Genomic DNA, 144179 nt, shown 5'->3' with positions numbered 1-144179 from the left:
TCCTGAAGCACTTGCATGAGAGGAAAGTGATCAGGAACAGCCAGCATGGATTCACCAAGGGAAGGTCATGCCTGACTAATCTAATCGCCTTTTATGATGAGATTACTGGTTCTGTGGATGAAGGGAAAGCAGTGGATGTATTGTTTCTTGACTTTAGCCAAGCTTTTGACACGGTCTCCCATAGTATTCTTGTCAGCAAGTTAAGGAAGTATGGGCTGGATGAATGCACTATAAGGTGCGTAGAAAGCTGGCTAAATTGTCGGGCTCAACGGGTAGTGATCAATGGCTCCATGTCTAGTTGGCAGCCGGTATCAAGTGGAGTGCCCCAAGGGTCGGTCCTGGGGCCGGTTTTATTCAATATCTTCATAAACGATCTGGAGGATGGTGTGGATTGCACTCTCAGCAAATTTGCGGATGATACTAAACTGGGAGGAGTGGTAGATACGCTGGAGGGGAGGGATAGGATACAGAAGGACCTAGACCAATTGGAAGATTGGGCCAAAAGGAATCTGATGAGGTTCAATAAGGATAAGTGCAGGGTCCTGCACTTAGGACGGAAGAACCCAATGCACAGCTACAGACTAGGGACCGAATGGCTAGGCAGCAGTTCTGCGGAAAAGGACCTAGGGGTGACAGTGGACGAGAAGCTGGATATGAGTCAGCAGTGTGCCCTTGTTGCCAAGAAGGCCAATGGCATTTTGGGATGTATAAGTAGGGGCATAGCGAGCAGATCGAGGGACGTGATCGTTCCCCTCTATTCGACATTGGTGAGGCCTCATCTGGAGTACTGTGTCCAGTTTTGGGCCCCACACTACAAGAAGGATGTGGATAAATTGGAGAGAGTCCAGCGAAGGGCAACAAAAATGATTAGGGGACTGGAACACATGAGTTATGAGGAGAGGCTGAGGGAGCTGGGATTGTTTAGCCTGCAGAAGAGAAGAATGAGGGGGGATTTGATAGCTGCTTTCAACTACCTGAAAGGGGGTTCCAAAGAGGATGGCTCTAGACTGTTCTCAATGGTAGCAGATGACAGAACGAGGAGTAATGGTCTCAAGTTGCAGTGGGGGAGGTTTAGATTGGATATTAGGAAAAACTTTTTCACTAAGAGGGTGGTGAAACACTGGAATGCGTTACCTAGGGAGGTGGTAGAATCTCCTTCCTTAGAGGTTTTTAAGGTCAGGCTTGACAAAGCCCTGGCTGGGATGATTTAACTGGGAATTGGTCCTGCTTTGAGCAGGGGGTTGGACTAGATGACCTTCTGGGGTCCCTTCCAACCCTGATATTCTATGATTCTATGATTCTATGAAGAAAACCGGCCTCAGGACCGACCCTTAGGGCACTCCACTTGATACCGGCTGCCAACGAGACATGGAGCCATTGATCACTACCTTTTGAGCCCGACAATCTAGCCAACTTTCTATCCACCTTATCGTCCATTCATCCAGCCCATACGTTTTTAACTTGCTGGCAAGAATAATGTGGGAGCCTGAGTTAAAAGCTTTGCTAAAGTCAAGGAACAACACGTCCACTGCTTTCCCCTCATCCACAGAGCCAGTTACCTCATCATAAAAGGCGATTAGATTAGTCAGGCATGACTTGCCCTTGGTGAATCCATGCTGACTGTTCCTAATCACTTTCCTCTCCTCTAAGTGCTTCCCAATTGATTCCTTGAGGACCTGCTCCATGATTTTTCCAGGGACTGAGGTGAGGCTGACTGGCTTGTAGTTCCCAGGATCCTCCTTCTTCCCTTTTTTAAAGATGGGCACTACATTAGCCTTTTTCCAGTCGTCCGGGACTTCCCTGGATCACCGTGAGTTTTCAAAGATAATGGCCGATGGCTCTGCAATCACATACGTCAACTCCTTTAGCACTCTCAGATGCAGCGCATCCAGCCCCATGGACTTGTGCTCATCCAGCTTTTCTAATTAGTCCCGAACCACTTCTTTCTCCACAGAGGGCTGGTCACCTCCTCCCCATGCTGTGCTGCCCAGTGCAGTAGTCTGGGAACTGACCTTGTTCGTGAAGACAGAGGCAAAAAAAGCCCTTTTTATTGGCTTTTTCCACATCCTCTGTCACTAGGTTGCCTCCCTCATTCAGTAAGGGGCCCACACTTTCCTTGACTTTCTTCTTGTTGCTAACATACCTGAAGAAACCCTTCTTGTTACTCTTAACATCTCTTGCTAGCTGCAACTCCAGGTGTGATTTGGCCTTCCTGATTTCACTCCTGCATGCCCGAGCAATATTTTTATACTCTTCCCTGGTCATTTGTTCAATCTTCCACTTCTTGTAAGCTTCTTTTTTGTGTTCAAGATCAGCAAGGATTCCATTGTTAAGCCAAGCTGGTCGCCTGCCATATTTACTATTCTTTCTACACATCAGGATGGTTTGTCCCCGTAACCTCAATAAAGATTCTTTAAAATACAGCCAGCTCTCCTGGACTCCTTTCCCCCTCATGTTGTTCTCCCAGGGGATCCTGCCCATCAGTTCGCTGAGGGAGTCAAAGTCTGCTTTTCTGAAGTCCAGGGTCCGTATTCTGCTGCTCTCCTTTCTTCCCTGTGTCAGGATCCTGAACTCTACCATCTCATGGTCACTGCCTCCCAGGTTCCCATCCACTTTAGCTTCCCCTACTAATTCTTCCCGGTTTGTGAGCAGCAGATCAAGAAGAGCTCTGTCCCTAGTTGGTTCCTCCAGCACTTCCACCAGGAAATTGTCCCCTTCCCTTTCCAAAAACTTCTTGGATTGTCTGTGCACCGCTGTATTGCTCTTCCAGCAGATATCAGGGTGATTGAAGTCTCCCATATGAACCAGGGCCTACGATCTCGTAACTTCCGTGAGTTGCCGGAAGAAAACCTTGTCCACTTCATCCCCCTGGTCCGGTGGTCTATAGCAGACTCCCACCATGACATCACCCTTGTTGCTCACACTTCTAAACTTAATCCAGAGACACTCAGGTTTTTCTGCAGTTTCATACCGGAGCTCTGAGCAGTCATACTGCTCCCTTACATACAGTGCAACTCTGCCACCTTTTCTGCCCTGCCTGTCCTTCCTGAACAGATTATATCCATCCATGACAGTACTCCAGTCATGTGAATTACCCCACCAAGTCCCTGTTATTGAAATCACATCATAATTCCTTGGCTGTGCCAGGACTTCCAGTTCTCCCTGCTTGTTTCCCAGGCTTCTTGCATTTGTGTATAGGCACTTGAGATAACTCGCTGATCGTCCCTCTTTCTCAATATGAGGCAGGACCCCTGCCATCTCGCGTGCTCCCGCTTCCTCACGGTATCCCGCTTCCTCACTTACCTCAGGGCTTTGGTCTCCTTCCCCCAGTGAACCTAGTTTAAAGCCCTCCTCACTAGGTTAGCCAGCCTGCTTGCAAAGATGCTCTTCCCTCTCTTCGTTAGGTGGAGCCCGTCTCTGCCAAGCACTCCTCCTTCTTGGAACTCCATCCCATGGTCAAAGAATCCAAAGCCTTCTCTCTGACACCACCTGCGTAGCCATTCGTTGACTTCCATGATTCAATGGTCTCTACCCAGGCCTTTTCCTTCCACAGGGAGGATGGTCGAAAACACCACTTGCGCCTGAAACTCCTTTATCCTTCTTCCCAGAGCCACATAGTCCGCAGTGATCCGCTCAAGGTAATTCTTGGCAGTATCATTGGTGCCCACGTGGAGAAGCAGGAAGGGGTAGCGATCCGAGGGCTTGATGAGTCTCAGCAGTCTCTCCATCACATCTTGAATCTTTGCTCCTGGCAAGCAGCAGACTTCTCGGTTTTCCCGGTCAGGGCGGCAAATAGATGACTCAGTCCCCCTGAGGGGAGAGTCCCCGACCACCACCACCCACCTCCTTCTCTTGGGAGCGGTGGTCGTGGAACCCCCAACCGTAGGACAGTGCATCTCATGCCTTCCAATCGGCGGAGTCTTCTTCTGTTCCCTTCCCTCAGATGTATCATCTAGTCCACTCTCCGCATTAGTACCTGTGGAGAGAACATGAAAACGGTTACTTACTTGTATCTGCGTTGCTGGTACATGGACGCTCCCCTTTCTTCTTCTGGAGTCACATGGTGCCAAATTTCTTCACCATCCTCCTGTCCCCACTGCGCAGCCTGCTCTGAATCTTCAGAACATTGTGCCTGTACAAGCATATCCTGATGTCTGTCCAGGAAATCTTCAGTTTCTCTTATGCAACGCAGGGTTGCTACCTGTTGCTCCAGACCTTGAACCTTCTCTTTCAATATGGAGACCAGCTTGCACTTTGTACAGACAAAGTCGCTTCTGTCCTCTGGAAGAAAGGAACATGGCACATCCAGTGCAGGTCACAACAGCTGAACGCTCCCCATCCATATTACCTTCCTTCTACGAGCTCACTCAGGAGTTGTAGTAAGTACTCAGAGAAGCCAGCCAGATGTAAGCCTCAGCAGGCTCTCCCCAGGCGAACTCCCAGGCAAACTCCCTCTGTTAGCCGCTCTGCCGTTCGCTGCTCAGCTGGTTCGCAGCTGACTGGCTGACTGGCTTTTATACAGTCAGGCCCACTCAAGGCTCACCTGGAACAAAGCACTCCCTATTCACACTTTTCAAACCACCAATCAAACACACAGTCAAACTGTCCCCACAACAGGCACTCAGATACTCACCAACACAGCCTCCTTAATGCAGCCCTTAGCATACCTCCTCTCAGGCAGATCCCAGGCAAACTCCCTCCTCATTTCCAAAAAACGGGGGCTAGAAGTTTTGTGCTGAGTCTGAACAGTCTCTCTCTTTTGCCAGGTGTCTTTGTTATCTTTGGCATCACGACTATTTCTCTTCAGCATGTCCCTACCTGGGGTATCCCACACGTAACATCAATTGTGATACTGCTTACAACAGAGTGACAGCATGCCCCTGCCCATCTCAGAAGTGATGGGATGAAAAAATACAGGGAGAGAGATCTTAAAAGCAAGGTGTTATTACATCAACACTTTGGGCAATCAGTTTAAGCCTCAAAAAATCTCTTCAGTATAACTGCAAGTACTAAAGTCCAGAAAGCTTATTCCAATAGAAGAGTTCCATCAAGACCCTTAACTCTATGCTCCATGTACTTTACCCAACCAAGATCCTTCTCAGTCCAACAGAAAGCACCTCTTCCATAGGCGCTGACCTCTGAAGCACAGTCAGAAGGAGAGGAACCTGCACTATAAAGTCCCTAAAGCTTGTTGGATGCTTGCTCATTTTTTGAATGTTCCCACTGTAACCTGCATGTTCCTGGATTCTGATGATCCTGCTGTATCATATACACACAGTACTAGAAATGGGGCACATGGAAAAGCGATGCTACTCCTCCACAAAATACCTACTGCCTACGGAAGATACATAGAGCTGGGAGCCAGGAGATGAGGCGTTCTAGCCTTTTCTGACTAGCATTATAAAAAATGGTTACCTATCTTTCGTAACTGTTGTTCTTTGAGATTTGTTGCTCATGTCCATTCCATTCTAGGTGTGCATATGCCCATGCATGCGGCCGTCAAAGATTTTTGTCTTAGCAGTATCTGTAGGGTCAGCTGTGGCACCCCCGAGTGCCACACTCACGCGCCGGTATGTTAGGCACCGCCAGCCCTACATCCTCTCAATTTCTTCTTGCCGGCAACTCTGACAGAGAGGCAGGAGGATGGGAAATGGAATGGACATGAGTAACACATCTTGAAGAACAGTTATGAAAGATGAAGAAGGAAAAAATGGTGATCTATCTTTCATAACTGTTCTTCAAGATGTGTTACTCATGTCCATTCCATTATCCATCCTCCTGCCTCTCTGTCAGAGTTGCCGGCAAGAAGAAATTGAGAGGATGTAGGGCCGGCGGTGCCTAACATACCGGCGCGTGAGTGTGGCACTCGGGGGTGCCACAGCTGACCCTACAGATACTGCTAAGACAAAAATCTTTGACGGCCGCATGCATGGGCATATGCACACCTAGAATGGAATGGACATGAGCAACACATCTCAAAGAACAGTTATGAAAGATAGGTCACCATTTTTTCCTTCAAGTGCTTGCTCATGTCAATTCCATTTTAGGTGACTCACAAGCAGTATCCATGGAGGTGGGCTCAGAGTTCACGGTTGTGCAGGCTTGCAACACTGCTCTGCCAAAGCCATCATTGTCTCAGGCTTGCTGGGTAAGTGCATAATGAGATTAAACGTGTGGAAAGACAACCAGGAAGCAGCCCTGCAGATATCCTGAACCAGCACCTGGGCCAGGAAGGCTGCTGATGAAGCTTGCACCCTAGTCAAGTGGGCAGTCATGGTCGCTGGTGGAGGCACCTTCACCAGATCGTAGCAGTAACGGATGCAGGCCGTGATCCAGGATGAAATCCTCTGAGGAGACCACTAGGCGATCTTTCATCCTGTCCACCTCTGCAATGAACAATTGTGCTGACTTGCAAAATGGCTTAGTCCTGTTGAAGTTGAAGGCAAGAACCCTCTTCGTCCCACGCCATTTGGAGGGAGCACCTTCCGCTGCCGTACCCTCCTCCACCAAGGCCTCAAATTCCTGGGCCAGGGACTAACTTGAACTTAGAGGGAGTCCCATAAGTTGAAACTGTACCTCCCCAAGAGAGCCAGGTGGTTAGCCACCCAGAAGTGAAGGCTGGCCATTGAATAAATCTTTTTTCCAAAAAGGTCCAGCCTCTTTGCCTCCTTATTTTTGGGGGTCGAACTGGTTTGCCCCGCTGTCCTTCTCAGCCGCCAAGACGACCAGCGAGCCCAGAGGAGGGTGGGTATACAAATATTCAAAACCCCTGGCAGGGACAAAACATTTTTTCCTCTGCCCTCCTGGAGGTGAGAGGGATGGAAAATGGAGTTTGCCAGAGGGCTTTGGCTATTTTTAGGACCCCATCGTGCACTGGTAGCGCTACACGGCCAGGGATAGTTGCAGAGAGTACATTAAACAGAGTATCCACCTGTCTGGCCATCTCCTTGGGCTTAGAAGTGGAGTTGATAGCCACCCTACAAAGCAGGGCCTGGTGTTCTTTAAAATCATCTGGCAGGCTGGCACGAGAAGGCCTTGCCACTGCCTCATCTAGGGACGAGGAGGACAACTGGGTCACCGGGGGAGGCCCCGAGGCATAAGGTTTCGGGGTAGATGCTCGCTCTTCTACCCTGCCCTCCAAGTGTGCCTTGCGCATTGAACTTGGAGCCACTGGCTGCTGCTCTGAGGTGGCGGCCAAGGAATGGATTGAAGGAGGCATTGGCATCACAAGGCATGCCGCATGTGCTCCAGTAGGGTCAAGGCATCGGCCACTGGTCTTGCTGCCAAGACGGCATCACAGAGGTCGAAGCAACCTCAGGTGCCCAATCACACCGGTGCTGTCTCGGCGAAGGGCTGAATTACCCTTCCATGCCAGAGGAATCACCTTCTGGTGATCACAGAGGGGCTGTCAATGCTTGCATCTGATGGTAAACCATCGCCACAGGAGACCTTGAGTAGGTGGATCAGTGCAGGAGGTAGGGGGATCGGTGCCTTAAGAAAGGCCACTCCCATGGTCTAGGAGACAGGGAACTGCGCCGAGAAAACAGCCAGCAGGAGGAAGATTGCTGCCAGCTATATGGTGACTGATGTCTCCCTCTAGGCAACCTGTGTTGAGAGTCTGGAAACTGCAATCGTGGTGCCGGCGATCTAGGATGTCCTACAGAAGATGGAGAGCTGGGGCATGGAAATGGAGACTGTTGTTTCGTCTCTGGAGACGGGCATAGTTTGCTTGCCCTCTGAGTGGTCTTTACCACTGGCTTGCCCTCACATGGAGCCCTTGACGTGTCCTGTGACACACGAGGCGCTGGGAGAGGCCTTTGCTCTCTAGGTGCCAGGAGTCCCCTACCATTCCCAGGAATTGGCGGCAGATCCATCGGGGAACTAGGGAGCCCCAATCAGGGAGGCATCCCTATGCGGCTGTGGTGTGGGCTGGCGGCCAACTGGGTCCTTTCGCTGAACTCTCTTGGCCCTTCTTGCTCCATGCCAGGGAGTCACATTTCTTCCACCTCTTCTTAGGCACTGGTGATGGGGAGTGCTGCCAGGCAGAGCCCAGTGCCAGGGGTGCGCTGCGCACCGAGGCCAAAGTGCTCGGGCTAGAATCCAGCCAGGAAGGCTTGGATGCCAAGCAGAGAGCACTTCAGGCTCCTGCTATGTGGGGGTCACTAACAGGCATAGTGCCAGTTGCAGTCAGAGCAGGGCTTAAAACCTGGAATCATAGAACCATAGAATATCAGGGTTGGAAGGGACCCCAGAAGGTCATCTAGTCCAACCCCCTGCTCGAAGCAGGACCAATTCCCAGTTAAATCATCCCAGCCAGGGCTTTGTCAAGCCTGACCTTAAAAACCTTTAAGGAAGGAGATTCTACCACCTCCCTAGGTAACGCATTCCAGTGTTTCACCACCCTCTTAGTGAAAAAGTTTTTCCTAATATCCAATCTAAACCTCCCCCACTGCAACTTGAGACCATTACTCCTCGTTCTGTCATCTGCTACCATTGAGAACAGCCTAGAGCCATCCTCTTTGGAACCCCCTTTCAGGTAGTTGAAAGCAGCTATCAAATCCCCCCTCATTCTTCTCTTCTGCAGGCTAAACAATCCCAGCTCCCTCAGCCTCTCCTCATAACTCATGTGTTCCAGTCCCCTAATCATTTTTGTTGCCCTTCGCTGGACTCTCTCCAATTTATCCACATCCTTCTTGAAGTGTGGGGCCCAAAACTGGACACAGTACTCCAGATGAGGCCTCACCAATGTCGAATAGAGGGGAACGATCACGTCCCTTGATCTGCTCGCTATGCCCCTACTTATACATCCCAAAATGCCATTGGCCTTCTTGGCAACAAGGGCACACTGCTGACTCATATCCAGCTTCTCGTCCACTGTCACCCCTAGGTCCTTTTCTGCAGAACTGCTGCCTAGCCATGGAGATAAGTCCCTGCTGCGACTCTCTAACTACACTACTTAACCACTTATTAACTACTGTAAACAAACTATTTACAAGGCCCTAAGGCTCAAAGACTGAAGAGAAGAAACCACTAACCCTTGCTAGGCAAGGGAAAAGGGCGCTCCAACTAACCACCATGGGCAGTAAAAAGGAACAGTGAGCATAGGGCTGGAGGCACCTAATATACCGGTGCATGAGGGCGGCACTCAAGAGGGTGCCACCGCCAACCCTACAGATACTGCTTAGACAAAAATCTCCAACAGCTGTGCACTTAGAATGGAATGGACACGAGCAAGCACTTGAAGAAAATTACCTATTGTGTTAAATTATTATATTTAAAGCACTGTGCAGATAACCATAAATTAATTCTCACAACAGCTGAGAGAGGCAGGTATTAATGTCCCTATTTTACAGACGGGAAAACAAAGGTGGAGAGACTTACCCAAGATCACACAATGACTCAGTGGCAGAGCCAGGATTACAACAGAGGATCAACTTTCTCCTAACCTTGTGCTTATGTTTCCTGGCCATACTGCCTTAATGCCAGCATCCACGGCTCCCACTGACTTTAGCTTTAGTTATGAATGCTCTGCACTTCTAAAAAAAACAGGCCTCTAGTACAGACACCCAGAAAACGAGGAGCACACAATTAGGGGCCACCTGTGGAAATTTTAAGTAACTTTATCAACATTAGATAGGAACTCTGGTGAACATCCAGGAATAGAAACCATTTCTCCAGGGTGGCATTCAATTGCCTTAACTAAAAGGCCATCTTTTCTCTTCCTGCAGTGCCTTGCCTCATTTGTTGCAGGCCTTCCATCTTCTCCAGTAAGTGAGGCATGGCTCATGTACAGACAACTGCCTCATTCTCTACACAACCCTGACTCGTTCAACTAGGACTATCCATCCTGTGCACCAAGACCCTGATTCAGAAACAAACGCTTAAAGGTAGGGACCTGCTTAGGTCCACAGACTTCAATTGTACTTAAGTACATGCTTAAGTGTCCTTTCTTAATAGGGATAATCTCCTGAATCAAAATGTGTAAATGAAGTGGGGTTTTATGGAAAAAAATAGTATGGGATTACATAGCTAAAGACAGTCATAATGCACAGGCCAATGGGGCCAAGTTACAGTTATACAGGCAATGTCAATACTGTCATTTCTAGCTCATGTGCTCGGACTTTGCAGCCTTAATAATCGTCTTAACATATTTTGCCGGATTTGTTTTTCTAAAGAAAGGCAACATAAAATCCTGTAATTTGGAACTGTAATACCCACCCCTGCCAACCAGAAGACATAAGGAGGGTTTGAACCTTTGAACCCGTTTGTGGCGGGTGTAACATGCATAGCCCCCTGGCCCCTCTGCCACCTACGAGCTGCAGGGACATGCAGAACTGGCTATGGAGCCTGCCAGCCCCGCCAATCCTCCTCGCCCAGCCACAGCAGAGGTCCTGGGCCATGTGCCACCCACATAACTACCCAACACCAGCGGGAGTCCTGGGCTGACTGCCTCCCCCTCCCCCCAACAGTAGCCGGGGTCCCAGGCCACCTCCCCCAGCACCCGCATCACCCTGGACCACCGCCCCCCCACCCCCCAAAATTTTAGTTAGGGTTATATAGTAAAAGTCATGTACCGGTCACGGGCCATTAATTTTTGTTTACTGCCCGTGACCTGTCCATGACTTTTAATAAAAATACCCATGACTAAAACGTAGCCTTAGACATGACCAACACCAACACTCTCAGAGTACCAGCCCTGGCAGCCACTTCTAGAGAGCTGCCTCCCTCACTAAGTGAGCTGCTACATTCTACACCAGATTCAGTCTCCATGTGGCTGCAAGGTGCCACCCCAAGAAGAGCACACTACAACGGTCTCACCTTGAGATGACAAAAGCATTGACAACATTGATAAGGTTGGTATCTGAATGAAGAGGTCGTCACCTCCTGGTCAGGTCTTGTAATATGATCATCCAACATCAATTTGGGGTATAAAATTGCCCCCATTTGCAAACTCTGCTTCAACTTGGGTCCTGGAGCGGCTCCTGATCAGCCAGTTGGCGAGGTATGGAAAGACCTGTACCTGGTGCCTGTGCAGGAACACAGCCACGACTGCCATGCACTTGGAGAAGACTCGAGGTGCTGCTGACAGGCCAAACAGAAGGACTGTGAATTGGTAGTGGGTATTGTTCACCACAAACCTGAGGTACTTTCTGTGGGGCTGAGTGATTGCGATATGAAAATACGCGTCCTTCAAGTCGAGGGCGGCATACCAGACTGCTGGATCAGGTGAGGGATGATGGAGGCCAAAGAGACCATGCAGAATTTGGGTTTCTTTATGAACTTGTTGAGTTCTTGCAGGTTCAAGATGAGCTTGAGGCCACCTTTGGCTTTCAGTATTAGGAAATACAGGGAATAGAAGCCCTTGCCCTTTTGCGTCTGAGGAATCTCTTCCACTGCCCCTAGCAATAGGAGCGAGTGCACCTCTGTTTAAGGTGTCCCTGAAGAGGGACGGGGAAGGGCGAGAGGGCGCAGAATTGGATGGAGTATCCCCTCTCTACCGTGTGGAGCACCTAGAGGTCCGAAGTAATGCGGGGCCATGCACGGTAGAGAGGGAATAATCAGGACAAAAAGGTAAAGGGGGTGGATCCAGATCTCACTCTGGTGTGCCGGCCTCGACCGCACGCACCTTCAAAAGGCCAGTTTGGCCCCTGAAGGCGGCTTGAATTGTCCCGAGCCCTGCCCAGATGGTTGACGCGGCCTTCTCCTGCCGCTCCAATTTCTCTTTCGGGAGCCATCTTGGCGGTTCTGATGACTGAACCGTTGAGGCTGTGCATGGAAGTGTCTCTGCTGCATTGACGGTGTATACAGACCCAGGGACCTGAGGGTGGCTCTGCAGCCTTTAAGGCTGTTAAGACTTTTGTCAGTTTTTTCTGAGAAGAGAGAGTCTCACCCTCAAAAGACAGGTTCTGAATGGTTTTTTGTACCTCATAGGGGAGGCCAGAAACCTGGAGCCATGAGCCCCTTCTCATAGCCACTCCTGTGGCCATAACCCTGGTGGCTGCATCTGCCCCGTCAAGTGCTGCCTGAAGGGACGCCCTTGAGATGAGTCTCCCTTCGTCCACCAATGCCAAAATCTTGGCATGGAAGTCCGAGGGGAGCATGTGCATGAATTTGGCCGTTGCCGAGCAGGTGGTGTAGGTGTACCTGCTGACGATGACCTGCTGATTGGATATGTGGAGCTGCAAGCCCCCAGTGGAGTAGACCTTTCTTCCATAAACGTCAAGCCTTTTCGCCTCCCAATTCTTCAGGGAGGGTCACTGGAAGCCCTGATGCTCACGTTGGTTGGCAGGTGTGGGACCACAAATGAGTCAGGTGTGGGATGAGTGTATAAATGCTCATAACCCTTGGAGAGCACAAAGTAGCATCCTTTGCTGCGTTTAGCTGTAGGGGGCAATGAGGCTGGCGTCTGCCACAAAGTTTTCATGGGGTCAGAGATGGTCTTTATGAGGGGAAGGGCAATAGGAGCAGGTCCGGAGGGGGAGAGGATGTCCACCATTCGATCTACATCCTTCACTACCTCCTCCGCCTGAATGCCCAGCCCAGACCCTGGGCAACCCTCCGCAGCAATTGCTGCAGAACCCTGTTGTTCTCCAAGGCTGGGGCTGTTGCCATGCCCACCAACACCTCATTTGGCGAGGACAAAGAAGAGACCCCTGTGAGGGGTGGCTGTTACCTTCTTTCTGCCCCCAAGGAGTCCTGCAGCACCTGGGTTTCTTGGTCCAGTGCCGACCCAGATGGTGTTGTAACCCTCGGTGTAAGGGCTACTTACACCGACGCAGGCACTGCTGGTGCCGAAAGTGCCATAGGTGCTGCTGTCATTCTCAAAGGTTTGAATCACTGTTGGAATCGCCGCTGGTGCTGGAGTCCCTGCCGGTGCAGCTGGGACCACCGGGCCAAATGCTGGCTGCGCTGGAGGTGCCAAAATGGTAGCACAAGGTGGTAATGGGCCTATACCTGACCCTGCTAGTGCCGGCAGGGGAACAAATGAGGCCGAGGCCACCGACGTTGCTCTGGAACGAGACCCTTGGCTGCAACCTTGGCTTTGATAAAAAGCCCAAGAAGTCCAAAAGGGCGATTGCGCTGGGGGCTACCATTGGGCTGGCCACTATGCCGGGTAAGGGTACCGATCCCGAGTTGATGTGGACAGTCTGCTCCTACTCCTCCAGGACTGATAGGAGCCCGACTCCAACTCCGAGGTGTCTGAAAACGACAACCACAGAGAAGTGGTATTTCTAAGCACAATGCTTTCGCACTGAGGGTTCAGTGTGGCTGGATGTGCTCCGGTGCCGGGGAGTGGCTCGGCGGAGTTAGAGATCAGCAGGCCATCATAGCAGGCTTTCCCCTTGAAGAAGCCCGGGGAGCGACTGGTGCCAGTGACTTATCCTGTCTGGATGGAGAGAATGGTGCTGTGAGGTGAAGCAGTTCTTGGGCTGCCTCAAACGCCTCCGGTGTGGAAGTGAGGTGCAACTCATGGTTTGGCCTCGGCGAGCGAGGCGGGTCTGGACTCAACTGCCCCTGTACACAGGCAGGAGATGGCATGACCATCACCAGTGGAGCAGCACTAGAGTGGCCCGACTTGGGGCTAACTGTGGCAGGCTCCTTAAGTCTAGAAGGGGGAGAGCGACGCCCCGCCGACATAAACTTCTTTTGAGGCACCGGCGACTGCGAACAGTACCTGCGTGTGGCATGTGAACCATGAGAGGAGCCAGGACGGTAACCAGGCAGTGAAAAGTGGGATGTGAAAAGTATTCTGAGCCGTTGGTTGGGAACAGCACTTTTTATTGGCCCTCTTGCTGGTGGGAGGGATGGAGTCTAGAGTCTGCCACACTACAGGCTGGCAAGGGAAAGGCCTCGTTAATAAGTAAGGCTACCGTGCCTTGCGTGAAGGTGTGTAAGATGTCCACTAGGGAGTGCTGCTCTTCCTCTGCTATGAGTTTCATCATGTCCTGAAAGATGTTGAAGTCATCCAAAATGATGGCAGAGGGGGAATAGTTGTCTCATCTGGAGAGGAAGAGGATGGTGGTGTCTCCTCCTCAACTCTCAATTCTCTGGTGGCTACTCTTTAATAGGGTGAGGAGACTCCTGAGGTGTTGATGGATGACACTCCTGATAAGACTTCTTGCATAAAAGTGCCCTGTAGACTTGGTCCCTGTAAGACGACCAAGGGTTCATGTAAGGGAAAGGTGCTGGATCCCATGGGTGGTCTTTCTAGGGCAGCCAGCTCAAGGACCAGCTGGGAACTCTTCCTCAGAGAAGACCTCAAGTGGTGGAGGGTGGTGGATGGTAGAGCACTAAATAGTGCCACTAGACAAAGGAGGAGCCCCTACTGGGACTCACATGAGTACTGGATCTTGAGCAGAATCTAGCCATCATGATTGTACTTGTAGGCAGTTCCTTAGTTGAGGCTGAAGCAATACTAGGGAACATGCTGGGAGAGGCTGGGAAACCAGTACCAGTGGGAAATTCCTCCTGGTACCCCTTAGCAGAAAGGGACTCTGGTTCCTCCATAACATGAATGTCCTTGTGAGAGAGAAACCTGAAAGGTACTAATTAGCCCATGGAATGAGATGCACTGTCCTAGGGATGGGGGTTCCACGACCACCGCTCCCAAGAGAAGGAGGCGGGTGGTGGTGGTCGGGGACTCTCTCCTCAGGGGGACTGAGTCATCTATCTGCCACCCCGACTGGGAAAACCGAGAAGTCTGCTGCTTGCCAGGAGCTAGGATTCACGATGTGACGGAGAGACTGCTGAGACTCATCAAGCCCTCGGATCGCTACCCCTTCCTGCTTCTCCACGTGGGCACCAATGATACTGCCAAGAATCATAGAATATCAGGGTTGGAAGGGACCCCAGAAGGTCATCTAGTCCAACCCCCTGCTCAAAGCAGGACCAATTCCCAGTTAAATCATCCCAGCCAGGGCTTTGTCAAGCCTGACCTTAAAAACCTCTAAGGAAGGAGATTCTACCACCTCCCTAGGTAATGCATTCCAGTGTTTCACCACCCTCTTAGTGAAAAAGTTTTTCCTAATATCCAATCTAAACCTCCCCCACTGCAACTTGAGACCATTACTCCTCGTTCTGTCATCTGCTACCATTGAGAACAGCCTAGAGCCATCCTCTTTGGAACCCCCTTTCAGGTAGTTGAAAGCAGCTATCAAATCCCCCCTCATTCTTCTCTTCTGCAGGCTAAACAATCCCAGCTCCCTCAGCCTCTCCTCATAACTCATGTGTTCCAGTCCCCTAATCATTTTTGTTGCCCTTCGCTGGACTCTCTCCAATTTATCCACATCCTTCTTGTAGTGTGGGGGCCCAAAACTGGACACAGTACTCCAGATGAGGCCTCACCAATGTCGAATAGAGGGGAACGATCACGTCCCTCGATCTGCTCGCTATGCCCCTACTTATACATCCCAAAATGCCATTGGCCTTCTTGGCAACAAGGGCACACTGCTGACTCATATCCAGCTTCTCGTCCACTGTCACCCCTAGATCCTTTTCCGCAGAACTGCTGCCTAGCCATTCGGTCCCTAGTCTGTAGCTGTGCATTGGGTTCTTCCGTCCCAAGTGCAGGACCCTGCACTTATCCTTATTGAACCTCATCAGATTTCTTTTGGCCCAATCCTCCAATTTGTCTAGGTCTTTCTGTATCCTATCCCTCCGCTCCAGCGTATCTACCACTCCTCCCAGTTTAGTATCATCCGCAAATTTGCTGGGAGTGCAATCCACACCATCCTCCAGATCATTTATGAAGATATTGAACAAAACCGGCCCCAGGACCGACCCTTGGGGTACTCCACTTGATACCGGCTGCCAACTAGATATGGAGCCATTGATCACTACCCGTTGAGCCCGACAATCTAGCCAGCTTTCTACCCACCTTGTAGTGCATTCATCCAGCCCATACTTCCTTAACTTGCTGACAAGAATACTGTGGGAGACCGTGTCAAAAGCTTGGCTAAAGTCAAGAAACAATACATCCACTGCTTTCCCTTCATCCACAGAACCAGTAATCTCATCATAAAAGGCGATTAGATTAGTCAGGCATGACCTTCCCTTGGTGAATCCATGCTGGCTGTTCCTGATCACTTTCCTCTCATGCAAGTGCTTCAGGATTGATTCTTTGAGGACCTGCTCCATGATTTTTCCAGGGACTGAAGTGAGGCTGACTGGCCTGTAGTTCCCAGGATCCTCCTTCTTCCCTTTTTTAAAGATTGGCACTACATTAGCCTTTTTCCAGTCACCCGGGACTTCCCCGGTTCGCCACGAGTTTTCAAAGATATGACCTTGAGTGAATCACTGTGGACTACGTGGCTCTGGGAAGAAGGATAAAGGAGTTTGAGGCGCAAGTAGTGTTCTCGTCCATCCTCCCCGTGGAAAGAAAAGGCCTGGGTAGAGACTGTCGAATTGTGGAAGACAACGAATGGCTATGCAGGTGGTGTCGGAGAGAAGGCTTTGGATTCTTTGACCATGGGATGGTGTTCCAAGAAGGAGGAATGCTACGCAGAGAGGGGCTCCACCTAACAAAGAGAGGGAAGAGCATCTTCGCAAGCAGGCTGCCTAACCCAGTGAGGAGGGCTTTAAACTAGGTTCACTGGGGGAAGGAGACCAAAGCCCTGAGGTAAGTGGGGAAGTGGGATACCGGGAGGAAGCACAAGCAGGAGAGTGAGAAAGGGGAGGGCTCCTGCCTCATACTGAGAAAGAGGGACGATCAGCGAGTTATCTCAAGTGCCTATACACAAATGCAAGAAGCCTGGGAAACAAGCAGGGAGAACTAGAAGTTTGGCACAGTCAAGAAATTATGATGTGATTGGAACAACAGAGACTTGGTGGGATAACTCACATGACTGGAGTACTGTCGTGGATGGATATGAACTGTTCAGGAAGGACAGGCAGGGCAAAAAAGGTGGCAGAGTTGCACTGTATGTAAGAGAGCAGTATGAATGCTCAGAGCTCCGGTATGAAACTGCAGAAAAACCTGAGTGTCTCTGGATTAAGTTTAGAAGTGTGAGCAACAAGGGTGATGTCATGGTGGGAGTCTGCTATAGACCACCGGACCAGGGGAATGAGGTGGACGAGGCTTTCTTCTGGCAACTCATGGAAGTTACTAGATCGCAGGCCATGGTTTTTATGGGAGACTTCAATCACCCTGATATCTGCTGGGAGAGCAATACAGCGGTGCACAGACAATCCAAGAAGTTTTTGGAAAGGGTAGGGGACAATTTCCTGGTGCAGGTGCTGGAGGAACCAACTAGGGGCAGAGCTCTTCTTGATCTGCTGCTCACAAACCGGGAAGAATTAGTAGGGGAAGCTAAAGTGGATGGGAACCTGGGAGACAGTGACCATGAGATGGTTGAGTTCAGGAACCTGACACAAGGAAGAAAGGAGAGCAGCAGAACATGGACCCTGGACTTCAGAAAAGCAGACTTTGACTCCCACAGGGAGCTGATGGCCAGGATCCCCTGGGAGAATAACATGAGGGGGAAAGGAGTCCAGGAGAGCTGGCTGTATTTTAAAGAAGCCTTATTGAGGTTACAGGAACAAACCATCCCGATGTGTAGAAAAAATAGTAAATATGGCAGGCGACCAGCTTGGCTTAACAGTGAAATCCTCGCTGATCTTAAACACAAAAAAGAAGCTTACAAGAAATGGAAGATTGGACAAATGACCAGGGAAGAGTATAAAAATATTGCTCGGGCATGCAGGAGTGAAATCAGGAAGGCCAAATCACAATTGGAGTTGCAGCTAGCAAGAGATGTTAAGAGTAATAAGAAGGGTTACTTCAGGTATGTTAGCAAGAAGAAGAGAGTCAAGGAAAGTGTGGGCCCCTTACTGAATGAGGGAGGCAACCTAGTGACAGAGGATGTGGAAAAATCCAATAAAAAGGGCTTTTTTTGCCTCTGTCTTCACGAACAAGGTCAGCTCCCAGACTACTGCACTGGGCAGCACAGCATGGGGAGGAGGTGACCAGCCCTCTGTGGAGAAAGAAGTGGTTCGGGACTATTTAGAAAAGCTGGATGAGCACAAGTCCATGAGGCTGGATGCGCTGCGTCCGAGAGTGCTAAAGGAGTTGGCGGATATGACTGCAGAGCCATCGGCCATTATCTTTGAAAACTCACGGTGATCCAGGGAAGTCCCGGACGACTGGAAAAAGGCTAATGTAGTGCCCATCTTTAAAAAAGGGAAGGAGGAGGATCCTGGGAACTACAGGCCAATCAGCCTCACCTCAGTCCCTGGAAAAATCATGGAGCAGGTCCTCAAGGAATCAATTGGGAAGCACTTAGAGGAGAGGAAAGTGATCAGGAACAGTCAGCATGGATTCACCAAGGGCAAGTCATGCCTGACTAATCTAATTGCCTTCTAAGATGAGGCAACTGGCTCTGTGGATGAGGGGAAAGCAGTGGACATGTTGTTCCTTGACTTTAGCAAAGCTTTTAACTCAGGCTCCCACAGTATTCTTGCCAACAAGTTAAAGAAGTATGGGCTGGATGAATGGACGATAAGGTGGATAGAAAGCTGGCTAGATTGTCAGGCTCAACAGGAAGTGACCAATGGCTCCATGTCTAGTTGGCAGCCGGTATCAAGTGGAGTGCCCCAAGGGTTGGTCCTGGGGCCTGTTTTGTTCAATATCTTCATTAATCATCTGGAGGATGGCATGGCTTGCACCCTCAGCAAGTTTGCAGATGACACCAAACTGGGAGGAGAGGTAGATATGCTGGAGAGTAGAGACAGGATACAGAGGGACCTAGACAAATTAGAGGATTGGGCCAACAGAAATCTGATGAGGTTCAACAAGGACAAGTGCAGAGTCCTGCACTTAGGACGGAAGAACCCCATGCACCGCTACAGACTAGGGACCAAATGGCTCAGCAGCAGTTCTGCAGAAAAGGACCTAGGGGTTACAGTGGACGAGAAGTTGATATGAGTCAACAGTGTGCCCTTGTTGCCAAGAAGGCCAATGGCATTTTGGGCTGTATATGTAGGGGCATTGCCAGCAGATTGAGGGACGTGATTGTTCCCCTCTATTTGACATTGGTGAGGCCTCATCTGGAGTACTGTGTCCAGTTTTGGGCCCCACACTACAAGAAGGATGTGGAAAAATTAAAAGACGTCCAGCGGAGGGCAACAAAAATGATTAAGGGACTGGAACACAACGTATGAGGAGAAGCTGAGGGAACTGGGATTGTTTAGTCTGCAGAAGAGAAGAAAGAGGGGGGATTTGATAGCTGCTTTCAACTACCTGAAAGCGGGTTCCAAAGAGGATGGATCTAGACTGTTCTCAGTGGTAGCAGACGACAGAACAAGTAGTAATGGTCTCAAGTTGCAGTGGGGGAGGTTTAGGTTGGATATTAGGAAAAAAAATTTCACTAGGAGGGTGGTGAAACAGTGGAATGCGTTACCTACGGAGGTGGTGGAATCTCCTTCCTTAGATATTTTTAAGGTCAGGCTTGACAAAGCCCTGGCTGGGATGATTTAGTTGGGGATTGATCCTGCTTTGAACAGGGGGTTGGACTAGATGACCTCCTGAGGTCCCTTCCAACCCTGATATTGTATGATTCTATGAATGTTCCTCTGGATTAAATCTGTTCACGGTTACCGGAGGAGGTACCAGTCAGTTTTGGAGAGATCTAGGTGCTGGTGGATGGTACCAGGTAAGAACTTCTTTAAAAGAGGCCTTAGTCTTTAAAAAGTCCAGTTTTGGTACTGATGGGTCCAAAGCTTGGGGCTCCTGAACAGCAAACTTCTTGGTACTCAGATTCTCTGTATCTGGTTTCTTGGCTTGCACCTAAGAAGTCTTTTACAGCCATGCTGACACCTTCGTACCGTGTCCAGTGAGAGCCGTGGTGGTACCTGCAGAGGGATGTGAAGTCTCCCTGCTTCCAGATCTAAGTGGAGACTCCTCTCTCCGTTTAGACTCTGTTAGGAGAGTGGGGTCTCTTATGTTTGGTTGCTTTCAGCAAGACCAAAGTTGCCCCCTGATTTTTGTAGGTTGAAGCCGGAGCTGATGACGTCTCTGGAGAACTTTACATAGCTCAGTCTGATTTACCTGCAGGTGGGGCATGGCAACTCAGATCCTGCGGGTCTAAGGGAATGCTCCATGAGGAGCGGTTTCAGGTGGTTTACCCTCCATTTTCAAGATCTGCTCTTAAAGAGACAGCAGATCTTACACTTGGACAGGATGTGAGGACAGCAGAGGCAGCTGGAGTGCCCATCGCTGAGGGGAAAAAGACCTGTGGCAAGTCTAGCAGGGCTTGAAACATGGGATCTTGGCCATACTGCTAGGAAAGACAAACAAAAAGGCCTGAGAGAGAAAGGGGCGCCCCAAAGGAGAGGGGGAAAGCAGGAACGGAGAACCCCCCTTTCAAAGCACAAACTAAGAATAAACTAACAACCAAAAAACCTAATTATAAAACAGAGTAAAAGGTGCAAAAGAATAACTGCATCAGCTAGATACTGGACGTTACAGAACTCTACAAGCTGCAGGTCATTGAGAAGCAACTGGAGTGGCACAGGTCCATTCCTCTTCATGTGCGCTCTCATCAGAGCACAGGGTGCTGTATGGAGCAGGCACAGACCCGAGGGTACTACGAGCATAAAAATCTCAGAGTGCACAGGCACGCATACATCCTCAAGGGGAGCACCCATAGGGGCGATAACTTGGAAGATATGAAACGTTAGGTGGTTTAACTTGACATTTCCTTACTTTTGAGAGTTCACGTCAGGTATGCAGTGTGTTGCTTCACAACAAAGTGTTTTCTGTATTATTCATATAAATCCTTTCAACCTCATCCCAGTCTCTCTTTGGTTTATTCTCAATCCTCACTTTTTACATGATACCTACATTTTTATTGTAAGTTCTTCAGGACAGGGATCTATTTTATTTTGCAAGGTGCCCAATGTATGAGATATTAACTACTCCTGGGGGAATACTGAACCACTGTGCATGCGCATAATTCACAGGAAAAGGTACAAAAAAGGGCAACAAAAATTATTAGGGGTATGAAACAGCTTCCATATGAGGAGAGATTAAAAAGACTGGGACTGTTCAGCTTGGAAAAGAGAAAACTAAGCAGTGGGGGGAACATGACATTGGTCTTTAATATCACGAATGGGTGGAGAAAGTGACTACGGAAGTGTTATTTACCCCTTCCTGTAACCAGGATCCACCCAATGAAATTAATAGTCAGCAGATTTAAAACATAAGGAAGTACTTTGGCATGCAACCGACAGTCAGCCTATGGAACTCATTGTCAGGGGACGCTGTGAAGGTTGAAACTATAACTGGCTTCGAAAAAAGAATTAGTTCATCAGCCATGATGGTCCGGGATGCAACCCCATGCTCAGGGTGTTCCTAGCCTCTGACTGCCAGAAGCTGGGCATGGACAACAGGGTATGGATCAGCTGATAATTGCCCTGTCCTGTTCATTCTCTCTGAAGAACCTGGCATTGGCCACCATCAGAAGACAGGAAATTTGTCTAGATGGACCACAGGTCTGACAAAGTATGGCCGTTTTTATGTTATTTTAAAAGACGGAGAGGGGCTGGAATGGATTCTCCAACACAGACTCAGTGCCTTCCCATTCCTCTGCTGCAAGAGGTATTAATTCCTCTGCATCAGTGACTATACAGAAATCACACTCCCAGTGCTTCCAAATTACTCAGCATGGTGCTTTTCATAGAATCATAGAATATCAGGGTTGGAAGGGACCTCAGGAGGTCATCTAGTCCAACCCCCTGCTCAAAGCAGGACCAATCCCCAATTTTTGCCCCAGATCCCTAAATGGCCCCCTTAAGGATTGAGCTCACAATCCTGGGTTTAGCAGGCCAATGCTCAAACTACTGAGCTATCTCTCCCCCACACAGGAATGGAAGCGACACCAGCTGAGCGACTGTATGGGTAGTCGTAGGGGTCTTCATGCTGAGACTAGTGTAGCAAGTGCTGAGGCTTACTTCTGAACTGCACGTACTCTCCTCAGATCAAATAACACCCTTACTATACCAAGAGGTGAAAGAGCTCTGCCTACAGCTACCACCCAGGCAATCTCAGCACCACCCAGGGTAGGCAATGCCTCTTGGAAGCAACGCCTCATCAGATGAGCCAGAATTCATCACCAACATCTTGCAGTCTATTTTGAGACAGAACTAAGGTTGAAGTAGAGGTAACAGCTGGCAGGATCAAAAGGCACTTGCTATGAGAAGCTTTGTGTCTGGCTGGCTCCAACAAGGAGTTTGGGGTAAGGTTCTGGTAGGGCTATGGTGTGACAACTGCTGGGGCACAACTGACCAGCAAGGTGAGGGTGTCTCACGCTAGCCTTTATTACCTCAGCGAGCCAAAAATAATTTGGGGTAACGTATTTCTGTCTTGCCCATATGGGGAGCACAAGACAAGGGTGAGAATCCCTGGTATCTTGAACAGAAGCTACTTACTTACTTTCCAACGATATAAACTGCAATAGAATCACATGCATCTTCACCTTTCCCATTAAGTGAGGGATACATGGTGGCAAGGGTCCTTCACTCAAAAAAGAATTAACAGCTGGAGCTCTACTGTCGGCCACTCCCACTGAGCAGGGATGATGTCCATCACTCGCTGCTCTTAATACTCTATAGCTATGGAAATTGTTGCTGAGTTATGCATTGCAGAAGAATTGCTCCATGAATTTATTATATACCTTAAAAGAACAAGAACAAAAAGACAAGTCATTTTCTTTTCCCAAACATCCTGGTGGCTGCCAGAATGAGGATGCTGCTGAACCCATTTCACTAAATGGCCCATAATGGGTGGCAAGACTATTGCAGCCCTTTTAGAAGGTGGAATTATGATGCAAATATCTATTAATCCCAGTTCCTGTAATCTTCTGGATAAAAAGCAAATTAAGCCAGCTTTAGCAACAGTCCCACAAACTGGAGAAAGACTGGCTTTTCCCTGGTATACTCTTTGTCCTTCTCAGTCAGGGGCCTAAGAAAAATCACCATTCTCTTCCTTGCCTAACACCCCCAACCCAATAACTCCTGATCCAAAGCAGGAGTTGGAGATCAGATGCTCAAGCAGGCATTAGTTACATCAAATCCACCATTACAGATAGTGACACTGGTAACTGTCAGGACTGGTGCAATGTATAGTGAGGGTGCTGAAGTCCAGATCAAAGGCTTCTACATCAAAGAAGACAGCAGCACAATAGCACTCAAGGTTACAACCTGCCTAGATGACAATTTGATGCTTTGAGGCATTGAGGGTATGTAAAAACCCAAGACAAAATTGAAAACATATGCTCATGAGATCAGATCAGACAATATCTCCTGCTGTTGCCTTTGAGAAACCCCATGTTGAGGTAACATCAAACATAATTCAAAGAAGAGTAATTGGAGGTCTCAACAGGGGAATACAGAAGTGCTTAGCAATAGCCATGAATAAAGAGATGACTGATGCCCGCTTGGTGTAGACTCTGAGGTATTTAGTAGATGATGCCATAACTGAAGTCCATTTTCTTAAGTTACCTGTGTGGCTGGTGGATGCACTGAGGGTCAACATGACTCAGGGACACCAACGGAGGGAGTCATATGACAGCAGTTGTCATGAATACAAACCCTCAGTATCTTGGTTAAACCTTAACTCTACCTGGTTGGGACTTGAAACTCTTGAGGCTCATTTGGGCCAGCCATAAGTCAACCTTAGTTAAGCTAATGCAGGCAGCCAGAATGCTCATTCTGGGATTCTTCGAGCACAAGGTGCACCCCAGTCAGTTATGTTCTGTGCCACGGCAGATGAGGTCAGTCAGGGTCACCATTACCTTCATGGTACTTCTGGAAGTTGTTGGGTTGTCTTCCTTGATCCATTCCTGCGGTAAGAAAGGATTAAAAAATTAAGACGGTCTAGGCAGCATTGGTAAAAATAGAAAGGGTCAAAGATAGGGAGAAGATGCCCAAAAGAGCCGAAAATAATTACGTTGAAGGCTGCCAACTCCCTGAGGAAACAACAGCACTTTCCTTTATGGGACAAGGACATGGATGAAAGGGAAGCCCCAAGAAAGTAATGACACTTTCCAGTGAGTCCCTTTAAAGCAAACTCACAGAAAGGTTATTTTTCTGCACCAATTAGTAGTTATTTTAGAGCAAATGCAGGGAAAGGAGGGATTTTAAATATTAATTTTTTATCCCACTGCCAATTCTCATTTGACATGCTCATTAACCAACACTGCTATGGTGTGAGAATGACTGACTACAATAGCTGAACCTACAGAAATAAAATAGGATTTTTTTAAGGGTATACAGTATATCTGCGGTAGCCTAGACTGAGCCTCCTGAGAGATACCGCACAGAACAAACAGTCTGGGAGAAAAAGTGATAGGGTGAGCAGGGAACTTTCGAATTCAGGGCACCTGCAGACCAGAACTATCTCTGAAGTTAGAGTAGCCCAAACAGGCTGCTCTAATTTACAGCAGTTTTACCCGGGCTGACCTGCAGCCCACAATCTCTGGAGTAGCGAGTGTTACAAGCACATGCTTTCTTTCCGTGGCTCCCGACATCACCCCTATACCAGGGCCTCGGAAGGGGGGCAGCCTTGGGCTTCTTTTATTTGCCCTATACGGTTCCTGTGCCAATAGAATTCTCTTCTGCATTCCTGCAGCCCCTTCATGGTCTTTATATGATGCCTAAGGAGCATTCAGATGCTGTAACAGGGGCCACAACTTATTCCAATATGTTTTAAAGGAGGATCAGTTGCAATCATAGAATCATAGAATATCAGGGTTGGAAGGGACCCCAGAAGGTCATCTAGTCCAACCCCCTGCTCAAAGCAGGACCAATTCCCAGTTAAATCATCCCAGCCAGGGCTTTGTCAAGCCTGACCTTAAAAACCTCTAAGGAAGGAGATTCTACCACCTCCCTAGGTAACGCATTCCAGTGTTTCACCACCCTCTTAGTGAAAAAGTTTTTCCTAATATCCAATCTAAACCTCCCCCACTGCAACTTGAGACCATTACTCCTCGTTCTGTCATCTGCTACCATTGAGAACAGTCTAGAGCCATCCTCTTTGGAACCCCCTTTCAGGTAGTTGAAAGCAGCTATCAAATCCCCCCTCATTCTTCTCTTCTGCAGGCTAAACAATCCCAGCTCCCTCAGCCTCTCCTCATAACTCATGTGTTCCAGTCCCCTAATCATTTTTGTTGCCCTTCGCTGGACTCTCTCCAATTTATCCACATCCTTCTTGAAGTGTGGGGCCCAAAACTGGACACAGTACTCCAGATGAGGCCTCACCAATGTCGAATAGAGGGGAACGATCACGTCCCTCGATCTGCTCGCTATGCCCCTACTTATACATCCCAAAATGCCATTGGCCTTCTTGGCAAAAAGGGCACACTGCTGACTCATATCCAGCTTCTCGTCCACTGTCACCCCTAGGTCCTTTTCCGCAGAACTGCTGCCTAGCCATTCGGTCCCTAGTCTGTAGCTGTGCATTGGGTTCTTCCGTCTTAAGTGCAGGACCCTGCACTTATCCTTATTGAACCTCATCAGATTTCTTTTGGCCCAATCCTCCAATTTGTCTAGGTCCTTCAATGAAGTTAAAAAAAATTAAACATCAACAGATAGCTACATAAATAGCAATAGACTGAGGAATGCCCCAAATCCTATTTTTTTATTAGTCAATAACGTTTTCTATTATTCTAGTTCAGGGTGAAGCAGCACATTCTCTTTATTAAAGTGCTCCAGCTAGAGCTCCTGTAGAAATCCAAAATCTTATCTCAGATTTTACTTTTTTGCCTGCATAGTATATTGTTCTGAATTTTCCATTTTAACTGAAACAATCTAATTTTAACTCAAATGTGTCAAGTTTAGTTTGAAGAGTTTTTATTGTAAAGAAAATCTTCTCCAATGAGCTGTTAGTAGAGGAGTGTGGTGAAGAAATGGAATCAGATTTCTGTTACGCTAATTTAACAGCTTCTAAACCAGGCACAGGAAAAAGGTAATTGTAGTGGGAAGTGAAGAGAAAGAACATATCTACTCCTCAAATTAACAACTCACTTGTATTTACAGTAAGAAAATGTGAAAAAGTTATCCTACAACACAACACTTGTTCCCTTTCTGCCTGATTTTGGAAGCAAAATAATAAAAGGATAAGGTGTTTACAAGAAAAGAAAAGAGGTACTTCCTTAAAGTCAAGAAATTGGAGAGGGGAAAAAAATCTCTTAAAATAGAAGAAACTTCTCTAAGGCAGACCTTACTGCATGGGATTCCAAGTGAATACTTGGAAAAAAAAAAGACACCAGGAGACTTGAGAAAACAAAAATATTTACCTCCCTTAAAACAAAGAAAATATTTATATATCTATACACACACACACGAGCAAGGTGACAAGAGCAATCAGGTGGGCAGGACCAGATGGAAATGTTCCTCAGCTGGTTTCTGAAGTAGCATTGGGTAGGAAATTAGTGGAGCTTCTAATGCTGTTCTCTTAGGGTCCTCTGGGCTAGAATCTAATGGAAGATGACCCCAGCTGATTCTCTGCAGTAGCTCAGATGGCATAGGCTCTGAAGAACCTAGAAAGGAGAAGCATGGCAAGTGTCTCCCTCTTCTGGGAACCCTGTATCAAGAGAAACTCCATTTTGGAGTTAGCCTCTTTATCTAGCCTAGAAGTTGTCTCTTCTTTGAGTCCAGCAGTACGCTGCCATTTGTGTGAGGAGGGGTATACTTGGCTTAACTGTTTTGTGTTAGCAACTAACGCGCAAGTAAGGTAAGTCATCAGCTCTCTGTCCTCCATGAATTTTTCCATTAAAAAAGGGCAGAAAACTCATCAGTTAAAATCAACCTGAGGAAGTGGAGTTTACCTCCTCAGTTCATTTTACAAGCTTAGTTCAATGTGTTGCAGTAAACAGAAGAAGCTTAGCTTAGGCTCTAAGCAGGTAAGAGCTCAGGGAAGATCTAAACCCCATTTAAATATACTACACCCAATAAATGGGATTTAGATTTGTTTCCAGTGTTGTCTTTGTATAACTTAAGTTGTATTCAGTATCTTGTTACTCTTTGGTTGTCAGTAGAAAATGCTTTCATAAGCATAGTGTGAAAAAGTTAATTTCAGCATGATCTAGTTTGCCACACTAATCTGATCACCATCATAGGCAGGAACAACTCTGAAATCCATCTTCCAAACGGGTCCAAATTATCAAAAGCAACATGCCTGATTCTTTGTGTCCCTGCACGTTGTATAGTCATTAATAGAAAGTAAGTATAAAACAGTAAGATTCTGATGCAGCAGTGTTTACACCCACTTTCCACTGAGTTAAATGATTACACAAGATGCAGGCCAATGGAGATTCAGAGTCTATGTCAAATGCACAGGTCTCAGAGAAGAAAACATTTTGTCTCAGAAAATCAAAAACAATGATTTCTCTGTCTGAAAAGCAACGTGAACGTAAGATGTATGCCAAATCTCACCAGATGCTGACTTCAAAGGGCAAGGCTTTCTGGCAGTGAAGTAATAAAAAAATGACTGTTCCAGTTGAACACACAGTATGTTCAGAGAAAAAAATGAAAGCAGGGTGATGTGACTTAACTGAAAAGAACACACACTGGTCTACTCAGTGAACCAAAACTTTCAGGGAAGACTGTATTAAGTGACCCCTTTGGAAAGAAAGGCCATGAGTGTGTAAAACCTAGATGTTACCACTGCCTCATAGAAAAGGCAACATTTAGAAGTGAGGCAGGGAAAGGGATCAATTGAAGTTCATTTCACCTTCCCATCTGATTTGAAGACGGGGTGGAAGGTTCTCATTTTCAGGTAGAAAGCTCCTCAAATTTTCAAACTTAGATTTGCAATTCAGACTATGATCTGGTTAAAATAAAAATCTTTCAGCCAAGGTAACCGCCATCATTTGGTAGAAAAACAACAACATTTTACCTGAAAAGTAAAAAGTAAACCAGGTGTCTTATTTTAATTCCCACTCTGTTGATAACATTACAAGTACTAAAAATCAAAAAACTGTGGTAACCCTGATTATCTCATTTCATGAATGAACATAATTCAAATGCTTCTGAAAAATGTCACTATTCCAATAAATTAAATTAATGTACAGTGTACAACAATAATCCAATTCCTGTGGAGAAAACAGGTAAGTATTTGAACAATTCAGTAAATATTACATAAAAGCCTTAATTGTGATTTTATATTTGAAAATACATTAGTTTTCATTCCAGTTCACTTAATAACATAATGAAAACATTTTGAACAAGGGTTTAATAAAAATAGTAATGAACATGTGGTAAAAAAACAAAAAACCCTGTTACAGATAATTTACTTAATATTTTTAAAAATTCTGAAAATGGAGTAAAACATTTTTGTGTTTTGTTTTTATTAATTTTGAGAATACCATTTAGAAAACAGAATGCTGGTAACTCCACTCACACGGTTCCAGAAAATTGATTCTTCTTTCATAGGTCCTTTAAAGATTCAATGTTCTTGAATATCAAAACTCAGTTGTTTTGTTGTTTAAAAAACATTGCTAAGAACTTCCAAGAATATGAATCAAAATGCAAACAGAAGTTGGACTTTGCACATTTCTGCAACTACTACTAAAATAATTACATAAACACTCTCAAAATAACACAATGGGATTCAACTTCATTTTAGACATTTGGAAAGCAGTGTCATACTTTATTTTAAATAAACCCATGTAAAAACAAAGTTAAAATGAAAAATGGTACCTGAAAAATAAATTATTTGATATAAAACAAATCAATAACTTAAAAACATACTAATATACAAAATGATTAACGATATAGTGTACAGTATGGGAAACAATTGATAAAGCCTTCTGTCCCACAAACAGATTACTTTATAAACAAAAGGTTACATAAGTTAAGGGAAATGAAATCAGTAAATAGACTAGAAGTACAATGTTATTCAAACTTACTGGTCAAATAAAGGTTTATCCCAACTTATGATGCTTCAAATGTCTCAAGTCATTTTCTTCTTAATGACCAAGTGAAAAAGTTTAGCTTTATCACTGAAAGGTTGTTTAAAAATGTTTAAAAATAAACAATAGTTAATATGAGAATGAAATTTCTAAAATATGAACATAGTAACAATATTTCAAGATTTCAGGTGGCTGTTCCACTATTACTGAATTTCCATCATCAACAAAAGAATTTAGTGTTGAAAATTCCACTCAACAGAAAAATATTTCTAGTTAAAATTGTCCTTGTAAATCGTTTACCAAGTGTGATATACAACAGAGAATTGCAGCAAGATTGAACAAAGCAACAACAAGTTTTAAAGGCAAAGCCACTCACTGGATGCTTTGTGTTCTGTTTTAGAGATCATAAAAGCTTTAACATCAATTGTGTTTTTATCATGCACAGGGAAAAATATACACCTAACTTTTTATTAAATATATTTTACTACATATGAATGCTACAAAAAACCGTACAGAAAAAATAATGCTGTACCTGATTAGAACTAAGACAAGAAATTTAGAGAGAAGTTAAACTTCAATTTTCAATTCTATTGGTTATACTTTGGACACACTAAGTTGTGCATTACACAAGTACCTCAACTTAAAAATGGAAGTGGGGTCATTGTGTTTTCTTTGAAATCCATGTATTTTCATAATGTAGCAGAAACCCAGTAGCATATACTATAGATCACAATGCTTAGCCTTTTGATCAATATATTGATCTATCAATCCTACGGTGCTGGGATTTCCCAGCATTAACAGGAAGTGCAGACATAATGTTCAGGAACCTGCCTTCAGCACGGCAGAAGACTCTTCTGCCAACAAATATAGAGATTAAAGAAAATGTGGTACACACTAAGTGACAAATTCGGTCCTTGACTAAATGAATGCAACTCCACTGACTTAAAAGGAGATGTGCCTGTCCATAGTAGGCGTGAATTTGGTCCCTTCTCCCTAAAACTAATTGTTAGGAGCCCCCTCCCCCAAAAATTGAAATGGTGTAATAAGGTGCTTGTTCAACAACAATACAAACTTCCCATTTTGGAAGTCAAAATTCGGTAACCTTATCTCAGAGGTAGCATTATGACAGAAAGCCCTATGTGGAAGGTGCTCTGTGTTTTACTTTTGAGAATTACAGAAAACCATGACATCATCACCAATATTTCATTAAAAAGTTGTGCATTTTTAAAAAAAAGTTTCCACAAACTAACATTTTACAGGTAATTCTTAGAAGTCCTAATTCCAATAAGCAAATTTTTGTTAGAACTAATCAAGTACATTTGGGGACATCCTTATAAAATTAATTAGAAGTACATATTATTCAATTATAAACTGTACATATTTAACTTTAATCATTCCCGTTTAGCATATATGGAAGCCGAGACCCTTTTCTGAAATTTTTGAAGAACCTCCATTTTATTGCCTAACCAGAACATTAAACATAAAATTATGTAACTGCTTATAAGGAGGCTGGGAAATATTCACATTTGAAATTTAGCATTCACAAAGACTGGATTTCATTTTTACGAAAAAGTGACATTTTAGTTGAGGCTTAATTCAATTGCTGAAAGCTGTCTCTATAGTAATAGCTACAGTATCTTATTCTAAAACTTTGAATTGCTTTGTAAAAATGACATTGCTACAACTTTGCATGCTCCTATAAAAACAATGTTAAAAACAGCTGACTTACAAACCTTTAGGAGTAAAGGTATTCAAACTCATTTGGTCACCTGCAATAAAGTAAATGACCATACACTGACCACCTACAATTAACTGCAGTGAGAAATTCATATCCTATTCCAAGGACTTGAATACCTCAATATTTTCAGTGTGTTTTCTGATACTATCATGATGCAGATGTGCTGAAAAAAAACAAAAACAACCAAGGGGAAAGAAAAAAGTTTAGACATACACCACTGAGGGGATATTGCCCTGGAGAATGATTCCTCCTACTCTTCCCCTTCCATCCCCAGCATGATCTTGAAATTCTTCACAGTCCCAAACCAAAAGAATTGAAGAGGAGGGGTTGCCATAAGCTCAGGGGCAGGAGGCATCATGACTGTTTTGGCTCAGTACCACCCCCGTCCATACCTCATAGTAGAGTGGGGGCACAGGATCATAAATGAACCAAAATCTTATGATGCAACAGCTTCAAGGATAAAGATACCCTCCTGCTTACTTTAGTGCATGGGAATAGTTTGCAAATAGGAGAATCAAGGGGTCAATATATTTGGAACAGACTAAAAACCACTACGGGAAGTTGCTTTAATTCATCTCAGTTCATAGCTTTCATGATTCTCAGTATTATTCTGTTGCTGCCAGCTTATGTGAAAGAGTTGTATTTATTTTTGCATCTTGTACAAAAGCACATAGCAGCATTATAATTTTATGTATTTATTTTTTGCTTTTAAAGTGAAATTCCCTGTGCTACTGACCAACACAAGCCTATAGTGAAGGCTAAAGTGGCACACGGGCCTTGTTGTTAACCCTTGTACACAAGGGTGAATGCAATCCATAATGGGATCTTGTGAAGCAAACAAAAAGTGAATTGTTGGAGGGTTTAAGAAATATTACTTATATTAATATAAGTAGATGGACTGGGAAAAGCCAGTTTCTGAATACTTTTTCAATTCATTTGAATTCTTTTGAAAACATTGAATTTTACCAGATTAAAATATTTAATCTAATACTTTTAAAAAATGTCTTAACAATAGCTAAAGCCCAGAACATTTTAATGGAGTTTTAGAAGTCATTCCATGGTTATAATTAGGATAGTTTTGCCTTACCTATAAAATTGTCTCATCTTGGAGTGAAACTCCACCAGTCATGCAAGAACTGCCAGGTAGCCAGGCCCATATCAAATTCTGGAAGAAGCCCTATGCAGACAATGTGTTTAGTATCCAAACTCTGGCCGTACAAGAGCCTGATTGGAGCAAAAGCCCCAAGAAATGCTTGGAAAGATGAACAAATACAAAGAACAGGTAAACAGAAGGAATGATGCCAGACCGGCAAAGGTTCCCATCCAACTGAAATTCCAGGATGAAGGACAGAGTGGCATGAAGAGAAGTGTACACATCTATGAAAGAGCATTAATGCAAACAGCAAGATCAGTCATCCAACTCTGAGGGAAGGTCTTCCATGCCCTCTGTACGATTTCTATCAGCTGAGATGAGTACCCAAGGTTCTGAAGGATCATCCTTGTCAGTATCCAAACAGTCAAAAGAGTGTTACAGGAGCAAAGGCAAACAACTGTGCTTGATCAATAGGAAAAGGAATCCACCTTCCAAAACCCAGGAACCTCTGTGTTTGGGGAAGAATGGAGGTAGCTGAATATTGTTAAATGAAGCAAACAGATCCACTTGTGGGTAGACCCACATAAAAAAGGTCTGTAGTATCACTGATTTGTTCTATTGATGTTCTCACTTGTCAGTCCCTTTGAGTATGCAGGTTGCCTTGAACATAGGTGGACATGAATTAAAAATGGGCTCATTTTTGGAGATTATATAAACTGCAAAGATTCTGTTTTCACATTCAATCAGAATGGCTGGTGAGTAGAGGTAATGAAGAAAACCCTGTGCCCTCCAGACCTATTGTCCTTTGTTCCATGGAATTTAGATTCTTAGCTTCTTTGAACTAGAACCCTTGACACAGTCTGTGACCCAAGTGCACACTCCATCCTTTGAAACCTTGTAAATCTGGTGACAGAATTATCCTGGAAACAGATTACTCTAATAGCACATTGCCCTTTAATAGGGATTTCTTATGTAACACCACTGGCGTGATGTCTGGACCTGGAGAAAAAGTACATTAAGGATCCCAGGGAGTCTTTCCAACTATCTCAGAGAGAACGAAGGCCAGAAGAATTCTTATATGTAGTGCTACTCATTGTAGTTTGCCTGCTATAGAGACTGATCAGGATAAATTGGTTCAGCAGGCACGACCTGACAGTTTCCTTTATCTTACTTGCCTTCTGTGTCTGATGAGAAATGTATCATGCCTCTGGTGTGAAAACAGGCCCCTACATTAACAAGGTTTTGAGAAGGAATAGGGAAGTTCATGAAGCCAGAATCACGGAAAACAGACAAAAGCAAATGGAAACATAGATGTGCCATCTGAAAGGTATCTGCATTACTTGGTCATCCAAATAATGAAATCTGTGGATGCCCTCTGTCTTAGGGATGGGTATGATGACGGTTATGATTTTTGTACACTCCCTGAGGGATAAGAGGCCAAAAAGTACAACTGCAATGCTGGAAGTGGTTGGTCCAGGTAGAAATGGAAGCGTGTGGTAGGCTGGATGACTGGGCACACCAAGGCATGCACACTTCTAAACCACCAAGCAGAAGAAATCATTGATTTATCTTATTAGAATGGAGAGTGTTAAGAGTGCAGGATTCAGGATGGAAACAGAGGGACTGAGAGAAAGCAGGTCTGGTATGGGTCAGAACTAGCCATCCGGTTAGTTATCAAAAAGTAATGTGAACACATGCCTCAATTTCTCTCCACCTGGGGAGTCAGATTGGAGTTGTTACGGACAGCGACAAAAAAGGACTTTGAGAACAGTCTCTCGCTAGATATAAAGTGGCCTATAGACTTGGAGGACTGAAAGGGAGATTTGTAGCTTTATCTGTCTCGCATTATCCCCAGAGGAATTAAATGAATGTACCTCTTCCTGATTTGCTCCTGCCTAGGTGAATGGTAGTTTGCTCAGGTGAATGGCCTCATTGACAGATTAAGGGTTCCCCCCAAAATTGCTAAAGGAAACTTGGACCAGATGCGTTCTAGAAACAGAGAGTCTGCATCCCCAAGTGTGAAACCAGGACGTTGTGTCTCAGTCTTACTGAGCAGATGTGTATGGGAAGGAAAACATCAAAGCAGCCAACGAAGGAGAGCGATGTCAAAGTATTCGAGGATAGTGCAAAGAGTTGCCATTACTCTGTTTTAAGAGCAAGGTTTGGCAAGCTCACAACAGTGAAGCTTTTGATGTGGCTGCATGGGCCAATGCAGTTTTAATGATTTAATACCACAAAGGCATCAATCTCATTTTAAAGACTGGTCTGTGCAACTATCTACCATGCCCTTTACAGCAGCAGCCCTGCTCCCACTAAAATGTTTCTTAGTGAGCCATGAGATGAAGGGAATTACAAGGAAGGTTCTTGGATCTTTAAAAACTGCACTCTCGTGGAGGAGTCTAGGGCTGGTAAAAGAGTTGATGGGACACAGTGAGAGGACTTATTTAAATAAGAACTTCAGATTTAACATGGAGATAGGCGTAAAGTAATCCTGATACAGCTGCTGAACCCCCCAAAACTAGTATCTCGCCACAGGATACAGGAAAAGAAGGACTCATTGGAAGGAAACATGAGTGATGGAGAGGAAACACTGGAAATAGCAGCCTGCCCAAGGAGGAGCTCATAGAGGGCCCACTGTTTACCTTTTACCTGGTGGCAGCTGCTGGTTTTGGAGGACATTATCCTACAACTGTCTGATGCTGACTGTGCTTCTCAAAGGTTTGGGGCATGGAATAAATGGGAATGGCAAAAATGGAAAGATAGCACACATTAGGCAGCAGAAAGCACTTTAATATACTGCACTAGAGCTAAGGCAGCTCACTCAACATTGCTAGAGCTCTTGGAAAAGAGCTCTGCTCTTGCTGGGCTCTCCTGAAGCCAGCAGAGAGAGGCTGTGTACAACCACAAACAGCCAATCATTAGGGCAGTAAATGACCGGCTGCTGACAGCAAATAGTGCATGCTGCAGATTAAAGGAAAGGCCAACAGCTGACTGAAGAATGAGTAAAGAACCAAACAATGAAGTATAGGAAAGGAGAGCACAGAATTCCAGCGCCAGCACAGGACTGAAGGCCCTGATGTTGAAAAAAGAGAAATCATAGTTGTGATGCAAGATAGGATCTTAAAGAGCCAATGTTTGGGCACCATACAAACAAAAACAATTCTGCATGGGACTGCCTCCAGAATCTGAAATGACTACTCATTAGCTCTTTGGGATTGGCACAGGTTCACTCAAAAGAGAATTGCTGACAAGTTGTCCCAATTTCTGCATTTCCTCTGAACTCTGGTGACAGAACACAGATAATATTCTTGCAATAGTTTGTCAGGTGAAGTCCCTACTCATGCTCACTAACTATGTACCTACATGCCTTACATAGCACATTTTTAATAAAAGAAATATTGTTCAGTCTGTCTACAAAGCAACATATGTGTGTTTAACTCAGTGTCTGGCACATACTTTCTATGTGACACATTTATTGTAATGCTTTTGTTTTCACACAAATATTTTCTCCTACTGATCTGTCAAAAGGACAGATTAATGGATTTTAATTTTAATGAAGACTTGTAGTACTTTAAAGCAATACTCTTAATATTGGACACTTTGTGCAATACTTGGCAAAAAAAATAATATAAAATAAAAAACAAAACAAAATTCGAGCAAAACAAAATCAAATTTAATGGTCTTAAATGCAAAAGTAAAAACAAACAAACAAAAAACACAAAAAAGCAAAAGAAAATTAACAAACAGAACAACTCAAAGTTTCAAGGCAGTCTGCAGAAAACTTGGGGGATTAATCTTTAAATCTACAAATCAGTTTTTTGTTAATATCTAACTTGCAAGTAGTAAGTACTTTTCTGCTGAGTGTTCAATAAGTAAAGCTAGTTGTCAAAACAAAATCCTATTAAAATAGAAAAATCTAGCACTCGTTAGAAGGGATGCGAGAAATACAATGCTCAAATGTTTATAACTGTTTTTACAAAATGGAACTACCCTTAGGAATTCAAACTATAATGATCTTTGAAACTGAATAATTATCTTGCTGCATTACAATGTACCAGTAAGTAGTGCATCATGCATTAAATATTTGGACAGAAGAAATTCAGTTTGATAAAGTAAAAAACATATTCACACTGTTTTTGGAGTTTTGTTTTGACTCTGAAATCTTCCGAGTTTCTCTGAAACTCTTTGGTCCATTCCTATGAAAAACTGGGCTTAAAATTTTTTGTAAAACCTTTCGATTTGACAACTTGGCCACTGTTCAGTGCGCAACTTACCTCATCAATGGTGTTAAAAGTTATGCTGGCATGCTACTACTTACAAGACCTGCATGTTATGAAGTCTAATCCCCAACTAGATGTAGCAATGAAAATCACTTTAAAAAGCAATGTACTGCCAACATCAGTATTTCTCAACTTTTTTACCAGGCTATTGGGGACTGAGGGGAGGACCACACTAACAGTGTCCACTTGATAGTTTAAAATAAAAAAAAAAAAAAAAAAAAATTAAAAAAAGTTCCAGTTTTTGCAGACAATGTTCAATAGAACAAATGTTAGTCTCATAAGTGAAAGCATGCTCCAATTTTACCACCATCCAGAGGGTCTAGTTAATGCAATCTACTTAAGATTTTATGGTTTTTTTAATATATATTTTTAATGAAATAACTTAAAGGAACTTAAAATTGGTCTAACATTGTGGGATTTCAAACATTTGAACATGTCAGTTGCATCCCAGAGTATAAAAACCTTTTTCACTTCTCATTTAGACTAAGACAAACACTTGTGAAAATTGGCGCAAAATGAGTTTTACACTAACAAAAATGTTTTAACTTCTGTCACTCAATTATCTATTCCATACAAAAAGCACGAGCAAGTTATTTGTGGGACTTGTTGGTTTTGAAGGAAACCTGTAAGATTTTGTCCCCCAGGCGGTAGCCATTAAGACTTGCTATGGCCATTGCAGCTTCTTCATAGTTTGTCATGGTCACAAAACCAAAACCTTTGCACTTGTTGGTGTTGAAATCTCGAATAACTTTCACATTGGTAACCGCACCAAAGGGGCCAAACATCTGCCAGAGGATTCCCTCATCAGCATCTTGACCAAGGTTGTAGATGAAGATACACCAGCCAGAAGATGCGTTTCCTGGAACATTTACACCAGAAAGCCCACTCATGTGATCTACACCCATAGGAGAGAACCTAGCAAATAAAAAGCACAATATTTCATGTAAAAGTTCAATACAATCAAGCAAATTAACTTGAAAGGGAAGCAACTGAATATTTTCTATATAAGCATCAAAACTTCTAGTCAGAGTGAAATGTTTCACCTTCCCCATTTATCATAGGACAATCAAACTGGCAGCTGATCGAGAGAAGAGTTAAATTCAGCAATGTGTCTACATTAATGGGTAACTACATAAGAACAGATAGGCAATGAAAGAGTTGCCTGGTGATGTGACAATCAAACAGGATATACAAGGCTGGTTTAGATACTCACATACACTATTAGGGATGACTTAGGGCAGCAATATGGAACTACTCAGTGCTTAAAAATAGGCCAAGAATCCCTCCCCTACGCCCCAACCAGCCTTAAATCAACTTATCTTTGTCTACAAGGGGCTTGTGCCCAATTCCCTCCTAGAGCTGATCCTGCCTTTACAGCAGTGTCTCGGGGTCTCGCCAATCAAAGGGGTTTCTGTGGCAGCAAACACAGCTTGAACCCTTCTCCACCATAAAGCAGCAGCGAAACACTCCTGCTCCCAACTGGCTGCTAAACTGACGACAGGCAGACACCTCGTAGTCCCTACCACAGTAGGCAGGGAACTACTAGAGTTTCCCTAGAAAGTGCACATTAGCTGGAATAAGCCCCAATTCCTAGGTACACCGTTAATGTCACTTCCAGTGTATTCTGATTTAATTTTGGTAACACATTTGCATAACTGATCATGTTTATTTCCAGTAACTAATCATTTCTAATTTATTAAATAGCCACTTCTGTTTTTAAATATTGATTGTAAAGTTTCTTCTGCCAAATATAGATTATCTATGAATGTATAATTTAAAAATAGTACTTCTTTTTTAAAATGTAAATCCAATAGGGTTGAGTCTACTTTCATTTACACCCATTTTACACGAGTAAAACTCCAGTGACTTCACTGGAGTGGACTCCTGATTTACACACACATGAGAACCAGACCCAATATGCCTGTCCTTCCTCACCCCCAATATACATTTCTCCCCTTCTTTCTCTCTCCCAGAATCCGGTCTTGACTCCTCCTGAACAATGAGCCAGAGGCATCTCAGAATTTCTGAACCTTTGCTCTTTTCTGTTTTGCTTTTTTCTTTCCCTCCCCAACCAACATCCCACACCTTTAGCTATTTCATCCCCCACTTCTATTCTGACTACCTAGGAAATTAAATCAATAAAATTATTTTAATGAAGCATTAGGGTTGCACAGTTAAGCACTCAAAAAAAATCAGCAAGTGTCAAAGTTAAGGCCAAAGGCACAATTTTAACTGTGATCCCATGCACTTATATATTTAACAATCTAAATTTGCGGTTCCATGTGACTCCAGAACTACTGTGTAGTATTATGCTATAGCTGAGAAAGTTGTTAGCCTACTAAAAGCACGCTGAAGCATGCAAGGCTTCTGTACATTGGTAGTCCACACATTAAGTGCCCAAAACAAACTCTCTGATATACAAAAATTGCACTTCTTGTACAATTCTTTACTGAGCAGATCCAAGTGATCTGATGACTATCATCTTATATCCCATCAAGCAGTTCTCACTTTAAAAAAATAAAATAGTTTTTGTTTTCGTGTGTGTGTTACGTTTCTGGTTCTTCGAATGAGAACCTTGAGATTTCATTTGTTTATCCAAGTCTTACTTGGAAGGAGAAGCCTATTTTCCTATAAATCATTCTTTGAAGATACACAATCTTGGGTTCCTGCAGTCAGTGCTTTATTGCACCCCTTGCTGTCAAACTCAGATGCCTCCAACCCTCACCCAGCATTCTAACCATTGGTTATGGTCATGGCAACAAGTGAAAATACTCTAAAGAGGAGAAAAACCAACTTCCAGTGGTGAACAGGGTGGATAGGCTAATGTGTATATACGCAACAACACCCAGCTCAGATTCCTCACTCTTGAGACTAAAAAGCTACAGAGATGTTACTAAAGGAAACTACCAAGAGAACTGCAACAAGCATTTTCTGTAAACAAACATGGACAACATGTTTAAAATTAAGAAAAAGCAGAGTGGGATACGATGCACCCAAAACCACAAGAGAGTATAAACAGACACATTGCCAAACAAAGGCTATGCAGTGTTGTTGTAGCCGTGTTGGTCCCAGGATATTATAGAAACAATGTAGGGAAGGGAATATCTTTTACTGGAGCAACTTCTGCTGGTGAGAGAGAGAGAAGCTTTCAAGCATACAGTGACCTGCTAAGCTCACAGCTTTAATATTCTGTGGCCAAGACTTCCACCAGTGTACAAACAAGTATTTCTTTTTATCAGTGTTAAATTCGCTGGCTTTTAATTTTCCTGGTTGCTCTCTTGTTCTAATATTATGAGGCAGGATAAATATTAAAGCTTCACTTACCTTCTCTATACCATTCATTATTTTACATACCTCTGTCATGTCCTCTCAGTCTTGTTTCTAAACTAGAGATCTAATCTTTTCAACACCAAAATCCTTTCATACTTGCAAACATTTTACTTGTCCTTCCCTAGATCCTCCTATTCTAGTTGCATCTTTTTTGGGATGACATGACCAGAACTGTATATAGCATTCAATGTGAGAGTGTTCCCTCAGTTTACATAATGATGATACGATGGTTTCAAAATCACTCTATTCTTTTATCATAATTTAATGACTAGTTTGTTTTGACCTCATCTGCACACTGAGCAGAGGTTTTTATTGAGATGTCTCCAACGTCCAGATCTTTTCTTCTGAGTGGTTACAATTAGATTCTAGCCATGGGTAGGGAGGACAGTCCATCCTTTACCAGATGGGTGTTGACAAAACCTTCATGTTGCAGGCTTTCCAGCCTGAAACAGTGAACGATGGGTCAGAGAGCAGTACCAAGTGAAATAAGAGCATTCAGTAACAATGTGCTATTGCTTTGCCTAGACCAGCAGTTCTCAAACTATGGGGAGGGCCTCCCAAGGGAGGCACGAGCTGTGTATTTTTTCTGATTTTTGTAGAGCTCTCGGTCGGCCCCAGGATGGCTGGGGTTTGTGCAGAAGGGCTGTATGCTCCTGGGAGATGGGGAAATGGGACAGCAAAGGGGCTAATAGGGCTCTCCTTTTCCCCGCCCCCCTCAGTCCCTCACCAGGAAGTAGCCCAGGCTATGGCTCTCTCCTCCTGCCCCCAATCTCTCACCTGAAGGTGGTGGGGCTCCAGCTGAGAGCCTAAGGTGGCAGCAGCAGCCGCGCAGAAGTAAGGGTGACAATGGGGCACTAAGTCTGCTGTGAAAAGTGATATTGACAAATATCACTTTTCACATTGCCAGCCTTACTTTTGTGCTGATGCTGGCGTGGCGCTGCCTTCAGAGCTGGGTGCCCGGCCAGCAGCCGCTGCTCTCCGCTCTGCCTTCAGAGCTGGGTTGCGGTATTTGTACTTGTGGGGGAGGGGAGGGGCCTAAACGACTACCGACAAAGACGGGGACGGGAGCTGATCAAGTAAGTTTGAGAACCACTGGCCTAGACAGACCAAGTTCTGTTGAAGTGAAGCTCTTCTCTGTGGGCTCTCCATTCCATGCAAGATGCATCCACAGTAAAAAATAGTTACTAACCTCGCATAACTGTTGTTCTTCGAGATGTGTTGCTCATGTTCATTCCAATGTAGGTGTGCACTCGCCACAAGCACTGCTGCCAGAACGTTTTTCCCCTCGGTGATATCTGTTGGGTCAGCTCTAGTGCCCCCCCATAGCACCAGTATATAGGGCCCCGCCACCCCTTCAGTTCCTTCTTGCTGGCCAACTCCAACAGAGGGGAAGGTGGGGTGATTTTGGAATGGACATGAGAAACATCTCGAAGAACAACAGTTACAGGAGGTTAGTAACTGTTTTTTCTTTGAGTGCTTGCTGACATTCATTCCAATGTAGGTGACTCCCAAGCAGTTGTGCAGGTGGAGGGATCAGAGTTGGTTGGCATGCTGATTGTAGCACCGCTCAGCCAAAGCCTGCACCATCTCTAGGTTGCTATATGATGATGTAGTGTGATGCAAACGCATGGACTGACCACATGTCACTGCTCTACAGATAATTGGAACCTGCATCAAACACAGTAGATGATGCCCGAGTTCTTGAAGAATTGGCTGTCAACTGAGGATTGGGACCTTCGCCAGGTCATAGCATGTGTGGATACAGGAAGTGATCCACGATATTCTCTGGGCCAAGACTGGATGGCCTTTCATTCTGTCTGCGATGGCTACAAACAGCTTTGTGGACTTCCTAAAGGGTTTAGTCCTTTCTATGAAAAACGCTTGCGCACATCTCACATCCAGTGAGTGGAGTCTCTGTTCATCCCTATTTGCATGTGGGTTAGAATAAAAGACTGGCAGAAAAATATCCTGCTTACTATGAAATTATGAGACAACCTTTTGCAGAAAGGACGGGTAAGGCCACAATTGTATCTTGTCCTTGAAGACCATGTAGGGTGGCTCAGAGGTATGAGCTCGGATCTCTGAAACCCTTCTGGTAGTAATGGAGACTAGGAAGGCCACCTTTCAAGACACATAAAGCAGAGAACACATTGCCAGCAGTTCAAATGGGGGTCCTGTTAGCCTTGCCAGCACCAAATTGAGGTCCCAAGGAGGTAGTGGCTGGCATACCTGTGGGTACAGCCATTCCAGCCACTTAAGGAAATGGCCACAGACTGAGTTTGAGAAGACTGCCTGCTGTTCACCCACGGGCAAAAGGCTGAGATTGCAGCTAGATGGACCTATATGGATGACACCATTAGGCCATGCAGCTTTAGGTGGAGTAGATGTTCCAGAATGAAGGGCAGTGATGACTTGGTAGGTGAAACACCCTTTTGTGCTGACCAGATAGAGAAATCTCTTCCACTTTGCCAGATAAGTGGCTATATTAGATGGCTTTCTGCTCCCTAAAAAGCACCTAGCAAACACGCCTGGAGGAAGCCAGTTCTGCTGAGTTCAGCCATGGAGCTTCCATGTCGTGAGGTGAAGAGATCTGAGGTTCAGATACATAGATGTCCATGATCTTGAGAGATCAAATCTGGAAACAGTGACAAGCTGACTGGTGTATCCACCGAGAAATCTAGGCATGCGCTGAGCTAGTGTTGAAGCAGCTAGGCTATCAGGATCAGATGTGTCTTGTCACTTCTGGCCTTTAACAGGACCCGGTGTATGAGAGGGATGGAAGGGAAAGCGTAAAAGAGCTGATCCAAGGGATGAGAAAGGCATCTGTGAGCAAGCCTGGGCTTAGCCCTAGGAAGGAGCAGAACTGAAGACACCTCCTGTTGTACTTAGTTGTTTACAGGTCTAACTGGGGAGTTCTCCACGTCTGGAAAACAGCGTTCATGACATCTGGAAGAATTGACCACTCATGATGGTTGGAAAAGGATCTGCTCAGATGATTCGCTAACTCATTCTGCGACCGTGAGAGGTATGAGGTTTCGAGGTGGATCGAATAGGCTATACAGAATTCCCACAGCCTCCTGGTATAAGGGCGAAGAGTGCACTCCGCCCTGCTTGTTCATATAAAAAATTGCTGTTGTGTTGTCTTTGAGGAACACCACGCAGTTGCCCTACAGGTGGGGCTGGAAAGCCTGGCAGGCTAGGCACACCATCCCCAGTTCTCTCGTTGCTCATCAATATGAGGGTTCTTCTGGTGACCAGAGGCCTTGAGTTCTGAGTGTTCCCAAGTAAGCCCCGCATCCCACTGCGAACACCTTTGTGATGAGACACACTGACAGTGGGGATCTCGAGAATGGAATTCCCGCACATACCATCCCTGGGACCAGTCAGCAAATGAGGGAGGAAATCACCGACAGGGAAAGCGAGAACATCTTGTCCAGATGATGTCGACCCGGTATGTATACTGATGTTAACCAAGATTAGATCATAGAATATCATGGTTGGAAGGGACCTCAGAAGGTCATCTAGTCCAACCCCCTGCTCAAAGCAGGACCAATCCCCAATTTTTGCCCCAGATCCCTAAATGGTCCCCTCAAGGATTGAACTCACAACCCTGGGTTTAGCAGGCCAACGCTCAAACCACTGAGCTATCCCTCCCCCCAATAAGAAGAGACCTCCAGATACTTTCCCAACATAACACATGACTGTTTATCACTCACCTTTCTTTACAGCTTGTTTTCAATCCATGTGACTGAGCTCACATCCAGGCCAACTTGATTCCATTATGTAAGTAAGATTTCATAGAATCACAGAATATCAGGGTTGGAAGGGAGATCTAGTCCAACCCCCTGCTCAAAGCAGGACCAATCCCCAATTTTTGCCCCAGATCCCTAAATGGCCCCCTCAAGGACTGAACTCACAACCCTGGATTTAGCAGGCCAATGCTCAAACCACTGAGCTGGAGAGGTCTGAGTCACAGTCTTGCGTGTTGTACTACGTAGGTGCACGATGCCTTATGCCCCAAGAGCTTTAAGCAGTTTCTTACAGTGGTAATGGAGTGACCTCTCAGACTCTGAGTGTCCCTATAGCTCTGAACCTGTTTTCCTGGAGAAAAGCTCTGGCCTGGATCAAGTCGAGGACCACCCCTATGAATTCTATCCTTGGAACCAGACAAAAGTTGGATTTTTGCATTTTTAATCAACAGTCCCAGGTCCTGGAAAGTTGACTTTACATTTGCCTGCACCTGGTCCTTGGTCCGACCTCTGATCAGCCAGTCGTCTAGGCAAGGAAAGACCTGTACCCCTTGTCTCCTCAGAAAGGCTGCAACGACTGTCAAGCACTTTGTGAACACAGAAGGAGCTGCTGACAGGCCGAAGAGTACTGTAAATTGGTAGTGTTTGTAGTTTACAACAAACCATAGGTACCTTCTGTAGCCCCAAAAAATAGCAATATGGAAATACGTATCCTTCAAAGGGAAAATTCACAAGCTAAAACAAAAGATAACCTAACGTGCCTTGCCTTGTTTACTTACACTTCTGGTAAAATCAGAGACTCGTTTCAGGATTGTTTGGAGGAGATGTATTTCCCTGACCTGGTGTGTCTCTGCCTCCTGAGAGAACACACAGAAACACAAAACAAAAACCTTCCCCCACAGATTTGAAAGTATCTTCTCCCCTTATTGGTCCTTTTGGTCAGGTGCCAACCAGGTTATCTGAGCTTCTTAGCCCTTTACAGGTAAAGGAGGGATTTTATGCTACCCTTAGCTGTATGTGTATGACAGGCGGGTGTATGCAGACCTAGGGATTTAAGGATGACTATAGAGTCCTTTAAGCTATGCAGTTTCAAGTCTGTTTGCTTTGAAAAGAGGGATTTGCCTTCAAACTGAACGTCCTCAATTATCTGCTGTACCTCATAGGGCAACCCGAAGATTGAAGCCATGAGCTTCGCCTCTTGATCACTGCAGAAGCCATGGAGCAGGCTGCAGAGTCTGCCGTATTCAGTGCTTCCTAGAGGGATGCCTTGACTGCTAATTTCCCCTCCTCCACTCAAGCTCAGAACTCACCCCTGGAATCCTGCGGCAAGAGCTCCCTGAATTTTGCCATTACACTGCAGGAGTTGCAGTCAGACCAGTCCAGGAGCGCCTGAGGGCTGGCGATCCTGAGCTGGAGATCTCCTCTGTAGTAGATCATTCTGCCAAAAAGGTCAATTTTTTTGGCATCTTTAACCTTGTGAATTGGCCCTTGCTGTCCCTGTCTCTCCCTTTCATTCACTTCTGAAACAATCAGTGAGCCCACTGTGTGTAGGGGGGAGGGTGGTGGTGGTGGTGTGGTATGACCAAAATTCATACCCCTTGTCTCCATCCTCTTAGCAGTAGGTTGGCAGGATCCAGGAGTCTGCCATGGAGCATTTACAGGCTCCATGATGGCACTGTTCGATGGCAGGGCACCACCCATGACGGCCCTGAGGCTGCTAAAATATCCACTAGGGCGTGGGAGGATTCAAATCTCCTCTGCCTGGATACCCATCTGAGGATGGGTTTGGGCACCCATCCTCAGGAGGCTCCTGGTGCACCCTGTAATCATCTTGGGTGGACGCCATAGCTCCACCTCATCTAGAAAGCAGCAGCAGCCTGCACTGGCCCCTGTACTTCTCCCTCTGCCCCAGATGGGTCCCATGGGGGAGAGTCCTGTAGTTCAGTACGGGCTCAGCACCGGGGACTGATCCCCGTTCTGATGAGGATGGTGGGGAAGCTCTTGACTCATACACCAGAGCTACCTTCTGGACTGGGGGCCCTGGATTGGCTGGAAAGCCCAGGGATTCCAGAATGGGCACTGCAATGGCATTTTCCACTGTACCAGCGGCCAGGCTATTGGCAGCATGCCGTGGTTCATGTCAGCGGTAGGGTGCTGCTGTTCGGAGTGGTGTCTGCTCCCACACAAGGCATAGGACTCCGCTTCTGAATTGGAGTCCGAGGAGTCATTTCTCAGCGACCGAGACGGAGCAGTACCAACTGGTGTCGAAGAACGGTGCCAGGAGGGAGGGAGGGATATCAGCTCTGCACTATCATGACTGGCTTGCCCTTCGACAGTCCTTGTTTCTAGTGCTGCTACTGTTAATTACTAAATGGCCGGGGATGGCAGCACCAGGACAGATAGTAAGTCACTTGCTGCCACAAATGCCCCCGGCCTTGATGGGTAGTGCCAGGGCTGTTGAACCCCAATGGCCTCCCTTGGCAGGGAATCCAATGGTATCGGATTCAATGGCTCCCTTCCCGGGGCCAGAGTCAATGGTACCGTTTACCCTGCTAGCGTCTGAGGGGACCAGCATAGGTCGCACTATCAACATTTCTATGGCCCATAGACCTTGCAGTTCGAGAACGCCCCAGTCTCTCTCTGCTTTTTCCTTGGCATCAGCGATACGAAGCAGTGGCAAGAGTCCCGTGCTGGAGTTGACTTCCTCGACGCCGGTGATGCGTGTTTGTGCCGGGAGTCCCGGGCCGTCAGTGCGGAGTCCTTCCTTGGTGCCGGGGAGGTGGAACAGCACTGTGCTTCCCTCAGAGACACCAGAGTACGTTTCACCAAAGTTTGAATGCTTGGTGCTGAGTCCCCAAGACTTGGCTCCAAAGGGGGACTGAGCGCTGCCTCCATGAGGAGGAACTTAAGCCCTGTCCTTCTCTGTTCTGGGTCTGAAACTCCTGCAGATCCTGCACGTGGGTCTCTCCCAGACACACAAGGCAGCTAGCATATGGATCACTAACTGGCATTGATTTGTGGCACGATGCACATAGTTTGAACCCCTGGGACCAAGGCATATCCCGGTGCTCAGGGAAGGGCTAGCCCTGCTAAGCTGGGTTCGCTGACTACACTACGAAACAAACTGAACTTAACTCTAAAGGGTAACTATTTACAATTTTACAGAACCAGTCCTCTTAGAGCAGGTATTAACAGAAGTGCAAGCGAGCAGAAGTTCCAGTGACCATCATGGGCGGTAAGAAGGAACTGAAGCGGCAGTGAGGCCCTATATACTGGCGTGACTCCAGGGGGCAACAGAGCTGACTCGATGGAGATCACTGAGGAAAAACATTTTCTGGAGCCAGCATTTGGGGTGAGCACACACCTACATTGGAATGGACATAAGCAAGCACTCAAATAAGAACTACACATTTGTTTAGATGAATTTGGAAGCCCTGACCAGATTTCTATTGTCCCTAGAATGGTATCAAGGACAGATGCCCTCCAGGCCTATGTGGCTTCCCACTGAGGTTGCAAAAACCAGTGTGTATGAATACTAATGCAGCCCTCAGTCCCAGCATTTATAACAGTTCCAGCTGATACTTGCTGGCTAAGGAAAACTGTTACACTTACAAGGTCATGCATCCCATGTTGGGACAGGAAAGATCCAACTCCAGAACTCAAGTGAAAGAGAAACAGATTCTTGGATCCCTTTCATAATGTTCTTTGATCAGATAATTGTCAATACGAAAAACAAACATGCACTCTCATCCTTATAACATTTTGGGCCCAACCAAACACCTACTGAAGTCAATGGAAGTTCTTTTATTGACTTTAACAGACATTGCATCAAGCACCATGAATGTACTCTGCATCAAAGGCAGCTCGTATACTCAGAACTAGTACCATTATTCTCCTAGAATAACTTTGATACAAATCTAGTGGTTGAGATGTAGCCCCTTTGTGCAAGTACATATCCGTAAGACTTTTCAACATACTCTATAGCCGTTAAATTAACATGTCTACAATTAATCTGAATCAATAACTAAAGCTAATACTTCTGCAATTTAGGAACTACAGAACTTTACTGGCAATGTTGCTGTAGAAAATACTGATATCAGTGGATCTTAAGAGCTTAACAGAAATGCCAGCACCAGCCCCTGTGAAAGCTGCTACTTATCAGACTGCCAGGATTAAAAATGAAGCAACAGGATGGCCAGCTAGTCAGTAATTCTATTAGTTTCTGCTCTCTTTTTCTTTAGGTCCTTTTCCATTTTTGTTCTTCTGTCTCTGTCCTAGAATTCTGGTAATGCTGGAAAGTGCTTTGAATGAAAGAAAATGTACTCTAATTAAACTGAGAATGCAAATACAATTAGAAAAGGAGTACTTGGAGCACCTTAGACTAGACTAACAAATTTATTTGAGCATAAGCTTTCGTGAGCTACAGCTCATTTCATCGGATGCATGTAGTGGAAAATACAGTGGGAAGATTTTAATATACACAGAGAACAAGAAACAATGAGTGTTACCATACAGACTGTAACAAGAGTGATCAGGTAAGGTGAGCTATTACCAGCAGGAGAGCCGGGCGGGGGGTCGGATGGGAGGGAGGGAACCTTTTGTAGTAATAATCAAATCAGCGGCACTGCTATGGGTACCCACATGGCCCCACAGTATGCCAACATTTTTATGGCTGACTTAGAACAACGCTTCCTCAGCTCTCGTCCCCTAATGCCCCTACTCTACTTGCGCTACATTGATGACATCTTCATCATCTGGACCCATGGAAAAGAAGCCCTTGAGGAATTCCACCATGATTTCAACAATTTCCATCCCACCATCAACTTCAGCCTGGACCAGTCCACACAAGAGATCCACTTCCTGGACACTACAGTGCTCATAAACGATGGTCACATAAATACCACCCTATACTGGAAACCTACTGACCGCTATTCCTACCTACATGCCTCCAGCTTTCACCCTGACCACACCACACGATCCATCATCTACAGCCAAGCTCTACGATACAACCGCATTTGCTCCAACCCCTCAGACAGAGACAAACACCTACAAGATCTCTATCAAGCACTCTTACAACTACAGTACTCACCTGCTGAAGTGAAGAAACAGATTGACAGAGCCAGAAGAGTACCCAGAAGTTACCTACTATGGGACAGGCCCAACAAAGAAAATAACAGGACGCCACTAGCTGTCACCTTCAGCCCCCAACTAAAACCTCTCCAACGCAACATCAAGGATCTACAACCTATCCTGAAGGACGACCCATCACTCTCAGATATTGGGAGACAGGCCAGTCCTTGCTTACAGACAGCCCCCCAACCTGAAGGAAATAGTCACCAGCAACCACACACCACACAACAGAACCACTAACCCAGGAACCTATCCTTGCAACAAAGCCCATTGCCAACTGTGTCCACATATCTATTCAGGGGACACTATCATAGGGCCTAATCACATCAGCCACACTATCAGAGGCTCGTTCACCTGCACATCCACCAATGTGATATATGCCATCATGTACCAGCAATGCCCCTCTGCCATGTACACTGGCCAAATTGGACAGTCTCTAAGTAAAAGAATAAATGGACACAAATCAGACGTCAAGAATTATAACATTCAAAAAAAGAAAAGGAATACTTGTGGCATCTTAGAGACTAACCAATTTATTTGAGCATGAGCTTTCGTGAGCTACAGCTCACTTCATCGATGAAGTGAGCTGTAGCTCACGAAAGCTCATGCTCAAATAAATTGGTTAGTCTCTAAGGTGCCACAAGTACTCCTTTTCTTTTTGCGAAGACAGGCTAACACGGCTGTTACTCTGAAACATTCAAAAACCAGTCGGAGAAAACTTCAATCTCTTTGGTCACTCGATTACAGACCTAAAAGTGGCAATTCTTCAACAAAAACACTTCAGAAACAGACTCCAACGAGAGATTGCTGAATTGGAATTAATTTGCAAACTGGATACAATTAACTTAGGCTTAAATAAAGACTGGGAGTGGATGTGTCATTACACAAAGTAAAACTATTTCCCCATGTTTATTTCCCAACACCCCTACTGTTCCTCACACGTTCTTGTCAACTGCTGGAAATGGCCCACCTTGATCATCACTACAGAAGCCCCCCCATCTGCTGGTAATAGCTCATCTTACCTGATCACTCTTGTTACAGTGTCTATGGTAACACCCATTGTTTCATGTTCTCTGTGAATATAAAATCTCCCCACTGTATTTTCCACTACATGCATCCAATGAAGTGAGCTGTAGCTCGCAAAAGCTTATGCTCAAATAAATTTGTTAGTCTAGTCTAAGGTGCCACAAGTACTCCTTTTCTTTTTGTGGATACAGACTAACATGGCTGCTACTCTGAAACCTGCAAATACAATTGTAATCCTGTTTCTTACCAAATGTTTTAACAAAGCAAGCAGTGTTTGTTTTTTAATTACTCTATGATCCAAATTTTTATCTATTAAATGCAGACAATTAACACAAGAGTGGCTTGTGCCTCAGATATCAGGTGAATAGAATTTTTTTTATCTCCAAGACATTTCCTCTATAATAATGCTGAATCTCCATCTGACGACATAATGAAAAAGACACAGTCATGAACACCTTCAAGCATCACTTATGAAGGCAGATGCTCTTACTGTCATACTGATGACATCAAAGGACGCTCGTATGTGAGATCCAGCTACTCTTTGCTATAGCCCCTTCCTGCAACCGTGCTCTTGAGGTGAGGACGGAAAGAACAGTTACTGACATCTAGAGGCAGAGATATGTTCTATGTACCTGCCTTTGACAAAGATGGAATGCTGGAAGGAAGTGAAAATACCTCCTTTACTTCTGTTCCTAGAAGGAGATATCTTCCACTGTTGTTCACAGTGTTGGCCCCAGGACATTAAAGAGACAAGCTGAGTGAGCTAATATTTTTTTAGTGGACCAATTTCTGTTTGGGAAAGAAAAAAAGCTTGCAAAGCTTTTGTTCAGGTCCTGTGTAAGCTCAAAATTGTGTCTTTTACCAAGAGAAGTTAGTCCACTAAAGGATATTACCTCACCCACCCTGTCTCTAGAATAAGATAAAATTGTCCAGATACCTAAAGATGGGTCGCATTACAAATATGGTATCTCAGTTTGAGTCTTAAAAAGCCTCCAACAATAAAGGGGGTGGATTTAACCTCGGATCCTCTTATGGGCTTTGTTACCTCTCTGCTTCACAGTGAAGATACTCTGGTCTCAAAAGATTCCTTCACATCCCTTAGCCGAAGTTAGTCCTAATTGTTTTCATCCAATCCTTCAACTAGGTGCCCCATGTTATGATGTCAACTCAAGAGGTGGAAGCACTGAAGCTTCTGGGGCATATGTCCACATTAGCAGCACGAAAACCATGACATGCCATTAATTATTAAGACCAGTTCCAAGTGCAGTGCAGAGGAGTGCAGGAGCTTTGAGAACATGGATGACTCCAACTACTACTTGTGTCAAGACATTGCTTCATTACACCGGACTGACACAAAAACTTTAGTCCTGGACATAAGAGAAGAGGACTAAACTGAGAACAGCCTAAACACACAAATGTTGTTCAATCTTTAAGTAACACAACCTTTAAATAACACAATTATAATTCACTCAGATTAGAAACTCTTTAGGGCAGGGATCATTCTTTTATTAAGTATTTGTACCGTGCCTAGCACAGTGCAATTCTGGTCCACGACTGGGGCTCATAGGTGCTACCACAGTACAAATAACTAATAAAAATTGTTTAATAGTTCTAAGTTCAATGTCCTTGGGGGAAGGATCACACCAAAAACTAGTACAGTAACACTACATTTGAGGAGGGAAAGAAGGGAAATGTACTAAAAAAGAAGATCCTTAAAGAAACCCGCGAAAAAATTAAGGTTCTTAGACTCAACATAAAGGATACTTAATCACCTCTCAAGCAAAGGTAATAAAATAAAATGATAAAATAGTTTCTTTTCCAGAAGTAACTAAGGAAGATGCTTCTACAATTAAGCATTTTTAAATCAGCAGGTGCAGATAACTTGCATTTAAGAGTTTTAAAAGACTTGACAACCGATGTTAATTTTTAATAAAAATGTTGTAAAACTGGAGAAACTTCAGGACTGTCAATATTTTTAAAACAGAAAACAGGATGACTGATAATTATGGGCCAATTAACCTGATAATGATTCCCAGCAAAATAATGAAATGACTTATTAAGGATTCTAACATTAAAGAATTAGAAGATCTAAGTATAACTAACACCAATCAATATGGTTTAATGAGAAAATATGTTGTCAGACAAACATGATATAGTTCTTTGACAAGATTACAAGTCTTGTTAAAATATCAGCCTGCCAAGGTGTGATACAATGACAACAGAAGTTGGTCCATTACCCTGGGACCAATACGGCTACAACACTTCATACACTTTCTCACTATGTACTACTTTGTGGAACTAGAAACTTTACTTGATTAGTTGCAACACAGTTTTCTATATAGGTTATTACTTTGATCATACTCTACTTGAGCAATTTTTAGATACACACACACACAGAGAAATACACAGTGCATTATTATTTATTCACACATGCTAGGACAAAGATATTTATTACTTTACAGTTGAAACAGTGCAACACTTTCCCCAGTGGAAATGAGTGTGACAGAATAGGCCTTAAATGGATTATTCTTCCTAACATACCTGAATCTTTGCGCCTGGTGATGAACTGGCCCTCCAAATCGTCTAGCTGGTGAATGATACAGCTGTGATAACAGTGCCACATTTTTGTTCTGGTTAGGATTGGCTGCAAACTTCACAGTAATGGGTTCAGAGGAACCTGGGGGTTTGTGACCATTGAAACTTGTAATTGCCTCTTCTGCTTCTGACCTTTTGTCAAACCGGATAAAAGCGACCCCCCTGGACAAACCTTTTAATCAAACAAACAAAAAATGCATTAAGGATAAGCTCAAAACAATTTTCCAAGTGAAAAAACAAAAATTAAAGTACTTCTAAGGTCATGGCTTTAAGTTCTACAGTTTTACTGGTGGTTCTTCAACAGGATGAAATCAAAATATTTAAAAATAATTACAAAATTAAACACAAATGAGCACATTTACTTCAAATATATAATGATGATGGTGGAGCAAAACACATTTATAACATGTTAGTTCATAGTCCAAAAAAATCAAAAACTGTACAAAGTACAAGTGTTCTAGGAAACCCACTGTCAATTGACATTAAATGAAAAATATTTCAGATCAACTAAAACGTTTTCAAAGGAGAAATGCAAGGTGACTATTGGGCTAAAAATCATTTTTTATTTTTGCTCAGTTCTGTTACTCAAAATATCAAGAGACCTAAAACTGAAAAATAATTTCCAAACAGGAAATGAATGCATGCTGATGACACACCATTTCACAGATTCAAAGGCCAGAAGAGACCATTGTGATTGTCTAGTCTGATCTGCTGAACACATGCCACAGAATTTCACCCAAATCAAGTGCATTAGCTGATCGCCATATTTGGGGTTGGGAAGGAATTTTCCTCCAGGGCAGATTGGCAGAGGCCATGAGGGTTTTTCGCCTTCCTCTGCAGCATGGGGCACGGGTCACTTGCTGGAGGATTCTCTGCACCTTGAAGTCTTTAAATCATGATTTGAGGACCGCAATAGCTCAGACATAAGTTAGGGGTTTGTTAACAGGAGTTGGTGGGTGAGATTCTCTGGCCTGCATTGTGCAGGTCGTCAGACTAGATTATCCTTATTTGTGGTTAAGCTAGAGCCTCTCTTAAGACATCCTATTGTGATTTAAAGACCTCAACTGATGTCAACTCCATCACACCCCCTCAGAAGTTTTTCCAATGGTTAAATTACTCTCTTTCAAAAGTTTGCAATTAATTTCCAATTAGATTTTGTCTAGGTTCAACTTTCAGCCACTGGAGTTTGTTAGGCCTTTGGTAGATAAAAGAGCCCTGTAGTATCAGAAATCTTCTCCTAACAGTCATAAACTGTGATCAAGTCATCTCTTAACCCTCATGGTGGTAAGCTACATTGAATGAGCTTCTTAAGTCTCTCACTCTAAGGCAGGTTTGCCAGACTTAGAATCGTTCTACTGGCTCTTCTCTGAACCTCCCCCACCCCCTTTTTTTAAAAATAAATGTGCACAGGTATAGTAACAATAAGAGTCTGAAACATTTATATAGCATTTATTATATGCAGACTGGAAAATGTTTTTTAAAAGGTGGGTATGCATTATCTCCATTTTACAGATGGAGGAAACGGAAGCGTAGAATGTTTAAGTGATGTAATCAAGGTCACGAAGCAAGTGAATGTGAGAGCTGGGTGGAATCCACATCTCCCGCTTCCTAGTACAGTTATGGTTACATTATTCTACTTGATGCATTCAGAGCCTTTCTATTCAGGAGCTTTTGCCGCATTCATTGATGATTTTAAGTACATGGGACTGAAACAGAGCATGGCCCTTACCTTAGTCTCTGCACTAAGGAAACACTGTGTAGCTTTGAAGTGCCTGAGTTAGGTATATGTTCTTGTTCTTTCCCGAGCGTAAAGACTCCACTTGGGTAGCACCAACAATGACACTAGCCTCTCCAGTTAGCTGTGAAGGAGCAGTGCCATGAACATGTTATGTTACTCTATGATCTTCCATTTGGGGGTTTCCTCGCACCTTCATGCATCTGGTACCAGTTATTGTCAAAAACAGGAGACTTGACCAGATGGACCATTAGTGAGATCTAATTTGGTTATGTTCCCACATACCCCCTGCTCCAGCCAGAAAAGATATTCCTATGCTAGGGGAGGAAGAACACACTATATCCTCGCAAAGGGGGTCACAGCAGCTGCATCTCCTAGCTTCCAGCGGGCACTATACCAGTCTGATGCAGTCTCACTTCTCTTCTACTCTGTGCTGTGCTCCTTTAGTCCTCTCTCCTGCCCTACCTAAGTTACCATTTGAAATAGATCACCTATAATTTACTTGCTGTATAAATGCACTTGGACTTTTATTATTTTTAATACATTGTTCAATTTCCCTTCTCTTGTTTATCTTCATATTACATGCTTGTCTAATTCAGTTTGTAAACACTTCAGGTCAGGGCCTTATCTTTTAATCTCTAAAGACCATGTAAAGTTATGGCACTATATACAGGTTTGCTAAAATTAACATTGTCCATACTGTTCTATGGGACATAGGAGAAGAAACTACACAGGAAAAATAAAGAATTACATCCTAAGGGACAAGGTCTTCTCATGAGAAAGATTAAAAATTGGTTATGTGACAACCAAGTTTAATACACAGCTGTTGCTTAAAGTGCAGAAAAGTTATTAATGAGGCACTATAAGAGCCAGTATTTAAGACCAACACGACAACTGCAACATTTATAACAGCTATAATTGAAAAGGCTGGCCATTTCTATGAGAAGCCCCTGTTTTCAAATACTCAACTTTGAGAAACTTTTACACACTGGAATGAAGTTTTCTAGGACTGGTCTCTATTTCAGGGGATGTCAGATTAAATAGTTTCACTGTCTTTGTTTACAAGGAGAACGAGTGCATGGGGGAACCTCCTCCATTATCAAAATGTGACTATTTTTGGACAGATCTTGCTCCAAAACAACTGGGAGCAGAAAGCTGGAATTTGGCAAGAGAATGAGGCGCATCCGACTATTCTGATGAAAAATTATTTTGACTGGTCCAAGTTATGAGGATCAGAAAACTACATTTTTGTACAATTATTTAGCAAAGGTCTGCACGTGTAATTTTTACCCATATTTTAAAAGGGAAGGAAGGCTGTGCTGCACATGGCATGGCTAACTTAGCTGTACAATCTGTACAAGATATTTCCTGCGACAGCTATACAGTTAATGTCATTTAGGGTTCAAACGGTGCACTTGGGTAATCCTTCATGAGTTGCCATCTCCAAAATTCAACCTAGATGGAGCACTATAAGATGAGTGCAAAACTGGTCAGAAAACCATTTTGAGAGAGTAGTTATCAGTGGTTCACAGTCATGCTGGAAGGGCATAATGAGTGGGGTCCCGCAGGGATCAGTTCTGGGTCCAGTTCACCTCAATATCTTTATCAATGATTTAGATAATGGCATAAAGAGTACACTTATAAAGTTTGCAGACGATATCAAGCTGAGAGGGGTTGCAAGGGCTTTGGAGGATAGGATTAAAATTCAAAATGATCTGGACAAACTGGAGAAATGGTCTGAAGTAAATAAGATTAAATTCAATTAGGACAAATACAAAGTACTCCACTTAGGAAGGAACAATATGTTGCACACATACAAAATGGGAAATGACTGCCTAGGAAGGAGTACTATGGAAAGGGGTCTGGTGGCGATAGTGGATTACAAGCTAAATATTAGTCAACAGTGTAACTCTGTTGCAAAAAAAAGCAAACATCATTCTGGGATGCATTAGCAGGAGTGTTGTAAGCAAGATACAAGAAGTAATTCTTCTGCTCTACTCCATGCTGATTAGGCCTCAACTGGAGTATTGTGTCCAGTTCTAGGCGCCACATTTCAGGAAAGATGTGGACAAATTGGAGAAAGTCCAGAGAAGAGCAACAAAAATTATTAAAGGTCTAGAAAACATGACCTACGAGGGAAGATTGAAAAAACTGGGTTTGTTTAGTCTGGAGAAGAGAAGACTGAGAGGGGACATGATAACAGTTTTCAAGCATGTAAAAGGTTGTTACAAGGAGGAGGAAGAAAAATTGTTTCTTAATCTCTGAGGATAGGACAAGAAGCAAGGGGCTTAAATTGCAGCAAGGGAGGTTTAGGTTGGACATTAGGAAAAACTTCTTAACTGTCAGAGTGGCTAAGCACTGGAATAAATTGCCTAGGGAGGTTGTGGAATCTCCATCATTTGAGATTTTTAAGTGAAGGTTAGACAAACACCTGTGAGGAATGGTCTAGGTAATACTTAGTCCTGCCATGAGTGCAGGGAACTTAAGGTTGTGTGAGCAACCCTTAACTTTGGCTATTCCTGACCTGAGTGTTGAACTAAGCAACGCTCAAAGAATAATAGAATATTAGGGTTGGAAGAGACCTCAGGAGGTCATCTAGTTCGGCTCAAAGCAGGACCAACCCCAACTAAATCATGCCAGCCAGGGCTTTGTCAAGCCAGGCCTTAAAAACCTCTAAGGATGGAGATTCCACCACTTCCCTAGGGAACTCATTCCAGGGCTTCACCACCCTCCTAGTGAAATAGTGTTTACTAATATCCAACCTAGACCTCCCCCACTGCAACTTGAGATCATTGCTTCTTGTTGTGTCGTCTGCCATCACTGAGAACAGCCTAGCTCCATCCTCCTTGGAACCCCCCTTTGGGTAGTTAAGTCTGCAATCAAATCTCCCCTCACTCTTCTGCAGACTAAATAACCCCAGTTCCCTCAGCCTCTCCTCGTAAGTCATGTGCCCCAGCCCCCTAATAATTTTTGCTGCCCTCCACTGGACTCTCTCCAATTTGTTCACATCTCTTCCGTAGAGGGGGGGACCAAAATTGGACATATTTATCGTAACTTTCTCTCTTAAATCTCATTCAGTATATTCAGAAGTGACAAAGAAAACAGTTAGCAAGTTTGTGAAGCTTGTTGATAAAGCTTTTGGTTAGCAGTAACTGGAAAGGACCTTGAGAAACTCCAGATATACTAAAGTGCAATGAGAAATTATGAAGATCAATTTCAAGTTGATTACAGGTATTTAACGAACAAGTTATCCTCTCACATAAAATGATAGTCTAGATTTTACTGCTAAATAATAGCTATCTGTGAAAAGTGCTTTCTTGCTTCTCCTTGTCCAGCAGCTGGGGTCGGCAGTGCAGACTCACAGAGTGTGATTGGCACAACTTTTGCAAACCAGATAGCCACATCAGATGTTCTTGGGTTGAAACTGGAGTTTTCATTCTCTTAGGCAGGCTACCTGACACACCTGACAAGCCCCCATTGCCCAACAGAGGTACAGAGGTGAAGCAGTATGCCTAAGGTCAGCTGCAGAAATGGGAATAGAACTCAGGGCTCTCGTATCCCAATCCTATACCCTCTCCACTGTACCATGCTGCCTCCCTTGTGAAAAAGTAAAGGTAACAAAATCTGCTTCAGGTTGCAAGCTGATCTTCTACAGTGATGAAGTACTGCATAATCAGATAGTTGTACTGTTCTATGTCAAGCACCAGGAATGGACAATTGGTGGGGTCAAGATACTGAATTTGGCAGACCAAAGATCTGATCTGGTATAGCCAAAGATCTGATCTGGTAAAGATCTGATCTGGTATAAATCCTGTGTTTTTAATACCATTCTCAATTTACAGAGAATAATCTACAAAATGGACTCTAAGTCATGTGTTTCAGAAAAGCCCCCAAAACAGGGATGTTTGCCATTCTAGTTCTATATTTCTGGGACATAGTGATCAATACCAAATTCAACAATTAGTTTCTGAACATATATAAAAATTACCTGGAAAATTAAAAGTTAATTTTAAGCACCAATAATCTTTGAAAGAATGAACATTTCTGTGTATCCTGTATAGTCAAGTTCTTAATATCTAACATCACTGTGCATACCTGTAGTTTGATCCACAAGTACACGCGAGTTGATGATGCGGCCAAAGCGTGAAAACATATCTTCTACATCTTTTTGTGTCATTGTCCTTGGTAGTCCACTAATATACAAGTTAGCATCTTTGATAACTTCAGAACTTGGACGAGCGTACGACACCTTCAAGAGAAATTTTTTTATGGTATGTGAAATTACATGAATGATTTGCTGTGTTTTAAGACACCCACCTAAAATCCTTCTTTTGTAATATAGGCAATTTTCCTACAGTAGTTTCATAAAAGGAAAAAAAGATTGCCAGCATATAAAAAGCAAGCAACAAAAGTGTTTTTTTGTGTTTGATTTAAAAAAAAAAAAAAAAGAAGAAGATACACAATCCTCTTCACTATTTGACTCTACTGACAATGAAACCAAGGCCCTGTCTACACTGGGAAGTTTCTGCACAGTAAAGCAGCTTTCTGCACTGTAACTCCCGAAGTGTACACATTGCCAAGCCACTTAGTGCGCAGAAACTGCACAGTTGGAGCGCTTAAAAAAAACAAGCACTCCAACGAGAGGCATAGATCCTTCTGCACCAGAGAGAGCACTGCGGTACCACTATAGACACCATGGTTGATTACAATGCTGCGATTGGTCTCCGGGAGGTGTCCCACAATGCCTGTTCTCACCTCTCTGGTCATCAGTTTGAACTCTATTGCCCTCAAGTGACCAACCCTCATCCCCACCCCGTAAATTCTTCTGGTCTTAGCGTATCTTTCCAAGTGGCCATGCCTGCTCCATGCACCAGGGGATCCCCCGCTTGGTGCAATGCTGAGCTGCTGGACCTCATCAGCATTTGGGGAGAAAAGGCTGTCCAGACCCAGCTGTGCTCCACTCGTAGGCATTATGATACCTATGGACAGATTTCACAATGTAAGACAGAAAGAAGACATGACTGGGACACGCAGCAGTGTAGGGTAAAAGTGAAGGAGCTGCAGAATGCCTACCATAAGGCACAGAAGGCAAACCACCGCTCCAGTGCTGCCCCCACAAGCTGCCAGTTCTACAAAGAGCTGGACGCAATACTCGGCTGTGATTCTACCTCCACTGTGAAGACCATTGTGGATACTTCAGTGGGTCGTGTGCCAGTCGAGAGTGGACCGAGCCAGGAGGAGGAAATCTTGGACAAGGACATGGAGGGGGACCCAGAGGTTGAGGATGACTAGGAGGCCAGAGATGCATGCAGCCAGGAGCTCTTTTCTACCCTGGAGGAGGCTAGCCAGTCACAACTGTCATAGACTGGCAAAGCACAAACAGGAGAGGAGGCCCTTGGTAAGTGGATCTGATTATGGGAATCGCTGAAGCGAGTTGTTGGGGGCAGGAGGGTTGCAGTAAGCAGGCTTGTCTCCCACTGCATGCCTAGTCTCAGCTGCGGAACAGCCTGCTGATTGACTCCCTCACTTCATGGGAATCTGCCTCAGATCTTCAGGAAACTCTCGTGGAGATACTGGGCAATCCGCTGCCACAGGTTCTTCGGTAAAGCTGCTTTGTTTCTTGCCCCATTAATGGTCACTTTCCCACGCTCTGTGCCATCACGGGGGGGGGGGGGGCGGGGGGGGACCATTGCTGCACACAGGTTAGCTGCACAGGCACCAGGGAGGAAGCCGCAGGCTTGGAGAAGACCCCTCCCTTAATTCCCTGCTCACCCTCAGCCGTGAGATATCTTCCATAATGATCACATCCTGTGGAAAGTGTGGGGACAGGAATGATTATCAGGCCCCCCCTACAGTGCTGGCTCTCCAAGAGCCATATGCCCAGAATAGAGCAGGGTCCAGGACGAGTGATTTACCCTGCCCCTGTGGCTACTCACCATTCTGGGAGTCTTGTGGCTTGGCTTGTGTGTGCTTGCCTGGGGTCAGCCAGTTAGTGACAGGTGCGTGAGAGTACTGGCTTTGTTTTAAATCACTGAATTAGTGTTGTCTGTGTTGAAAACAATACTGTTTCTGTAAAATGTTCCGTTTAAACTTCACAAAGATGACCTTGGGAGCCTAGCCTCCCTCTTTGTTATTGGCGGCCGAACGGCTGCACAGAATTAGAAAGCAGCCAAGAAAAACTAAGGAAGATTTTCTGCGTGATGTTATGATGCACTCCACCGCCGAGAAACAGGAATTGAAGGAGTGGTGAAACAGCGCGAAGAGGGACCAAAAGGAGAACACAGCACGCCAGAATGAAGCCGCGGAGCGGCTCTGAAACATTATGGAGCACCAAGCAGACATGCTCCAGGCAATACTAGCTCTGCAAACCGAGCAACTCTGCGCGCGCCCGCCCTCCCCTACAGCCGCTGTCACAAAACTCTTTCCCATGCACTCCCCAGACATCGCCAACACACTCTTATCAACCTCCTCGCTCAAGTCTATACCCGCAGCATTCCACTCCTTCCCCTCACAGTCCAGCACTGTGGACTCCCACTACACACAGCACTCAAACACCCATCCCTCTGCAGTTTGGCCCTGCTGAAGTACAGCACCTACTTCATTGTACTCCAAAGGAGAAGGCTGGATATGATCCCTGGACATACTCAAATCTTTAGCTGTCCTGGGATGCCTCCTCCCCCTGGGACCTTCCCTTCCCCCATCCCCCACTCCTAATTTTTGCTTGTTTGACTCTCCTTTTAATAAAATAATTGTGATGGTTTGAAAGCAATCTTTATTCTATTAACTGAAAGCAAAAAGAGCACTGCAAAACAACATACAATTATGTTAAATCCCCTTATTGCATCATGTGCATTAGTCACCTCCGAGCATTAAAAGCATTACAAGCACTGCAATCCTGAGCATAGCAACAAATATTAGTGGCTTTCAGCTTCAAATTGCTGCCTCAAGACATCCCTGATCCTTATGGCCCTGCACTGTGCCTCTCTAATAGCCTTGGTGTCTGGTTGTTCAATCTCAGCCTCCAGGTGCTGAGCCTCTGTGGTACAACCCTGAGTGAAGTTTTCACCCTTCCCTTAACAAATATTCTGGAGCTGTGATAAATTAAGCAGGGGAGGGAGGGAGAGGAAGGGGGGGTGCTCCCTTTTATGGGCACCCAGCCAACCAGTTAGCTATTAAGTTCCTCTTGGTGGCTGTTCTCTGCTTGCTTTACCTGTAAAGGGTTAACAACGTCCCCCAGGTAAAGGAAAGGGAGTGGGCACCTGACCAAAAGAGCCAATGGGAAGGCTAGAACTTTTTAAAAATGGGAAAAAAAGCTTTCCCTTTGTCTCTCTGGTTGTTCTCTCTTGGCTGAAGAGACAGGGACAGCAGGAATGCTGTGTAAAGTTTGAACCATGTATGAAAAATGATCTTCCATACCTAGAAGGATTCATTGGGACAGGGAATGTTTAGATAGATGTGATCAGATTTATTTCTCTATTTTGGGTTGTGGATTTCCTCTGTGATAAGCTCAGATATTTTTGTTTTCTTTTGTAACGTTAAGCTGGCCTCCAGGGAGCCATTCCTGGTGTTTAACCCCTTTCCAGTTGCTTTATAAAATCAAGCAATAGCCTGATTTTCCAGATGTGTTTCCTTTCTTCTTTTTTAATAAAATTTACCTCTTAAAAAACCTGATTGAAAAACATATGCACAGACCTTACCCTTTAAGACACAAAACCAATTAGCTGGTGGCAACAGCTGGATTTCCCTTTTGTTTGTTTTCTCTCTCAGCTTTCCCAAGGGAGGGATGGAAAAGCCAAGGGGCCTTAGGGAAAACTTCAGGTGAGTTTTTCCGGGATTTGCAAGAGGCAGTTTTTCACTTGGGTGGTGGCAGTGTTTACTGAGCCAAGGTCAGAGCAAAGCTGTAACCTTGGGAGTTTAAAACAAGCATGGGGTGACAAGTATTAATTTTTAGAATCCTTGCAGGCCCCTACCTTCTGCGCTCAAAGTGCTAGAATGGGGAATCAGCCTTGACAGAAGCGTATGGCACACGGCTATATGCACAGGAATATTGTCATTGGTCAGGAACAGCTTCCCATAGAGGCAGCGCCAGCGGGCTTTTAAATGGCCAAAAACACACTCCACAGTCATTCTGCACTTGCTCAGCCTGTTGTTGAACTGCTCCTTGCTGCTGTCAAGTTGCCCCACGTATGGCTTCATAAGCCACGGCATTAAGGGTAGGTGGGGTCTCCCAGGATCACAATGGGCATTTCGACCTCCCCTACAGTGATTGTCTGGTCTGGGAAGAAAGTCCCTGCTTGCAGCTTCCTGAACAGGCCAGTGTTCCAAAAGATGCGTGCGTGATCCACAAAAGCGCCTGGAGAACCATTGAGAAATACCCCTTGCGATTAAAGTACTCGGTGGCTGGGCAGTCTGGTGCCAGAATTGGAATATGCGTGCCATCTATCGCCCCTCCGCAGTTAGGGAAGTCCATTTGTGCAAAGCCATCCACAATGTCATGCACGTTACCCAGAGTCACCATCTTTCAGAGCAGGATGCGATTAATGGCCCTGCACACTTCAGTCAACATGAGTCCAATGGTAGACTTTCCCACTCCGAACTGATTAGCAACCAATCAGTAGCAGTCTGGAGTAGTCAGCTGCCACAGTGTGATTGCCACGCACTTCTCCATTGGGAGGGAAGCTCTCATTGTTGTGTCCTTGTGCTGCAGGGCTTGGGCGAGCTCATCACAGAGTCCCATGAATGTGGCTTTCCTCATCCGAAAGTTCTGCAGCCACTGCTCATCACCCCAGATGTGCATGATGATGTGATCCTAACATTCAGTGCTGGTTTCCCCAAGCATAAAAACGGCACTCCACTGTGGTCCTATACGAATACCACAAGCAATCTCATGTCATAGCTATTATGCGTGGTGAAATCAATGTCGCACTCCTCTTGCCTTTGTAGTTTAAGGAATAACTCCACTGCCACTCATGATGTGCTGGTCAGAGCAAGCAGCATACTGGTCAGCAGTGCGGGATCCATTCCTGCAGCCCAAATAGGCAGGGCGTGCAGTACACAAACCGTTGAAAGACAGTGTTGAATGCGGACGGAAGCGCTGGGATGCGAAGCAATGCATCACGGGTCACTGGTACGGGACCCAGGATGCCCCACAACCCCCTCTACCTTCCCACAAGTCTTAGTAGCAGAAAAGAAAGAGGTGCTCTGTGGGATAGCTGCCCAGAGTGCACCGCTCCAAATACTGACGCAAGTGTGAACATGCTACTGCGCAGGCAGCTGACAGTGTGAGCACTCTCTGAGCGGCGCTGTAACTGCCGGCACTGTAACTTTGCCAGTGTAGACGTGCCCCTAAGTGGCATCATTACTCTGATGAGCCAACTACAGGCCCAGCATTGATCCTGCCAACTGACATATAATACACTGAGCAGCCCCAATGTGAGCTTTGCTTCGTGTATCATATCTTATTTTGTAATAATTTCAGTGCCTACTAAGAACCAGTAACTATATTCAAGCAAAAAGAAAAGGAATACTTGTGGCACCTTCGAGACTAACCAATTTATTTGAGCATAAGCTTTCGTGAGCTACAGCTCACTTATCGGATGAAGTGAGCTGTAGCTCACGAAAGCTTATGCTCAAATAAATTGGTTAGTCTCGAAGGTGCCACAAGTATTCCTTTTCTTTTTGCAAATACAGACTAATACGGCTGTTACTCTGAAACCTATATTCAAGCACAGAACATACCAATTGAAGAACTCATGACATCAATACAGGCTTTAGCACCTGAGTTAGGGACAGTTAACCAGCAAAAATACACCTTTTATCCTTCTTCAAACCTTCTAGTACAGAAAAAGAAAGTTACAGGCAAATATTTCAGCTGATCTGAGAGTCTATCCTTTTCAGGACAATGGTATATATACATTGTGCATGTCTTTCCTTTGTTTTAAGGCAGAGCTCATTGAGTACCTGAGATTCACATGAGTTCAATCCAAAAGCCAGGCAACAATCTGGAATAATCTTACCTACTGTGCACAGACACCACAGTCGTCACCATATGGCATTGAGATAGAACCCATGACCTGCCAGTAATTATGTACACCAGGGGTATGTAAATTGGCACCTAGATACTATAGTGATGGGTGCTCTAAAAATGGAGAGAGAGAGAGAGAAAGAGAGAGAGAGAATATCTTTGAAAATAAAGCTATTACAAAAGCTGAGGTGTTTGACAGCTCATTCCACTGCACGGTTCCCCTATAAACACCCTGTTCCCAGTTTCTGATGCTCTCTGATGCACAGCATTCACTCAAGAAAAGCAAATGACAAAACAAATATTTATCTGAGCATGGAATCTAAAACATCTCAGACTTATAAGAACTTCTTCCAATGTAAGTTACCAATATAATTGACAAATAGATTTGCAAAACAAATGGGCATGACTTGAGCTGCCTACTTGGGGTGGCTATTGTGCTTTAGAGTGGTATCAAAGAGACAGATACTTTGGGAACTCAGAGAAAAAAGTGCTGAATACTTGGCAATCCACACTTAATTCAGGGGCAGCTGCTGGGTGTCCAGCATTTATGAAAATCAGTCCAAAAGCCCTCAAAGCAGTTTTAAGACAGTAATGAAACAACAAAATGCTAATTAGAAGTTTTCAAAATAATTTATCTCACCAGCTAAGCTTTTCAAACATTTTCTTACATCAAAAGAAGCACTGCTTTAAGTTATGCAAGATGCTAAACCAACATCCATTCTTGAGCTTTTAATCTTGCAAGGCATATAGAAGTCGAAAAGGAATTGGGGAGACAACTTACTAGGAGAATGCATTAAAGTTTTAGAAGACAGAGTTCCAGTTAACTGTTCTTTATGTATAAGTTACACTTTTACAATATTAAGCTTTAAAATCCATGCTTGTTACCTTGATTGTTTTTGACTGAAGTCTCAGGCCATTCAGTGTGTTTATTGCTCTTTCAGCATCTTTAGCACTCACATAGTTCACAAAGCCATAGCCTAAGCTGTGTCCTGCATGAAAGAACATTTTTTTACATTAATCCTGATGAATAAAAAGGTGTCACTGGTGAAATACAAGTATTTGGTCTACAGATGACAAAACTTCACCTAAATCATACAAAAACTTAAGAGCTTTTCCAACAACTCCAGGTTAAGTTACTCAGGCCTGTCACATATCATGTGGGAAAAAGAAAAGGAGTACTTGTGGCACCTTAGAGACTAACCAATTTATTTGAGCATGAGCTTTCACGAAAGCTCATGCTCAAATAAATTGGTTAGTCTCTAAGGTGCCACAAGTACTCCTTTTCTTTTTGCAAAGACAGACTAACACGGCTGTTACTCTGAAACCTATCATGTGGGGTGTCTGATGTAATGCTCACCCATTTGTCACTTCAGACGTGTGTCCTTGAGGCTAGTGCATCTCAGATGGCAAATGTAGAGCCTCAACAATACATTCAAGTCTGAAACAATGACTCAGTACCCTGTTTCATCTGCAATCACAATCAGCAACTATTTTGTCCCCTGGAACAGATCCTGACATGCAACATTTTCTGATTTCACTTCTTATTGTCTCCCCTCTACCCTTCAACAGGGTGCTTCAAAATCTGAGAGAGAACAGTTAAACTTCATGCAAAAACAAATGAACCAAGTGCTAAACTAAGTTTATAAATATACAAAGTTTAAAAAAAAAAAAAAGTAGCAAGTGAGAACGTTTGGCAAATGACCGTGCACCAGAAAAGTCACAAGATTATCCGTTTCCCTGCTGCTGCAGCAACTCAATCCTCCATTCCTGGAGGCAAGAGTAGAGAAAGAGGGCTATCTTTCACACCACTCTTATTATTTCGTTAAATTTGTCATTCTCTGTATGTAAGGGTGGAGAAAACCTTAGGTCCAAGTTGGTTCATGCCCTGTCTCTTAAAACAAAAACAGCCGTACTTCTCTGCAGGTATATTACTGGACGTTCATGTCCATCCTTTTCTTAAATTATTCTTCACTCCCTCTTAAGTGTTTGAGAATAAAAATTCAATCTTTAAATCATCTCAGACAGTTACTCTGAAGAAATGTTTCAGAGTAGCAGCTGTGTTAGTCTGTATTCGAAAAAAGAAAAGGAGTACTTGCCACTGAATGCATCCGATGAAGTGAGCTGTAGCTCACGAAAGTTTATGCTCAAATAAATCTGCTAGTCTCTAAGGTGCCACAAGTCCTCCTTTTCTTTCTGAAGAAATGAATTCTCAGACAAACATTCTTTCTCCAATTTCCCCAAATGCCAGCTCCCAGCTGAAGTACCAAGTACCAAGCCTACTTTAGGGTGCAACATCCTTGTGGTTAGGGACTGCCACCAGATATATAACACTGTAGTGGGGCATCTGCCCCACTCCTGGAGAACAGGGGTTAAAAGCAGCCAAGCTAACCTGATTGGGGAAGCAGCCACAGCTGTGGCCTGCTCAATTAGCGCCCAGCTGGTCCTGATAAGAGGGCTGTGGGTAAGAAGCTGGAGGAGTCTCACTCTAGCCCTGGAGTAGGATGGGCTAGCTGCCTGAGAGGAAGGTACCTGAAGCAGAGCAGTATTGGGGCAGGGCAAGAGGAGCTAGGGAGCTCCAGCCTGGTAAAACCCCAGGCTGCAGGCCTTGTTGAAGGCCTACGAAGAGGTACTGGGGCCTCAGAGGTGCAGCCTAGGAATAGGCAGAGGCAGCTGGTCCTAACCCCTTGCCAATGATGCGTGGCCATTACAGACTGCTGTCTGCCCCAGTGAGCGGGAGCTAGATGACGACTGGCAGTAGCCACCGAGGCAAGGCGGGTTTAGAGGGTTGGGGATTCCCCTGGGATGGGAGACCCAGAGAGAGTGGGGGTACTGCTGGGGCAAAACCCTGAGGTAAAGGGGCACCGGAGTCCAGGAGGGACCTGGGGCCTGAGGCAGGCAAGACACCGGCCTGCAGAGGGCGCTCTGGGCTGGACAAGAGCTAATCCCCAAGACGACCAGCAGGAAGCACCACACTGGTGAGTCGTCTCCTCGCTACAAACAAATTTTAAATTTTCTCAAATAATTTGACCTAAATACAGTGACTCTCCCTCAACAAAAATTCCCTCTCCCTGCTTCACAGTCAGAGCTGTGGGCTGTGATTAAGGACAACTAGGAAGAGATTGTATTATTTTATCTGACAGTCTAGAAGCTCTGCTTTGGTGGAAACAGTTTGGTTTGAGGTCACTGGGGAGAAGACATGGCTAAGAAAGTTGCCCCAGAGGACCTTCTTCTGAATCAGTCATTTTTGGTATGTGGGCTGGTTCCAAAGTAGCCATCACCAGGCAAAGAGGGAGCTCTGTACTGTCCCAAGGTGAGATCCCCTCCAGGACCCATGTATTATAGGAAAATTAAACCCTCTAGTATTATTTCAAAGTTGAATACACCAAAAGAATGCCATCTTCCTAGTACCTGCTCTGGACAATCTATGGATAATAGCAGTGGACTCTAAATCATCAATCCTCTCAAAAGTACCAGTACATCCACACAAGGATGCATGAGATGAACTAACAGCAATATCAAAGAACAGAAGGAATCTCGAGGGCTATAATGATTCAGTGATTATGAGGAGTGCTCGGAGTAACTATGTATGATATGGGGCTAAATGTAATATACAACTACAGCACGGGAGGATACAAAGATTTACAGTGGACCTGTGACAGAAAGCAGACAAGAGGACAGATGTTTTTAAATGTATATGGTGTGGCTATACAGATGGCAAAAAAATCTCTTGACTTCCACTATAGCATGTGCAAAGTCCTGATCAATGGATTCGGTCTGATTGCAGATAGACTGGTTAATGCAGACTGACTTCATCTGATTGCTGATGAGACTTTCTCTAATTTGGAGGTAACCTCTGGTTACTTTACAGATAAAAGTCAGAGGCAGACTGAAGTCTCCATATCTGAGATAGGGTCTGGGAAGAGATAAATACCAGGTTCTCTCTCTGGTTGAGTTTTGGTCTGTATCATGCACTGGTAGAACTTCATGCCACAACCTGTTATTTGGGTCTCAGTCCTTCTTGACTGGTACAGACCACCAGAGAGATAGGAAAGGCACACAACTGGATCCTTCACAACTGGAGCATGCTAACACCTCCTTTGAAGAGCAGAGTGTTTAATGCTCTATAGGAAGCATGTTTTCAGCTTCTGTCCAGAAACCCACCTCAAAGCAGACTATCAACTAGTACCTAATCTCTTACCTTTAGCAGAGATTATGGAAAAGGTTACAGTAAAACTAATTTCTCAGTATCTGGAGCTCCCTGCACCTTGCTGATCAGGGTTCCAACCTAGGTACAGAGATTGCACTTCTGGTGTTGGTTAGCAATTTTCTCTGGGCAAAGGATAAAAATCCGTAATCCTTGTTATCAGCTCTGCCTTCAGTACCACAGATCGTGAAGTGTTATGGCAAGTCAACAGGGCTGCTCTTTAATGGCTGTGTTACTTTTTGTGGCAAGATCCTGAGGGCTCTTTCATGTGAAGTACCGCAAAGTTCTATGATGTCAATCAATGAACATGCTAAATGAGTGGCAAAGTAATATGGCCCTAAATATTTCAATATATTGATGATAGATTTTTTGCCATTTCCTACAGCTCAGAGTGTGAAGTTCAGCATCTTCCCTAGCTCTGGACAAGATTGGCTATGGATGAGAGTGAGCTGGATGAGACCTATTACAGATAAAAATGGAATGATTATAGTGAGTTAAGGGAGGCAATTGGAAGGGGTGGCTTATGTCAGATCCTCTGAAGGTGTCTGGACATAACTGGTAGTAAAATTAAAAAATTAAGGGTGTGGTTAAATTTCCAACTGCTGCTAGATGCTCAAACAAAAGCAGTGACCAAGACACCCTTTTCCTACCACTGGCAATGGGGTTGCATCCTTCCCTCTCAGATGAAGACTTTGCCACTATAGTCCATGCCTTTGTCACCTTTAGATTGGACTTCTGCAATGTGCTATATACATAGGTTACATCTTAAATCATTCACAAGCTAAAGCTAGTGCAGAATGTTGCAACTCGTTTGTTAAATGGAGTATCTTGCTGCAAGTACATGATGACAGTGCTCCAGGACCTATCCCTTGGCTCCCAGTTGCTGATTTTGAGTTTTAATGCCATAAATGGGTTGGGATCATCCAACATAAAACACACTTCTTTCCTTGTGCAATCCTGCAGTAGTTGTGATCAGCAGAGGCATATGAACTAGAGCTCCCTAGGTACAGAAAAGGGAGCTGTTCACAGACCACCCGCTCTGAGGGGAGCGAATTACAATGTCAAACCATCTCCTAGTTCCAAACAGCCTAACTTAACTGACCTTTAGGGCATGCTGGAAAGTATACTTTGAGCAGGCATTTGGGGAGAGCTGAAGTGATTAGGGAAAGTGTTTATTTAGGGACAAGGAGAGGGATGGGGGACAATTTATTTAATTTATAATAGGTCTGCAGGTTGGTGATAGTATGTATGATATGGGGGAGGGGAGAATGACTAGAATAGAGAATACACTACTGTATTGATTTTGTAATGGTTTTCATAGTCTATTTGTAGTTGATGGAAAGGATAGCAAGACTCTGAATAGACCATCTTGTGTGTATAATTAAATCCAAATACATTAAAATTAAATAAAAAGCAAAAGCAAATATACCCTTTCTTCAGCTGAATCATTAGCCAAGCAGAGCATGCATAAAAGTTACAATTTTAGATAAAGTATTACACTCACAAACACCACACAGAATATCTTTTTTGTTGTTGTATTCATAACAAACTCTTTCATAAAGTGTCTTTCCTTTTGCTACATACAACTTCATTCCCTTCTACCGTAGGTATGCTGTCTAGGTACCTGTTTCTCTCCTCCCCCTCTTCACCCCCTGCTCTTCCTTGGATGCACTGCTTGAGTTACTACGTTCCTTCTCCCTTTTATATTTCTCTCCTGCTGTTGGTAGAAACTCCAGTCCCACAGGTGGCTCCAACAGGGGAATGGGGCTCGTGTTAGTTTTTCCTCTTATGTAGCAGAGGTCCCTAATAGAGGCATCTAGGTCAGATCCTTCTCTGCCCTCCTCCTCTCCATTTGCTTTTAAATGTCTCCTGGCTTCTCTCTTCAATGAGCAGCCTAGAAGTAAAGAGACAGTAGGATTTGTGACTAATCAATTCTTGCCAGAGCATTTGCCCAATAGTTCACGGGCTAGTTTGGGAACAGGTGATACAGATGTCTGGTAGTGATGCTTCCTTTAAATTAACAAACGTTAATGTCAGGTTTCAGAGTAGCAGCCGTGTTAATCTGTATTCACAAAAAGAAAAGGAGTACTTGTGGCACCCTAGAGACTAACAAATTTATTTGAGCATAAGCTTTCGTGAGCTACAGCTCACTTCTTCGGATGCTTATGCTCAAATAAATTTGTTAGTCTCTAAGGTGCCACAAATACTCCTTTTCTTTTTGCAAATGTTAATGTGTGTGCTACATTAGTCATGAGTCCCTAACCAGAGAGGGCTCAACAGTGATGGATTTGTAGCTACCATTCGCTCTTCACCACGGGCCTCACAGGGTACATCCACACTGCAATAAGAGACTGGGGACATGGCCGCGACTGGCCCAGGTCAGATGACTCAGGCTATGGGGCTATAAAATTGCAGACGTCTGGGTTTGGGCTGGAGTCCGAGCTCCGAGACCCTGTGATGGGGGAGGGTCTCAGGGCCCAGACATCTAGGCTGCATTTTTTAGCTCCACAAGCACAAGTCATCTGACACAGGCTCAGAGACTTAGTGCTGTGGGTTTTTCATTACAGCGTAGACATACCCCTAGTGGTTACAAGTTCTGCTGGCAAGCATCTAACCAGCAGGAGTACTAAGGGGCAGGACTCACAGCTCCTCCTCCCTGTTATCTGCTCTTCTTGCCTCAAGTGAACCATAAGAAATATGACACTAAAGGCAATATTTGGGGGTTATAATTAATTATAAACAAACAGGTTATAAAAATAGGACTTACAATAGGTGCAAAGGAAGAAAATGTAAAATTTGTTCTATTTGACCAAGCATAAGCAACAGAGAAAAAAAAAAACAAAATTTGCGCAGAAGAGAGTCTGCCCAATGCTTACTCATTGATTTCAACCACTACAGCTTCATGTAGGACACAGGCAAAAATAAATGCTGCCCACGCTTGCCAACACACCCTGGTAGAACCAGAACCATAGATATTAAGGTCAGAAGGGACCATTATGATCTAGCTGAAAGCCAGCAACTAGAAGCTATATACTCTTCACTTCACTAGTGAAGCGGCTCCACTTGGCCTGGAAGAAACGCCTAGTGGACTCCTTCCTGCTGCTCAAGAGGTTGTCTTGCACTTCTGATGAACACTCTCATTCTAGAGAAGATGCCCATCTAAATACCACACTGTGAGGTGAAGTGTCTGCTGATCAGGATGTCTGATCTTCCTATTATGTTGCGTTAGCAGCTCAGGGAAAGTGGGGATGGGAAGTGGAGGGCAAGCTGACATGGTTTCCCAACCTTCTCTGCAGAACTGTCTGGCTCACAGTAGGGCAATCAGGATTACCACTGCTCTCTCCTGCCCGATCTTGTGGAGTACCCATAGCAGGAATGGTGGTGGGGAAGATGTAGTTGATCTAGTCTGACCAGCAGAGAATGAGTGCATTGCAAGTGGAAACCAATACCTCTCTCAGTGCAGTATGTGCCTCGGGGGAGGCAAAGAGATCCCACGTTGCAGTCTCCCATTTGTTGAAGATGTCGCTTACTATGGTATCGTGGAGTTCCCACTTGTGATCGATCACGAATGGTCAGCTGAGCGAATCTGCAATCACTTTCTGAGTCCCTCGAAGATAGGCTGCAGATAAAAGGATCTTGTGGACGATGCACCAATATCACAGACTGACCACTTCACCAGAAACAGAGCCGTTAACTTCATGCCCCCTTGTTTGTTGATGTAGTAAACAGTGGCAGTGTTGTCCAGCATGATAAGACCGTGATGGGAACAAATGGATAGGAGAAATGCTTGGCATGCCTTCCTAACAGCTCAGAGTTCTAGAATGTTGACTTGCATCCTGAATTCTTGAGGGGTCAATGTTCCCTGCGTTATGCAATCTCCCACCCTATGCGGGATGTGTTGGTAATGACTGTATTGTCCGGGGAGGATGGGAGAAAGGGGACCCTCACACAGACCTGTTGGATATTAGGTAAACCTTTTTCACGAGGAGGGTGGTGAAGCACTGGAATGCGTTACCTAGGGAGGTGGTAGAATCTCCTTCCTTTGAGGTTTTTAAGGTCGAGCTTGACAAAGCCCTGGCTGGGATGATTTAGTTGCGGATTGGACTAGATGACCTTCTGAGGTCCCTCCCAACCCTGATATTCTATGATTCTGTGACCCATCGGGGCCTGTCCACCACTGGAGGGAAGAGTGTACTTCAGTAGAAACCATCAGTATCAGATCCATGGGTGAGTAAACTCTCTGGAGCCACATCTAGAAGGCAGCAAAGGTGGAGGTGAGCCAAGGCAGTGATGTATGTGCCCAAGGCCATATGGCCAAAGAGAGATAGGCAAGAGAGAAGGACCACTGACTACTCGGGCTACGAGTTCCTAAGAAAGACTACTCGGGCTACAAAAGACTGGACTACGTTCCTTGGTAGCTATGCTTGTGCTATGACTAAGCTGATGGAGGCCCCTATGAATTCTAGGGACCATGTGGGGTCCAAAGTTGATTTTTCAACATTGATGATGACCGTATGGGTTGAAAGGAGTCTGAGTAATATGGAGGTAGAAATCAGGACTTCATCTCTAGACCACGCTGCTAAGAGCCAGTCATTGAGATAGGCGTTATGGGGTCCTTGTATTCCCCAGAGATAGGCCTCCCTGATGGCGAAAGCTTTTCCACTGAATGCATCCGATGAAGTGAGCTGTAGCTCATGAAAGCTTATGCTCAAATAAATTGGTTAGTCTCTAAGGTGCCACAAGTCATCCTGTTCTTTTTGCGGATACAGACTAACACGGCTGCTACTCTGAAACCTGGGAGCAGTGGTGAGTCCAAATGGCAGGACCCTGTATTGAAAGTGCTGAAGGACTACCGTAAACATCAGGAACCTTCGGTGGGACAGATGGATGTTCATGTGAAAATAAGCATCCTGCACATGGAGAGCCATAAGCAAATGCCTTCTTCTAATGATGGGATGATGGCTGCTAAGGTGACCATATGAAACTTGGGTTTTGCAGATGAATCAATTGAGACTATAGAGATACAGGATTGGGCTCCACCCATCCTTCTATTGAGGTATCAGGAAGTAAGTTGAATAGAAAAGTCCAGAGGAACCCACTATCGTCCCTCTTTGTAGTCAGGAGGCCACCTCCAGGGCGAAGTTGCTGTCATGAGTAGTCCTTGAGGAGGGATGGGGAAGGGGGCTGTGGATGAGGTAGCATAAAGAACTCAATCGTATAGCCATATTGGATGACATTTAGCACCCACTTGTATGTTATTGCACTCAAGCTTGTAAAAGAGTGCTAGACGACACTCAAATGGGGTGGTGTGGTTGTATGGCAGCAGGCAAGGTGGCTGACAGCTCTCTAGAGTTCCTCAGAAATACCTCTTCTGTAGGGGTTGCACCTGGGAGGAGGAAGACTGAGGGTGGTCCTGGAGGATGAGATTTTTTTAATCTTCTGGAATCAGGTCTGTTCCTGTTGTGGAAGTTTCTCGGCAAAGTCCTTAAATTTTCTGTAATTCAGGAAATTGTATTTGGCAAGTAATGCCTGATCATTTGAAATCCTATATTGAAGGCTGACTGAAAAGAAGACTTTGCAGCCTGAAAAGTCCAGTTGCTTGCCCTCCCTGCTGGATGGGGTGGAGCATGGATGCTGTTGCCTAGCCCGTTCTGTCGCTGCATGGACCACAAGTGAATTGGGAGGTGGAGGTGAGAACAGAACTCAGACTCCTTGACTGGTACAAGTATCCTTTTCTGCCCCCTTTGGGGTAGGTGTACATGGGGCTGGCGTATGCCAAATTGTGTGAGCTGGCTCAAGGATGGCATCATTGTTTGATATCGAGGCCAAGCAGAGTCGACCTAAGAGAAGTATATCCAGCAGCTTATGCTGAGTGTCTTGGATCTCCTTCTGGGGAATGTGAAGCTCTCCAGCCACTCCACGCAGGAGATCCTGGAATTCCTGGTAGTCATCAGAAGATGGGCAGGACATTGAAACCACTACTGCATCAGGAGAGGATGATGGGAACTTCTCGTGTTCCAGCAGTACCTTCTGAGCAGCTCATCTTCCATTACAGGTTCCAAACATCAACTCAAAAGCACCTCAGGTGGTGAAATAGGTGAAGCCTCCCTGACAGAATGGACAGGTTCTGAGGGAAGGTATTAGGGCCATGATCCCCAATAGGGACAGCAGGATGGATCCAGAGGGTACTGAGGAGGGCCCCATGGAACAAGGAAACCAGTGGCAGCTGGAGTGGAGAATATGGTCACAATATAGAAGGCCACAGTGGGTACTCGTAGTGGCGGGAAAGGATGGATGGTCCCTAACCCTCATCTAAGCCCTCTGAAGACAAAAACTTGGGAGACCAGTTCCATTGGCAGTACCATCGGAGCTAGCAGAAGCATGTGCATTGTTGGAGTGGTGGGCGAGGAGTGCCTCAGATGTGGCATGTCTGAAGTAGAGGGCTCCAGAAAGCGCGGGGACCTTGATTCTCCCAGAACAAACACTTCCTGGGGCTCTGGCACTTTTCCCAACCTCCCTGGCACCAAGAGAACTTTCTCAGTCCCTGGAACCAGAGCAGTGGTCTTTCTTGGAGGTTATGGCTCTCTGGTTCTGAGCGATGCTGATGTTGACTGTGTGCGTGTGTCCACACTTGGTACAGGCGGATCAGTCTATTCATGCAGCTGCTTTTCATGCTTGTGCACTTTAGGTTGCACTCTGTCCCCATGACTAACTCATGGAAGGAATCTCTCCCTTCTTAGGTTTAGAGGAAGACTTACTGCCGTGCTTATGTGCATGCTTCCTTACCTCCTGACTAGACCACGGCGCATGGTTCACAATGGTGGTACTGCTGGTGCCAGCCTACGACTTCATAGTTGAAGGCACACCGCTGGTAGCCTCAGGTTGATGTACAGGGAGGTTGCCTGGCCAGGGTCAAAATGAGGTCTCATGGCAACTTCCATGAGGTACTTCCAGAGATGGAGAGTCTGGGTATGGCTTGGGAAGAAGTGGCAGATACTGCACCTGGATGAAATGTGGGCTTCTTCCAAGCAGTAGATGCAGCGTTGATTTTCGTAGCTGACCAAGAAGGAACATGGGCAGGAGGCACTGATTTTAAAGCCTTGGGTTCTCTGCATAGTCCAGTACCCACACACGGGGGGCTGGGGTGGGTATGGTGGAGGGGTTTCCACTGGGACTAAAACATCCCAAAAAGGAACCCTGATTCTACTAACAAACTAAACTACTAAAACTACTATAAAACCAATAGAAATGGTAAAACTCTTTAAAACTATGTTCAATTGTGTTTTTTGTTGTTGTAGTAGTAAGTGCATCACATGCAAGAGGACACTAATAGTTCCGATCCAGACCATGTTGCAGTCAGAAGGAACTGGAGACGTGATCGGTTCTGTCTGCCCTTTATCACCTCAGACAAAACCATGAGGCAAGCCACAGGCGCATGTGCAGACCAACAAACACTACCACCTGAAAAAAAATCTCCAGATCCAAACACATGGGGCACATGCATAAGCCCTCACTGAAATACAATAGGGTCCATCACTCGAAGAAGAACAGTCTTTTCAGTTTAAAGCAGAAAAAAAGCCTTTGATGACAAGGAGGTTCACTGATGACTATCTTTGTATAAGTTCTCTAAACAAAAATTAATTTTTTGTGATTGTTAATATTATACTTGTGGTAGAGAGATTTGTAAAATTGCAAAACTACTTCCTAAATAAAGAGTTATTTTAAGGGGGAAATCATTTAAAATTTGCCATAAAGGCTGCCCCTTATTCCTTAATTTTGCCCCAATGATATGACCACATGCTATTTTCTTGCCCCACAGAATCTGGGCCTTAATCAATGCCTAAAATACATAGTAAGGCTATATCTACACTACAGCTTATATTGGCATACCTTACGTCACACAGGGGTGTGAATAAACCACCACCGAGTGACATAAGTTACACTGACGCAAGTGCTCGTGTGCACAGTGCTATGTTGGTGGGAGACCTTGTCTGAAGGTTAGCCATGCCCCCAATGAGGCAGTTATCTGAAGCCCTCACCCCACCCCTGCCTCATTCAAAGGTGTGTAACTAATAAAGCAGGGGACTGCAGGAAGAGAAAGGATGGGCTTGTGCTTTAGGAAGTGAATTGGAGCTGCTTCTTCAGGAAGTGAGCAAAAGTAAGATCATCCTGGACAGACATTGCCTTTGTCTTCCTCCTCAGTGGATATTTACATAGCTTTTGAGGAATCAGCCCATCACACTCTAAAGAGTCAATCCTTTTCAGCTCTATCCCTTTGCCCCCAGTCAGGTGATAGGCTGAAACGTTGTTAAGGGGGGCTGGGACAGCCTATGAACCTTGGGCAACCACCGACAGGAATTATACCAAGACAAGGGTGTTACATATCCATAAAGAGCAGCACAAAACAGGCTACAGGTACAGTTTTCTGCATGAAACCAGGAGAAATATCCATGGTGCCCAACCTTCCAACCAAGCCAGCCACCAAGAGCTTCAAGTGTGATGTGACAATCAAATAGCACTTGGAACTTCAACCTCCTTTGAGGAGTTAATCAAACATCAAAGCAATGCAAAGGCTCTCAGGACAAAACCCTCAGACCAGACACTCCGCACATAAAGTCAGATGATTGCTTTGAAGCAAGCACAGAACCATAACCACTCCATCAGAATACAGAAATTCAAGATGAGTGCTCCATCTAGTTCAGTATCCTGTCTCGAAAACTGAAGCAGCTGGGTTTGGCCACAAGATACAAAAAAACCCTAACAGATATGGGACAACCTGCTCCCAGGGAAGAAGTTTCCTCCTAAACCCCAGAAGTTAGAGGTTGGCTTATGCCCTGAAGTAGTGGTTTTAGATACTAGTTACTAAAACTTTGGAAAGTAACTCTGGATGTTCCCCTCTAGAAAAGCAGTTCCTTCTCTACTTGGGCACAAGTAGCTTAAAAGCCATTAAGCTCTGGGAAAGCATGGCCATTTTGAAAGAGAAAATTGCTTAAAACAACTAATTTCTTCAACAGTACATAAAAATCATTGCCAGTTATCCTTGTAATTATATGGAAAAATGTAACTAAAGACAACCATTTGTTAGTAAAAATGGTTCAAAAAAAGAGATACTAAACAGATTAGTTATTTATAAAATTTTATTTATTTAAAAAGGGACAAAGATGCATTCTCAGCAAAATAAAGAGTTAGCAGACGCCTTAGCAAAAGTGACCACGATCTATTTGCTGTGTGAAAACAGAATACAGTCCCAGCCAGTAATATAGACTCTTGGCATTGTAAAAGGGCCAATTTCTCAAAGCTAAAAATAATTATATGCAATACTGACAGAGCATAATGCTTCAGTTAGAGGGGCATCTTGGCTGAGAGCATATGAAAGATAAGTCAGCATGCAGCAATCAGCAAATGGAAAAAGGGGAAATGGATTGCAATGAATATAAACTAGAAGTTAAGAACTGCAGTTGACTCAAAGGAAGCTGAAGGTACCAATGGAGTATCAATGGCTAACGGGTTAAAGGACAGTACGGAAGAATATTTTTAATGAATCATGGAACAAAAGAAATCCTAACACTTATACAGATCTTCTTTACTAGATTGAGATGGTAAAATAGTCAATGATGCACAGAAGGTAAAAGCATTTGGTTAATGTTTATTCTGTATGAGGAACAAAACTAGATAACGTATCCACCTCATAACAGCACCATTCCAGCAGTAACCAAGGAGGGTGTTAAGCAGCTTCTACTGAAGTTAAAAACTTTTAATCAACAGGATTAAATAAAAACTACCATCATAAGGAGCAAAGATCATCTTCCAAGCGTTAACGGATGCCTTACGTCGTCTCAAATATGCATGTAGCACCAATGTCTGTGCAGCTGCTGCTCACAGATCCCACCCCGTAGCTGCTTGGGAAAGTAATGAAACACAGTCAACTATTGGAGCTATTCATAGCAAAGGATGATCCAAAAAACACAAGACAGATTAGGGGAATAGAGTAGCAGAAACTCCACACCAGATCCTCCAGAATCGGATGTAGTGGTAGTGGAAAGGGAAGAAGGGAGGGAAAAAGTCTCTAAAGTTGCAAAACTATTTCTGGTGTAGGTTTCAGAGTGGTAGCTGTGTTAGTCTGTATCAGCAAAAAGAATGAGAGTACTTGTGGCACCTTAGAGACCAATATTTATTTCTGCTGTAGTCCCCTGTTCTCACATGCATGCTTTCTAAAATATTCACCTTTTGCACAAAATTTTACATGCTTCGTCTCTAGCAAAACTGACATTCTATAAAAATATTAATTTCTATTCATGAGGATAACTCAGCCACTGAATTTTGAAGCTTCAGACTTGGTATGTAAATAGGCCTTAATGAACAATATGGGCTTTACTAATTTTGAAGAAGAGAGTAAGAATCTTTGAACTGCAGGATTCACCAAGTGCTGTAGAAAAATTCCATTAGGGCTGTTAGCTGCATGCTTAGACATGGGTGTAGGCAAACATGCATCCACAGGCAGTTAGCTGCACAGCTACTTGGTTATAGGAATTTACAACCTCACCTGCTGAAGCAGGAGATTGAAAACTCAAAAGATTCTGAACAAGGATGAGCAGAACTTGTAAAAATAGGAAACTGCTTAGCGTGTCAAAAATTACAGTACCTTTATACCCTAACCACCTCATTATTTCCACACCAAGAAGCTGATAAAGGCTCTGCTAGTGAACCTTGTTAGCTAATAAGATGAATAGGTGTATCAAGAAAGTTATGGCTCTGATGACATTATCTGAATTTCAAAGAACCATCAAATTCCACAAGACTAAGCAGCTCTGTGTTTGTTATTTTTCCCTGAGCCCCATCCTGCCTGCTTCCTTAAAGAACTTGGGAAGTTAAAATGGAATTAGCATTAGAGCAATGTTAAGGTCACAAAATAAAGCACTCAAATAAGAAAATTCCTTAAATTCCTTTCTCCTGCAACAATATATAAGGCACGTTGCACATGTAGCATTTTCCTGTTTTGAAGACTCCGATTGTTTGCACAGTCTACATCGCAATTTATTCAATAAGGCCAAGTTAATATTTCAGAAGAATTTACAGATTGAATGGACCTGTTCACACCAGGGTCTGAATTAAGTTAATGAGTTGCACCTCCTAATCCAAGAGATGAATTTAGCCCCTTCATTTCTGAAATGTCTTGGACTTTATAATACTTTATTTCTTAATCTTAACATTGCATTAAATCTAGTTGTGTTCATTGCTGGTAACTGCAGACAATATACACAGATATTCAAAATATCTACTTGAATTGCATTTAGTCAAGGGTTTGAGCAAGCAGTCTACCAAAAAGCAAAAATTTGTATAGACTAGATTATACCTGCAACTTTGTCCCGAATAAGTTTAGCAGATTCAACTTCGCCAATACTGCTAAATAGACTCCGTAACTCATCCTGCGTCATGTTTTGAGGGAGGTAGTTCACGATTAAATTTGTTCTACCAATATCATCCCTGCAATCTTCAGCCATGTGATCTTCATAACCATTAGACATTTTATAAAATATCTGCAAAGAGAAAAAAAAAGTCACAAATAAGGTCTAAATCTTCATTTTAAAATAAATTGAACTTTCTCTGCCTGTATTCAATTGAAAGCTTCAAGTAACTATTTCAAAACTATATATTATCTTTAGTTCTTAAAGGAAAACTCCAGTATTTTTCAAAAAATTCCAGACTACTTCATTCTGTCAAGCTAACAAACCTGAACCACTGAAAAGAACCCCAGATGTTCACTTCAATAAATTGGGGGGGAAACAGGAGTGAAAATATATTTTAGGTACATTACAATGTTTTTCCAAATCACATACACAAAACTACGTTAAAAAAGTTATTATAATGCATATGAGCAAGGGGCTGAACACAGATTGCAGGAGTGACAGCTTCACCCAATGTAACAGGAAATCTGTGGCAGAGACTGAAACAGAAGCTAGTTCTCTTGGGTTCCAGTGAAGTGTCTTAACTTCAAGTTATTTTCTTACAAACCTCTGCCTTATACACTGTCCAGCCTTTATACAGAATGAAGCATGGGTGTTGTAGAAATGACAGCATGTGATCACATGAAGACTAATAATTCATAATACATACACAAGAGGCAAATTACATAAGATTGCATAAGAACCTTAATTCTGGCATTTCCTAGTTTCGGGCTTGACTTTGAAGCTCAAGCATGCTTTTAACAGAAGTGGTTTTTTTATTATATTTTTTTAAGTTTAAAAAAAACCTGAAAAAATGCAAAAGTTTCATGTGAAGTCATACTGACCTCCTCACCCAACTTAACACATCAGAAGGACTTGAATCCAGAACTTTTAAATCCACGACAGAGATGTACTTACCTGAGCTAAATGAATAACTGGTCACAATATCAGGCTGTTACCCACTGTGTGGGCCAGCTACCAAAAGAGCAGGGATTTACACAACTATCTGGGAATATTGAGAATTAGGATTGCCAGGTTCTATTCCTGGCTCAGGAGGGAAATGGGGCCTAGAGGTTATAGAAAGCCCAGACACACACACAGGCCTGGCACATTCATTCTCAGAAACAAAGTAGTTAGATGGCTGAGACTTGGTCTGCAACATTAGAGACAAGAGTCCTTGTGGCACCTTAGAAACTAAAATTTATTTGGGTATAAGCGTTCATGGGACATAACCCACTTAGTTGTTTTTACTGATACAGACTAACACAGCTACCCTTCTGAAATTAGAGACTAGATTATTTTCCCAGCTGTTTGAAATGATCTTGTGCAACTCTCAGAGGGGGGAGATTATACTTCCCTGCGTTCTAAACTAGGTGTTACTGAGTTACAAGGCCACATACACAGGCTGTGAAGTGCACAGAATTAGTGGAAGAATGGGGACTAGAACTCAGAATCCCAGCTCTCAGCCTAGCACTCCTTCCCCTATGCCAAAAGGGCTGCAACAGCTCCTACTGAACAGGGTGATGCCTAAGCAGATGGTTATTTAAAAACAAGGGGCATAAAGAATACTCTTAGGTGATGGAGGTCCCTACTGTACACAACTAAGAATTGGTGCACTGGCATAACTTTACGTCTGGCCAATTACAATATTTTCAAAAGAAAATCTATGTCCATGAGCACACTCATACGGTTATTAAATCTTCGCTGTAGAAATTAAATTCCAACTTCAACTTACCAAATCACTCCCATCACCAGTTATATAAAGCAGAACCAGTCCCTTTTGGTCACTATATATTAGCACTCTTTTTTATTGCATCCTACACACACATTTTGTAACAAGTTACATTAAAAAAAAGTTCCTGATTACACAAGGAACCCATCAGCATACAAGATTAATTTAACCCAGAGTACGGTACTATGTTAAACTGGAGTTCTAGATGGAAATATGTACCACCACCACCAATTTTCAGGACCCTACACTTTGGACAGCAAACAGATGCAAAATTTTCCACCCCTGTAGTCCTGCCAGGCTCCATATAAACTTATGAAACTACTGTACCTACAGACCTTCAACATTCAAAATTTGTGTTACGGTTGTCACCATGGAATCAGAGTACCTTGATTCAATACATTGATGTATAAATAAGGTAGGCAAACACCCACCCTGCAAGTGATATCATGCGCTTCACACTAGATTTTTCTAATACCTTCCTTCCTTCGCAGTATAACACCCTCATGCCAGCCACTGGAAGTGTTGAAGCCATTTTAACCTTTTAGCCAGTGATCTTATTTCTTTTAACTTCAGAAATACTAAACTCCATACACTCTCCTAGTTTGGCTACCCATAGGCTTTGCATTCTTCAGTCTGAAGAGAAAGGTATACCACGATCGAATGCCTAGAAGTTGAAGCTAGACAAATTCAGACTGCAAATAAAGTGCACATTTTTACCAGAGCAATTAAACATTGGAATAATTTATGAAAGAGAATCCACCATGACCTATCAGTGATCATTTTCACATCAAAATTAGATGTTCATCTACAATCTCTCTTCTAGGAATTACTTTGGGAAGTTCTATGGCCTCTGTTATACAGGCCAGACTAGATCCAATGGTGCCTCTTGGCCTTGGAATCCACTGAAAGAGTTCCACAACAAGCCTATGTTTCATTTACCCTTGTAGTTCGGATTCAAATCTCTATTACCGCAGCACTGAAGGTCAATTCTCAGGATGAATGAAAATTTTCACTCACTTTTTAAAAAGTTCAAGTACTATGGTTAAAATATTTTTTTTAAATACACATATAAAATAAATGAGATATCACATTTTGTCTTAAAATTTCTATACGACACAACGTGGGTGAGGTAGTATCTTTTATTGGACCAACTTCTGTTGGTGAGAGAGACAAGCTTTCGAGCTTACACAGAGTTCTTCCTCAGGCCTGGAAAACGTACAGAGTGTCACAGCTAAATACAAGATGCAACAGATTGTTTAGCATAAGTAGCTGCATTTTGATCCATTGAAATACATGTAACAAAAATGATTAGGGGTATTAACAGCTGCCATATGAGGAGAGATTAATCAGACTGGGACTTTTCAGCTTCGAGAAGAGATGACTAAGGGGGGGGATATGATTGAGGTCTATAAAATCATGACCAGCGTGGAGAAAGTAAATAAGGAAGTATTATTTACTCTGTCTCATAACATAGGAACTAGGTGTCACCAAACAAAATTCAAAAGCAGCAGGTTTAAAACATACAAAAAGGAAGTATTTTTTCACACAATGCACAGCCTTGCCAGAGGATGCTATGAAGGCCAAGACTATAATAGGATTCAAAAAAGAACTAGGTAAACTCATGGAGGATAGGTCCATCAATGGCTATTAGCCAGGATGGATAGGGATGGTGTCCATAGCCTCCGTTTGCCCGAAGCTGGGAATGGGTGACAGAGCTTGGATCACTTGATGACTACCTGTTCTGTTCATTCCCTCTGGTGCACCTGGCATTGGCCACTGTCGGAAGACAGGATACTGGGCTAGATGGACCTTTGGTCTGACCCGGTATGGCCATTCTTATGATCACTCAAGGTGAAGTGGCCTGTGAACACTCCTCCAGTCACAGGAGGGAAAGGAAGGGTGGGGCAGGGGGGAAGAAGGCAGCTAGGAAAGGTGGTTAGCAGGTTACAGATTCTTGTAAGCAGCCATAAAACCAGTGTCTTTATTCAGCCTTATTATTTATTTATTTATTTATTTCCCACAGTATTCTTGTCAGCAAGTTAAGGAAGTATGGGCTGGATGAATGCACTACAAGGTGGGTAGAAAGCTGGCTAGATTGTCGGGCTCAACAGGTAGTGATCAATGGCTCCATATCTAGTTGGCAGCCGGTATCAAGTGGAGTACCCCAAGGGTCGGTCCTGGGGCCGGTTTTGTTCAATATCTTCATAAATGATCTGGAGGATGGTGTGGATTGCACTCTCAGCAAATTTGCAGATGATACTAAACTGGGAGGAGTGGTAGATACGCTGGAGGGGAGGGATAGGATACAGAAGGACCTAGACAAATTGGAGGATTGGGCCAAAAGAAATCTGATGAGGTTTAATAAGGATAAGTGCAGGGTCCTGCACTTAGGACGGAAGAACCCAATGCACAGCTACAGACTAGGGACCGAATGGCTAGGCAGCAGTTCTGCGGAAAAGGACCTAGGGGTGACAGTGGACGAGAAGCTGGATATGAGTCAGCAGTGTGCCCTTGTTGCCAAGAAGGCCAATGGCATTTTGGGATGTATAAGTAGGGGCATAGCGAGCAGATCGAGGGACGTGATCGTTCCCCTCTATTCGACATTGGTGAGGCCTCATCTGGAGTACTGTGTCCAGTTTTGGGCCCCACACTTCAAGAAGGATGTGGATAAATTGGAGAGAGTCCAGCGAAGGGCAACAAAAATGATTAGGGGACTGGAACACATGAGTTATGAGGAGAGGCTGAGGGAGCTGGGATTGTTTAGCCTGCAGAAGAGAAGAATGAGGGGGGATTTGATAGCTGCTTTCAACTACCTGAAAGGGGGTTCCAAAGAGGATGGCTCTAGACTGTTCTCAATGGTAGCAGATGACAGAACGAGGAGTAATGGTCTCAAGTTGCAGTGGGGAAGGTTTAGATTGGATATTAGGAAAAACTTTCACTAAGAGGGTGGTGAAACACTGGAATGCGTTACCTAGGGAGGTGGTAGAATCTCCTTCCTTAGAGGTTTTTAAGGTCAGGCTTGACAAAGCCCTGGCTGGGATGATTTAACTGGGAATTGGTCCTGCTTTGAGCAGGGGGTTGGACTAGATGACCTTCTGGGGTCCCTTCCAACCCTGATATTCTATGATTCTAAGAAAAGGAGTACTTGTGGCACCTTAGAGACTAACCAATTTATTTGAGCATAAGCTTTCGTGAGCTAAGCTGTAGCTCACGAAAGCTTATGCTCAAATAAATTGGTTAGTCTCTAAGGTGCCACAAGTACTCCTTTTCTTTAGGCTGAATAGAGACTAACATGGCTGCTACTTTGAAACTTGTCACTTAGGTACAGTCTCTACATCTGTATTCCAGATGTAGCTACCTATCGCCACGGTTCTTTAATAATAATAAAAAACCTCCTTTCAGAGTAACAGCCGTGTTAGTCTGTATTCGCACTGCAGGACAGTGGGGTGGGAGGAGGTATTGTTTCATATTCTCTGTGTATATATAAAGTCTGCTGCAGTTTCCACGATATGCATCTGATGAAGTGAGCTGTAGCTCACGAAAGCTTATGCTCTAATAAATTGGTTAGTCTCTAAGGTGCCACAAGTACTCCTTTTCTTTTTGAAAAAACCTCCTTGAATTCAAACAATGGAGGATCACACACACACACCGTACGTACGAAGTCACGCTGTGCAGATGATGCAATTTTGTAGAAAAAATGGTATCATTCATGCTGTCTGGGATCCTGGGAGAAAAATTAAATAAAATGGGGCTGTGCTGGCAAAGAGTTTGAGAACCCCTGAAGTCTGGGAAATTTTGAAGACTTACAATCCTGTTAACTTCTCTAAAAAGAAAAGGAGTACTTGTGGCACCTTAGAGACTAACAAATGTATTTGACCATAAGCTTTCATGAGCTTATGCACAAATACATTTGTTAGTTTAAGGTGCCACAAGTCCTCCTTTTCTTTTTGCGAATACAGACTAACACGGTTGCTACTCTGAAATCTATTCAGCCTGTAATTTTTGGTGCCTAGAAGAGTTATGGATTCAATTAAATTCTTTCACAGTGAGGACACCACTCATATTACCACATCCCCATTGACACTCATAAGAAAAAAGAATTGACTTGACACCACAGAGCAGACAAAACCACACCCTTGATCATTACATTGATTACATCATGAAAGAAATTGACTGAAATCCTTAAAAAACATCTCATACACCAGGATCTCGCCACCTTTGAGAGGACAGCTATATGGTCCCTGAAGTCTAATCTGGTGATTAGATTATCTAACCACATAGTGATCAAACAATCTGACAAAAGGAATGCCATCATAGTCCTCAACTATGGGGACTACATTAACAAGCTCTCCAAAACCCACATACTATAAAGCAGGGCTTTGGAGCAGAGCCCACAGAGCAGCTCCGGAGCTATGGAGCTGCAGGTTTTTGCCTGGAGCTGGAGCAGAGCACAGCTCCAAAGCCCTGCTATAAAGAACTCAAAGCAGAGTCCATGCTGCAATTCACCCAGGAATTTAAGGACCTCAAATCCTTCCTGAACAACTCCAAGACAAACTCTATAAACTCATCCTCCCAAGGGCCTACCCCAGGGACCTTGTACATGCTTCCCAAGATACATAAACAAGGGAACCCAGGCAGACCCATCATACCTGTCCACAGCACTCTTACTGAAGGAAAATCAGGACTCATAGAAACCATCCTGAAACCACTCATCACAAAAAGGACCAGCTTCCTCCAGGACACAAGTGACTTCCTCCACAAACTCCACAACATTAACAACTTTCCCTCAGAACACCATCCTTGCCACCAAGGATGTCACTTTTCTATACACCAACATTCCCCACAATGACAGGATACCTGCCTGCCTCAAATATTTCCAATAGACAACATGCAGCTATCCACCCCAAACACATCGCCAAACTCATCTATTTCATCCTCATTGTTGTTGAATGTAAAATGGTTATCAAACATTTTGTCCAAACCATGGGAACAGTTCTCGATACTAGGATGACTCCACAATATACCAGCCTCTTCATGGCCAACCTTGAAGAACAATTTCTGGACAAATGCACTACAAAACCAATTATATACCTGAGATACATAAATATTTTCGTCCACCATCCATCCATCCGTCTCTCTCTAGGACACTTCCACAGGATTATCAACTTCCTGACCACCACAATCGCCTTCAATAATGGAATCCTACAGACAACTATGTATTACAAACTCGTGGATCACCACGCCTACCTTCATAGATCCAGTAACTACCCCAAACACACCAAGAAATCTGTTCTGTACAGCAAGGCACTCTGATACCACAGAATATGCTCAGAGGATGAAGTCCTGGACGTGACAGGTTCGGTCACAGAGACCCCCTTGAGGCTGTCACCGACGTGCTGGAATTACCTCTAAGCCCATTAAGCTTGGGACTCCAGAACCCTGCTTTGTTGAGACAGACATGCCAACCTGCTGCAACACAGACCCAGGTCTGAACCACACAACCAAAGCTGCAGGCTTTAACTAAAAGCCACTCAGCAGGTTACCTATCTCCAACACCCAGTTCCCAATGGGATCCAAACCCCCAAGTAAATCCATTTTACTCTGTTTAAAGCTTATACAGGGTAAACTCATGAATTGTCCATCCTCTATAACACTAATAGATATGCACAGCTATTTGCTCCCCCAGATATTAATCACTTACTCTGAGCTTGTTAATAAGCAAAAGTGATTTAGTATAAAAAATAGGATTTAAGTGGCTTCACATAATAACAGACAGAACAAAGTAAGTTACCAAGCAAAATAAAACAAAAACACACAAAAGTCTAAGTCTAATACATTTAAGAAACTGAATACAGGTAAATCTCACCCTCAGAGATGTTCCAATAAGCTTCTTTCACAGACTAGACTCCTCCTTAGTCTGGGCCCAATCCTTTCCCCCAGTGCAGTCCTTGTTAGCTCCAGCTCAGGTGGTAACTAGGGGATCTCTCTTGTTCTGTTCCACCCCCTTTTAGATCTTTGGCACAAGGCGGGAATCCTTTGTCTCTCTCTGGATTCCCACCCTTCCTTCTAAATGGAAAAGCACTGGGTTTAAGATGAATTCTAGTATCATGTGACATGTTCACATGTGAGACTTCGTTACCCACTGGCTGGCACACAGTTATATAGGAAGGCTTACAAGTAAACAGAGCCATTTACAACCACCTGTCCTAGTTAATAGGAGCCATCAAGATGCCAGGCCACCATTAATGGCCCACACTTTGCATAGTTACAATAGGACTTCAGAGTAATACTTCAAATTTCTGGCTTCGGATACAAGAACGATACATTCATAAAAATGGGATGAACACACTCAATAGATAAGCTTTGTAATGATACCTTACAAGAGACTTTTGCATAAAGCGTATTCCAGTTACATTATATTTACACTCATAAGCATATTTCCATAAAATCATACGGAGTGCAACATCACACTGGATACATACCTTAAAAAGGCACTTAAAACTGCCTTCACCACACAAAGGACACTCCACCAGAGAGTAGACTGAATCATAGAACAGGCCACCCAAATACCCCAAGAGAACCTGCATTAAGATGGAAATAAAACCCACTCCAACTGCACACCCCTAGTTGTCACCTACCACCCCACACTGAAACCTATATGGGGTAACAAACAACTATAACCTATACTTAATGGGGACTTCATCCCCCCCCGACCAATCTGTCCTGAACTCCATCTTCTCGCCTTCAACCAACCCTCAAACCTCTCCAAGCTCATCATCGGAAGTAAGCTCCCCATAGACCAGGATAGACCAACTCAAAGGAGCACCAGACCCTGCCAGAACAATACATGCAACCTGCAGACATATCTTCATTGCTACAATGATTAACAAATCTCTAAGGTGCTCAGGCACCAGAACAACATGTACAGTATACCTACGCTGATTTAGTAAGTTATAGGGACAACAAAATTGGAGGATTCAAATGATTAAATGGGAAAAATTAGCACATTTGATATTAATGCTCAAGTGTCCACCACCAAAGCACAAAGAGAACTTTCATCCATCAGCAGCAAAAGCCAATAAGGAAAAGTCTTGTCAAACCCTTTTGACAGGAAAACGCTTTATAGTAAGTGGCAAAAATCTTTGTTAAAACAGAGTTAGAGTTGTCTGGTGATGTCTCATGCCCTTGCAGAATGTTGAGTTCAGAAAAACTCAAACTTCTGAAAATCAGGAAGTACAGAAAAAAGCCCACACATTTTAGTTTTCCCCCTGAAGCTGGCAATAATAGCTACTGGGAATTATCTAGATGCATTCCAAACGCATTCATTGTGCCAGGTGTAGCTTCACTGAATGGGGGGAAAGTAAGTTGGAGCAGCTTGGAAGAGCTGTGATTGTGATACGAGATCTGGGGCTGAGCCCCCATTGTGCGTGATCGAAGGAAAGAAGTGCATGTGTACCTTGAGGTTTCAGTCTCCATTATGCCAGTATAGGATTGTGTAGGTTGTGTCAATAGCAGGGCACCCTTACTAAGGGTACTGTCAGTAGTGAGGTGGGATATGAGAACAGGCTGTGGATTTATTGATGGGCGGGAGAAAGTATTAGGGTTAGGCTCTATCTTATGTACAAGTGTAAAGAGGCGATGAAAGGATAGTATTCTGTTGGGGGAGTAGACTCGGTGTTTGAGCATACAGCAAGCACAGGTAGCTACTCTCCATTACAGTGAAAAGGCAGCATGGGAGTGTGCATGTTGTGGGTGTATTGGGGCAACACCCAAAGGGCAGAATTCAGGTTATGTGGGCATTTACCTTAACGCTGCTTCCTGGCTTTCAGAGCTTTGAATTTTACAACTTTAATAATACGAGGAAATTAAATGGGAAAAGCCTTTATTAATGAAGAGTTAAACAGAAAAAAAAAGTGTGTTGGTAGGAGCTAGTGGTCATTTCTAGACAGCTGGAGTTCTCACCTTTGGTTTGCAGTTGATATGCTACTGGTCTATGTCCCAAAACCTTAGATGACTTAGTAACTTTAAGCATGCGTGAGAAGACTGGTGTGTCTCTCCTTCACCCCCTGCCTCACCATTCCCCCCAGTATGTAGCCCCCCCAATTGCCACACTTTCAGCTCCCCATCAAGCCAGTAGTTGGCAATACAATCCATTCATATGTAAGAAGTTGCTTCTTACTGACCCCAGCCCTAAGCGGCTGGACACACATATCACAAGGCAGCGGCTTACTGGAAGGCTGCATGCTACCTTGGTTAGGTAGCCTAAGCTGCACCTCTCACTTCCACTTCTTACCTTCAGCTGAGACTCCTGCCCCTGCTGCAGTCAGGCTTCCCCAGCCATACCCCAGATCCACCCAGTCTGCCACTCCTCCAAAAAGAGCCTCTCCCACACACTCTGGCGGCCCCCCACCATTACCTCCAGCCCCGGTAGCATCACACCTCCCACCCCAGATCCTCGTCACATGGAGGGACACAAAAAGAAGCTCAGACACCCCTAGAGGAGCAAGGTCCTCCAGGTCCCAGAACACACAAGCAGACAAGGAGAGGGGCTCAGTCCCTCACAGAAATGTAGGGCTCCCCCAAATCCCAGCATACACACGAAAGGGCTCTCAGCCTTGTGACCCTAAGCACCCTGGATTCACCCCCTACATGCTACTGCAATGATATCTGTACAAACGATGCCTTGTAAGGTGTTAGTTTTCAAATGATAACATTGGTGATTAATATCATTAAAAATGTACATATTGACACTATGAGTAATTATGAATACTCAATTATATTATGCTTTGAAGTCTGTATTTGGACAAAGTAGAAACAGGTCTGCCCAGGTCTTGAATACAAATGAACCAGGGAGACCAGTGACAATGGAATTGCAATTTATATATACAGTAAACAAAACCATCAAAGCTCACAAGGTGGTTGGGGAGTTAGCATGCCTGGATCATAAAGAATTACGTATTCACTTGTCTAACCGGCCTGGTCCTCAGGCAGACAATGAAGGTATGTTTACATAAAAGGTAAACAAAGCCATCTAGCTAACAGGAAGAGGTGACAAATCAACTAGCTATGGCAGTTGTTCTCAACTGGGGGTACATCAACTCATCTAGATATTTAGAACAGGCTACATAAAAAAGCACTCGTGAAGTCTGTACAAATTAAAATTTCATACACACAATGACTTGTTTATACTGCTCTATATCCTATCCACTGAAATTACAGTACAATATTTATATTCCAATTGATTTATTTTATAATTATATGGTCAAAACGAGAAAGCAAGCAATTTTTCAGTAATCGTGTGCTGTGACACTTTTGTATTTTTAGAACTGATTTTGTAAGCAAATAGTTTAAGTTAGGTGAAATGGGGTATGCAAGAGAAACCAGACTCCTGAAAAGGTACAGTAGTCTGAAAAAGTTGAGAGCCATTGACCTATGGGGGATGGAGAGTGCACGCCCAGGAAGCCTCCCTGCTTCTTGAAGCATGGTCAATGAACTTTAAGAGATATGCTTTTCAACGATTCACCGCACTATAAAAAAGAGAGGCAGTCAACCCCTAAGTTACCTTTCATCTTAAGATGCCAAGGGAAAATCCTTTCTTATCATCCTTTTTCCTCCTCCTCATCCCTCATCCCTCACAGCAGAGCCAAACCCCTTTTCCCTATTACCACCTACTCTTGCACCCCTAATCACCTTTGCCCTCTCAAAGAACATTCACATGTGCAAGTTACTGTCTTTTCAAAAATAGTTTCAGTGCCTTCTGAATATTTTGCTGTACTCAGATTACATTTTTCTGAAACAAGAAAAATTAAAAGAAAACTTTATAGATGAACTTTAGCAATATGCCTCCCAACCTTTTCCAGATTTTTGCCCCAGGTGAAACTTGAACTGAATGACTGACTCAGTGGGTAGGTTAAGAGGACTACTGCAGCAGTTCCCAAACTGGAGGTCAGTCACATTTTGCTCCAAACGCAGCGATCTCATGGTCACAATGGAGGATCACACACACACACACTGTACATACGAAGTCACGCTGTGCAGATGATGCAATTTTGTAGAAAAAATGGTATCATTCATGCTGTCTGGGATCCTGGGAGAAAAATTAAATAAAATGGGGCTGTGCTGGCAAAGAGTTTGGGAACCCCTGAAGTCTGGGAAATTTTGAAGACTTGCAATCCTGTTAACTTCTCTAAAAAGAAAAGGAGTACTTGCGGCACCTTAGAGACTAACAAATGTATTTGACCATAAGCTTTCATGAGCTTATGCTCAAATACATTTGTTAGTCCAAGGTGCCACAAGTCCTCCTTTTCTTTTTGCGAATACAGACTAATCACGGCTGTTACTCTGAAATCTGTTAACTTCTCTGCGCATGTTCAGTGCAATCTATTAGGAGTGAGACTAAGTACATGAGGCAGATGACAAGCTTAACAGGAGAAGAAAAATTTTTTCCAAACATTTTAATTTGATTTTCCCTAGAGGGCTGGTGGGTGCCATGCACTCTGCTGGGGTAACCTTTGAGCAGTAGAAGCTCTGGTGTGATAATCTGGTTTCATCTCTATCCAAGAGCAACAAATGTGCTAGAATCTCTCAACTTGGAAAAAAAAAGGGGGGGGGGAGGAGAGGAGGAAGGAGGGCTGTATCTCAGAAACCCCTTGGTCAAATAGCTCCAAACTGGCTCACTAACTGAACCCCCACTGCCATGAGGCACACCAAATTCAAGGCAACTGGAGTAACCATGTAGATTTTAAAGCACTCAGAAGAGTTGAGCTTTAAACAGAAACTTGGTCTTAACCTTAACAGTTCAACCCAAGAAATGCTGCGTGCCAGAAGATTGGAAAAAGGGAACCCTTCGGAGCGTACGTTGCTATCCACTGAATTCTACCTCCTGTGTATTGTTATACACATCTGTTGGCACTGAAGGAGTTGTCTTTAAAGAACACCACACAGAAACTGGAGAATTGGTGCCCTCATTGCGCAAAAACCATAAAGAAAGACTTGATCCCTTCCTTTAAGGGTTTAAAGCTAGATTAAGACAAGAAACAAGTGAAAGTAAAAACACAATAGGAGGGAATGGGAGAAAATCAGATTACACAGTCACAACAGTCAATGTACACAATTGGATTCTATAAGCTTTTTGCTAAACCTCTATTTTTTTCCCCATTTTTTTTTTGAAGATGTGGTTTAAGAATTTAATTGCATATGAATATCAGACACTAATATTTTCACTTTTAAGTTATTACACAAAACTGTTTTGTATTCCACAGTTAAACACACCTAAGATATTTACATAATTTGACGCTTGGGAGTTAAGTTTGTATTGAAACAAGTTGTTCCAAATTTTTGAACTTTTTATAACTTGAAAAGTAATGTATTTGTTGAAAGCTATGTTTTGCAGGTCAGAGTTAAATTTTAAATTGGATGTCTAATGTGACATTTCACATGACTATATTTTAGAGAATAAATTAAACTTTTCCCAAATTACCCTGATGGACTGTTTCCGTATTTCAATGCTGAGTGGAGAGGAGAGTCAGAAAGCAGAATGACTCGAAGATACTGCAGCTCACTTCTCCTTTGGAGGGGTGTACATGTGCAGGTAATGGGATAAATGGACAGACTGAAGACATTTAAGAGATAAACTAGAAAGTAGGGAACTGAGTAAGAGAGAAAAATAGATAAAGTAAAGATTAATAAGGAAAGAAAGATAGAAGTACTGGTGGGCAGAGGTAAAGTACCACTAAAAATAAAACAGTGCAAGAAGAAATACACCACGTTATGAAATGTGGAATGAAGTCAAGAAGTTATAAAGCAGCAGATATGCGGTATGCTACACTTTATAAAATGTATTAATTAGAAAGCTAATCAACAATCTATGACTAAAATCCGTACACAAATAGTACACCACCAATTATATTCCTTAAAACACTGAGCACAAATATTTTTCACTTTTGGTAGCGGGCTTGTGTGTATGCAGGTTACAGTCTTTAGATCAATGATATTCAGATTGAGGTTCGCAAGTGACTCTTTAATGCGTCTCCTGTGGCTCTTTGAAGCAAATGGTATCAAAACACTGTGATTTAATTATTAACCAATCCAAGTTATTAACTAATCAGAATGCTTTTACTATGTTATTAACCAATTGTAGTTGATAAAATAATAATACTTGGGTAGTCATTTTGCTGTGAGTATATATAACTAAATATTTCCCCTCTCATACTGTTTAAATATAAATATATAGCACTATAGTCAATGAAACAATGAAGTCACACTGCTGTGGCTCATTGGGTAATTTCGAATAACTAATTTGGCTCTTAAACCACTGAGATCTGAGTATCACTGCTTTAGATCATATTCCCCACATCCCAGAACCCCAGCCTCATTTCAGTGCACAGAACGGACAAGACTCAAAAGCTCAACATTCCATATTTCTTTATCATCTTTTCAGTCTGTGGTCTCACACATTCTTTACTACAGACCGATCAAACTCTGCTCTGAATATGGAACTTAATTTCTTCACAGGCTTTTCAGTGACCTTCATCAGTGTAGTACCAGCACCTCACAGATATGAATTTGTCTTTACAAGGTAGGGAAGTCATCCCCTTTTCACAGATGGGAAACTGAGGCACAGACTTTGAGGTCAACATTTGCATAAGTGTCCACTAATTCTGGATGCATTGCTAACCAAAACATTCAACCAGAGACATTTGGGGCCTGATTTTTCCAAAGCACTGAACACCTGTAGCTTCTTTTGACTTCAACCAGAATAGAAAGCGCACCATACTGGAAATCAGACCTTAAGTGTTTCAGACGCCCAAAACACAAGGAACACTTTGGGTACATCTGCAAGAGAAACAAGCCCTGCAGCAAAGCTGTGGCTCACTCAGGTCAGCTGACTTGAACTCCCAGTGCTGAGGCTGCAGGGGTAAAAATTGCTGTGTAGACATTTGGGCTCGGGCTGGAGCCCAAGCTCTGGGACTCTCCACCCTCGCAGAGTCCCAGAGCTTGGGCTCCAACCCAACACCAAAATGTCTACATAGCAATTTTTCAGTCCCAAAGGCCAAGCCCCATAAGCCTGAGTCAGCTGACTTGAGCCAGCTGTGGGGGTTTTTATTTTTGTTTTTTTTTTTAATCTGTGTTGATCAGCAGTTCTCAAACTTTTGTACTGGTGACCTCTTTCACATAGCATGCCTCTGAGTGCCACCCCCGCTTATAAATTAAAAACGCTTTTTATATATTTAACACCATTATAAATTCTGGAGGCAAAGAGGCGTTTGGGGTGGAGGTTGAAGGCTCATCACCACCTATGTAATAACCTTGTGACCAGCTGAGGGCTCTTGATCCCTTGTTTGACAACCCCTGATGTAGATATACCCAGAGTTTCCAACTCTAACATTCTGATTTGATGTTGAATATGAAGTATATAGCAAAGCCAGGGACAAAGCCCAGGTCTAAATCTAGTGCCTTACTGACAAGATCATCATTCCTCATTCACAATATACCTGCCAAGTTCTGCTGTGAATGAGGCAGGGGTCCTATGACCTAATTACACAAAATTTAATTCAGTCAACTGCGTGATGTGAATGAGTAAGAGTAATTCTGAGGGGAAAAGTAGTATGTGAAAATATAATTAAAGTTGATTATGCACAGGCCCAAGGAGCTGAATTACAGCTACAGAGGCAACCTTAATTCTGGCATTTTCTAACTTTTGGGTACTTGACTTTGCCATCTTAATGTTATTTCAATCTAGAATTTTTGTACAAAATATCATTTTCAACTGAGGGCTTGTTTACACTTAAAACACTGCAGCTGCGCTGCTGTAGCACCTCAGCGAAGATTCGGCCTATGCCGACGGAAGATCTACCTGGGGATTAGAAAGTACCAGAATTAAAACCTTGGTTGTGGGGTTCAGAGGTATTTGTTCTATAATCCCTGTGCTAACAATTGCCTGTACTTCCTCTGTTAATAGTCTCTCATAAGAAGAGATCCCACAAGGTAGGAGATGGTGGTGCTGCATAGTGATTGGATAAAGGAAGGGCTTTAAATTAGACATTATAGCCTTCCTTTACTCTTTCTAAAACATCTGTCCATAACTGTTTGGTTGGTAGCTATGTGCATGTTTAAGGACGCAAAAGAAAACTATTCCCTGCCCAGGGAATCTAAGTTTCCCCCACCCCTTTATCCATGGAGGGGGAAAGATTGAAAGCCTGGCCTAGAGACTTTTGCGGTACTGCTACTATAACCAAAGAGCTTGGAAGAGTGTGCACATTAAATCAAAAAAATTACTCCTGTGAGATTTGATATAAATTTGTCCAACTTCTACAGACTGCTTGACACAAATGAAATACTACAAATGTGTGACATTAGAAGAGAACTTGAGACAAGAACAGCACTAAGGGAGCTGATAAATACAGAGCGATTAGCAAAAAGATCAAGAAAGGAATGAAGGTGGCCAAGGAGATATGGATTAAAAAACAATGCTCTAAAATTGAAGAGAATATTGATCATAAAAATAGCAAACGAGCCTTCCAGGTTGTAAAAGATTTGACGAAGGACAGATGGACCAAAGCTAATGCAATTCAACACAAAGAAGGGAACAGTCTTACAGAAGAAAGGGACATCATCAATAGGTGGACAAACTACTGCTCTGATCTATATAACCACCAGACAAATGGAGATCCTAGTGTCTTAGACAGCCCAGATTCAACAGAGGAGAATGACTGTCCAATACTAAATGAAGAAGTGGAGACAGCTGTGAAATGACTCAAGAACAGAAAGACGTCCCAGTCGAACTGATGAAATTTGGAGGAGAAATAGTAACAGATGTACTCACCAAGATCTGCAACAAGATCTGGCAGAACGGTGAGTGGCCCTCCAAGTGGACACAGTCACTAATCATCACTCTGCCAAAGAAAGGCAACCTGCAATTGTGTCAAAATTACCGGATCATAAGCTTAATTAGCCATCCCAGCAAAGTGATGTTGAAAGTCATATTGAACAGATTGAAGCCGCAAGCGGAGAATATAATCGCTAAAGAACAGGCTGGCTTTTTGTGCTGGAAGAAGTACCACAGAACAGATTTTCAACCTTCGTGTTCTATGTGAGAACACTTACAACACCAGCAGGACATCTATCATGTCTCTGTTGACTTCAAGAAAGCGTTTGACAGAGTATGGCACGAAGCTCTCCGGGGAACCATGAAGTACAGTGTTGGTCGTAAGCTTATTCTTACCATTAAACAACTGTATGCCAAGGCCAGCAGTGATGTTCTTGTCAGTGGCACAATAGGAGAGTGGTTTCGCACCATTGTTGGAGTCCGATAAGGCTGCCTTCTTTCACCCACACTGTTCAACATCTACTTGGAGCGCATAACAACTGATGCCCTAGAAGATCACATACACAGAATCAGCATGGGGGGTGGGGGTGGGGCAAGCGAACAATTTTAAATCTTCGGTTCGCTGATGACATTGATAACCTGGCAGGCAGTGAAGATGAACTTAGCCTTGTGAAACGATTGGATGAAACCTCTGCAAAATACGGCATGGAAATCAGTGCAGAGAAAACCAAGCTGATGACAAACAAATGTGACGGGATCAGCTGACGTATCACTGTCAGTGGACAAAAGCTGGAGACAGTGAAACAGTTCAAGTATTTGAGGGCAATCACTGATGAAGGATCCAAGGCAGAAATTCAGGCAAGAACTGCGCAAACAGCAACAGCAGCAAAGCTAAAGCCAATTTGGAGGAATAAGAACATCTCCCTGGAATCCAAACTGAAACTGCTGCATGCATTGTCATCTCCATTTTTCTGTGTGTGTGAGACATGGACTCTTACAGCAGAACTTGAACAGAAAATACAGGTAGTAGAGATGAGATACTTCTGTAAAATCCTGGGCACCTCCTACTTCGACCATGTCACTAATGAAGAGGTCCAATACGCTGGGTCATATGAACACCTCCTGATGACCATGAAGAAGCGCAAGCTGAAGTGCTACAGCCATGTAACAAGATCTGGCCTATCCAAGATCAGCCTCCAAGGGTCAGCACAGGGGACGAGAAGAAGAGGTAGACAGAAGAAGAGATGGATTGACAACATAAAAGAGTGGACAGGAATGGACTTCGGAGACTCAAGCACCAACACACAATCATCAGGGGTGGAGACAATTGGTTGACTGCTCATTGATGATGGTGCCCAATGACCAATGCGATGATGGGAGTTACGACAACACCACCACCACCACAATGGTTTGGACAAAAGGAATTTTGCCAGTTGCTGCAGCCCTTCTAATATAGGCAAGGAGACTTTAGTTTTTGATATTATGAGATCGACCACCAAGGCTAGACATGAGGTCTCCTCCAAAACTGCCATATCAAACAATTCAATTTCATTAACTGGATCCTCAGATGGAGATAGTGTTGCTATGCTGATGCTGTAATAGGGAAATGAGCCTCTCTGCAACATCACGTTGAAAGTCATCCTGTGGAGGTCCCTCTGGGTAATCCTCTTCTGAGAATATCTCCTGTTCTAATGGAGGGACGGGGAAGGAGAGGAGACTGTGCAATTCTTGGATCTGAACCTTTTCCAACACAGTTTACACACATGAGATCTACCAGCACTGGAGAGTTTAACCTTCTAGTCTCGTAAGAGTAGAGAGAAGGAGTTAGACAGTATGGCCAGGACATCCAAGGCAGCATAGGCCAGTCCTGCCAACAAGTGGAATATGTAGAAAACACTCAAAGAAGAACCTTCAGATTTACACCTACAGGCCTCTATCACCTGCGCTAAGGAACTCTGTTAGAGAGTAGCAGTTGTAGGACACTTTCTGTGGACTATCCACTAGCAGAAAGCGGAGACATTTTGCTAGACAGAAGTACAATCCTGAGAATCAGGATTTCTAGGCTCTACTCCTAGCTCTGGGAAGGGAATGTAGTCTATTGGTTATGAGCCAAAGTTTCAGTCCATCACTAGCTACTATTTCAGAGTAACAGCTGTGTTAGTCTGTATTCACAAAAAGAAAAGGAGTACTTGTGGCACCTTAGAGACTAACCAATTTATTTGAGCATAAGCTTTCGTGAGCTACAGCATACTTCATCGGATGCATACTGTGGAAAGTGTAGGAGATCTTTTTATATACACACAAAGCATGAAAAAATACCTCCTCCCACCCCACTCTCCTGCTGGTAATAGCTTATCTAAAGTGACCACTCTCCTTACAATGTGTATGATAATCAAGGTGGGCCATTTCCAGCACAAATCCAAGGTTTAACAAGAACGTCTCGGGGGTTGGGGGGTAGGAAAAAACAAGGGGAAATAGGTTTGAATAGAGACTGGGAGTGGCTAAGTCATTATGCAAGGTAACCTAAGTTAATTGTATCAAATTTGCAAATGAATTCCAATTCAACAGTTTCTCACTGGAGTCTGGATTTGAAGTTTTTTTTGTTGTAATATAGCAACTTTCATGTCTGTAATTGTGTGACCAGAGAGATTGAAGTGTTCTCCGACTGGTTTATGAATGTTATAATTCTTGACATCTGATTTGTGTCCATTTATTCTTTTACGTAGAGACTGTCCAGTTTGACCAATATACATGGCAGAGGGTCATTGCTGGCACATGATGGCATATATCACATTGGTGGATGTGCAGGTGAATGAGCCTCTGATAGTGTGGCTGATGTTATTAGGACCTGTGATGGTGTCCCCTGAATAGATACGTGGGCACAGTTGGCAACGGGCTTTGTTACAAGGATAGGTTCCTGGGTTAGTGGTTCTGTTGTGTGGTATGTGGTTGCTGATGAGTATTTGCTTCAGGTTGGGGGGCTGTCTGTAGACAAGGACTGGCCTGTCTCCCAAGATTTGTGAGAGTGTTGGGTCATTCTTCAGGATAGGTTGTAGATCCTTAATAATGCGTTGGAGGGGTTTTAGTTGGGGGCTGAAGGTGATGGCTAGTGGCATTCTGTTATTTTCTTTGTTAGGCCTGTCCTGTAGTAGGTGACTTCTGGGAGCATTTCTGGCTCTGTCAGTCTGTTTCTTCACTTCCGCAGGCAGGTATTGTAGTTGTAAGAATGCTTGATAGAGCTCTTGTAGGTGTTTGTCTCTGTCTGAGGGGTTGGAGCAAATGCGGTTGTATCGTAGAGCTTGGCTGTAGACGATGGATCGTGTGGTGTGGTCAGGATGAAAGCTGGAGGCATGTAGGTAGGAATAGCGGTCAGTAGGTTTCCAGTATAGGGTGGTATTTATGTGACCATCGTTTATTAGCACTGTAGTGTCCAGGAAGTGGATCTCTTGTGTGGACTGGACCAGGCTGAGGTTGATGGAAATGGTTGAAATCATGGTGCAATTCCTCAAGGGCTTCTTTTCCATGGGTCCAGATGATGAAGATGTCATCAATATAGCAGGGCCTAATAACATCAGCCACACTATCAGAGGCTCATTCACCTGCACATCCACCAATGTGATATATGCCATCATGTGCCAGCAATGACCCTCTGCCATGTACATTGGTCAAACTGGATAGTCTCTACGTAAAAGAATAAATGGACACAAATCAGATGTCAAGAATTATAACATTCATAAACCAGTCGGAGAACACTTCAATCTCTCTGGTCACGCGATTACAGACATGAAAGTTGCTATATTACAACAAAAAAACTTCAAATCCAGACTCCAGCGAGAAACTGTTGAATTGGAATTCATTTGCAAATTTGATACAATTAACTTAGGTTACCTTGCATAATGACTTAGCCACTCCCAGTCTCTATTCAAGCCTATTTCCCCTTGTTTTTTCCCATTCTCAAACTGCTGAACCATTTTTATTAAAAAAAAAAAAAAAAAATTAAGTTTGACTTGTGGTACATGTCAAGAATGGAAAATTTCCAACCAAATGGTTAGTTTGACAAAGTCATAAGCAACCAAAGAGGATTCTATCAAGTTTTAAAAGAGCATTTTGCAAATTGGCTAGGAACCCTAGAGACTGTGGTAGAGTACATATGGTTTAAATATAAACTAGCTGCAATGCTTGTCTCCCTTGGATGAATGAGAGCAGCAAGTGTTCAGAATTCAGAGGCAGATAAAATAGTTATAGGAACTTCAATCTGCTCGTGTTTTTAAAGACTTGGACTGTCTAAGATTCTGCCTGCTCCCCTTATGTCACTGAGATACATTTATAACCTTATTGCAATCATGGGGTTTGTCCAGGAGTTGCCTAATTTCAAAAAGGCTAACAAGTATTAAAAAGGTCACTTATTCCATCATTTGGAGCTATTTATTCCACAAACAAATGAAGAAAATTAATGATCTCATACAGTACACAGTTGTGTTAACATCTTAGTGTGCTCCTTGCTAGAGCTTTAACATTTCCTAAATCAGTACATGAAAACTTTCAATCCAGTGCATTCAGCTCCAGGCTTCATCATCCTTTTAGAGTTCTAAATAATCATAGAATCATAGAATATCAGGGTTGGAAGGGACCCCAGAAGGTCATCTAGTCCAACCCCCTGCTCGAAGCAGGACCAATCCCCAACTAAATCATCCCAGCCAGGGCTTTGTCAAGCCTGACCTTAAAAACCTCTAAGGAAGGAGATTCTACCACCTCCCTAGGTAACGCATTCCAGTGTTTCACCACCCTCTTAGTGAAAAAGTTTTTCCTAATATCCAATCTAAACCTCCCCCACTGCAACTTGAGACCATTACTCCTCGTTCTGTCATCTGCTACCATTGAGAACAGTCTAGAGCCATCCTCTTTGGAACCCCCTTTCAGGTAGTTGAAAGCACCTATCAAATCCCCCCTCATTCTTCTCTTCTGCAGGCTAAACAATCCCAGCTCCCTCAGCCTCTCCTCATAACTCATGTGTTCCAGTCCCCTAACCATTTTTGTTGCCCTTCGCTGGACTCTCTCCAATTTATCCACAATCTTTCATAATCTTTCAGCCCATTTCATTCAAGTCTGCAACTTAAATCCAAACATTTCAGTACCAGTGAAGTAAAGCCTGCAGTCCAGCAAGATCATCAAGAACAGTTCTAAGAATGCTCCCCACAGTTTCCTCACTGTGAAATGGGCTAGGCTCCTCCCCCGCCCACCATCCACAGTCCTTGTCAAGTAGCCATTCATAGTTTCACAGAGTTTAAGGCCTGAAAGAACCATTAGATCATCTAGTCCGACCTCCTGTATATCACACAGCATTAAATTTCACTCAGTTACCCCTATATAGAGTCCAAAGCATTTCAGTCAGGGTGTATAAATCAATTTTTTATTAACATTTTTATAGGTTTTTCTTTTTAAAAAACTGTTAAAAAGAAATCTGAATTGAACACAAAATATTAAGGCCTAAATTATAAGTCTCTTAAAACATGTAAATAAAAAAAAATAAATATGCTGAATCCATGGGCTTCAATCAAAAGACTGTTTTTCTATATAAAGAAAAAAATCAGGGAAAAAACATCTTATTTTTGAGGTCAAGCTTTATCAATACGGCACGATAGGTTACGTACTAAGGGCTTGGATCCTGTGAGGAACCTGGGGTAAGAGACTGGCAAAGTCATCACAGACATTGGGACACAGCCTCTGACTCCAGGAGACACCATCATGTATCTCATCAGTTTCAGAGTAGCAGCGTGTTAGTCTGTATCTGTAAAAAGAAAAGGTGTACTTGTTGCACTTTAGAGACTAAAATTTATTAGAGCATAAGCTTTCGTGAGCTACAGCTCACTTCATCGGATACACTCAGTGGAAAAATCTCCCCACTGTATTTTCCACTGAATGTATCCTATGAAGTGAGCTGTAGCTCATGAAAGCTTATGCTCTAATAAATTTGTTAGTCTCTAAGGTGCCACAAGTACTCCTTTTCTTTTTATCTCATCAGTATCATTCACTGAGCCACCGGAGGGGTGCGGGGGGTCTCATACTTCTATTTTATAGCTTCTCCCTACCTGAGGTCTGATTAGTTAGTTCTCAAATTATGAATATTACTTCACCCACCATGGCAACTTGCTCTTCAGCTTATGGAAAAAACCCCTCTGTTACCCAGTAACTACCTGCCCTCGCTTCTGTATGGTTCTGGGCACTTCCAAGTAAATGGCCATGCTCAGTCACCTTGTAGCCTATACAGATATAGATACAAACAGAAAGCCATTCATTTCTCAACTGCCTCCCTCTCTGTCTGCAAATATATACAACACTGCAGAGCAAAAGGCATGTGGGTTACACAAGCAGAAGTCCTGGACTGTTAGTGCTTTTGTTTTTCTGTGGGTAGGGGAGTTATATAATGAAACAGAAGGACCAGAGTGTGCAAAAAGAAAAAGCAACAACACTGATGTCAAAGCAGGACACTGGGATGAAGGGACAAGATTCTTCAGAGTGCAGACTATAGTGTCGATTCCAACACTGGGAATTGGGGTGGTGGAAAAAAAACCTGTCATGGTTGCAGTTCTTAAAATGGGAATATTTCCAAGGAATTCCTGTACCTTTGGACAGAAGAGAAGCATATCAAATGTAAACAGTACAACAAAGATGTTGTCAGAATCAAATCACGTTATGAAAAATGCTCTTCAGAAGGCAATGACTTTGCTGACAATGTCCACATTGTCTTCACAATCTGGATCAAATGGTTACTAAACTTATTTTTGCACCGCTCTTATGGACTGCTTACCATGCTAGTAAATGGTAACTTAGATCATCATAAATTTGTGTTTTGGGTTGATGAATGCATTTCAAAATGCATTCATCTATAACTGGTATGTTAGTTTGTTATGGGAGTATCAATTACATGTTTACCTACACTGTTGGACTGCTGAAATTATTTTTTATTCCTCAATATAATCAAACATCCTAGGTAGAAATTTCCTGTTTAAAAGTAAAGTTTTATTAGGATTTATGAATTGTAACATTTAAAAATAAATTTCCAAGCTATGTGGTAAGGGCAAGAGATAAGGGTTTAAACAGATTTAGATAATACTTATGAGTTGTTAATTAATATCCCTATAAAACCGGGCTTAAAGTTCTCATTTAAACAGTGGTACAAAGAGCTGGAGTAGGAGGAATCTTTCATTTACAAGCTCATTTTTTTAAAGCAGGACACTGAGTAATAACTCAACGAGAGAGTGACTTTTTTAAAAAACACCATTTTGTTTCAGAGTCTAGCTAGGTATAACAAGTTATGAATGTCCATCACCTGCAAGCTCCACAACTTCAGAGCCATCTTCTGATACCACCAGTAGCGCTGCAACTAAACACACACATCCAACAATAAATTACCTGTATCAAAAAAGAGATACTTAATCATCCAGTAAAACAGATGATTTCATAATCAGGACCAGCAAATTCCAGCAAGACTCCACAAAGGAAAAGATTGCTCAGTTCATTTATACAACAATTTCTCCCTTTTATCTTGTTGAGAACAAACATTTCGCAGGCATGGTTCAATCATTACAACTAAGCTATACTCTACCCAACAAAGCAAACGTTGCAGGATACAGCCTATGAGAAGAAAATCGAAAAATGTGCAAAAAACATTGACAGAAAGTTCATTAATCTGAGTCTTGATGGGTGGAGCAATGTACACAGTGATCCAGTAATATGTGACTGACAACAGAATATGGGGTTGTCTCTCTTACAGAACCTATATATATATATATATATCTGGAATGCCTATACAGCAGAATACCTAAAATAAGTAGCAGTAAAAACTATAATAGACTGAACAAAAACTCAAAGTGTCAAGTGAGCAGCTTTGTCAGACAATGCTCCAAATGTAGCAAAAATAAGAAGAAACCTAGAAGACAATTAAAGGAACCCGAAACTTGTAGCATATGGGTGTAATTATCATTTAATATATCTTTTAGCCAACGACTTAAGTACAACCTTAGGAATAAAAGAAAATGTTGTTGAAATTGCAAAATACTTCCATAACGACAACTTCACTTCAGCTTCACTGAAGGGAGCAGAAAGATCCAACTAATTCCCCCCCCCACCCCCCACAAGATGAACAATGGAATTTAGTGGTTGACTGTTTTGAGCTATTTTAAAAACTGGTCTATTCTGATGACAATTTATGAAGAAAATTGTGACAAAATAAATGGAACTACCATAGCCAAAGTAGCCAACATCAGGTTAAAGAGAAATGTAGAAGATAGCTGAATATACTGAAACCTATTTTCCTAGCCTGGAACAAACTGAAGACAGATTGCTGCTCTATTGCTGATGCTGTCGAAATCTGGAAAGAACATCAAGAGACACTGAAGAAGCAAATACCCAACACCAAAGTTAAATTGCATACAGTAAAGAAACAGACAGATTAAGCACTTATTCCACCTCATTTTCTTGCCAATATTCTCAATCCAAAGGATAGATAACTAAGTGATGGAGAAGAAGATGCTGCTGCTATGGTTCTAATCACCACCCATCAATCACACCAACCATAATAAATTTCAGGGCTAGAGGTAAACCATTCAAGCAGTACATGTTTGAAAGAAAATCACACCACTGAACTGGCAGAAGTCACTAGCTAAGTGTAATAGGCTGTACTCCCCACACCAGCCTGAAAGATCTGAATTAGGCCAGTTGGGCCCAATTATCCAATTAAGCTGCAAACTGATATAGGCAGAGAGCAGGGGAGAGGGGGCACTAATTAGAAGGAAGCTCACCTGTGAGGGAACAGGTGGGGCTTCCTTAAAGCTAGTAGGCTGGCAAAAGAGGGGAGCAGGGAGAAAGCTTACAGTCTCTCCCCCTGAGGTAAGGGAGAAGAGGAGGAGAGAGACCCATGAGAAAGGGGATAGGAACCCATGAGGAAGGGTTTGTCTAGCTGGCCTTTACAGAGGGGTTTGGCTAGGAAGGCTGATGAAGGAGAAGCTTAAAGAAGCATGACAGGAGGTAGTCCAGGGAAGAGAACAGTATGGCTAGTGAAGTCACAGACCCGAACAGCTCGCTACAGAGCCTTGGACTGGAACTCAAAAGCAGAGAGTGAGCCTGGGTTCCCCTACCATCCACTGCAGGGTAGTATTGCTTGGAGCAGTGAACAAGGCGACTGCCTGGGTCACTGCTTGACTGACCATCAGGACAGTGAGCGTGAGGACTGCCTAACACTGTTTGTGCAAAGGAACTTGGAAGGACTCCCACTCCCCATCCACCCCCCACCCCCAAGGGGAGGAAAAAAAACAAACAAAAAAAAACCAACAGTGGCTAGAGGGCCAAGTCACAAAGCAGCCATACTGCAACTCCGTGAGTGGGTGAAGGAGCAGCTGCAGCAGTGGAAGAAATAGGGTGCTGAACTGGGCAGAGCTAGTCTCCGAATTGCCAGAAGGAGGTGCCACCTAGCAGTGTGCAGAGCACCCCATGACACTAAGGACCTGGAGCCAGAGTTTGTTGAAATGCTAAGCCAACTTTTCACAGCAGGAGCATCTTCTGAAGGCACAGAAAGAATATTTTCCTCAGTTGAAGTAATACACTCAAAGTTGAGAAATCAATTTGGAGTTGAAAAAGCCAGAAAATTTGTCTCTTCCAGTCTCTGAATGAATAAAAATTAGGAGGGAGGAGAGGAGATATTTTAAAAAATCTGAAGGACAGCTTAAGTAATTTAGGAGACTGTTGTCTCACTTTCAAGAGAGACTTATGCCCAAGTGAAAGTGACTGGAGCATATTTGAAAATTTACCCAAGCTGATCTGAAATATCAGTTTAATTCACTGACTACAGTTAATCTGTTCCTTTAATAAATCATTTAGGTGCAAATGTGAACAGATTATGTATACAAAACATTTAATGTTATATGCTGCTGTGTTTAATTAAATTCTAGTTACCATCCTAATGCAGTTTGATATAAACTAGGACCAAAAAGTTAATTATCTCATAAATAAGCAATATCATTCACCAATTTCTAAAACTAAAAATGTACAATTAATAAGAATCTGAAAATATTAAGTTAAAAAATGTCTTAAATAAAAAGGTACAGTTATAGCGTACACTCCTAGGTAGCAAAAGGATGTACCAAATCTAGTGTAAAGGCTCTAGTATAAATCAACATGTTTTAATGGTTGTATCAGTCAATGAGAATGCACCTCTCTCTACAAAATAAAAGTAGTACAAATGAAAAATTGATTAAAATTGAGGCTTTCTACTTGATGACTTAAATTTTAAGTCACCTTGGTTTAAATCAATCCATCCTGATTTCAGTCCTCACAGAACTAAACTGTTTTGTGCCCCACGCAGAAATCAGGAGAGAATGAGGTACTACCAATGCCCAAGACACCAACAATGACAGGGAACTGATCAGATGAGGTATACCCAGATTATTCTGGCAGGCAAACCACACTCCATGCTGCAGAAGAAGGCAAAAATCCCCTAAAATCCCTACCAATCTGAACTGGGGGAAAATTCCTCCCTGATCCCAAATCTGGCAATGAGTAGGACCCTGGGCATGTGAACAAGACATGCCAGCCAGGCAGTGAGAGCCACATCTGAGCTATGGCTCTCCTCATCTTGTGCTTACCTCCAGCTGTGAACAGTCTGATGCTTCTGAAGACAAAGAAAAACCTAGAACACATCTGGCCAATAGTGTATCGGGGGGAAAAAAGTCCTTCCTGAACCTACAAGTGTTATGATCAATACAGGTGATCCCATACTCCCTATGGTCTATGGGTTTTTTTGGTCTTCCTCTGCAGCATAGGTCACTTGCAGGTTTAAACCAGTGTAAATGATGGATTCCCTGTAACTTGAAGTCTTTAAACCATGATTTGAGGACTTCAGTAACTCAACCAGAGGTTAGGGGTCTCTTACAGGACTGGGTGGGTGAGGTTCTGTGGTCTGCAATGTACAGGAAGTCAGATTAGATGATCATGATGGTCCCTTCTGACCTTAAAGTCTATGAACACAGATTCCAGCGCTTACCCCACTAAAGATTATTCACCCATTTGACCTGGGATACAGGTATGGGAGAGAGAATTGGCCACCTCTCCAACTTGGGAGGGTGAGAAGGAGAACATTTTTGCCTCAGTACTTTAAGTAATGGGATGAAAAAAAAATAGATCAAGGAATCCCTTCAACTTGATTTGGTAAGAGTAGAAAAATCTACAACCCTTCTCACCAGTTAAGGTGAGGGAGAGAAGAGAGAACTTTGCAGGAAGCCATTGTTCCAAAACAGAAGGGGGTGGGGGAGTGCACGTGCATAGGCATGGCAGGTATTTCTGTGTGAGGACACTGAAACTGAGTGGAAGTGACATCAGGGTAGAAAAAACTAGAGGAGCGGGGTGGCAGAACGAGTGGAGTAGCGCAGAAGGGAGAAGAGGGGACACTAAATGATCAGAGGGAACATAGTGCAAGTTTTTTTTTATTCTCAGCAGCAGTAGGAAAGTAGAACAGCAGGTCCTCTACTATCCATCACACACAACCTCCTGCAGAAAATAAAAGCTGCCCCTCAAAACGTTTCAACCAGTTCCTTTGACTGCACAGGATGCAAAACTTTATAAAGAAATGCCAATACAAGATTAACATAAAAATCTGACAGATGGAAGAAAATAAAGATAAGACACCTTAAAAAAGTAGCCTTCAAAAAACTACACAGATGGCAAGTGAGAATCCTGGAGGGCATCTTGTAAAAGGTTCTCTTTAGAGAAGCAGAATTAGAGGCATGTAGTTCTCCCCTCGCTAAAATTATTATCCATGAGTCACACTCCCGCAAAGTTAAATAGTTTGTGGGATGTCCCAAAAGGAGCATAAGGGAAAAAAGAGTGTAACAAAAGACTGTTGAAGTTCTTTGTTAACATTGAAAGCATTGTTCACGACTCCATAGCTAGGGATAAGTCAAGTTTTACACTTCAATAGGACTAAACTCCTGGTTCACAGTTTAAAGAATTGTCTCCAAATATGAAATAATTAATCTTCAGAGAACAAGTGAATTTTTTAGGTCATCTTCTGGCTAAAGTTTTTCCAGAACAAATACTTAAGTTTTGTTTTGTTTTTTTTAAATTCAAACAAACACTTGTTCCCTCTCATTATTTCTGGCGTGAAAGTATGTATACATAAATATTGAAAAAATTAAATTAAAGCACTCAATTATAACCGTTCCTATTGTTATGTGCTGAGGCAAATAAATGGGGCATCTCCACTTGATCTCATTCATTCTGGTAAGAGTTTGCAGTAGCTCACCAAAGTCGATGGAGTTAGACCAGTAAAACCGAAATCGATCTTGATACTTAAACTCCCACCCATAACAGTTTCAACTCAGTGATCATAAACACGAGCAAAGCTTCACTTAATTGCAGAGATACAAAAAAAAAAAATTGCCAAGTTCACATTCATAGAAAGGCAGATGTCAAAATTCCTACTTAGATAAATATTCTAAAGGCAATTACTCTTTTGAGGATTTTACTCCTAAAGTTTTGTTCAACAAAGGAGGTACATTTTTGGCATCCTGTTTTGATATAATATTTTAAACGGGTACACAAAGTGTGCATACCAGTCAGTTATGTCAAAAGAATGTTTAATCAATCTTTTAAAATCAAGCAGTAGACCCATATAAATAGTTCCCCATCTTTTAGGCATGACCTGGCAGATTCTAGGGCTATGCTTGAAAACTAGCCACTGAGTTTTGCTCTTCCATTAGATCACTGGCTTGCTCTTCTACTATGCCACCTGAAAGGCATGAATTTGTATTTGTTAAATCTGCTGTTTAAAAAAAACTACTTTTCATAAGTTTGCTTACCAGAATTTACATAATGGCTAAGGAGGTAGCAAGCTAGGAACAGTGGTGCAAGTTAAAATCCATTTCTTACGGGTAAGGGCGGAGGAGAGGGGCACCAGCTAAAAGGGGGCATGTGACCCGCCATGTGACTCCTCCCAGCCCAGAGCCCCCATGCACTCCCTGTCCCATGTGTCCTCCTCCTGCTGCGCCAGAGACTTTGGAACAGCAGCGAGAAGAGGAGCAGAACTTGGGGGCGCTGGGCAGCCCCACACCAGCAGCTCCTCCTGTGCAGTTCTACCACCCCCAGCCCCGCCCTTCCATGTTGTCTGCACAGCAAAAACCCCGCCAGAATCATAGAATATCAGGGTTGGAAGGGACCTCAGGAGGTCATCTAGTCCAACCCCCTGCTCAAAGCAGAACCCATCCCCAACTAAATCATCCCAGCCAGGGCTTTGTCAAGCCTGATCTTAAAAACCACTAAGGAAGGAGATTCCACCACCTCCCTAGGTAACACATTCCAGTGCTTCACCACCCTCCTAATGAAATAGTGTTTCCTAATATCCAACCTAAACCTCCCCCACTGCAACTTGAGACCATTACTCCTCGTTCTGTCATCTGCTACCACTGAGAACAGTCTAGATCCACCCTCTTTGGAACCCCCTTTCAGGTAGTTGAAAGCAGCTATCAAATCCCCCCTCATTCTTCTTTTCTGCAGACTAAACAATCCCAGTTCCCTCAGCCTCTCGTCATGTGTTCCAGTCCCTTAATCATTTTTGTTGCCCTCCGCTGGACATTTCCCAATTTTTCCACATCCTTCTTGTAGCGTGGGGCCCAAAACTGGACACAGTACTCCAGATGAGGCCTCACCAATGTCGAATAGAGGGGAAAGATCATGTCTCTCGATCTGCTGGCAATGCCTCCACTTCTCCATCCCAAAATGCCGTTAGCCTTCTTGGCAACGCGGGCACACTGTTGACTCATATCCAGCTTCTCGTCCACTGTAACCCCTAGGTCCTTTTCCGCAGAACTGCTGCCGAGCCATTCCGTCCCTAGTCTGTAGCGGTGCATGGGATTCTTCTGTCCTAATTGCAGGACTCTGCATTTGTCCTTGTTGAACCGCATCACATTACTTTTGGCCCAATCCTCTCATTTGTCTAGGGCCCTCTGTGTCCTATCCCTACCCTCCAGCGTATTTACTTCTCTTCCCAGTTTAGTGTCATCTGCAAACTTGCTGAGGGTGCAGTCTACGTCATCCTCCAGATCATTAATGAAGATACTGAACAAAACAGGCCCCAGGACCAACCCTTGGGACACTCCGCTTGATACCAGCTGCCAACTAGACATGGAGCCATTGATCACTACCTTTTGAGCCAGACAATCTAGCCAACTTTCTATCCACCTTATCGTCCATTCATCCAGCCCATACTTCTTTAACTTGCTGGCAAGAATACTGTGGGAGACAGTGTCAAAAGCTTTGCTAAAGTCAAAGACTAACACGTCCACTGCTTTCCCCTCATCCACAGAGCCAGTTTTCTCCTCATACAAGGCAATTAGATTAGTCAGGCATGACTTGCCCTTGGTGAATCCATGCTGACTGTTCCTGATCACTTTCCTCTCCACTAAGTACTTCAGAATTGATTCCTTGAGGACCTGCTCCATGATTTTTCCAGGGACTGACATGAGGCTGACTGGCCTGTTGTTCCCAGGATCCTCCTCATTCCCTTTTTTAAAGATGGGTACTACAGTAGACTTCTTCCAGTCATCCGGGACCTCCCCCAATCACCATGAGTTTTCAAAGATAATGGCCAATGGCTCTGCAATCACATCCGCCAACTCCTTTAGCACTCTTGGATGCAGCGCATCCGGCCCCATGGACTTGTGCTCATCCAGCTTTTCTAAATAGTCCTGAACCACTTCTTTCTCCACAGAGGGCTGGTCACTTCCTCCCCATGCTGTGCTCTGCTGCCCAGTACAGTAGTCTGGGAGCTGACCTTATTCGTGAAGACAGAGGCAAGAAAAGCACTGAGTACACTGGCTTTTTCCACATCCTCTGTCACTAGGTTGCCTCCCTCATTCACTAAGGGGCCCACACTTTCCCTGACTTCCTTCTTGTTGCTAACATACCTGAAGAAACCCTTCTTGTCTTAATATCTCTTGCTAGCTTCAACTCCAAGTGTTGTTGGATCATATTAAAGAAGTTCTGTATTAAAATCACAAATGAGTTTGATTCCCCATAGTTTAAATTCCAGGGTAATTACTAATTAAGAGGTCTCTTGGTTTTTGGTACTGTTTCTCCCCCTCTGTGTGTGAAACTTGGAAGCTGCTAATTGTGTTAGTACATTCTAAGACAGAGTCTGTTCTCAAAGCAATTCTTTGTAACTACTACTCACACAGAGAGAGACTCAAAGCAATACTCTGTAACAACAGAAACAGCACCCAGAGACTCCCCGCCCTTTTGTTGTATTCGTCTCGCTTTGTTAACAGTTGTGATTAAAATGGAGAGAGAGGATATATGTGGATGGATGCTTGGTGTGGATAATAACTGAATGATCAGGGAGGCGCCAGCCTAAGAATCCAGTGTCCATCGGCTGAAGGGGTCAAGTGGAAATAACCAGAGGACCCCCGGAGGGCAGACTGGAATCCATTCAACAGCCTCAAAAATGGGAGAACCAAAGAACAAGGTAACATCTGGCAGCACGGAGCCGTCAGGAATGTGCCATCTGCTGATTGATTCAGCAACAGCATGATGTAGCAATTCCCATAGACTGGCATAGGAAGAAATTCCTATAAAAATGGACTCTAGAAAGTGAGAACTTTGGGGTCTGATTCTGCAAGCTAACTTCCAGGAGCATCAGATGAGCATCTGACAAGGCCCTGCTCCCTCCTCATGTCCAGGCCACCTGGCCAGTGGTTTGGCATGAGCAACTCTAAGGCTGGTAACTATGATAACAACCTTACAGAACGTACGTACGTACGTACGTGTGTGTATAAATAGGAAACTGAATGGAACATTATAGCTATGACTGATTATGATTCTCTCTGTAGTCACAATAAATGTGGCATTTTGCCTTTTCCCCTTTAATAAGATCCTGCTGGCTTTTAATTTTATTGGTATAACAGTGTGATTTGGCCTTCCTGATTTCACTCCTGCACGCCTGAGCAATATTTTTATACTCTTCCCTCATCATTTGTTCAATCTTCCACTTCCTGTAAGCTTCTTTTTTGTATTTAAGATCAGCAAGGATTTCACTGTTAAGCCAAGCTGGTCGCCTGCCATGTTTACTATTCTTTCTACACATCGGGATGGTTTGTCCCTGTAACCTCAGTAAGGATTCTTTAAAATACAGCCAGCTCTCCTGGACTCCTTTCCCCCTCACGTTATTCTTCCAGGGGATCCTGCCCATCAGTTCCCTGAGGAAGTCCAAGTCTGCCTTTCTGAAGTCCAGGATCCGTATTCTGCTGCTCTCCTTTCTTCCCTGTGTCAGGATCCTGAACTCGACCATCTCATGGTCACTGCCTCCCAGGTTCCCATCCACTTTTGCTTCCCCGGAGTGCAGGGCTGGGAGCAGTACAGCCACTTGCGTCAGTCACAGGTGTGGAAAAAAACCAAAAACGCCCCTGACCGACAAAAGTTTTAACAACAAAAAGTGCAAGCGTGGACAGTGCTTTGTCAGCAGGAGACACTCTCCCCCAAAAACAAAGCTACCACCCATCATTGGTGGTGGTTTTATTTTGTCTGTCAGCAGGAGAGCTCTCCGGCCGACAAAGAGCAGCTACACTGCGTGCCTTATAGCTGCCAGGCTTTAGCGGTGCAGCTGTGCCGCTGCAAGCTGCAGAGCGTAGACATAACCTTATACTGGATAATAATTGAAGCGTTTTAATATCATGTGCTGCAAAGAGCTGCAGTAGACACATTAAAGACCGGGTAGAATTAGTGGGGGAAGCAAAAGTGGATGGGAATCTGGGAAGCAGTGACCATGAGTTGGTTGAGTTCAGGATCCTGACGCAGGGAAGAAAGGTAAGCAGCAGGATACGGACCCTGGACTTCAGGAAAGCAGACTTCGACTCCCTCAGGGAACGGATGGCCAGGATCCCCTGGGGGACTAACTTGAAGGGGAAAGGAGTCCAGGAGAGCTGGCTGTATTTCAAGGAATCCCTGTTGAGGTTACAGGGACAAACCATCCCGATGAGTCGAAAGAATAGTAAATATGGCAGGCGACCAGCTTGGCTTAATGGTGAAATCCTAGCGGATCTTAAACATAAAAAAGAAGCTTACAAGAAGTGGAAGGTTGGACATATGACCAGGGAAGAGTATAAAAATATTGCTCGGGCATGTAGGAATGATATCAGGAGGGCCAAATCGCACCTGGAGCTGCAGCTAGCAAGAGATGTCAAGAGTAACAAGAAGGGTTTCTTCAGGTATGTTGGCAACAAGAAGAAAGCCAAGGAATGTGTGGGCCCCTTACTGAATGAGGGAGGCAACCTAGTGACAGAGGATGTGGAAAAAGCTAATGTACTCAATGCTTTTTTTGCCTCTGTTTTCACTAACAAGGTCAGCTCCCAGACTGCTGCGCTGGGCATCACAAAATGGGGAAGAGATGGCCAGCCCTCTGTGGAGAAAGAGGTGGTTAGGGACTATTTAGAAAAGCTGGACGTGCACAAGTCCATGGGGCCGGACGAGTTGCATCCGAGAGTGCTGAAGGAATTGGAGGCTGTGATTGCAGAGCCATTGGCCATTATCTTTGAAAACTCGTGGCGAACGGGGGAAGTCCCGGATGACTGGAAAAAGGCTAATGTAGTGCCAATCTTTAAAAAAGGGAAGAAGGAGGATCCAGGGAACTACAGGCCAGTCAGCCTCACCTCAGTCCCTGGAAAAATCATGGAGCAGGTCCTCAAAGAATCAATCCTGAAGCACTTGCATGAGAGGAAAGTGATCAGGAACAGCCAGCATGGATTCACCAAGGGAAGGTCATGCCTGACTAATCTAATCGCCTTTTATGATGAGATTACTGGTTCTGTGGATGAAGGGAAAGCAGTGGATGTATTGTTTCTTGACTTTAGCCAAGCTTTTGACACGGTCTCCCACAGTATTCTTGTCAGCAAGTTAAGGAAGTATGGGCTGGATGAATGCACTATAAGGTGGGTAGAAAGCTGGCTAAATTGTCGGGCTCAACGGGTAGTGATCAATGGCTCCATGTCTAGTTGGCAGCCGGTATCAAGTGGAGTGCCCCAAGGGTCGGTCCTGGGGCCGGTTTTGTTCAATATCTTCATAAATGATCTGGAGGATGGTGTGGATTGCACTCTCAGCAAATTTGCGGATGATACTAAACTGGGAGGAGTGGTAGATACGCTGGAGGGGAGGGATAGGATACAGAAGGACCTAGACAAATTGGAGGATTGGGCCAAAAGAAATCTGATGAGGTTCAACAAGGATAAGTGCAGGGTCTTGCACTTAGGACGGAAGAACCCAATGCACAGCTACAGACTAGGGACCGAATGGCTAGGCAGCAGTTCTGCGGAAAAGGACCTAGGGGTGACAGTGGACGAGAAGCTGGATATGAGTCAGCAGTGTGCCCTTGTTGCCAAGAAGGCCAATGGCATTTTGGGATGTATAAGTAGGGGCATAGCGAGCAGATCGAGGGACGTGATCGTTCCCCTCTATTCGACATTGGTGAGGCCTCATCTGGAGTACTGTGTCCAGTTTTGGGCCCCACACTACAAGAAAGATGTGGATAAATTGGAGAGAGTCCAGCGAAGGGCAACAAAAATGATTAGGGGACTGGAACACATGAGTTATGAGGAGAGGCTGAGGGAGCTGGGATTGTTTAGCCTGCAGAAGAGAAGAATGAGGGGGGATTTGATAGGTGCTTTCAACTACCTGAAAGGGGGTTCCAAAGAGGATGGATCTAGACTGTTCTCAATGGTAGCAGATGACAGAACGAGGAGTAATGGTCTCAAGTTGCAGTGGGGGAGGTTTAGATTGGATATTAGGAAAAACTTTTTCACTAAGAGGGTGGTGAAACACTGGAATGCGTTACCTAGGGAGGTGGTAGAATCTCCTTCCTTAGAGGTTTTTAAGGTCAGGCTTGACAAAGCCCTGGCTGGGATGATTTAACTGGGAATTGGTCCTGCTTCGAGCAGGGGGTTGGACTAGATGACCTTCTGGGGTCCCTTCCAACCCTGATATTCTATGATTCTAAAGAGCCACTTGCGGCTCACGAGCCTCAGTCTGAGTATCACTGTTCTAGAGCGTAGAGAATGAAACAAGAATCCCTCCTGGAGGCAAAAATTCCAAGAAATAAGGTTTTTAATGTGTGGCCAGAGCATCTTTTTAGACGCTTTGCAAGCATCAGTGATGGAAACGTCTGAGACAGACCATGACTGCAGCCCTGCCTTGAACTGTGGAAGTCACATGACAACCATTTCATTTCAAAAGAGACAGGAATATAAAAAACATTCTGACAGGTTTCAGAGTAACAGCCGTGTTAGTCTGTATTCGCAAAAAGAAAAGGAGTACTTGTGGCACCTTAGAGACTAACTAATTTATTTGAGCATGAGCTTTCGTGAGCTACAGCTCACTTCATCAGATATAGCTCACGAAAGCTCATGCTCAAGTAAATTGGTTAGTCTCTAAGGTGCCACAAGTACTCCTTTTCTTTTTGAAAAAACATTCTAACATCCACTTAGTCAAGATCCTTTTGGGAACAGCATTGGATAACAGACTAAAGCCCTTCGAGAATTTAAAAATAGAACCAAAGTACAAGAGGACACCAGAATGGCCACAGGAACTCTAACGAAGAGAGAAACTCAGCTAAGTCTTCAATACCACTTTATCGTTTAAAAAAAACTGGGGCTGAAGCTAAAGCCTGAACCATGTAGCTTCACAGGGGCCCCTGTGGCATGGGGTCCCAGGTAATTGCCCTGCTTGTTACCCCTTAATGCCGGCCCTGGCTTTTACATGCAGAAAACCAGTTATTGTGGCACAGGTGGCTCATGGAGTTTTTATAGCATGGGGGGGAGCTGAGGGGTGTTCAGAAAAAGGAAAGGTAGAGAACCCTTTCCTAGATCTGAGACCAGACTCTGCCAAAGCCAAATCTCATCAAGCTACCTACAAAAGATATGATGAAGGAGTTACCAACCAGTTACTAGAATTCTACGTTAGAGTCCTGACTTTGCCTATTCACACACTTGTGAAATACATGTCCCCAACCTCATTTCCTTCCAGCTGCACTTGTTTATGGACATAGGAACCCCAGTGTCTGGTTCTGATTCAAAACACCTACATTCTGTTTCTCCCAGTAAGATGGGGCATATTTACTGTTTGCCAGGAAGGATTAAATTTCCTCCAGGATCTTTCCTGTTACTGAGGAGCTCAAGAGCACTCATGTTTAGGGGAGTTAACCTTCAAAATTAGATTTTTAGAACAGGGACAGACTGTAGTCTTATCAAACAGTGCTCAGGATTCTTGAGCAGAGGTGACCGGTTCACTTGAAGGGGGAGAAGGGGGATCTCTGCCTCAGGCAACAGTGTTCTGGCAGGCTGTTAGTGATCCTATTGGGATCCACTGCTAAAGGATCAACCCCTCAGCCTAAGGGGGGAGTCCACAGGACCTGGAAACCAAGTAATTCTGGGGAACAACTAATGAAATAACAGGGATAGGAGTGCAGTCAAAGGGTCAAACGAAGGGAACCAGGTGGGAACACAGAGCAGAGAACCATGGACAGCGCCCACTGCTCCTCAAAGGCATCAAGAGAGTCAGTGGACGCTGTCCAGAGGAACTCTGCCCAGATACGCGAATGGACGCAGGATCAGAAATAGACCCCACAGTCACAGGAAACTCCATCAGCCAACCTCCTCACTCTGGTTTTATAGATGGCCATTTTAGCCAGGGCCAGGAGAAGGCTGACCAGGAGGTCCCATGACTTTGTGGGGCCACGGATAGCAAGTGCATAAATAAAAAGGTGAGGGGAAAAGTGCAACCAAAAGCTTAAGATGTCTAAGAGGAGCCGAAATAGGGGCTGCAGCCTAGCTCACTCCCAGTAAGTGTGCACCAGGTTTCCCGCACACCGCAAAAGGGGCAGGTGTCCGGGATGGGGGTGAACCATGCCAAGTACACACCCATGCTCATGGCCCCGTGAAGGAGTTGCCAACTGATATCCCTGGCAGGCCTCGGGACCAAGGTGGAGTAAAGGCTGGCCCACCGGGGCTCCTCACCCTCTAGAGGTGGCAGGAGGTCCCGCCACTTTGTGTCTGTGAGGGGGGTGAGGAGATGAAGGTATGGAGCACTAGCGCGTACAGATGATTCCTTGGCGCGGTCTGGAAGCGGACTGGCTGCAGATCATGCAGCCAGCTCACAGTGAAGGGGTGGGGGGGGCGCCAGTTGGGTCCACGGGTCAGGGGCCAGATGAAAAGGTCTGGAGGGCCTGGGGTGGAGGGTGGGTGGGGCTTGCCCTCTCTCAGGACCCTGTTGAGGTAAACCCGAGCAGCAGGCGGCAAAGCGGCCCTTACCTCCTGAAGTACGTGCCGGGGGTATGAGGCCAGGAGAGCCCCATGCGCTGAGCGAGCGTCAGGGGATCCAGCCAGTCTCCCTGATCGTAGCCCAGGAGATCTCCAACTCTGGTGACTTCTGCCAGGACCAGCCTCTGGCGCGCAGAGTGGGACTCCGCCACCTGCACACGGAGCTGAGGGTTGCGTACCAGGGGCTCCTTGAGGAGATCTGCCCCCATGGACCTGGTCACTGAACAGTTTCCAGGTCCGGAGGAGGTCCTGGTAGAAGACCGGCAGCCCGAGAGGTCTTGCGGAAGGCCTCTCGGATGGAGAAAAAGAAGCTGCCGGTCATACTGGAGTCCTCGGAAGCAGCGCAGGAAGTCGTACACCAGGCTGCTAGTGATAGAAGGCAGACTAAATACTTAACCTTTAGAAAAATCTTGTGTTATTTTCTGCCTGCAGAAATTTTTCTGTCTTCGGACCCTTTGGCTTCTGCTGTTGAGTCAGAGTGCCCAGTGCAGGGGATACTGGGCTTCTTCCTTTTGAAACCAGCCATCAACATGAACAATTTCCAAAGGAAGACTTTTCTTTTTCCCCCTTATATGAATGTTTGCCAAATGCTTGGTGCTAGGATGGTGAGAGCAAACCCAACAACCACAACTTCTAGAATGTTTGAGTCATGCAGCACTTCGATGCCTGTAGACATTCACTCATGAGGCAGCACCTCTTGCCACTATATCACCTGCACCAAAAGTAGACTGGGTCTGCATCCTCATGAACTAGCTTCATAATGAATTAGCTTCATAAGCTCCTGGTATTCCTCTATTATGCTCTAATAAATTTGTTAGTCTCTAAGGTGCCACAAGTACTGCTGTTCTTTTTTCTTGGAGAAAAGAGGCTCAATGAGGGTTGAGGCCTTCTTACCAAGATCCACCTGATCTCTGGCCAGGAAGATTTAGTAGACTGTGGCACACAAGTTTACTGGTCTGATTGAAACCACTTCTGATTATATCTCAGCGTCACCATTTAGGATTCTGAGACACAACAGGATGAACAAAAACTATTGTAATGGCCACCTCCATCACCAAGAGCTTGCAGGGAGGGAGGAGGGGGAAATCAGAGATTTAACCAGTGGCATTCTCATGGAGGATGGACTTTGTACAGCTACCTCATCTTGAAGGTAGTCAAAGGATTCACCACACCCTCTCCAGCTAGTCTAGATTAAGGTACCTCACATTTGAGGGATTGAGACACTGCAGAACCCTGGAGAGATTATAAATCACAATTTGGCTGTCAGACAGCTGCTGTAAGAATTGGAAGTAGGTAGGGTTCTTTCCTGAAGAGTCACAGTCTTGTACAGGCAGAGTCCTCTAGCTCATCACTATTCAAAATGAAGCTCCCATCACTCTAATAGTTAATTTACCTTCACTCAAACAGCTCCCTTTGTTTAGACAACTGAGGGCAGAAGGGCCTTGTAGCACTCCAAGTGCTCTGCTAAGCACTAACGCTAGCTGTCCTAGAGCCCTCAATGCAATTGTGCCAGCATCAAGGCCAGAGTTTCCTTTCCTTGGCTTTGGTGCAAAAAGCACTCTGACTGCACTCAGATCTGACATCTGGTAACAGAGGGCCTTAAAACTGGTACTGGCTTCATCGCAGGCTCACAGAACACCCAGAAGTGTTTGGGCAAGATTGAGGAGCACAGAATGGTTCCCCAAATGCAGAAGGGGCAATCCAAAAAGCTTAAAACAGGAGCTGCCTAGAATACAGGGTTTCAACTGAAACATGCTGGGGAGCTGTTGACTTTTTGCATCTTCACCTCTTATGCGAAGCTTCATCTTATCCAGCAAAGTGAAGCTCAGGATCACAGATGACATATAACAAAGCCATCTGAGTGATGAATATTGGTGGGGGGAAGGGACTCCTACATTGATATAGGTGGCACTGGAACCAAGTTCTGATGGGTGAGCTATCATGGCCAACTCGAGTTTCAGCTCCAAGGGTTTACCCTTTTAAGTACACCGGCTGACCTCAGGAGTCTTCCTGGGCTGCCGAAAGGAGAGCTTCAGTCCTCTGCAAAGAGCTCCTCCTGTTTCTTCAGTGCCATGGTGACACTTGCTGACATGTCACCCATGCAAATCACAGAGGTAAACACAACCAACTTGGCCATCTGTACTAGACACTGTTCTACCACACAAATTTTGAACCTACTGAGCAGTCTTCCTTGGAGGCCACACCTGAAATAAAACAAACAAAAAAAAAGAGATACTACTGCAAGACAGGAAGTGCCAGACCAATGAACAATCACCAGAGAGAGACTGATACCGAATCAGTGAGGTGCCTAGACTCCAACACTAGTGTGCCAAGAACAACGTTACAATCAAGCATGGCTAAAGAAATAAAAACCTCACACTGGAGTAGCTGTGAAAGTCTAAAACACTAAGGCACTTGAATGCTGACAAATCAGGGAAAGCACTCACAGCAAACCCCTTACATATAAAAACAGGTCTAAGTGAGGCAGAGGTGGTTCTGTGGAAAAAATAAGGTAATCATAATTAAATATTTTATCAGAACATACACTCAGGGGGCAGAATTAAGGTTACAACCATAATTCTGGCATTTACTAACAATTCAGTGCTTGACTTTAACTTTAGTGGTTCCTTTAACAGTTTACTTTTCATATGAATTCCCAATTAACGTTGCAGCTATAACAGTTGTTCTACCAAGTTGCAGTTATGTATGCATTCTCCAACATACATTGAGATTTCATTTTTCTGTATTTTATTCTTCATCTTTTTCCACCCTGTCTACCACCTTTGTATGTTGGAAGTACCTGGATACGCCCGATTGATTGACTTCAGCTAAAGCTCATCTTTCCTTTCACAAATTATTCAAAGCCTACAAAAGTTCTCCCTGCTATTTTTAAAACTACTGAAAGAAGTTTGTAGTACAGTTTAAAAAGTAAAACAACCACAATTGCTTCTGCAGCCTATCACCCAAAAAGAGACAGAACACCAGGCCCAAACTGAAGACTTATTTAATGATCACAACAATCTCATCTCCACTGCCTCCAACTCTGATAGTATTTTCCTGGGACGCAATGTGCATATTCTCCACCAGTTGTGATTCTTCCTTCATCCCATTTCTCCCCGCTGTGCGCTGGCCTGAATCCCCCTCATGCAAGTCCTCCTCTTCAGGCCCTCCCATCACCAAACACATATCATATGCCTCTCATTCTCTCCCTAGCATGGATTCCTCTCCTTCTCTCTTCCCCTATCCTCCAGAGCCTAGACACACTCAACTCTTCCCCATCCTTTTCACAAATGTCCACATAAACTACAGATCAGTGAACAAAGAGAAAGCAGCAGACGTATATACTTTATCATATTTGACAAAATGCATCTCACAATCTTACTCATCATTCATTCAACTGGCCTGAAAATCATCACACATTGAAAGCTGACTGAAGAAATGGAAACAAAACATTCTAATAAGTGGCAAAGCTCTTGTGGAGGTGAGATTACGGATATAGGATCACCGGATTTAACATTAACAAAAAAGAATCTATAAAGATTAGAAACATAGGAAGAAAACAAACATGGCTTGGAAAAATGCAAATAAATCTAAAATACATCCAATAGGGAAGAGAAACCTGGAAGTCAGCAATGCTGATCAAGACCTACGGGTAAGTGGACAGCAAATCAGACATTAGAACTCATCTACAGTATCATTAATTCTCAAGCCCTTTTATAATGTAAGATTACAAGCAAAGAATCTTTAGCCTTTGTATCGACTCTCACTAACCATTAGAAAGCAAGGAAATATCCAATTAAGGGGTCATTCTTTAACATACCACCCTCATTCACACTTCACAACTCAGTATCATGCACCTCTAACATGTATACACAATATATAACACTACAAACGCCCTGGACCTCAAAACCTGAACTCCAACTACATAGCATATGCTTGTAGACATCTCTTTACTAAATTATTCTATTGCGTGTTATGCGCACATGAGGGAAATATGAGGTTGGAATCAAGCTTGTACATTCCATGCAAGTGTTATTAACAGAGAACTTGGTGTGAATATTGTGTGCCTGCACATTTTAGAGATGCACGGTACTTTGTGATTGATAGGAAATGTCAGAGCAGGTAAACATGAACCATGGCTGTTAACGAAGGGTGGATCAGTAAGTGTTACATTTAATAAGTTTAGATTGCTTAAGGGGTTTTTTTGAGTGATAATTTCCATAGGTTTTATGAAGTGTGGATGTTTGACGGGGTATCAAGAAAAGGGAAGAGCAATTGGGGAGAGGAAATGTGCACATCCCCTATAGACACTATGCAGTCGTTTCCCTCCCTTCTCCCATGCTAAGTAGGTACAGGGTTCTCTCCTGGATTACTGCCCCACAGAGGAGCTCTTCTCTTCCGTTATTTTCGTACCACATAATGCTCATTCTGCACACTGGTTCCTGGCACTATTAGTTTCCTTACCAGGCATTCTAAGGAAAAGAAAAAGTGAGAGCATCAGAATAAAGACAGTGGACTTCAACAAAGCAGACTTTACCAAACTGAGAGAACTGGTAAGTAACCTCCCATGGAAAGAAAATCTCAAGGGAAAAAAAAAAAAAGAGCTCAGCAGTTTCTCAAACAGACAATATTAAAGGCACATCAGCAAACTATACCAATGCAAAGGAATGAAAGGAAGAGGCAAATATGGCACCCTCAAGAGCTCTTTAATGACTTTAAAAAAAAGGAATCCTGCAAAAAGTGGAAATGCAGAAAAATGCTAAGGATGAGTACAAAAATTGGCACCGCAGAGACTTGGTGGGATAATACGTGTGACTGAATTATTTGTATAGAATAGTATAGCTTGCTCAGGAAGGACAGGCAGGGGAAAAAGAGAGGAGGTGTAGCCTTGTATATTAAAAATGTATACACTTGATAGAAATAGGAGACAGACTTGTTGAAAGTCTCTGGGTAAGGATAACGGGTAAAAACCAAGGGTGATGTCATGATAGGGTGTACTACAGACCATCTAACCAGGAAGAAGAGGTGGACAAGGCTTTTTTTAAAAAACTCCAAAGCACAGCACTTGGTGGTGATGGAGGATTTCAACTACCCAGACATCTGTTGGGAAAGTGACACAGAAGGGCACAGATTATCCAACAAGTTCTTGGAATGAATTGGAGACAATTTTTTATTTCAGAAGGTGGAGAAAGCTACTAGGGGAGAGGCTGTTAAAGAGACGTTATTAATAGGACAAGAGAAAACTATCCCACTGCACTGGAAAGATAGGAATTATGGTAAGAGACCACCCTGGCTTAAAAACAAGCTCTTCAACTATCTGAAACTCCAAAAAGAAAAAAAGGTCTTACAAAAAGTGGAAACTAGGTCAAATTACAAAGGATGAATACATATATAAAAAAAGTACGTAGGGACAAAATTAGAAAGGCCAAGGCACAAAATGAGATTAAACTAGCTAGAAACATAGAAGAGTAACAAAAAAAACATTTTACAAATACACCAAAATCAAAAGGAAGATCAAGGACAGGGAAGCCCGTTTTTCAATGAGAATGGGGGGGTGGGGAGGGGACAGAAAATATGGAAATGGCAGAAGTGCTAAATGACTATTTTGCTTTGGTTTTCACCAAAAAGACTGAACATCTATCATAGTGAATGCCAGTGAAAATGAGGTAGGATCACAAACTAAAATAGGGAAAGAACAAGTTAAAAAAAAGTTTCCAAGTCACCAGGGCCTGATGAAATACATCGCAGAATACCCAAGGAGCTGACTGAGGAGATATCTGGAGCCATTAACGATTATCTGCAAAAAAGTCACAGAAGACGGGCAAGATTCCAGAGGACTGTAAAAGGCAAATATAGTGTCAATCAATAAAAAGGGAAATAAGGACTACCTGGGGAAATACACACCAGTCATTTTAACTCCAGTGCCTAGAAAGATAATGAAACAAATAATTAAGCAATCAATTTGCAGACATCTAGAAGCTAATGTGGTAAGTAACTGTCAACATGGATTGGTCAAGAATAAATCGCATCAAACCAACCTAACAGCCTTCTTGGACAGGGTAACAAGCCTCGTGAATGGGGGGGGGGGGGAGGGAGCAGTAGATGTGGTATATCTTGACTTTAGAAAGGCTTTAGATACTGTCTCACGTTACCTTCTCATAAACAAACTAGGAAAATATGACCGAGATGGAGTTGCTATAAGGTGGGTGCATAACGGGTTGGAAAACCGTTCCCAGAGAGTAGTTATCAGGAGTTCAAAGAGAAGCTGGAAGGGCAAATCGAGTGTTGTCCAGCAGGGATCAGTTTTGGGTCTGGTTCTGTTCAATATCTTCATCAAGGAATTAGACAATGGCATAGAGTACACTTAAAGTTTATGGACGATACCAAGCTGGGAGAGGTTGCAAGTGCTTTGAAGGATAGGATTAAAATTCAAAATGATCTGGACAAACTAGAGAAACTGTCTGAAGTAAAGAGGGAGAAATTCAATAAGGACAAACGCAAAGTACTCCACTTAGGAGGGCACAACCAGTTGGCACACACACAAAATGGAAAATGACTGCCTAGGAAGGAGTACTGCGGAAAGGGATCTGGGGGTCATAATGGACCACAAGCTAAATTTGAGTCAGTGTAACACTGTTGCAAAAAAAGCAAAACATCATTCAGGGATGCATTAGCAGCAGTATTGTAAGCAAGACACAAGAAGTAATTCTTCCGCTCTACTCCGCGCAGATTAGGCCTCAACTGGAGTAGTGTGTCCGGGTCTGGATGCCACATTTCAGGAAAGATGTGGACAAATTGGAGAAAGTCCAGAGAAGAGCAACCAAAATGATTAAAGGTCTAGCAAACATGACCCATGACAGAAGATTGAAAAAATTGGGTTTGTTTAGTCTGGAAAAGAGAAGACAGAGAGGATGTGAAAACAGTTTTCAAGTACATAAAAGGTTGTTACAAGAAGAAGGGAGAAAAATTGTTCTCATTAAACTTTTGAGAACAGGACAAGAATCAATGAACTTAAATTGCAGCAAGGGCAGTTTAGGTTGGACATTCTGAAAAACTTCCTGTCAGGACAGTTAGGCACTGGAATAAATTGCCTAGAAAAGTCGTGGAATCTCCATCACAGGAGATTTTTAAGAGCAAGTTAGACAAACACCTGTCAGGGATGGTCTAGACAATACTTAGCCCTGCCATGAATGCAGAGCACTGGACTAGATGGCCTCTCGAGGTCCCTTCCAGTCCTACGATTCTATAAATAGAATAATACAAGCATGTAGGGACAAAATAAGAAAGATTAAGGCACAAAAGAAGTTACACCTAGCAAGGGACATAAAGGACAGTAAGAACTAAGAAGAGGTTTTTTTAAATACATTAGGAACAAGAGAAAGGAAGGAAAGTGTAGGTTCTCTACTGAACAGGAAAGGAGAGCTAATAATAGAAGACGTCCCACAGAAGGCTGAGGTGCTTAATAACTATTTTGCTTCAGTCTTCACTAAAAAAAGCAAACGGTGACCAGATACTTAACAAAATTAATATTAACAAGGGGGAAGGAAGGAACACAAGCCAAAACAGTGAAAGAACAGATTAAAGAATATTTAGGTAAATTAGACGTATTCAGGTCAGCAGGGTTGGATGAAATGGACCCTAGGGTACTTAAGAAAGTAGCTGAAACAACCTTGGAATCATTACTAATTATCTTTAAGAACTCACAGAGGACAGGGAGGTCCCAGAGGACTGGAGAAGAGTAAATGTAGTACTTATCTTTAAAAAGAGGGGGTGAAGGAAGAGGACCTGGGGAATGATAGACCAGTCAGCCTAGCTTTGATACCTGAAAAGATACTGGGACAAAATATTAAGCAATCAGTCTGTAAGCGACTGTAATCAGTCACTTACAGACTGATTGCTTACATTACAGATTACTTAGAGATAACAGGGTTGTAAGTAAAAGCCAACATTGATTTTGTCAAGAATACAACAAGCCAAACCAACCTAATTTCTTTTTCTGATAGTATTACTGCCTTGGTTGTTGGTGGGGGACGGGAATTCCAAGAAGAAAAGAAAAGATGTAGACATGATATATTTGGATTTTAGAAAGGATTCTGACAGTCCGATGGGACATTCTCCTAATGAAACTAGGGAAACATGGTCTAGAAGAAGCTCTACAAGGTGGATGCAAAACTGGTTGAAGGATCATACCCAAAGAGCAGTTACCAATGATGTGCTGACAGACTGGGATGGCACATCTAGTGGGGTGACGCAGGAGTCTGTCATGGGTCCAGTACTATTCAGTATTTTCATTAATTACTTGCATAACAGAGAGGAGAGTATTCCTATATATAATCTGTGGGTGACACCAAGCTGGAATCGGTTGCTAGAACTTTGGAGGACCGAATTAGAATTCAAAACAACCTTGACAAATGGAGAACTGGTCTGAAATCAACAAGACAAAATTCAGGACAAACAAGTACTACACTTAGGAAGAAAAAAAAATTAAATTCACAACTATAAAATGGGAAATAACTGCCTAGGTAGAAGTACTTCTGAAAAGGATCTGGGGGTTGTAGTGGATCACTGCATATGAGTCAACAAGCTGCAAAAAAGGTGAGTATCATTCTGGAGTGTACTAACAAGAGTGTTGTAAAACATGGGAGGCAACTGTCCCACTTACTCAGCACTGGTGAGATGTCAAATGGGAGTACTGTGTCCAGTTTTGGGTACCACACATTAGGAAAGATGTGGATAAATTGGAGACGGTCAAGAGGAGAACAATTAAAATGATAAAAGGTGTAGAATAGCTGATCTCTGAAGTCACGTTTAGTCTAGAAAAAGTGGTAACCTGAGTTTTCAAATATGTTAAAGGCAGTTATAAAGAGGACAGTGATCAATTGTTTTCCAAATCCACTGAAGGTATGATCAGAAGTATTGGGCTTGATCTACAGAGAGAGATATTTAGGCTAGATACTAGGAAAAGCTTTCTAACTATAAGGATAGTTAAATATTAGAATAGGCTTCCAAGGGAGATCATGGAATCCCCAACTTTGGAGTGTTTAAAAGCAGGTTAGTCAAACACGTATCAGGAATGATCCAGGTATATTTGGTCCTGCCTCAGTGCAGGGGAGCTGAACTAGCTGATTTCTCAAGGTTCATTCCAGAACTACATTCCTATGATTCCAGACTGTAATTTTTTTACGAAGCTGTAATTTGGCAAACTAGACTCCTCTCCTGGAAAGCTTCCTTATTTTGCCATCTGTGGGCCTGGGTGTGACATAAGAATGGCCATATACATCAGACCAGTGGTTCTCAACCAAGGGTACGTGTATCCCTGGGGGTACTCAACTCATCTAGATCAGAGTTTCTCAACTGGAAGGTTGCAGCCCCCAGGAAAGGTGGGGAGGTCACAGGACAGGTTTAGGAGGATTGCAGATGCAGAGCTGGCATTAGGGGATGGCAAGCAGGGCAAATGCCCAAGGCCCCACACCACAGTGGGGCCTTCAAAGCAAGTTTACATGTTTCAGTCCTGCCACTTGGAGCTCAGGCTTCAGATTCGGCTCAAGTATCACACTGAAATGGAAGTACAATATTAATACTCCAATGGATTTTATAAATATGGTAAAAATGAGAAAGTAAGCAATTTTTCAGTAACAGTATGCAGGGACACTTCTGCATTCTTATGTCTGATTCTGTAAGCAAGTAGTTGGGGTACGCATGACAAATCAGACTCCTGAAAGAGGTATAGTAGTCTGGAAAGGTTGAGAACCACTGTGTTAGACCAATGATCAATCTAGCCCAGTGTCCTGTCTTCTGACAGGTTTCAGAGTAGCAGCCGTGTTAGCTCACGAAAGCTTATGCTCAAATAAATTTGTTAGTCTCTAAGGTGCCACAAGTACTCGTTTTCTTTTTGTCTTCTGACAGTGGCCAATGCCACTTGCTTCAGAAAGAATGAACAGAATAGCGCAACTATTGAGTAATCCATCGCATCATCCACTCCCAAATTCTAGCAGTCATAGGCTAGGGTAACCTAGAGGATAGGATTGCATCTCTGACCATCTTGGGTAATAGCCATCCAGGAACTTATCAAATTCTTTTTTAAACTTACAAGATCCTTCACAACATCCCCTATACAGATTGACTGTGCACTGAGTGACATAGTACTTCCTTAGGTTTGTTTTAAACCTGCTACTTATTAATTTCATTGGGTGAGCCCTGGTTCTTATGTTATGTGAAGGAGTAAATACGACTTCCTTATAAACTTTCTCTGTACCATTCATGTTTTTATAGACCTCTAGCATATTTCCCCTCAGTCATCTCTTTTCCAAGATGAAAAGTCCCAGTTTTTTTAACCTCTCCTCATATGGAAGCTGTTCCATTCCCCCTAATCATTTTTGCTGCCCTTCTCTGTATCTTTTCCAGTTCTATATTTATTTATTGGAGCCAGGGTAACCAGAACTGCACAGAGTATTCAAGCGGTGAGTGTACCATGGATTTATATAGTGGCACTATGATTTTTCTGTCTTATTTTCTATCCCTTTCCTAATGGTTCATAACATGGTTAACTTTTTTGACTACCGCTACACATTGAGCGGATGTTTTCACAGAACTACCTATGATGATTCCAGGATCTTTCTTGAGTGATAACAGCTAATTTAGACCCCATCATTTTATATATACACACACATATAAACACACACACACACGGGATTATGTTTTCCTACATGCATTACTTATATTTATCAATACTGAATTTCATCTGCCATTTTGTTCCCCAGTCACCCAGTTTTGTGAGATCTTTTTGTAACTCTTTGCAGTCAGCTTTGGACTTAACTACCTTGAGTAGTTTTGTATTATCTGCTAATTTTGCCACCGCATTGTTCACCCCTTTTTCCATATTGTTTATGGATACACTGAACTGTACTGGTCCCAATACAGATCCCTGGGGACACCACTATTTACCTCTCCCCATTCTGAAAACTGACCATTTATTTCTATCCTTTGCTTTCTGTCTTTTAATCAGTTACTGATTCATGAGCGGATCCCTCCTATCCTATGACTGCTTACTGTGCTTAAGAGCCTTTGGTGAAGGACCTTGTCAAAGGCTTTCTGAAAGTCCAAGTACACTATATCCACTGGATCACCCTTGTCCACGTGTTTGTTGACCCCTTCAAATAATTTGAATATATTGGTGAGGCATGATTTCCCTTTACAAAAACCACGTTGACTCTTCCCCAACATGTTGTGTTCATCTGGGTGTCTAGTAATTCTGTTCTTTACTATAGTTTCAACCAATCTGCCTGGTACTGAAGTTAGGCTTATCAGCCTGTAATTGCCAGGATCACTTCTGGAGTCTTTTTTAAAAACTGGTATCACATTAACTATCCTCCAGTCATCTGCTACAGAAGCTGACTGAAGTGACCGATTACATACCGCGGTTAGCAGTTTTGCAATTTCATACTTTAGTTTCTTCAGAACCCTTGGGTGACTACCATCTTGCCCTAGTGACTTATTACTGTTTATCAATTTGTTCCAATATCTCTATTGACACATCCATTTGGGACAGTTCCTCAGATATGTTACCTAAAAAGAATGGCTACGGTGTGAGAAACTCTCTCACATCCTCTGCAGTGAAGACCAATACAAATGATGTATTTAGTTTCTCCACAATGGTCTTACCTTCCTCGATCATCCAGTGGCCCCACTTCTGATGTACTTAAAACAAAAATTACTGTTAATTTTTGTGTCTTTTGCTAGTTGCTCTTCAAATTCTTTTTTGGCCTGCCCAATTATACTTAACTTGTTAGAATTTATGTTCCTTTCTATTTTCCTCAGTAGGATTTGACTTCCAATTTTTAAAGGATGTCTTTTTGCCTTTAACCGCTTCTTTTACTTTGTTGTTTAGCCACGGTGACAGTTTTTTGCTCCTCTTAATATGTTTTTTTTTAATTTGAGGTATACATTTAATTTGAGAAATTACATCCAGTTCATAAAACCAGACTGCACGGTAGGAAGGCTGATGATAGGGTCCAGAAGACAAGACAGCAGGATGGAAGAGGCCACAGTTGCCATCCTGACCTTCCCAATGCTGAAGAAATATGATGTGGAAGGTGAGAAACATCCCTCTCCTGCCCCCCACCTAATAACTCCTCTAAGTGATTTCTAGGATTAAGAGGCCAACTTGGAATTCTGCAGAAGTTTAGCACTAATTAGCACTGCTGCCATCTCCAAGGCTTCCCCCCAAAGAGTAGCATAGTCAGCAGAAAGAAGCAGGTTGTAGAACTGGGTTCATATCTCCCCTTCAGTGCCTTCTATAGCACAGCTCTGCCACTGTGTCAAAGATGGTGATGCTTGACATAAGAGAAACCTTCAAGCACAGATGTCTCCTACAGGAGCTGTAGACAACTGTTGCCAGGCAAGACTCCCACTCTCAGTATGGGACATTAAAATAAAGGGTTCATTGGGGAGAAAGGCATATCCCGATCCATCCTATATCCTCCACTACTACTTCCCCCCGCATCCCTAATCAGCGCCTTTCTTGCCTCCAGCTCCACCCCGTGTCAGCGTAGGATAGATCGGGCACTATCTCTGCCTGCCAGATTCCAAAATTGCTCCCTGGACATGCTCCCTCCTCAGCACAAATTTCAGTTGAAGAAACCTGAAAATCCAGTCCCTCTACCCATGTGGTGCTCGCAGCGAGGAAGAAAAGGAAGCAGGGATATGAGGGGTAGTGAGCAGTGTCTTTCCCAGCTGCACTCCTCTGAGTTCAGACTCAGACAGCAACCTATCTTTGGATCAGTAGCCACTACTGTCAGACTGATAAATCATAGATGGTTCATCAAACTTAATTATGCAGGGGAAGCTGAGAGTAAATAAAGGAAAGCAGGGGTATTGATGGAAGTGAGGGATGATAAACTGGTAAGGCCAGTGCATCAAACATCCTGAGGATGATCAACTACAGGGACTGCCTGGGGAGTAGGGCTCCCTGACTGTCTCCTACAAAGAGCGGGAGGAGTTTTAACTTTTCCTCTGGGGTCAGCATAGTTAGTAAGTAAGTTTAAAAACAGTTATATATCACCAACATTGAATGATACAAGAATCAGTATGTATGTGAACATATGGGATCAGCAGTCTGGGGTTTCTAGGTGCCAATGTCATTTTTAGGGCTTGTTTACACTTAGAAGTTTACCAAAATAGCTATTCTGCAATGGTTGTTTCAGTGTAAGCCCCTGTGTGGATACTTATTCCAAAATAAGACTGCTCACACAGGGCTTGTGCCAATGTAACTATTACGGAGTAATTATTCCAGAATAGCAACTTCCATAAACTTTCAGGGCTTCAGATAGTAAGGGCCCATGAAAATCAGATATCTGATACAACCTTAACCATGATACCACTAACAAGTTTCCATAATACATCTCTGCCCTGAAGTTCTTACAATCAACATAGGAATCAAAGACAAGGGGCAGAAAATCACTTTGGGAAACAGAGGGTGAAGGTTCCTGGGTCTGCTTAGAAAGCTGAGTTTTAAAGGAAAGAGGGTGAGCTTCTGGCAGATGAAGACAAGATGTTCCAGCTATAGAAGATAAAAGTGATAGAAGGCACAAAACTAGGAATGGGGAAAGGAGACACAGGTTTGAAGAAGGCAAAAGGATGAGGAAACAGAGAGTGAATAAAAAGACAAAGATGGTAGGGGTTAAAGGCAATGTAGGGCCTTCTATGAAGAATATGCTCCTTTTATGTATTCAGACACAGGAAGCGAAGGAAGGATCACAGTAACATTAAGTCACAGGAAAGGAAGATGACTTTGGCAGCAGCATTTCAAACAGACTGGAAGGAGAAGAAACAAAAGAAAGAGAGGCCAGACAAGAGATTATAGCAATAAAGGCAGAAAGTGACCAGGATACGGACAAGGGTTTTAGCAGTCAATACAGGACAAATTTTAAAAGAAAGAAGCAACAGGTGTTAGCAAGAAAGACAACATGGGGCAGAGTAGAATAAAACATCATAGCAAGATTACAGGCTGAATCACAAGAAAGAGTGGAGTTATCAATGGAGACAGAAAAGAGAAATTAGGAGAAAAGATGAGAAAGTCTACTTACCAGTAACTAGTTTTGAGTAGACTATCAGTAAACATCTTCATTACTGGAATGCAGGGTGCATGGGCCAGCAAGAAGTTGAGATAGTGGCTGGACACCCAAGATGTCAGCATCAGCTAAGTATGCTAGAGTGGATAGGGGGTGTGGAAGTGTCATGAGTATATAGGGCTACGGGGTGATAATGAATGTATAAGTGGTGATGAAGTAAAAAAGAGGAAAGTATACAGAAGAAGCGAAAACAGAGAACTGAAGGACAATGGCAGACAGAAAGAGGGGAGTATGAAAAACTGTTCAAAGGAACCTGAGTTGTCAGCAACTCTAACCAATTGTATGGCACTCCAAATATTCAATACAGCATCCAAGGGCAAGATAGGGAAGAAAAAGAAAAAAAAATATCACAAAAATCAGGTGGATTAAGTCATCAACCATGTCAAAGGCAGCAAAAATGAATCATAAGAGAACACTCTATATGACCCAGCCCCTTACCCCTTATTCTCCACAATATCAACATATCCAAGGCCCCATGACCCAAAACATTCCCCCATCTGCTTCTAACAGGGCACAAAACACACACTCCCCACATACACTTCATCATCCATCACCCTGCATCAGAAGGAGACACAACACTCCCTCTCGCCATGGGGCAGCTCCAGGTACACACTCTCTCCACACACATTCTTCCCATCACCCAGCTCACTACACATACAGGTAGTCAGTACACTTGGCTTTACTCGAAAGATCTCTCACCAGAGCAACCTCACTGACAGTAACACGGGGGGGGGGGGGGGGGCGCTAGTATAGCCAAGGTCTCCCAAAGTCTCTGGAATTTAACAGGATGTGGGTAACCTTACCCAGAGCAGGTCTAACTTACAGTGCTGATGTTAGTGCACATGGGATCCCTGTCCACACTCGTACTCCCACCAGCCAGAGGAGCTGCTCTAATCTTGCCAATAATGAGAATTTAAAAAAGAAAAGAACACGATGTAGACAAGCTCACACCCGCTGCCCATGGCCTGCATCCTGCACACCCAATACCACTGCAACCGGCTCCACTTCCCGCTCATGATGTGCCGCCGCAGGCCAGGGCCTCCCCCACCCCAGGCCCCGGCCCCGGCCCCGGCCCGCCCCTCCCCGCACAGGCCCCAGGTCTCCCCCTCCCCCCACAGGCCCCGGCCCGCCCCTCCCCCCACAGGCCCCAGGTCTCCCCCGCAGGGCCAGGCCACAGCCTCGCTCTCGAGCCCAGCCTGGCCCGCTCCTTCCACCGCCAGCAGGCAAGTCCGACCTAGCCCCAGCCTCCCCGCACGCCTCGCCCAGCCTGGCCTCACCTGGCGGCGGCTCCGGCAGGGCCTGGGCAGCGGGAGGCGAACAGCTCCGCAGCGCGCAAGACAAGCCGCTCGCTGCGCCGCCTGCACACGCCCCCGCTCCGCCCACCGAGCCCCATTGGTTACTTTGCACACGTGGCCGGCGCCCCATTGGAGCAACAGCCAGTCCGTCAATCGTACCCCCGGGGCGGGCGCTCGCGGCGGGCGGGCGCGGGGCGGCCGAGGCCGGCGGCGGGAGGGGGGAGAGCGGGCCTGGCGCGAGGAGGGGCGGAGCTGGGCAGGGCGCGGAATCACCTGGGCTGCCGCCGCGGTGGCCCACGGGCCCCGTTTCTCGGCGCGGGCTCTGTGTCCGGGCGCGGGAGCTGGGGGAAGGCCCCGTCCCCCGTCCCGGCCGCCTGCTCGGTTCGTCCACGTAGCCAAAAGCGGCTTCCAGCCCTTGGGGAGCGTGTCCAGGGGCCCGCGGGCCGCGAGCCTCGGCCCGGCTTTCTGCGGCCGGGCTGGGGGAGCAGAGGGGGTACGTGTGTGCTCGGAGAGCGGCGCTCCGGCCGCGGGTTTGATTCTGAGGGGAAGGAAACTCTGTCCACTGAGTGAAGAAGAGAGGGTCCGCTCGCCAAGCGGGTGTCCGTGCGGTCACAGGCGGCCCAGGTACGGCTGTCAGCCGAAAGGCGAATTTTCCTTCGGAATCTGTAGGTTAAAGAAATGGGGAAACGGGGGGACGAATGAAAGGAGAAAAGAAAAGCCAGGCTCCAAATACAGGAGTAAAAGGCTCACAGGGGCAGAAGGCTTGAGAATGACCGTTTGGGCAGGTTTCAGAGTAGCAGCGTGTGAGTCTCTATCCGCGAAAAGAAAAGGAGGACTTGTGGCACCTTAGAGTCCACGGCATGCACCGGATGGAGTGAGCTGTAGCCCACGGACGCTCATGCTCAAATAAATTTGTTAGTCTCTAAGGTGCCTCAAGTCCTCCTGTTCTTTTTTTAGTGTGGACAATGGATACTGATGTTCACCCTTCCTCTGCTCCCAAGCATTTTTGGGCAAAGCAAAATCATGGGCACCCTAAGCACTCTTTCACAGAACCTGGCAAGTAGGAGTCTTTCTGCCTTTCAGGCCCCTGTTTGGCCTGGCCCCAATTCTACTTGCAGAGATGGAACAAGACTCTTAACGCTCCCTGGCTACAAATGTTCAGAGCAATAGGGTCGTAAGGGTGAAAAGCAAGAAGCTGGAATCGTTGAAAAACTCTGGCTGTATTCCCTGATATCAAAGGACATGACTGGGTGAAATGATCCCTTTGTGTGTGGGGCCAATATCAAAACACAGGACACAAAGATAAACAGATTGTTACAATAAAAGTCAATGTTTTTGCCCTGGTATGTCTACGGTGAACATGAGACTTGCTATACCCCAGAAACTCAGCTGGCCTGCTCTCCCATGTGGGCTTAGAGCACTTTCTGCAGTGAGCTTAAGGGGCATAACCATTCAGGATTTTTATTCTCCTAAATCCCTCCATCCTCCTTAATACAATTTGGAGAAAACAGTTATCTTGGATACCTGCACATTTCATATAGTTAGAGGCAGTTGGCGCTTTGAATTTGTGGTTAGCCCCAGTGCACAGAATCTGTGAGGAGTCCTGGTGTCTTAAAATGTCGCCGATGCTACAGGAAAGAAATGTATTTTTTTAATCAATCCAGTGTCATTCAGTGGTATACCTCCTACAAGAAAGGAAATTCCGTGCATGACAAATGTAATTTTAAGTCTTCAGGACTGTAGATAATCTAATATACTTGGCAAGGTTCAATGTGGCACACATTGGTCAGACTCTAAACAAAGGATGCCAGAAAATGACTAGTATTTCACATAATGTGAATTTTTTTCTCTTTCATACATAAGACATGTAACCTCAAATTCATGATTCTGTATTACTGATGTAAATAATTTACAACTGTAAATATGAGTTAATGCAAAATTTGTGCTGAATGAAGGTAAACTTTGATCTAAAGAGAAGGATGTAAATTTAAAATATACTGACATAATCACATATATAGGCATATGTGTGACATACTGGTATATACATATGTGGAATTACTTTATGCACTTAGGTGATTATTATTTACCCTATTATTCTGGAACATCTGAACAATCAGATGCGGAAAGTGCACAGATAATTTATTCAAGCCGTCTTGAATTTTAAGAAATTCAAGTTTTTTCTTGTGTCAAATGCTTTGTGTAATACATGCCCAACATTTTTTGAGTAATGTTACCCCGCTTTACAGTCTAGGTGCCCACTGAATCCCATTCAACTGTTCAAACTGTAATGGGCCACTCTTTAATCTCCATGCTCAGCACTATAAGAAACTGATGTGTGGGGCAGCCCAATCTCTGTAACAGGATGGAGAACACACTATCAAAGAGAAAGTGAGGGGAAATAACATCATGTCAGAGTTTGGCAAAGAGACTACTTATTGATGGAGGAGAGAGAGAGCACCGCCTGTCCTTTTTTTCTCCTCTATGATTGCCATATGTACATTGAGCCAATGAGACTCAACATTCTGTAAATTCCAACCTGTTAGGTCCTGAAATACCTTCCAAAGCTCTGTAAAAGATGCTAAAGATGTTGGGACATCTGTCATTGCCTTCTTTCATTATGTGCCAACTACAGTGTCACAATTTTGTCACTCACAAGCACGACAATCTTCTGGTATTCTTGGATTTTCTGGAATTATCCTGATTTTAATGGAGCAAACCCCCATGACTGAGAGCAGAAGGTTCACAGGTCTCTATAATCCTTTTGGGCCACTAAACTTTATCACATGGCAATGCTACTTTGAGTCTTGATGATGATTTTCATGTCATAATGGCACTTCATATCGCAATTATGTTATAATATAATATAACATGCTATTTCAGTGCAAAAAGCATTGTGTTGTGTAAAGGCGTGACTATGATTTGAAGCAATGCCACCATTTTACTGCACTGTGTTATGTTTTTTAAGAAAGTGTGATGCTGTTTTGAGGGAATGTTTTCATTTTGTGTTGTGAAGTTCTGATGCCATATGATGACACGTCTGTGCAATGCCTTCGTGTTGCATTAGGATATGGCATTTTTTAAAATGTGATGCTAGTTTGTCACAATGCAATTACAGATTCCTAGTCTTTAAGGCCAAAGGGACCATCATGATCAACTAATCTGACATGCACATTACAGACCACAGAACCTCACCTCCTGAAATAGGCAATTAACCTCTGGCTGAGTTACTGAAGTCCTCAAATCTTGATTTAAAGACTTCAAATTACAGAGAATCCACCACGTACTGTAGTTCACACCAGCAAGTGACCCATGCCCCATGCTGCAGAGGAAGGCAAAAAAACCCAGAGTCTCTGACAGTCTGACACAGGGGAAAATTCCTTCATGATCCCAAATATGGCAATCAGTTAGACCTTGAACATGTGGGCGAGACCCACCTGCCAGACACCTGGGAAAGAATTCTCTGTAGTAACTCAGAGCCCTCCCCATTTAGTGTCCCATCTCCAGCCATTGGAGATAATAGCTAATAGCAGATGCAGATGGGCCATATGCCATTGTAGGCAACTTCATCAGACCATTCCCTCCATAAACTTACCAAGCTAAGTCTTGAAACAAATGAGGGTTTTGCCCACACTATTCCCCTTGGAAGACGATTCCAGAACTTTGCTCCTCTGATGGTTAGAAACCTTTGTCTAATTTCAAGCCTAAACTGGTTGATAGTCAGTTTATATCCATTTGTTATTGTGCCAGCATCGGCCCTTAATTTAAATAACTCCTCTCTTTTCCTTGTGTTTCTCCATCTGATGTATTTATAGAGAGCAATCATATATCCCCTCAGCGTTCCTATTGTTAGGCTAAACAAGGCCAAGCTCTTTTAATATTCTTTCATAAGGCAGGTTCTCCATTCTTCTGATTATCCTAGTAGTCCTTCTCTGCACCTGTTCTGAATTCATATTTCTTAAATATGGGATTCCAGAATTGCACACAATATTCCAGAATAAGTCTCACTTGTGCTTTGTACAATGGTAATACACTTCCCTATCGCTACTGAAAATACCTGGGCTAATGTGCATTTTTTGGATTGCATAAGCCTTTTCCACAGCCATATCAGCCTCACCCCGTCTTGTGATGATGCAATGTAGTGACATTTGGCACAACTCAAACATGTTGAATGATGTTATGTTAACCGTGGCGCCCCTCCCAGCATTTCCCTCCACCAGCTCTGCGATTGTCCCTCCCCCGGCCCCTAGGACATATGCCCGGGCGGCAGCAGGCTCCCCTCTGCCTGCCGCCTCGTCATCTCGCCCCCCCTCTGCCTCCACCACCATCACCAGCAGCCGAGGCCCTTTCCCCGCCTTGACCAGGAAGCACGGCGTCCGTTGCCTCCTGGTGCCCGCCTCGCCCCACGTGGAGACATACGTGCAGGCATTGGCGAAGGTGGTAGGACTCACGGCTATTGTGGCGGCCTCCAAGATGTATGGGAAGGTCGTTTTCTTCTTAGCCTCGGAGGATGCCGCCCAGGAGGCGGTAGAGAGGGGCCTGACAGTGGGGGGGGGGGTTTGTCCCCCTAGAACCGTTAGAAGACCTGGGCATTCGCCTCGTCCTTACCTCCGTTCCTCCCTTCTTACCCAATGCTGCCCTCTTACCCGCTCTTTCCACCCTGGGGAAACTTGTCTCTGTCATTAGCCCTCTCCCGTTGGGCTGCAAGGACCCCACCCTCCGTCACATTTTTTCGTTCCGCTGGCAAGTGCAGCTTCTACCACTGGCAGGGGCGCGTGACGGAGAGGCGCTTGAGGGGTCCTTTCTAGTCCCCTACGAGGGAGCCCGCTATCGGGTCTTTTATTCTACCGGAGAGGCTCGGTGCTACCTCTGCCGTTCAGCGGGGCATGTCCGCAGAGACTGCCCTTTGGCCCGGGGGGGAGGGGCACCCGAAACCCCCGAGACCCGGCAGGACATCGGCCCCGTCGCTGCCGACGCCCCTGGCTGCCCAGCACCTGAAACCAACCCTCCTACTCGACCCATCGCTGCTCCCGTCCGGGCCCAAGAGATATCTTCCCTACAATGCCCGGGCGAGCAAGGGGTTTCCACCCTTGATAGTATCAATCCAACAGAGCCCATGGAGGAGTGTGTGGCAAGGATATTATCGGGTATAGGAGAGGGCCCTCCCCAAGGAGAAGCCCCCGCCCCTCATGTTGCCCCACTGCTACCTCCCCGAACCCCTAAACCATCACCTCCGCCCCCCGACACGACCCCTGCTAACAAGCCCCCAGATGACGCTATGGAGGGCTGGACCCTAGTCCAGGGGAAGCGAGGCAAGCGGAAGGCTCGAGCTCCACTGCATCCACCTGACGCGGAAGCCCCCCGGAAGACCAGGAAAGGAGGCACTGCTATCGAGCCTCCCGCCACGGCCACGAGCGAGATCCATCCGCTGGTGTCGGGAGGTGAAGACGGACTGGCATTGGAGGGCAGAATCCCCCCTCCACGGGAGACCCTCCCCTCCGAGACTTTTGAGGACGCCCCTTCTGCCTGGACGCTACCTGAACCCCCCGCGGACCCCGAGGCGGCCGTTGAGGCGGGCCCTAGAGGAGAGGCCCCCGGGGTGGCAGGAGTTGGCCTCTCCCCCATGTATGCGGAGATTGAGGCCCTAGATTTGACCCCGGTCACCCAGGGAGGGGATGATATGCTGCCGGCTGGCCTCGAGCTGGGCAGCCTTACCCCAGCCTCCCTTTCCCCATGCTCCCACCCCCTAATTGCCTTCCCGGGTGAGCACCCTGCAGAAGGCGGTCCACCACCTGATGCCATGGCCGCTAAGACCACCATGGAGCCAGCACCTAGCATTATTGGGAGCCCCCTCCCTTACCCCTTAACCCTTGACTCTGCTCAGGAAGCACTTTCCTTTAGCTGCTTGCCTCCTGCATCCCAGAGCCTTACCCCTGCCCCTGCCCCCACCCCTGCCCCTGCCCAAGGTCCCTCCTCCTGCAATGTTAATGCCGCCCCTGGGGTTATTTCCTTTCCGCCTTTTGCAGATTCCCCCTAGGGAGCAGTCTTTGCACTTTCTAGCCGCGACCCATTAGGAGTGGCAATTTTTTCCCTGCCATCCCCCTCCACCCCAAGGCGTGAAATGAATTTAATAACCCCAGCCTGTCAGACGCCCCGTCGGTGGTCCGCACCCTGTCTACCTGCCTTAGCGGACCACGAGGCTGTATTAAGAGGCCCATCAGGGAATACCTCGGGAATTGTAACCCCACCCCCCCATGAGCTGCGGCATGCTCTACGGAAGTTCCTAGAGCACACCCGTGGCGCCCGCAATAGGGCACAGCTGGCTCTTCAGCTATGGGGGGACTTTGATCAAATCCTCCAGGCCACAAGGGCCCTTATAAAGGAGGGCAGGGGGCAAGGAAAGCGCGGTGCTGCGGCCTACAAGCGAGCCCGCAGCTTCCGACGCGATCTACTCACCCACGGGATGGGTCATGGGTTGCTGTGCAACCCGCTGGGGGCCCTGAACCCCCCCGCCAATACGAGGCCCCCACCCCCCCAGCCCTCCGCATGACGCCTCTTATTATTGCGACCCTGAATACCAGGGGCTGTAGGATGGCTCTCCGCAGGTCCCAAGTGCTCTCTTACCTTCGGGAAGGGAGGTACTCTGTAGTTTTCCTGCAGGAGACCCATACGGACCCGGCCGCCGAGGACAGGTGGTGGCTGGAGTGGGGGGACGGGGTATACTTTAGCCACTTTGCGACCTGGCAGGCTGGAGTGGCAACCCTGTTCTCCCCCAACCTACGGCCTGAGGTGCTAGGGGTCAATGAGGCCGTGCCGGGCCACGTGCTGCACCTTTGAGTCCGTATGGAGGGGCTCGTGGTTAATCTTGTTAACATTTATGCCCCGCAAATGAGCTCCAGGCGGCCACAATTTTATCAGCAGGTGTCCGACTTTCTCGGCACCCTGGATTCGCACGAGTGCCTGGTCCTGGGCGGGGACTTTAACACCACCCTCGAGGAACGGGACCGCTCAAGGGCCGAACCGAGTCCGGCCGCTGCGAATATTCTCCAAGGGATAGTTGACCATCACTCCCTAGTGGACGTCTGGCGTGACCATCACCCAGATGACACCTCCACGTTCACCTTTGTCCGGGTGGAGGCCCATCGGTCACACCACTCTCGGTTGGACCGTATTTATTTATCCCGTTTCCATCTTTCACAGGCCCACTCCTCCGCCATTCGGCCGGCCCCATTCTCCGATCATCATTTAGTCGCTGTAACGGTCTCCCTCCATGCAGAGAGACCGGGGCCGGCCTATTGGCACTTTAATAACAGCCTGTTGGAGGACGAGAGCTTTGTGATGTCCTTCCGGGAGTTTTGGCTGGCCTGGCGAGAGCAGTGGCGTGCCTTTCCCTCGGTGCGGCGATGGTGGGATCTCGGGAAGGTGCGCGCCAAGCTCTTCTGCCGTGACTACACTCGGGGCACCAGCCGACGGCGAAATGCGGCGATAGAGCAGTTGGAACGGGAGGTCTTAGAGATGGAGAGGCGCCTGGCTGCCGATCCCGAGGACCCATCCCTCTGCGGAGCGTGCTGGGAGAAGCGGGAGGAGCTCCGGGCCCTTGAGGACCACCGGACCCGAGGTGCCTTCGTTCGGTCCCGCATCCGCCTCCTTCGGGAGATGGACCGCGGCTCCCGCTTCTTCTATGCCCTGGAGAAAACGAGGGGGGCCAAGAAACACGTCACCTGCCTTCTTGCGGAAGACGGCACCCCCCTCACGGATCCGGCGGAGATGTGTGGGAGGGCCCGTGACTTCTACACAAGCCTTTTCTCCCCGGACCCGACCGATCCTGACGCTTGCGAGGTGCTCTGGGAGGAACTCCCCACGGTCAGCGTGGGCGACCGAGACCGACTAGAGCTGCCTCTCACCCTGGCCGAGTTCTCGGAAGCCCTCCGTCGCATGCCCACCAATAAATCTCCGGGCATGGACGGGCTGACCGTGGAGTTTTACCACGCGTTCTGGGACATTCTCGGCCCAGACCTAGTCACCGTCTGGGCTGAGTCCTTGCAGAGCGGGGTCCTCCCTCTGTCATGCAGGCGAGCGGTGCTCGCTTTGCTGCCGAAGAAGGGGGACCTCCGCGATCTATGAAACTGGCGTCCCGTCTCACTCCTTAGCACGGATTACAAAATCGTAGCGAAAGCAATCTCGCTGCGGCTAGGGTCCGTGATGGCGGACGTGGTCCACCCAGACCAGACCTATACTGTCCTGGGTCGCAGCATTTTCGACAACCTCTTTCTAGTCCGAGACCTTTTGGAACTCGGGCGGAGAGATGGTCTGTCGTTCGCCCTCCTGTCTCTTGATCAGGAGAAGGCGTTCGATAGAGTAGACCATGGGTACCTCCTGAGCACTGTACAGGCGTTTGGATTTGGACCTCAGTTTGTGAGTTTTCTCCGGGTGCTGTATGCCTCCGCGGAGTGTTTGGTTAGGCTCAACTGGACCCTGACTGAACCGGTCAGCTTCGGGCAAGGAGTGCGGGCCAGTTGTATGCTCTGGCGATCGAGCCTTTCCTCTGTCTCCTCCGCAGGAGGATGACAGGGTTGGTGCTGCGGGAGCCGGAGCTGCGGCTGGTCCTGTCGGCGTACGCCGATGACGTACTCCTCGTGGTCCAGGACCCGGGCGACTTGGCGCGAGTGGAGGCATGCCAAGCCATCTATTCGGCAGCCTCCTCCGCCCGAGTCAACTGGGTCAAGAGCTCTGGCTTGGCGGTGGGGGACTGGCGGCAGGTAAGCTCCCTCCCACCCGCACTTCAGACCATCCGGTGGAGTGCGGGTCCACTGCTCTATCTCGGCGTTTACCTTTCCGCCACGCATCCTTCCCCGCCGGAGAACTGGCAAAATTTAGAGGGCGGGGTGATAGAGCGGATCCGGAGATGGACGAGGCTACTCCGATGTCTCTCCCTCCGAGGGAGAGCACTGGTGCTTAACCAACTAGTCCTGTCCACGCTCTGGTACCGGCTCAACACCCTGGCCCCGGCCCCGGGTTTCCTGACCCACCTTCGGAGATTGATTCTGGAGTTCTTCTGGTCAGGAATGCACTGGGCCCCTGTTGGAGTTCTTCATCTACCCCTGAAGGAAGGAGGGCAGGGCCTGAAGTGTCTGTACACTCAGGTCCGCGTTTTCCGCCTCCAGGCCCTGCAGAGGCTCTTCGATAGTGCACGTAGTTCCGCGTGGAGCATACTGGCGCACACCTTCCTGCACCATTTCCAAGGGCTTCGATATGACCGGCAGCTCTTTTATCTTTCTCCGAGGGGTTTTCCGCGAGACCTCTCCGGGCTGCCGGTCTTCTACCAGGACCTCCTCCGGACCTGGAAATTGTTTCTAACAACCAGGTCCGTGGCGGCCACCGTGGGAGCAGATCTCCTCACGGAGCCCCTGCTACACAACCCCCAGCTCCGTGTGCAGGTGGCGGAGTCCCGCTCGGAACGCCAGAGGTTGGTCCTGGCGGAAGTCACGAGGGTCGGAGACCTCCTGGACTACGATTGGAGAGACTGGCTGGATCCCCTGACGCTCGCTCGGCGCATGGGGCTCTCCAGCCTCCGTACCCCCCGGCGCGCACTTCAGGAGGTGAAGGCCGCCTTGACCCCCGCTGCTCGGGCTTATGTTAGCCGAGCCTTGTGCGAGGGCGCACCCCGCCCATCCCCTACCCCAGGCCCGCCGGACCTTTCCATTGGACCCCCACCCCGTAGATCCCAACAAACCCCTCACCCTTTCACTGCAAGCCGGCTGCACGAACTGCAGCCGGTTAGCTTTCAAATTGCTTCACGGAAATACTTATATACACTTACGCTTCACACCCTTCACGCCCACACCCTGGTGTCCCGCCCCAATACAAAGTGGCGGGATCTCCTGCCACCTTTGGAGGGTGAGCAACCTTGGTGGGCCAGCCTGTATTCCACCTTGGTCCCAAGGCCCGTCGGGGACATCAGTTGGCGGCTCCTTCACGGAGCTGTGAGCACGGGCGTGTTCTTGACACGGTTTACCCCCATTCCGGACACTTGTCCTTTTTGTAATGTGAGGGAAACCCTGGCGCACGTGTATTTAGAGTGTGCCAGATTGCAGCCCCTTTTCCGGCTCCTCACAAATATTCTATTACGCTTCTGGCTTCATTTTCCCCCCCACCTTTTTATCTATACACTTCCCATCCGTGGCCCCACAAAGTCGCGGGATCTTCTGGTCAACCTCCTCCTAGCTTTGGCTAAAACAGCCATTTATAAAACCAGAGAGAGGAGGTTGGCCCATGAAACGTCCTGCGATTGTGGGGCCGTTTTCCAATCCTCAGTACATTCACGTATCCGGGCAGAGTTCCTCTGGGCGGCGTCCACCGACTCCCTTGAAGCATTCGAGGAGCGGTGGGCACTGTCTGGGGTTCTCCGGTTCCCTCCGTCTGACCCTTTGATTGAGGGGAAGAGCGAGAGACCCCAGCCCCAGCTGTTGCCGCTGTGGATACCATCATTCCTGTCATCTAGGAGGGGTCCTATAATACATGGGTGTCTACCCCCCCCCCCAAACCGCCCACCCCGCAGCCGTGCCCATCTTACCGGGCACTCTCAGGAGAGGGAGGATCGGTGACACTGGGCGCGGCACTGGGTAACTCGAGGGGGTGGAAGACCACGAGTGTCGAGGAAGCCCCCCCGCTCTAGGCCACCAGGTAACTCAGGAGGGTGGAAGACCACGAGTGTCGAGGAAGCCCCCCCGCTCTGGGCCCAGGCTAGCCTGAACACTTCTCCCTCCTGAAAGCTGCTGTGTTATACCTTCTGATTGCGTTGTTTTGTTGCATAGTTGTTTTGTTTCCTTTGGTAATTTTGTAAGCGTTACCAATAAACTTTCTTTCTGTTTCAAAAAAACCTTCCCTGTTACCTTACCCATGGAAAAGGGACCTACTTAGCCTGCTCTCCTGCTGCTGCCCTCTGGCCTGGGCTTTCCTTGCTTTTTGCACCTGCTTTTGGCTCCCCCCCTACTGGGCCAGTCGCTCTCCCCCCTTTCTTTGCTTTTTATTGTTTTTTTTTCTTTCTCCGCTGTTGCTAGAGTGCTGGCCGGCTGCCGGCCAGCTTTTAGCCTCCCCCCCCCTCCCCGCCCGCCCTCGGACGCTGCTGCCGCTCCAGCTGAAACCAAACCCCTCCCCCCCGCCCCGAGAGAGGGGGGCCTGCCGGCCCGCTTCCCCAGAAGGGGGGAGTGGAAGGACCCAGCCCCCAGACCCAGCTGCTTGCTGTTTGTCTGTGGACCCGTCTCTGGCTGAGAGATTTCTTATCATCCGCTCCAGCATACCTGGAATGCAAAAAAGAAAGCCCGGAACAGACAGAGAAACAGCCGTCTACCGGAGGAACACCGCACAGGGAATCTACAAATCGCCGTGGAGGGGGCCCAAGACTGAGTAACTTTCGAACTGTGCTCTCGTGTGGGGGGAGGCCTTGACTGTGTCGTGACTGTGTCTGAAGGGACACAGGGGGTGTGGCACGGAGCTGCCCCCCGATCCACCTGTGTCCTCCCAACCCCCACACCACAATTCTCATCACTGCCCCCTCCATTGTAATTGCTGGCTGTTTAACATCTGCCTCTGGACTT

At 44.7% G+C, this 144179-nt stretch overlaps 1 protein-coding gene across 1 annotated transcript; it reads right to left on the bottom strand.

Annotated features, from left to right (window-relative positions):
• Positions 1–36216: 36216 nt before the first annotated feature.
• Positions 36217–132659, bottom strand: ELAVL1 (ELAV like RNA binding protein 1). The gene is made up of 6 exons (XM_084614784.1): positions 132568–132659; positions 79165–79348; positions 64493–64596; positions 57679–57832; positions 51795–52020; positions 36217–36933 (listed from the first exon to the last, which is right to left on the bottom strand). The coding sequence occupies exons 2-6, from the start codon at positions 79334–79336 to the stop codon at positions 36609–36611; spliced, it is 981 nt and encodes a 326-aa protein (XP_084470910.1). The 5' UTR covers positions 79337–79348; positions 132568–132659; the 3' UTR covers positions 36217–36608.
• Between the last annotated feature and the right edge of the window lie 11520 nt (positions 132660–144179).

Source organism: Lepidochelys olivacea (assembly GCF_965140295.1).
Source record: "Lepidochelys olivacea isolate rLepOli2 genome assembly, chromosome: 25".
In the NCBI taxonomy this organism is placed as follows: domain Eukaryota; kingdom Metazoa; phylum Chordata; order Testudines; family Cheloniidae; genus Lepidochelys; species Lepidochelys olivacea.
This window is presented reverse-complemented; position numbering and strand designations above follow the sequence as displayed.

Bases quoted from the DNA above. Each gene is read 5' to 3' on its own strand.
- ELAVL1 (XM_084614784.1), bottom strand. From the start codon at position 79,336: ATGTCTAATGGTTATGAAGATCACATGGCTGAAGATTGCAGGGATGAT. The intron at 64,597-79,164 runs GTATAATCTAGT...TCTTTCATGCAG, and splicing joins TATTCGGGACAAAGTTGCAG to GACACAGCTTAGGCTATGGC. The intron at 52,021-57,678 runs GTATGCACAGTG...TTTGATTAAAAG, and splicing joins ACTTGTGGATCAAACTACAG to GTTTGTCCAGGGGGGTCGCT.